The 113,029-nt window shown below is 39.9% G+C and overlaps 4 protein-coding genes across 4 annotated transcripts in view; 3 read left to right on the forward strand and 1 right to left on the reverse strand.

Moving 5' to 3' along the window:
• arpc3 (actin related protein 2/3 complex, subunit 3) overlaps nucleotides 1-557 on the forward strand; it is a 3,718-nt gene extending 3,161 nt beyond the window's left edge. Inside the window, exon 7 of the mRNA XM_058414768.1 lies at nucleotides 266-557. Within this exon, the coding sequence (XP_058270751.1) occupies nucleotides 266-328 (63 nt within the window). The 3' untranslated portion in view covers nucleotides 329-557. The remainder of the gene's footprint in view (nucleotides 1-265) is intronic.
• A 266-nt stretch (nucleotides 558-823) lies between these two features.
• Nucleotides 824-4,457, reverse strand: ube2g1b (ubiquitin-conjugating enzyme E2G 1b (UBC7 homolog, yeast)). The gene is made up of 6 exons (XM_058414788.1): nucleotides 4,304-4,457; nucleotides 3,357-3,459; nucleotides 3,149-3,246; nucleotides 2,701-2,879; nucleotides 2,490-2,608; nucleotides 824-1,476 (listed from the first exon to the last, which is right to left on the reverse strand). Exons 1-5 carry the CDS (start codon nucleotides 4,344-4,346, stop codon nucleotides 2,522-2,524), a joined length of 510 nt encoding a protein of 169 aa, XP_058270771.1. The 5' UTR covers nucleotides 4,347-4,457; the 3' UTR covers nucleotides 824-1,476; nucleotides 2,490-2,521.
• Nucleotides 4,458-11,171: 6,714 nt separating this feature from the next.
• On the forward strand, nucleotides 11,172-36,114 carry atp2a2b (ATPase sarcoplasmic/endoplasmic reticulum Ca2+ transporting 2b). The gene is made up of 20 exons (XM_058415213.1): nucleotides 11,172-11,753; nucleotides 12,361-12,378; nucleotides 12,462-12,544; nucleotides 15,593-15,697; nucleotides 18,391-18,529; nucleotides 25,809-25,889; nucleotides 27,916-28,001; nucleotides 28,156-28,620; nucleotides 30,496-30,584; nucleotides 30,691-30,793; nucleotides 30,889-31,020; nucleotides 31,102-31,221; nucleotides 32,192-32,410; nucleotides 32,670-33,005; nucleotides 33,121-33,341; nucleotides 33,433-33,635; nucleotides 33,921-34,006; nucleotides 34,173-34,306; nucleotides 34,404-34,521; nucleotides 34,823-36,114. The coding sequence occupies exons 1-20, from the start codon at nucleotides 11,636-11,638 to the stop codon at nucleotides 35,090-35,092; spliced, it is 3,126 nt and encodes a 1,041-aa protein (XP_058271196.1). The 5' UTR covers nucleotides 11,172-11,635; the 3' UTR covers nucleotides 35,093-36,114.
• A 4,481-nt stretch (nucleotides 36,115-40,595) lies between these two features.
• bcr (BCR activator of RhoGEF and GTPase) lies at nucleotides 40,596-108,792 on the forward strand. The gene is made up of 23 exons (XM_058415668.1): nucleotides 40,596-42,818; nucleotides 84,701-84,885; nucleotides 87,902-88,006; nucleotides 88,782-88,967; nucleotides 92,162-92,269; nucleotides 93,108-93,168; nucleotides 93,406-93,458; nucleotides 93,572-93,712; nucleotides 99,841-99,962; nucleotides 100,772-100,937; nucleotides 101,083-101,202; nucleotides 101,520-101,595; nucleotides 101,689-101,793; nucleotides 102,405-102,479; nucleotides 102,712-102,809; nucleotides 103,519-103,650; nucleotides 104,137-104,196; nucleotides 104,624-104,733; nucleotides 105,444-105,583; nucleotides 106,145-106,279; nucleotides 106,412-106,517; nucleotides 106,613-106,775; nucleotides 106,861-108,792. Exons 1-23 carry the CDS (start codon nucleotides 41,345-41,347, stop codon nucleotides 106,948-106,950), a joined length of 4,011 nt encoding a protein of 1,336 aa, XP_058271651.1. The 5' UTR covers nucleotides 40,596-41,344; the 3' UTR covers nucleotides 106,951-108,792.
• Nucleotides 108,793-113,029: the final 4,237 nt, after the last annotated feature.

Here is a 113,029-nt window from a genome sequence, read left to right on the forward strand (position 1 = left end):
AGGCATTAAGAGTTCCTTTCACTGGAACTAAGGGGCCGAGCCCAACCCCTGAATGCAATGATTTGGAGGGGTGTTCCAAAACTTTTGCCAATATAAGTGTATCTCAGATGTTGAATAAATGCACTACTACTACTTTTGGTTGAGATTTTCAATGTGAACCACACGACTCAACACTATTTATTCTGTGTATAATACTTATACACTGTGATTTGGGACGCAGTCTGTTAAGTCTAATCACCAAAACGTCTGTCTTTTTCCTCTACAGTGGTGGGTGTGCTTTGTAAAGAAACAGTTCATGAACAAGAGTCTCTCTGCTCCAGGGCAATAAGAAGCAACTGGAAGTTTCTCAGTCATCCATGTGGAACGTGGATGGGAATAATATTCCAGTTTTGCTTATGATGTTTTCCTTATTTTTTTTTTCCTCCTTCCATTGGATACCAGATTTAAGATTAATTTTATACCTGCATATTTGATTTCCTGACATTAAACATGACATGTACGACTCAAGGTAATCAAATAAAAGCTGAACAATAAAAACGGTTTATTCTGTACTTGTATACAGACTCTTGAATATTCTCCACACAGGAATGGTTTTTAATTCTTCTGTTTTGGGATAAATGCTGCCAGAGTTATTCCTTAGCTACAAACACTCCATTTTTTATGATAAGAAAAGATGATGCATCTGAGGAGTCAAAGATGAGACCAACAAATGTTTCTCACACATTTAGAGAAAAACATGTAATCAGATTAACCACTTTTCAACAAATTTGAAGCATAAATTATGACACACACACACACACACACACACACAACAAGCTTATAGACTTTTAGACAAAATGCTTTTATTGAGCAATAACAAGGTAAACAGGAGAAAATGAACAAAAGATTTAAAAACAATAACTGAGCGAGTTCTACATAAACGTCTGGCGGCTTTAACGCCATAAACGAATAAAAATGAAGTGGAGGAGAAACAGACAGATGATCAGGTTGACGTGGCTATAATACAGGGTATTTACAGACGCAGAATATTTTTACACACAAACAGGAATTCTTTTTGGTTTGTCCAAAACAAAACCGGAGGATTCCGACAGACATGGCATCACTGAATTCGATTCTGTCCTGTACATGAGGATGAATTAAGGCAGCAGGGAGCACAGAGACTCCTTAGTGAGAGATGTTTGGGAAGTGAGGTTCTCTGTAGCTACAGTGATTGTGATACTCAGGGGGGTCGGGGGGGGGGGGGGGGAGATTGCATAAGTGACTTTGCATATAGTCGATGGCTCAGAGGCGAGGAGGGGGGAAAAAAGGTCATGCATTACACTTCATCATTGAAATAAATAAGTGTCTCTCTCTCTCACACACACACACACTATAACTTCTAACCATGCATTCAGAGAAAATACAGCTGTTAGAAAATTTCCATTTCTTTATGAAGAGTGATGGATTGCTGATCTTGCTTATTTCTACCTCTTCTGTCTGTGGGAAAGAAGAAAACAAGCAACTGATTGGCGATTACGTCTGTGACAAATTACAGCTTGTGTTCTTTTAGATGTCAAGCTACATGTAGGACGATGAGGAGTGACGCATGTCTGAATATTCACACTTTACACACAGTATTTCTTTTCCCATTAGGACATTTTGTCCATTCCAACCATCACATTTACTGGTTAAAGCAAACAAATGGTGTGGTTTTTTTTGTGTTAGTCAATAATATACACTATACTGCCAAAAGTATTGGGACACCCCTCCAAATCATTGAGTTCAGGTGTTGTTTTTCAGGGGTTGGGCTCGGCCCCTTAGTTCCAGTGACGGGAACTCCTAATGCTTCAGCTTCATACCAAGACATTTTGGACAATTTCATGCTCCCAACTTTGTGGGAACAGTTTGGGGATGACCCCTTCCTGTTCCAACATGACTGCACACCAGTGCCTAAAGCAAGGTCCATAAAGACATGGATGAGCGAGTTTGGTGTGGAGTCCTGACCTCAACCTGACAGAACATCTTCGGGATGAATTAGAGTGGAGACTGTGATCTAGACCTTCTCATCAAACATCAGTGCCTGACCTCACAAATGCGCTTCTAGAGGAACGGTCAAAAATTCCCATGAACACGCTCCTAAACCTTGTGGAAAGCCTTCCCAGAAGAGCTGAAGCTGTTATAGCTGCAAAGGGCGGGACAACTCCATATTACATTCATGTGCATGTAAAGGCAGATGTCCCAAAACTTTTGGCAATATAGTGTACTTCCAGGGTTGCAGAAGTCTTAATCATTTTTTTTTAATCCAAGACTGTAAATTATTTTAAATATTTGCTGTATCTGGATTAACTGCTACCAGAAAACTTTGAGAAATACGTGAGAAAGTTTGTGAAGATGAACATAAACTTAAACAGAATACACTTCCTCCACTGCTGAAAATCACTGGGATATCAAAGATTCTCACTTACTCATGATCAGAGTGTATATAACTGGGTGATGCTATATAATCTTACCAGTGAAGTGAGTATTGCAGTGAAGGGAAGATCTAGTCGAATGCCATCTCCTGACTTTTTCTCACACAGCGGGCTACTTTCCTTTTGAACTCTCCGTTAGGATCCTCTCGCCATTCTTTCTGTCAACACACACACACCCTTGCATATCATCAAAGCACTCTCCACACCTACGTCATAGCATGGTAAACGAGCTGCACTGGTAGAGACTTACAGCGGCGTCCACGTTAGCCGGCGAGTCGCTGTTCGGGTCAGCCAGCATGGAGATGACGCTGATCATGATGGTCTCGACAGTGTGGATCGGCAGCCAGCGCTCTTCAGGCTTCTCGTAGCCAAACCTGTCCTCTCCTGGCTCGTGGAGGATTGAGATGCAGACGTCTCCATTCTTCGCCACTGAAGATCAGATGACATGCATGCTAGTTAAATAATTCATAAAGTGCTGCTGGGCCAAAGAAAAAACTTCCAAAATGCCGCATTAAAATATTTTTTTTGAAAGACACAAGCTGGACCTTATGACAACGTAGAACAAGGACAAGCTTTTGTCAGACCTCCTGATGTGGTTTAAGTGATCAGGTATAAATCGGTTTTAAACATTAGACTTACACCTGCATGCTTCTCTGTACTTTAAAGGCCAGGTGAAGGTGGTCCAGGCATACACTTACCATTAGGGTGCCAGATTTCTGTAATAAATTTCAACTTCGGAGGACGAAGTGGGTAGTCATGAGGAAAGGTGAGGTTTGCTTTAAAAAATCCACCCTCGCTATTACAGGGGGAAAAAAAAATAGAAATCGTATTAAATGGAGGTTCTTTCTACCAGCATAATGACAGGATGTGAATCTGTAGGAATTACTCACTCACTCAATTACTTACAACAACGTATCAGCCGGACCGATGATCACAACCTCCCACTGATAGATATCATCGTCGTCGATCAGACCAGCCGAAAATCCTTCAACAGGGTTCTTATTGAGTTCTGTGATCAAAACACAAAAACAATCAGTATTTTCAGACAATGCCCCAACCAAAAATAAGCCAAAAAAGCTGAACAGCCTTTAAGAACCAAACCAGGAATGAGAGATCATCTGCTCTCCTTATGTGGGTTGGTCCTTCCACATGGGTATAAATCCAATGCCAAAAGGGGCTATGTCAATAAATGATCATTAACTTGTAGTTGATATACTTTACTAAAATCTAACAGCTGATAAATCTTTAAAAAATGACGTAATTCCTTAATGTAGGATTTATAATCAAGCTTAGGGTTACACACATTCCCCGACTCAATATGTATTCTAACAAATCCGGCCTCTCATCTGGCTCTGATTGGCTGAGAACGCCTGGGTTAGATCAAACAGCCAATCGTAGCGCAGGAGGCAGGATTTGTCACAATGTGGATAGTACAACATAGCTAAATACAAGCCGTTTTAAAAACTGAGCCAAAATATATACTGAAAATTGTCAAAACTATAATTATTTGAACCTGCCATAATAAAATAACAAAAGAAAAAAGATGACGTGTATCTCTGTACTTCTCACTTTAATCTTACCGACCTGTTTATCTGTTTTAGCCATCCGAGCTAGCTTAAACAAATCATAGGCAGATTTATATTGAAATTATTCGAACATGTCAAGCCTTTAAACAGACGTTAACTTTTTAACATACATTTCCAGCCATCTTTTTCGCTTAATTATCCAGTAATTTCCCCAATTTATAATTTAATAACTAGTTTATAGCCTAGCTAGCTAGCTTTTTCTCAAAAAAAAGGCTCAATAAGTCTTCTTATTAACATTAAAAAACAATAAACTATTTTCCTCATTACCTGCTAACTGTTTTCTAAGAAGAAGTGACGACTGCTCGGTCATTTTAATTAACCAATTAGATTACGAAAAAAGGCTTAAAGTGAATGTTTTAAAAAGAAAATAACAGCGAACTTCCACACCGTGCCTGCTGTTTCGCCTTCTAACTGTTGTCAGCTGATTGACATCTCTTTTGTCCAATCAGAGTTGAGACCCGCCCAAACGCTCCGTGCGCTTGCGCGACAGGGAAAAGGCGCATGAGTTTTGAAGCGTATTCAGAACTATTGGATTGGAGTGAAATATAATATTGCTATTAAACAATTAAAGAAAAAGAATTAAAATGCATTCACTTAAGTAATGGCACACGGAACACTTTTTTTCAGACGTATACATCCTATAATATTAAAGACATTTCAGTAATTTCAATAAATTAGAGAGTGGATGTTCACCATTTTTATGGTCATGTAGCTGTGGCTCGAGGTTTTGCGTATTCTACTTCATCTTAAATGCAATTTGCGATATCATGATTGAAATTCCGAGTGTTTCTGAATTACCTCACTGCGATTGGAAAAGCATGAAGCATGTTCTGACTGAGCAGAAACTGTGCTGTAGTAACACAAAATGACCACTAGATGGCACACGACTCACATCCAATATGCAATGGCAAGGCCAGGCAGAGAGCGCAGACAGTTTTAAAAAATGTAGCTACAAAAGTCTATTTTAGTTGATCATCATGCATCATCAGAAGGAATGTAAATATGTTTGGTTCATACGATGCATGAGATTGTCTGCATAACCGGAGACACCGGCTCTCTCCATTCTCTAACTCTTATCCTAAGAGCTTCATTATCTCCTCTACATGCCAGATTCTTGCATTTGTGTTTTTTCCAGCTCCATATAAGGCCATTGTGTGGCTGGGTGCCCAGACACCCACACCAAACATAGCCTTAATATGGCAGAGGGTGGTTTAGGAGTCTCATTCCTCATCCAGGAAACCAAAACAACAGGATTAGCTTTTTTTACTGCATGATACAAGCAGGCCAGTGTGTCAGAAAGTAGAACATGGTGTGTCATGTTTTTTTTTTTGTGTTTTGTCAGAAATGGACATTTGATGTTCACTGTGCTGAATTTGGATTGGTCAGAAGGTGTTGATTTGTTGTCTGGTACAACAGCTCTGACAGTCGTTCTGGCAAATGACTGGTTTATATTAATGCCCTGGTTCAGGACATGTACGGTGGTCTAATTAATAAAGAGATGAAATGTTATTGTTATTTAACAAAGTAAAAATGTATTGCCATTTGTTATCTGGAGTTTTCCTTAAGGAGATGGAAGCAGTCCCAAGGGTCTGCGCTTTTGTAACCACAGGAAAGTCTTTAGGACAAATGGATCATGTCATTTTTATAACAATGAGAGGCTTGTGAGAGAGCATGGGTTTATAGCAGGAAATAAGTTCTTAATATGATCTGAAGGACATTCCACGACATTAAATTTATCTATAAATGGTTTAAAATGATTATGGATTGTTCTTTGATGCAGTGAAAAATTATAATCACTGGCAAGTTGCTGTGGTATGAGCTTCGGGACATACTTCAGGGTATGCTGTTATTAGAAAATACTACATTTCACTAGCTCCAGCTTCACATCAGGTATATCACCTAAACCAAGTTGTTGATCATTTTCCTTATTTTTTTAATCGGAAAGAGGTGTGATAATCCCACATCATCCTGCCTTGTTTTATTCCTAGTTTTTGCTGCAGAAATAATATTCATTATTAACCCACATCCAAATCCATATCCCTTAACTAGCCAGATATTTTCAACAAAATCCATTTCATCATGGCATTCGGAATCCCAGAAAGCAGAACCGCACTGCTGTGTGTGTTTGTACTGTAGGTTTATCGTGCAGGCCAGAATGGTTTGTACGCAGTTCTCGTTTTAATTAATGCTCCACTATACTGGACTGCTGACTGGGCTTTTTCCCTCAGGCCTGCCACAGTTAAAGTGTCAGTCATGGGGTGAGCGATAAACGGCCTATAAATGGTTTGACTGACTAGCGGGTGAAAGAATGCACATGAATTGGTGAGACGGTTCTTTGTGTGAGATTGTATTTGAATTTGAATGCATTCAGTAATCTGGAATAACAAAACTTAAATATACTGTATTTCTGACCCTATACATGATTTATAGCCTGATAAATTGGCTTTAAAATGTATAATATTTTATATTATTGAACATATATATCAGTAAACAGACATCATGTGAATAATATGTGATAAATAAAACCACATGGCTTAATGATTAAGAAAAATGAAATAAAGTGAAGTCAGTTTATATATTTATGGTTAACCTGTTATGAATCTCAATAAAGACACTCTAAATAAAACATTAGCAAATATATTTATTTGCTGTGAGGACCTCTTTTTTTTTTTTTTTAGATCATCACTTTATTCCATCATTAGCTTGATTTTAATCCCATATACACTATATTGCCAAACGTTTTGGACACCCCTCCAAATCCAGTGAAGCGAACTCTTAATGCTTCAGCTTCATACCAAGATATTTTGGACGATTTCATGCTCCCAACTTTGTGGGAACAGTTTGGGGATGACCCCTTCCTGTAACAACATGACTGCGCACCAGTGCACAAAGCAAGGTCCATAAAGACATGAGCGAGTTTGGTGTGGAACTTGAGGAACTTGACTGGCCTGCACAGAGTCCTGACCTTAACCCGATAACTTTGGGATGAATTAGAGCGGAGACTGCGCGCCAGGTCTGCCTTTACATCTGCATAAGTCTAAAACGGAGTTGCAGCTATAACTCGCCCTTTGCAGCTATAACAGCTTCAACTCTTCTGGGATGGCTTTCCACAAGGTTTAGGAGTGTGTTTAAGGGAATGTTTGACCATTCCTCTAGAAGAGCATTTGTGAGGTCAGGCACTGATGTTGGACAAGAAGGTCTGGCTCGCAGTCTCAGCTCTAATTCATCCCAAAGGTGTTCTGTTGGGTTGAGGTCAGGACTCCACACCAAACTCACTCATCCATGTCTTTATGGACCTTGCTTTGGTCACTGGTGTACAGTCATGTTGGAACAGGAAGGGGTCATCTCCAAACTGTTCCCACAAAGTTGGGAGCATGAAATTGTCCAAAATGTCTTGGTATGAAGCTGAAGCATTAAGAGTTCCCTTCACTGGAACTAAGGGGCCGAGCCCAACCCCTGAAAAACAACACCTGAACTCAATGATTCGGAGGGGTGTCCAAAAACTTTTGGCAATATAGTGTATGTTCCTAACTGAAGCATTAATTAAGAGTTTTCCTGCATTTAAAGGGGTGCCTTTAAAAAAAAAACCTGTGTGAAATCAAGCGGCACATATCTCCATGACAACCCTGAGGTGCCGAAACTAATTTAGTGCGCTCGTATCCGTTTATCTGTGCTCGTGGTGTGTCAGAATGATTGCAGACTCTCTGGGCTCTGAGTTAATCTTGTGATTTGTTCCTGTAGAGTTGTTTTATCAGTGGCACAGCGTACACAGAGCGAGTGCTTTATCACAGCATCCAAATATAACCACGTTTCTCCAAATGGCTACGAACCTGATTTAACACTGTGGTTGATCGCTGGTCAATGACTGCAGGTAGTATTCATCCAAATTAAGCTGTTGAGAAGTTGAGGGTTTTGTGAATGAGCGTCAAACGTTGTCTCTTGGTTGCTCAGATGTCACCTCATGACCTTCCAGACACCAAAACACTACATTCCAAAAAACATAGTTTAAAAATATGCAATTTCTCAACACCAAATCCACTAAAGCATGCACTGACCAAGTCAAAATGACCTCCCAGGCAACAATTCTTCCAAGGTTTCTTGGCTAAGAGTAGCATGGATATGTTTTTTTTTTTTTTTTTTAGCATAGAATAAGCAAAATATGTGATCAGCTAGCATTCAGGACATTCTAATCATTTTCAACCAATGAATACTTCACATTTAATCCACAGTACGAGTAACAGGCCACTAGTTTCAAAGAGAAAGTGAACAGAAAACATGATTTTCAGGAAATTTGCATAATGCAACCTTGAATGTTTCAGTGGAATATTCCAGATAATTCATGATGGTGTGTTGGCGGGGTGAAGGATGTGTTCAGGTGATGGGGTTGAGTAAATGTGAGGTAAAATGTATATTTTCATTACCTAAAATGGATGCCTTGTGAAAAAAGACAGGATTCATGTGAAAAGAATAAATATATATTAATGTTTATATTTCAAGTTTAAGAGTTGCTATAGGATGTGTGTGCTGTAGAGTTTGTGGATTTTATTAATGATACATAAAGGAAACTTTCTCTATTTGGAAAATTTACTTAATCTACATATTTGTAAATTTAATTGTAATTGTAACTGTACATTTACACTGATCAGGCATAACATTATGACCACCTGTATAATATTGTGTTGATCCCCCTTTTGCTCTGAAAATAGCCCTGTCCCATCGAAGCATGGACTCCACTATCTATCTATCTATCTATCTATCTATCTATCTATCTATCTATCTATCTATCTATCTATCTCTCTATCTATCTATCTATCTATTTTTGCGAACTAAAAATCTTACTTCTTAAGTCTTCTTAAGTCTTACTTCTAATTACTTCTTAATTGTATTTATGTCAGTTATCCATGAAAGTGGATAATTATTGAAGTCTCATATGTAATAATAGTATCATAAATCTTATATAATTATATTCAATATATTACAATATATAAAGTGCCATTCAGTCCTTACCAGTGGAGTGAAAGTGAAAGTTTGTCATTTCTGGAATAATCACGGCTGTTATTTCGGGTGAGATGTGGGTGACGTGGGTGACATTTGTTTGACAAATCATCAGTGATATAGCCATACAGGTTATTGTTACATATTACAAAACAGGTTATTATATAAAGTATATTCAAATCAGCCCACTCCTATGATTCACCTGAATGAGAAATACTAAATGTTATCTAATAATGTGGCTTTTGGTGAGTAAGACCGAGAAAGAGTCATTCATTAACGTCTGATGATGCAGAGAACTGATGGATTTGTTTGCCTGCCGTGTTTCCACGCAATCCTGAAGACTGTCTGGTTCTAAAATTAAACCCAACTTCATATCTGAATGTTAACATAATCCTGGCGTTTTTTAATTTATTCTGTGATAGAAAAATATTGGCGAGAATCAAGGGGAAGGTGTACAAGACAGTGGTGAGACCGGCCATGCTGTATGGTGTAGAGGCAGTGTCACTGAGGAAGAGACAGGAGTCAAAGATGGAGGTAGCAGAGCTGAAGATGTTGAGGTTCTCTTTGGCAGTGAGACGGTCGGACAAGATCAGGAACGAGTACATCAGAGGGACAGCTCATGTTGGAGGTTTGGGGGACGAAGTTAAGGAGGACAGATTAAGATGGTTTGGACATGTTCAGAGGAGGTATATTGGTAGGAGAATGTTGGACATGGAGCTGCCAGGCAGGAGGCAAAGAGGAAGGCCAAAGAGGAGGTATATGGATGGAATAAATGAGGATATGAAGCTAGTGGGTGCAAGTGTTGAGGATGCAGAAGATAGGGATAGATGGAGAGAGATGATTTGCTGTGGAGAACCCTGAAGGGAAAAGCCGAAAGAAGAAGAAGAAATTTTTTTATTTATTCATGCAAATTTTAAGATTTACTTTGACATGAGTTCCACACCGTCCACATTTTCACATTAATTTTCACTTGTGGTTTTATTTATCACACATTATTCACTGACAAATAATCACATCTGAAAAACACACAATTATATGTGATTTTTATTTCTGTAAGGATTGACTTATAAAAAAAATTAAATATAAAACACAGAAAAAATCAATATTTTAAAAGAGACTTTTCCACTCTGTGTTAAAAATACAATATTATAATATCTGTAATGGACAGATTAGAATTAAATGACTCATTCCCAGGAACTGCGGATTACTCTTTATTTCACATGAACATGGCGTCACGATTTCGACATCATTGAGCAGGATAGATCAGCTGATCCAATCAGAGCCGACTGACGTAGGCAGGAGCTATCGTCTCATTGGACAATTGCGGCACATATACAATGCAGCAGCATCATTCTAGAACAGTCACCAAACACGTTTTGATGTCACCGCTCCTATTAGCCGCAGATGCTAACTTTTTTTTCAGTACGTTAATACGTCCGCCATATTGGAAAGGGCAAGAAATTAAGTCTAAAACACTGCAAGTACTGGTACTGGTTAGTGTTTAGCTCATTTTCACAAAAATTGCTTTGTTTGATCTATCACAAATGTCTTATATATCATTTATCACTACGTATATATAAATCTTAATCCACGTATACATAAATCTTAATCTTCTATTTTAACTTCTTACTTTAAATTCATTCATATTTTAGATGCTTAGATGCACTTGTTTCTGCCTGAGAGCTGCCAACTAAATGTCGTATAAATCTCAGTAACGCCACCAACCTGTCCGAACCAGAAAATAAACTTACACCTGTAAAAAGTGATTCATTCTTATAAGTCTATGATGCCAAGTTAAAGAGTTGCCCTATCAAATATGGCGGCGCCATTGTCGCGTCTAGCTTGTAGTTCATCTACCGTTCCATGGAACAGTTAAAGGAATTCTGAGAACAAGACTTATTTTGCTCCAGCAGGCATTTTTCCCCCTATTATTTCAATATGAACATAACATTATACGTTAGCATTGGCAATTAGGACCCTTGTTTCTTAATAGAAATCAAAATGCAATGGCTAGAGAGTTGTACATAGAACGCGTGCACGCACGGTGTCCGGGTTGTCTTCAGCCAATCAATGAAGTCCAGGACTTCCGGGTCGTGTTCGACCAATCAAAGGCTTCCACATGCGGACACAGAGACGGAGCATATGCGGCTCAGTCGACAAGCAGAAGTGTGAGCGGCGCGCGCTGATGGTAGTAGCCGGTATTTTGCTGCTCCTAGGAATGAGCTGAAGATTTATTTTTTTTATTCGTGACGGCAGCTCATCATATATATAGTTTATGTGCGCGTCTAACAACGTTTTGACAGTCTAAATGAATTCGCTGTAGGTCCACGCGCTTTTGACACCGGTTCGGCTAAAACTTATCGTGCTGCGGTGAAGTAACGTTAGCTTAGCATATCATATAGCATAGCCGGGTTACAGTTATCGGCGTGTGTGTGCGCGCGCGCTGCACTGGACTCTTATAGCTAGAACTGCTAATTTACTTTAGGATCACTGGCTTTTTTTTTTAAACTGCTGTAACGTGTTACGTTGTCGCGCCTTTTCACCGAGGATTAAAAGATAAAATTAGATTATAATAATTATTTTTTTTAAAGCCGGCCGTCCATTATGGAGAACGCTCACACCAAAACGGTGGAAGAGGTTTACAGCTATTTCAGCGTGAATGAAAGTACCGGACTCGGCCTCGACCAAGTGAAAAGACAGCGAGAGAAATGGGGACCGAACGGTGAGTGAGAGAACCAGAGACACTTAAACAGTTAACTTTCTAACTGTCCAGCTCATTTTAATACCCCCGTGTAAGCTAGCGGAGAGGAACGCTAGGCTACGCAAATTAGCACTGTCATGTCTCTTCAGCGAGATGTTGCGCCAGGGATGGTTTTTGAGGAGCCTGTTTTTTTTTTTATTTTAAAAACATGTTATTAAAAAGCTAATAGAGTTAAATGCATTACTGTTAGCCGATTGCGTGTTAGCTAGCGTTGCCGTGGGAAACGTGCTGAGGCCTCGCGCAACCGGTAACCGTTAAAACGACGAAATGAAAGCGGCTGACGTCATCGCGGAGTCAGCAGAGCCGGCCGCGGTCTGTTCAACATGAAGCATGGAGTCAAACAGTGTTTTCAATTAACATGACATATATGTTAAAACCAATATATTTTGAATTGGAGCTTTGTTGTTGTACAGAAGTAATATATTTTACTGTGCACAAATTCTATACCTCACACTCTTTATTACCAAACCTTAAACACTGTCATGCATCTAATCATTTCTTCTTCTTCTTCTTCTTCTTCTTCTTCTTCTTCTCCTGTCTTCGGTGTGAATCCTTGCTCGGTCCACAGAATTGCCAGCAGAAGAAGGTAATCCTGTTGTTTTACTCCCGTCTGCTCTTCATATCCATAGTCTGCTATCTGTTCACAAGGCATTTGCATTTCATTCACAGGTAAATCACTGTGGGTGTTGGTGATCGAGCAGTTCGAGGACCTCTTAGTCAGGATTCTTCTTCTAGCAGCATGTATATCATTTGTAAGTACTGTGTTAAAATGTGTTGGATCATTTAAAGTGCAAACGCTCCTGGGTATGTCTGGCTTTTAGGTTCTGTGGTTGGTTGGTGTGATCTGCAGGTAATTTGGTTGCACAGGTAAAGGTATACATTTAGGGGTGTGATGTAATAGGACAATTGCACGTCTAGACTTTTGCGTAAGAGTATTGCAATTTTCTCTCTTAAAGAACTGCATGTTATACTTTTTATCCATTTATAGTTACACTACGTCCTGCACAACATCCACCAAACATGTTAGTCCTTTTGATTGCAAATGTTATAGCAGCCGTAAACTGTTGCTCCTTTGCCAGGCTCTCGCTCTCTCTGTCTCTCTCTCTCTCTCTCTCTCTCTCTCTCTGTCTCTCCTCTTTTGGAGTTAATAAATACAGCTTGTCATGTTACTGAGAAAGCACAAAGTCCTCTGTCCTAAAGATTTTCCCATGGTAGAAAACTTAAAGGATTTTTTTTCCCTCCAATTCCATGTTCATGAATGCTAGTCAGTTTTCCGAAAGCAGTACAAAATTAATATTTGTTAATTAACAACACTTAACAAATTCTATATAAATGAATCATTAATATAGAAATGTTGTTTTAGAAAGTGCACTTAAATTAAAAAAAACAAAAAACTTGCCTTACCTTTTAAAGGGGCATTACATCCAAACCACGTGGTTATAAAAATTCCAACCACTCATAATAAAGAATTCAACAGCGCTGTGGTATAATGTTAATATTTATAACATCATGTCATCAAGGTGCTTAGTGATGAAAGGCTGAAGATCAGGCTGCACGTTTCAGACAGTGGCCTTCAGCTGCGGTAAGTTACGCTGTCGGAATGACGAGCATGGTGTGTTTAAGAGGCCTTGGAAAGTTGGAATGTTGTGAACAGCGTGGGTGATTATGATCCTGATCATGTGTGTGACCTCCGTAAACTTACACTGCCAGTTTCCTGTTGCAACCGTGCTATCACGAAAAATGCTTTGAGGAGACACGGAAGTGAGATGCGCTTCTAGGCTGTCAGGATTTAGAGCGTAGCGTTTACCCCAGTAACCTTTCCATCGTCCCGTATTGGCCTGCGCTTTGTCGCGTACCAGAGTGAGCGGGTTGATGACAGCCTGGAATCTGGTCTGTAAATAAGTAGCGCGGACTGTAGCATTCCTTTCTCACTAGGTGTCCCAAGGGAGTTTGCATCATACAGTCAGCACTTTGTGCCCTTTTCACCGCCTGCTCCGCTTACTAAAGGGTGCATGACTGCAGTCCTCCCGAGAGCTTGGCTGGCCTTTTTTCCCCGGATAGAAACGTTGACGTGACACCTGGAATAACATCCCGTCTGACCGATGCGGCTTGGTCACAAAATCATTTGTTAAAGAGATTTGGTTGTTTTTATATTTATGTATCACATAGCTGGCCTGAGGGGGATATAATGTGAGACGTTTTCTGTAAACTTGCACCCATGTAAATAAAGATGCTATATTTATTAATTCTTTGCTGCTAATGGTGGATAATTAAGCCACAGAGATTTATTGTGCATCAGTAGGAGTAAGATCATGCATAGCCACACACACACCGAAGATAAGTAGTGTAGATGCCATGGCTGAAATGGTGCTAATTTTTGCGGTATTAAAAGCACAGCCATTATTTGTTCATTTGTGTTAGGTTGAGCCGAGTGAGTTTTCTGATTTATTAATGTTGATTGGACTCGCTTCAGACCAACGGTGTGCTAAGCCAGAAAATACAAAATGCTTGATAGTTTGCATCAAATCAAATTCGCATATGTTTCTGTGTGCAGGTTTTTTTTTCTTCCTTAATGTAATCGGAGCCGAATCCAGCATGTTGTTTGCATGATGATAACCGGTGGTCAAAAGCATCCACCACTTGTTTTGTGCCGAATAAAATGTGGACAGCAAGCATGGTTGTTAACTCCTTTAAAGGAAATTGAAAATGCATAGGCTGGAAAGTTGAAAAGTTTCTATTTTAATGCTTGGCTTGGCGTGTGTGGGTATAAATTTATGTGTCCACGGGAAGTAACTGCTGCTGTTTCTCAGCAACCGGACTGAGATGTTGGTGTTTGGGACTTTTAATCTGCCTGTGTGTGTGTTTGCTGTGATGGTTCATTATGAACCTGTATAGTGCAGGTAGCTGTCATTAAATATACCAGATCTCTCTATCAACATGTTGTTCAGGCATCGCGTTGGATGATATTTGAAGCGTAGGGATGAATGATTAGACTTTAGCTGCATCACTGGATCTCTAGAACAAGCCGTCTGTCTCCAGTTCTTAATGCATAATGAGCTTTAACGTCTCCATGTGTCAATGCTGCTGTGTGTGCGACATGAACAGAAGAGCGTGTTAAACGCAACCCGGCTCATTCAGCAACTGATAACAGAGGCTTACAGAGGACGCTGTATTCTACCGGTGGTTCAAGATACATCTGCTCATCCGATCATCCTGAAGTTATCTTTTTGCCAAGTGTGTGTAGCTACATGTTTATTACTGTTTATGAATCACATCCAACTTTTTTTCTCTTCTTTTGCCCGTACAAGGGCACGGCACCTTGCTGATGTTTTTTTCTTTTTTTTCTAATCTCTTTTTCACTGAGATTGAATTGCTGTAGGGTTTACAGTTCATTTCTGCAGAAACAATAAACAGCCAGATGTGTTTCAGTCTAAATATTAGGACCTGCAGTAGTTCATGTCTACAATAAATACAAAACAGGTTCAGCTCATTTTTACACCTCAGAGCACTCTTGCTGCAGTTGATTCTTGCCAGTGCTGACCTAAGCCACCATGTTAAAACACTCACCAACCAATTGTTTTGCTCCATCATGCGATCGCTGTGTTCTGACCTGCCCAAACAACCAGGGTTCAGTTCAAACCAGCTAAACCCTGCATATCCCCATGACCTTTCTGTGAAATGACTCCTGTTCCTGTTTTTAGGTTTAAAACCTGAACATGAGCGAGTGCTTGTACGAGAACACAAAAGCCAGTGTGAATAATTATTGATCCCAAGTTTCCTTTATTTCTTTTCCTCTGTAGGTACTGGCCTGGTTTGAAGAAGGAGAAGAGACCATTACAGCTTTTGTGGAGCCTTTTGTAATACTGTTGATTCTTATAGCCAACGCCATCGTAGGGGTCTGGCAGGTAAGTTTATCTTTTTCATTCCAACGAAGAGTAATTGAGAGCCCTGGGAGTTTTTAAACATGATTGGTCAGAGATGGTGAACCGTGAATCTGACCTGGATTTAGGTTTTTGTGTGCTATCTGAAAGCAGTACAGGACAGGGTTTATTCCGGATTGTTTTGACTTTAACAGCTTTTTATCATTAGTTTCTATTAGTGTTTGGTTATGTAAGTGTACTTGATTTTGTTCCTGAAGAAAACATTCGTCATGCCATGATTTGCTGTAGTATATTGAAAGGATAAAACTGGTGATTATGCACCAACACTGTGAAGCTGGTGTTAGTATACAAATATATTAATGTAAATGTATGATTTGTACATGGAAAAACCATCAGATGTTACTTTCTTGGCCAATCATATTTAAGAGTTTAGCATGCAACTTATATAACCAATAACTGATTTCAGCTTGCACGCTAAAACGGCTGTTGTTTTCCTTAATATGTGTTTAAAAACAGGATTTTTGGCTCTGTAAGAAACCCGCTTCTGTGGACAATTTTGTCGCATGGTTTTTGCCATCATCTTTGGTATGCAGTGAATGTGCTTTTGTGCGCATTTCTTCATTTTTCCTCAATGAAACTGCCCTTGTTGTGAAATGAAAGCACATGGTGATCTCGTTTCTGCTCGTCTTAACATAGCCCAGCCTTCCCAGCGTAGAGCAGAGGGCCTCCCTCCTCCTCCACCACCATCTCCCAATTGCCCTGAAACCAGTGTCCCAGTTTCAATGGTTTTATTTTGGTCACTGGGCTCATGTGAGAAACTCCATCCTTTAACCCTGAAAATTACTATGTGGCAATGAGAAAGTGGTGCAGCGTAGCTTGGGGCATTCAGCGCTTCATGCACCAGTTCCTGTTATGGATATGGAAATACTCGCTTAATTCACATTTCCTTTGCTCAGTAAATCTTTCTTAATTCTAACAAACACGTATTTATTTTTGATACAGGTGTTCAATACAAATGAGGTACTAAAGAAGAAAGTCCTAGTAGTTCTACCAAATGATTCCAGGCAAACTACTACAGAATTGCATGCTAGTTTGAAAACAAGGGTAAGGGTTAAAGTAAAGGTGTATTCTTGGCCTTGGGTTACCCTTAGGATCTAACAGCTAATTATCTTTAGTACCTGTGTGGGCACTTTTCAGTGAACAGAATTGGCCTAGGTATAGCGCCACTTCGCACACCTGCCCCGATGCCTGTACACTGATTTATACACCCATTAAACATCTAGAGTAAATAACATGGCCGTTTCTCAGCGACCAGCCCGGGGCGCAGCCACTAAGGATCAAAGTCGATATTATTATGTCCATATTTTACACTGTGCGTCTTGGGGTCAAATAGCAAAATGTTTTTTAGAGCCTGTGTTTCTGTTTAGTCGTAGAATGGAGGGTGCTTCACCATGAAGTGACTAAGTAGTTTTTGACAGTGCACAGCCACCTGAAAGGTCAGTGTTGAAGAATAACTTCCTTAAAGACATTTGGAAGAGAGCTTGAGAAAACAGGAACCAGGAGACTCGCCGCCTTCTGGTTGATGCAACAGTCAGTAGTCAGTAAGAAGAATTCGTGATTGTCTGAGGGTTTTTTCCTAGATTTTGTTGGGTTTTTTTTTTTATTGAAGATGTTACGAGAGAGACTTGAGTATGGGAAAATGCAGTGTTTACTTACACATGTGTTTTGACTTTAACCCAAACCCACAGCTTAAAGCAACCCCACTAGGGCAGTTGCATGCAAACTTTCTTTTTATTCTCTGAGTCTCGGTTGTCGGCACGTAATTCCAAGTAAACGGTCTACAGTTATTAAAGCATACAGAAGAAGGTTCTGCCTCTATTCGTCAGTGTTTATTATTTTTCCATCTACTTTGGCTCAGCCTGCTATTACTCATTTTGGGTTTTTGCCTGTTGTTTCTATCAAAACACGTAGATCCGGGCCTGAGTTAACGTTATCTGATGTAAAAAAGGAAACGGTTCCATGTTTTAAGGAAAGCCGTATCTCATGTGTGAAATAATTGCACTTTAAATGATTGTTAATTTTCCCCTGAAACAATAGTGAACAGGTAATAAAATCATTAACGAGGCAGTTGGGCAGGTACCATATCCTGCGTTCAGCCTGGTTGCCTTGAACTGGTAGCTAAAGTAATGTAATAAATGGGTCTTTCCCGGTATTTTGTGTTCTCATTATGCAAATGAAGCCTGCAGAGGCATCTGGCCAGAAAATGGCTGCCTTACAAGCCACCACCAGCAAGTTTTTCACTTAAGGAATGATCAGTATTTCATTTTGGCATTGGGAACATAAGGGTTGAAACTCTTCAACTGTGTGTGCTGGTGCACTGTGACATTAATAGGGAGGAAAAATGAATTTCTATGATAGACTGGTGCAGCTCGCCCTAGTATTGTCTCTCCCTGTGCTTCAGGTTAATGGCTAACTTTTTTCAGCGTATTGCTTTTGTGGGCACTGATCATAAATGAGGCCCAGCTTTATGATAGCAGCGGTGTAAACTTCCTTAAGGTGTTGTGCTTTGAGATAAGCACTAGGTGATTATATTCTAGATTTCATTGCTGTAGCCATCGAAACCCACAGAGTTCTTAATGTTCCGAATGTACGGCATATGATCTGCTCTTTTGCTCAGCGATATCAATGTGTTTATTTTGTTTTAATCATGCTTGCAGGAGCGAAATGCCGAAAATGCCATCGAGGCCCTCAAGGAATACGAGCCCGAGATGGGAAAAGTGTATCGACAGGACAGGAAGAGCGTGCAGAGGATCAAAGCCAGAGACATTGTTCCAGGAGATATTGTGGAAGTGGCCGGTAAGAATTCTCATTTTCAGCGTCTGTTGATATTAAACACCGGTCAGAGTGTGTGCGATTGTGTTAAGCAGCCTTATCGCTGTAAACAATGGCCGACTGATGTCATCGTGATGTCCAGATGGTCTCTGATGTCTGTGAGCGATCGAGTTACCAATGGTTTAGTTTTGTACTTTCCCTGTTTGCTCGACACTCAAGGTTCGGGTGTGTGTTTGCAGGTTCTTTGATTAAAAACGTGCCTAGACATGAGAGAAAGACGAGAGACGATCAAAGCTCTGCGTTGCGTCACTGCTGCTTTGCATTGGCTGCTGTAATAAATGCTGCTTTGTCTAAAAAGGCTGTGTTAACGATGCACGAAGGGACTCTGCTAATCCACCAATCCAGAGTATCCACATCAAACTTGTATAGAATTAACCATTCTGTACCATGTCCTTAATGGCAGTGCGGTCAACTGTTGTTTACAATGGCTGTTGTGATGTGTTGTACTATATTCACTTTTATATTAGTCGATGAAAAGATAAATGTGATGAAAGGTGATTTGTTCTTTAGGAGGTTCCTCATTGTAATAATGGCTTTATAATAATAATAATAATAATAATAATAATAATAATATTGAAATAATGCAATAGAATATAAAATAAGTTTTTAGATAAGTGAAAGTAAAAACCATTCACTAAATTATAAGAAAAATTAATAAAGAAAAAAAGGATCAACTGGTGAGCAGATTAAATCATTAAAAAAATAATTATTTTTTAAAATAATAAAATAGAAATAATAAAAAAAAATCTTCTACAGCATGACAGCAATAGAATAAATATACATCAAAAATTAGATTTGTTTTAGTAATATAGTTGACATTTAAATGTTTGATAGATTCAGAGTAATGAGCGTTACTGTATATTTTAATAGGATTTTCTTTTATTGGTTACACAGTGGTCGAAAGTTGACCAAATCCCACGTTACAACTTCTCTCTTCAATTGTATGTCGAATGCAGAAATATCCTGAAAGCCCCTTCTAACATTTGTCACCTCTTGTATTGATTTTCCTTTTTGAAAGAGGCATCCTTGCTTTGTCTAGAGGGGGAAAAAGGAGAATGTTAAGTAAAATCCATCAATGAATGCTTAAATTTAGATGTTGGACTTCAGCGTACACATATATATGAGAAGTGGCAGCTTTCCCCAGTCGTAAATTTGCACTCTAACAAGTCAGAATCTATAATTCAACAGCACAGTTTAAGGAAATCTGAAATTACACCAACTAAATAAGAGAAGGTTGAATGCACAAGCGTTTTGGGTTTTCTGCAGTCTAATGCATGTTCATTCACACACCCAGACACTGTGGCATTTTTTTTAAGCTTCTGGGATTAGTAATCATTACTCTGCTGAACTTGTCCCCATTCTGGGTCACTGTTGCATATAAAACATTACAGCCGTTCTTGCAAAGTGATGCTGGCTAATAACAGCTCCAGTAGCAATGTCAGCTGAGCACAGGTTGCCCCCAGGTGTACGAGGAAGGGCCACTTAGGACCAGATATTGAAAAAGGATACGTGTTCTGCAAGCTGGAAGTAGGAAGCCGACGAAGCTCTGGTTCTTTTCAACGACCCTGTCTCCTGCGTCCTCAGTCTGTCTCTCTCCTTACGGATTGGTCGCCTTCCTCCTGCGTCATCTTCGCCTGCGCTGGGTGTTTGTCCGCAGTGAGAAGGAGACACTACGGCGAGAATCGAGAAAGGGAATTGATTCTCTGAACCCCCTGCACAGTCAGGCAGTCTGGTGTTAACCCATAGTGTTGCAGATTGAGACTAATTCAAAGGACAAAGAGGAAAAAGAGAAAGACTGCTGGGGGAGGAAGAGCGGAAAGGGTGCAGCATGAGAGGAATATTAAGTAGTGTTAAGATTGAATACATTCACACACCAACTCTCTAAAGTGTGTGTGTGCACGCACATGCTCTTCTGTGCTTAGAGTGTGCCTATCAAGCATCTCTGTGAGTCATGGTCTGGGATCAGTTCCACTGTTTATCACATTGATTTTTATAAAGGACAAAAGCTGATTTGAAATGTAACACACCTCCTGCGTCAGAGCCTCCAGAGCACAGATCTAGTGCTCGAGAGCTCTGATACGTCTGGCAGTCCTGCTGCAGATGGTGTCATGGGATTTTTAAAGCTGCTGTGACCTTGCAGGTTTTTCGTCATTCCTCTATGAAAGGAGACTCGGCCCCTCGTTCACATTTTCTCTGGACTAGTATGAACAGCATTTTGTTCTCAAGCTGTACTCATGCGTTGTGGCCATTCAGACAAGAATTAGCTAGGACCTCGCTTGTCTCTGTCAAGCTGTCAGCCCCCTTGACGCACTCATCCAGCATCAGCAGCTTATGGCACAAACGTCATCTCTGAATAGCTGAAAAGAGAAATGGCATCGTTTTTTTTTTCCATTCCCCCCATCCCTCCTACTCTAATGGAGTGAGTCATCGGTTGAGGATCGGTCTGCATCTTTTGTTTCTCATACTCCTCGCCGGAGGCATGACCTTGGAAGGCGATGATGAAAAAGAAGCCCAGCAGACCCCTCCCTGACGTGTGCTCTCCGAGCCTCCCACAGAGCTGTACTTCTCAGCTGCCTCTCACGCCTGCTTGCTGTTGCCTTGTAACGCAATGCCAGTCCTCTTAGCTTAGGTTTCTCACACCTGATCCACTGTTTGGCCTGGGAAGCGTCTCTGTCTCCGGTCATCTGCGGGGTAGCTGCCATTACTGACCTTTCAGCTGTGTAGCTCGCATCCTCCAGTCTCCTGAGATAGTACTCTAGCATCCCATCTAGTTCCTAATTGTGGCAGATCAGCAGCTTAGCTATAGAGAAATTTCAACACTAGACCTCTGTTAGCTTGAGTAATGCGTGAATTGCATCATGAAGCATTCAGACGGTATGACACATGCCAGGATTGTTTACACCATGCATGTTCGTGGGGCCACTGTGTAATCCTCTGACCTCGATGTGGTACTTTTGGATGGACAACAAAAATTGTCAGTTTGGACCAACTGTATAATAATACCTTTTCTAAATAACTGTATTTAGCCATAGCTGTAAATACTGGCACTTGGATACCAAACAAGAGCTATCAGACACTAAAATCTGTGAAGGTAACTGCTAATGAAATTTATTTAGAGTTTGTCATGACCAAAAAAAGAACAGTGCATCTGAATCTGCATATATAAATTATGCAAAGAAAATGTAATTGTAATTTTCATAGCTGTCAGCGTGGCCTTTAATCCTTTATCTTTTCTGCATCTACATTTTAAAAATTAATTATACAAAAGTCTTTTCAAAGGAAAGCATCTGTGCACAACTAAAAATGCAGAACATGGATGCGATGGAGTACAGCATCAAGGCTGAACTGATTAACCAGATATAATTAAATCTGGATTTTTTTGGTACGTTTTGTAATAGATATATGAAAACAATTGAATTCCAGTTGTTGGAGCTGCTAATCAAGCTTTGTTGAAGAGTTGGAGTTTTTTTTTCTTCGTCATAAACCTACTGCAAACAAGCAGTACTGAGATGCTTGAAATTAACAGTTGTTTGAGTCCAATAAGAAAGCAAAACACAGCCAGGAACTGTCTGTTTTCCAGAGAATTATTCCAGAAAAGTTCATGACCTTTGGAAAATGACCTCATGTCTTTGACCTCAGGAGCTGTTAGAGCAGCGCTATATTGCTTTTGGACTCTGGAGGGATTTGGGAGCGAGTACTGACGAGTCCCTCACCAAGCCTGAAGGAAGTGTCTGTGCACGGTGTCACAGTGCTGACGCTTGCAACTGAGGATTCAGTGACCTTTAAAAAGGGTACAGGATGTGCTGAAATTATTAAAAATCTGACCACTTGATGACGACTTCAGAATGAATCCAGTCTGGGAGAGAAATATCATTAACCCCTTTCGCCAATCTACAGCTGGCTATAAAATGGCCCCGTGTTTTTCTGAACTGTAATATTGGAAATGGGGCATACAGTTATAGGAAAATATTTTAATAGAGCTCTTCACGTTGGAGCCCCTGTCAAAAAACGTCCAGCTTTAGCTCTGACATTGGAGACTCCTTCCAAAAATACTAACATCTCCTCACAGAAAACAGTTCTTTTAATTCCTATTCAATTGTTGCCATAGAAACAATGATGCGTTAGAGCAAGTCTGTTCCTGATAAACCTGATTTTTGGCTTGTAAAATTAATGAACTCCTTCTGACCAATCAGAACAGAGTCCTCAGCTGTGCTGTGTTATGTTTTATATTGATCTCCACTATTAGGAACTGTCAATCATTTTGATCCACTTTTTTGTACACTGTGTTTTTGATTGTGTACTGGCCAGGTATAAAATGGTAACACAACCCTTTTGCAGAGACGCAGCAGTGTGCAACTCTTTCTAAATTTGAGGAATTAATTAGCAAAACAGATGGCCACTCTCCTCTCTCTTGTATTCTAAGCAGGTTGGGGGTGATCTGCAGTTTGTCCTCGCTGACTGGTCTCTGGACTCAGAGGCAAAATTGGACCTGGAGGACAAGGATGTATTCACTTAAGTGGTGTGTGTGTGTGGGGTCTGCCTTTGTGGTCTTCCCACAGTGGCTTTCCTTAGTGCATAGGGGCTACGTGCAAATGGTCTAATGAACAGGGAAAATGGGTAGCTGCAGCTTTTATTAGATCCATCAATGAAAAATGTGATTTGGGAGGCTAGTTATTTATAATTATTTACACTGTGGATGCTAACAGACACAGCATATAGTCAAAAAATAAACCAGATGCAGCTGTGGCTCCCTGTGTATCTTTTTAGAGCAGCCATTTATTTGTTTTCGCGGTTTCCAAGAAAAACATTGCGCTCTTATTTTAGCGACTATACAAGGAAAATCCGTTCAGATTGGGACAAAGGCACAAAGTGAGGTTTGTTGTTTCTGAATTTAAGGTTCTTAATGGTTAGTGATGCTCATCTATCATCCACATGCTCATTCAGAAGTGACTTGGAAAAACCCTCTGGTTTAGTTTAAAGTCTTGATTTCATGTTGCTTCTGTACTGTGGTTAGTCTTCAACAATGAAATGCCGTATGTCTCACCAGCGTGGGCTCTCTCGTTGCTGGCTATGCAGCACATTCCTCATTCTGCTGTGTATCATTTCTGACATACGGTTCATTAACGTCTCTGCATGCGCTTGGTGCATGGCTTTCTTTAACCGACGATGAGACTCTTCCGCTATATTTAACACGCTCAGCGCTAACGTTAAAGCTCGAACTCCTGTCTTCCTCTGCGTTTCATTTTAGATTAAGATTTAAGATTTGTTTCGCGGCATCGTCGAACGTCCCTTATGTCACCTCGAATAACATCAGCTCCTGTATTATGTCTTGTCCCATTAAACAACACCTCTTTCTGGTTGTCACCTGTCATCGCATCACCACCCTGCCCTCGTTCCTGGAAGTGCGTGTTCTAATCAAAACCAGAATGCGAGCTCTGCAGAAATTTATTTGCACATTAACTCCAAGAAGGTCAGGCTGCCCAATATTGCAGTAAACGTTACCCAGAGTTCATTAGCAAAAAGAAATTGTGAGGCGGTCTGGCAAAATGTGTTATGTGGTGTCGTTTTAACATTTCTTACTATATAGAGTTCTCTAAACGACAGGGTTTCCTCAAATACTTTTCTCTTTTACGTGCACCTCAACTCGTAAAATTCTAGTATTTTAAAATCTGAGCATCGTGGACATTTTGACAGCCGGTATCTGATTACACACCGAACCGATGGAGATTGTGTCCAATTTTAGCTACAGCACAAAACCATCCAACATGTTGGTGAAATTAACCTTCACTAACAAGGTAGAATTTTCGGCTGTTTGCCAGAATTCAGCTACAGCCATATCTGATGGGTTTTCCCTAAATTGCAGTGCAATTTGTTTAAAGCTTGTGTATTTGTATCTGCCTAAGTGAATGGTTGAATCTGACCCTGCTATGCTTTGCTGTTAACCACTGATTTAGCACACCTCATTTAGATATTGGGTGAATTCTAGGTATTTGGTATTTTGAGCTATTTCATAACACACAACATCGCACACTTACACCACTGCACTACTTCCCTTTTGGTAAATTGGGCAATCTCTGTTAAGTGGAAGATCAGGCATTATTCGGACGCTCCCTTTAATTCCACATCATCTCTTGCTGCCTCTAAACTGCTCTCATATGAGATTTATTCAAGGACACTGCCTTCTCCTTGTCTACCTAAAGTAGGTTATCCCAGTGTCTGACCTTTTTCCAGCTCGAGCTATATATTGGGTACATGTTCCACATTTGTTCATTTGGTTTAGGGGCATTTTGAAGACACTGTGTATTTTTATCAACAGGATCATCACAGGAAAAAGTAGTGTGTGATATCTATAGCACTCCCGGAGCCCTATTAAATGCCCTCACAATTCTGTGAACGAGCTTTAATTCTGATTGTGCTCAAACACTTGTTCTGAAGCCAGCTCATTGAAGCATTCTTCACATAACTTATCGGTTATGCATTCAAAGTGGACGGTTTAAGTGAACGCTCTTCTATGTGACTCATAAATGTCAGCCCTGCTCATTGATTTGTGTAAGAATTAGATGTTTACATTCTTTTTTTTCCCCTTTTTCTTTTTTAAGCAGTCATGACCCCTTTCATTTTGTGGAAAGAATGATTCACAAGCTATCTTTAGTATGTGCCTGAGAACGCTGGAGCATCTTTAAATCTTTTTGATATATCTCAGCCTTCTTTTGCAAAATCTTGACTGGTTAAAATGTGGTGTGTTAGATCAATTTTCCAGCTCACAGTTCCTTCATCATTAATAGGTTCACTGAAGACTGAACAGATCGAGGATTCAGGGATGGACTGAACGTTGATATTTTAGATTATTTCCCCCTTTCTTTAAATTTAGGCATCAGTCCACAATATGGGACTGAAATCGGTTGCTTGAAACGGTCTTCACAGCACTCCCAGAAGTTGCTTGTTGGTTGACTTCAGCATGAGCTCAATGTGCCAAACGTGTGATGCTTTTTGTTATGTTTTTAATGCCTTGAGTGCCTGCTAGTCTTATAATGGCCCTTGTTAAGAGTGCTGTCTGGAGACATGCATCCTTAAAGTTAGTACTGGAGATGAAGTACTGGTATAATGGAAGCTCTTATTATTTAAAGAAATTGATTTAATGTTACTGAAAAGATGCTGATGGAACCCATCATTATAAACATCATGTACCAGGTTTTACCTTTTGTGCTCATTTCTGACTGCATGCTTTCTGTTTCCTGTCTAGTGGGTGACAAAGTTCCTGCCGATATCCGCCTAACCTCCATCAAATCCACAACGCTTAGAGTGGACCAGTCCATTCTGACAGGTAAGACATGTCGATTAACACACCACTTGATCCACAGTTTATGGAGGTCACATTTAGATCCGTTTGGTTCAAGAAACATCTTCAGTCGAAATCTGTGAGTTGCATGGTGATGACTGATCCTCATAATTAGAGGAAAAATAAACACTGTACTGTGGCGTGGAAGACGAAAATACAGTTTTCCTCCCAAGATTCTGACCCTACTGGGAGGTCAGTGATAGGAGCTCAGAAAAGGAGAAGAGTGAGAGAATGGAAACTCTTCTGTAGGGCTTAATTTTGCCTCACTGCCTTAATTGGTAAAAATTCTGCATAATGTCTATTTTTGGAAATTGTTTTCATTCTTATCCTTAATATTTTTCGTTGCAAGACGTGCCATTCAGATAAATTAGGTAATTGCGCATTAGCTCTCTCCCTCTCTCTGCTTGGTGCTTTTCATTCTAAGGCAATCATGATACAGAGCTTTGCTTCAGTGCTGACATAAGCCTAGGGGCATAGTGTGATGTAATATCAATATCATGATGAATGATTACAGAGTACACTTTTTCCTGACATTACACTGTTTTTGGGCATTTTGTGGGTTTGGTATAGTAAACGATAAAATGTTGAAAATGGCAGATCCTAGTTATAGTCTTAACGCTCCCTTTTTAGAGACTTTGTGGTTTAATTTCACTGCTAATTCATATCTTTTATAATCTGTGTTCAGTCTGGAAAGCTCAGAGGACCAAGTTCACACACACTCACTCAGCTTTGCTGTGAATTTAACATTATCCGGGTCGAGAAGGACCACACAAGCACTTCTAATTCTAGACCAGTGATGCCGAGAGTCTGTTGGTGATTGGGATTTAAAAATTGATAAAGCCCTTATTAAAACTAGTCTAGTTCATTTAAAATTCCAGGAGTTTAATAACAGGGTGGCTGTGGTTCATTGCGTGTAAAGTATTAAATCAGTTTTGTGAAAATTAAAGTCGGGAAAAAAAAGCTCCACTGGAGGTATTAAATTTTTCATTTTGCTAATTTATAGAAAGTACTAAAACAGTAACATGAGGAAATAATGGGCAACTGCAGATTAGCTTGTAACATATTCCTGAAATATACAGTTAAATTCTGCTTCCTATTCTACCTCATTCTCCTCCGAACACCCGTTATCGCTAATCTGTCAATTTTAGTGTCCGTTTTAATTTTAATGTAGGTGAAGCTGGATATCAGTAATTTCTTCTGTAAGAATTTTCTCTCTAAGAATTGAGCAAGAATCTCAGTTTTAGCTGTCGGTTGACGTACTGGTTTAAAACGCCCCTAATGACTTTGTCTTAGACTGTTGACTGTAAATACAGTAAGAGATGGTTTGTGTGGCACCCTGGGGAATTGTTTGTTTGAGATACATGCTTGTAGTTCATCAAAGTAAAGTGTGGTTACAGCCTAAAGTGGAAAAAGGGAGAAAATAGTTTTTAAGGACGCCATTCCGCCTGCAGCAAAGGAACATCGCGGATGTTTTGATGGCTGGTATCTGATCGCAGCCTGAAACGTTTAGTCCGTTTACTCCAGCACATCACTATCCAAAACTTCATCAAGGCATGATAGTAACTGTGAGAGGAAATCAGCAGATTGACTGTTTTTACTACTGTGTTTATTAAATCTTACTGACCTTTAGAGAAAGAAAGCAGGATAAAGGAAAAGAAAACATTCACTTTCCCCCCTTTCAGCCAAATGATCTTTTTATTTATTTATTTATTTATTTATTTATTTATTTATTTGCTAGAATTCTTCCACAGCACCATCTGACAATGTTTCCCCAGACTGCCATGCACTTGGCTTATATGCAGTGAGCTTGTTATTGCATCTGTATACACAATTTTGTGCAGCTTTGTTCTTGTAAAAAGCACTAAATTAAATTTGGTGCTACCTGCAAGTACCCTGAAAAAGTTCATAATGCAAGACATAATGCAATTGAGCCAAATTGATTCAGCAGAGGAGCCAAAAAACTGTTGCAGTTTCACCATTTTGTTGTCTGATTCTGTCTGTTTCTCTGTAGGAGAGTCTGTATCAGTCATCAAACACACAGACCCAGTCCCTGACCCTCGGGCTGTGAACCAGGACAAGAAGAACATGCTGTTCTCCGTAAGTGTGAAGTAACAACATGTTATTCCTTCTGCTCAGGATGTCTGATCTGTGTGTGCATAAGCTATTTTTACTCCTCATTTTTGAGAATCCTGTCATAATTAGTTCTTGGAGGTGTTTGAGAACTTATTTTTTCTGTGCTGTGTATTGGCAGGGCACTAACATTGCGGCCGGTAAGGCTGTGGGTGTCGTGGTGGCCACGGGTGTGAACACCGAGATCGGTAAGATCCGTGACGAAATGGCCTCCACGGAGCAAGAACGGACACCGCTGCAGCAAAAGCTGGACGAGTTCGGAGAACAGCTCTCCAAAGTCATCTCGCTCATCTGCATCGCCGTGTGGATCATCAACATTGGTCACTTTAATGACCCGGTGCACGGTGGCTCTTGGATCCGTGGTGCTGTCTACTACTTTAAGATTGCCGTGGCTCTGGCCGTAGCCGCCATCCCTGAAGGGCTTCCCGCAGTCATTACCACCTGCCTCGCGCTGGGCACTCGGCGTATGGCCAAGAAAAACGCCATTGTGCGCTCACTGCCTTCCGTAGAGACACTGGGCTGCACGTCGGTCATCTGCTCAGACAAGACCGGCACCCTGACCACCAACCAGATGTCTGTGTGCAGGGTGAGGAACACTGAAGTATAATTTTTAACATCCAAGCATTTATTTACACAGTATGTATGGCATGATTTTATTTTTCTAAATCAGTTGTTGAGGTGACTGCGTGAAGCACTGACTCTTGCCACCCCAGTGTTTTATTTGCAAATACCTTTTTTTTTTTTATTTAAGATGTCGACACATCTTTAAATCTATTTATTGACGCATCTTGTGTTATGGAACGTTCTCAAGACTTCCTGTTATCGTGACTTTAAATAGTTATTTCCTCACCATCTTCATTCTTGATGCTTGTCAAGTTGCCAACAATTATGAAGTCTCCTGTATGGCAGAAAGGCCTTAAAGCTGTCAGACTGATAATTAATCACCTTAAACAAATCACAATTAACCCCTTAAAACCAACCAGAATCAAGAGGTCAACAGAACTGTGGTACAGAAGGGCTTAAATAATATAGAATGATAGAAGAAATTGGTGTGCATTATTTACTAAACTAATCTCAATTGCGCTCGATCATCCAAAGTAGTTTTGTGTCTGAAGGGCAATGGAGCTAACACAAAAAAACGTTGTGCATGCTTAAACCTGTTTTGATGTTTATAAAAGTGACACACCGACAAATCTGCCAGATTTGTTTTGGGTGGTGATGCCATGCCAATGTGATTTTGTTTGAGATAAATCTAAACTAAAGAAGCATGCTTTGGACATCAAACATGCCATGGCAGTTCAAATTCTTCTGGGAAAAAGCTTGTATATTTAATTTTGACTTATTTTTAGGATTCCTTAGTCTGCCGATACAGCAGTTCCTGTAGTGACCTTGACCATCTTGTAGCTCATCATAAGTGTGAGCCCATCAATCCATTAGCCTGAATAGCCTACAGCTTGTCCATTTCTTTTATTTTGTTCTTTGTTTCTATGCTTGTTTTAATCCTCAGTCTTCCTCTACCCTTTTCCCTCTTTCCATATGTCGTTTGTTTCTTTTTCCCTCTCTCCTCTCTCATTAACACCACACTCCACCTCTTCCAACCATTTTCTTTGCTCCATCACTATTCTTTAAATGCTTATCAGTATGCAGCAGTCAGTTACTTGCAGTGGTGTTGCATAACTGACCTTGTGTTTCGAGCTCTTTTACTTAGCAGTCATGTTACTGCAGTCTACACACACACACACTTGTACACACTTGTGCAAAGACGGAACAGGTTTGGCTCCTCAGAATGCTGTTGTGACCTGTAGATAATCAAATCCTGATCTGTCTAATGACGCATGTTGTTGCTAGATCCGCAGGTACGTTTGATTAAAATCCGGAGAAGAGTGGCTAAAATCTTCTGGTATAAACACTCGATTGCCGCTTTTCCACCAACGTGAAAAGGTTGGCTTTAAAAATAGCCGTTCGTCAGAAGGAATGCAGTCTCTTTACTCTCACCAGTTCTGTCCTGTCTGTAATGTGGGTTGTTTTATGTAAGCATGGTAGCTAAAACTGAGAGGTAGAGTGAGAGAAGAACAGCGCTCTAAGCTTTTATTTGGAGTTGACTTACTCGAACCATTCACGAGGCGCCTGTCGGATTTGCCAGCTCCGTGCCTTTACTCTATCGTGTTTCTCTTTATTCACTCTTTCTCGCTAGCTGTTTAACTGGATCTCTATGGTGACTTTGCTGCTACATCCCAATGCTCTGGTTTTCCTGACTGGAAAAATCCCAGTGCCAATTTGGCTATTAACTAGGATACTGGTCTTGTTTTTCAGGATCTTGTAGTCAGTACTGACCCCTACATGACCCTCATACAAGTAGCCTAAAGTTTTTGTATTCCCAGTATAGAGCGCCTCATGTTCTGCAGTGTTTTTATGCGCCACCTGCTGGTGATTTGACTGTCTGTCTGTGTGTGTGTTTCAGATGTTCATCATTGACCAGGTGCAGGGAGACAGCTGCTCTCTCAAAGAGTTCACCATTACTGGTTCCACATATGCTCCTGAAGGACAAGTGTGAGTTACTTTATTCAGAGTAGGCAAGCACAAGAGAGTTTTCCCATGATGCAACTTGATTTAAAGAGCATTTGATATGTTTTTAACACTCTTGATACCTGCTTAGGTTTCAGGATGGGAAACCGGTGAAATGCTCCAAGTATGATGCTCTGGTGGAGATGGCTACAATCTGTGCCCTGTGCAATGACTCCTCTCTGGACTACAATGAGGTCTGTTGATGGATGGATGTTGTTTCACTTTAACCTCATACTGTCTTTTTCTTTTCTTTCTTATACATGTACTGTTTGTGTTTTTATTTTCCCAGGCCAAAGGAGTGTACGAGAAGGTTGGAGAGGCGACAGAAACGGCTCTTACGTGCCTGGTGGAGAAGATGAACGTGTTTGACAATGATCTCAAAACTCTTACCAAGATCGAACGTGCCAACGCCTGCAACTCTGTAAGCAGTCATTTCTATTAAAGGATTTTTATAAAGGCTTTATAAGTCAGCTAATTGTATATTTATCTTTCTTTGGCTTAGGTTATTAAGCAGCTGATGAAGAAAGAATTCACACTGGAGTTCTCACGAGACAGGAAGTCCATGTCTGTATACTGCACCCCCAACAAGGCACGCACCACCCTCGGCAAGATGTTCGTCAAGGTAATCGCAGGGAGGGGCATAATCAGATTTGCTTTTCTGAATGGGAACGCATTCCTAGAATTGTATTTGCACAGATTTCTGTGTTTCAAGATCACAACCGATTGATAGCAAACTGACTGGTGCTTAAGGACTCAGATTAATGGATAACAGGCTGCTTTTAAACCAATTGCCATGCGAAATGTCCCTGTTTCATCAGACATCGTCATCTAGTCATGCCTAGATTTAACATTTTGTTTTGTTAGAAAAAGCTTAAGCATGACGTCTGTAAGGATTCTATTTTAAGTACAGTCTGGAAGACTTTTCATGTTTTCCCATGCTCTAAACCATGACTCAGCTTATGACTGGCTTTATAATTAGCGTAATTAACACCAGGGGCATAATTTGTGCGCGAGCTGTTACTTTTTTTGTGCATGAAGCCCCTGGTGCTAATTATTGTGTCGTCTCATACCCCAATCTATTATAGCGTCAATCTCAGAAATGTATTCCTGTTGTCTCCCAATAGTTTGCTTGACCTCCATTTCTGTCTATTTTAAATTAATGATGATGCCCAGTGGGGTGCTGCTGGGATTTATTTTTTCCCCACCTACCTCTATAATCAGTGCATCAGCAGGTTGAACTAATTTTTTTGAATGACCTCTATCTATGCTGGTGCTCAGTTAATCAAGACCATTTTTACTGCTGTTAAGCATACAACATAGAACTCAGAAGATATTTAGTTTCAACATTAATATTAGAATATTATGTTTGATAATCTAATCCATCAAGAGATGAATTAAAGCCAGTCTCCCATGATTAGCTCTCAGTTCTGAAGTGGAGAAACATTCCTTTAGATCCTTAGCAGGCAGGAGGACTAGCCTAAGACTGTTTTATCCATAAAACTTGTAGGTCTTGGAGGAAAGAAGGTTTTTTTTTTTTTTTTTTTGGTATTTGCTATTAACTTCTATTGATTGATTTTGTTTTGTGTTTGAAGGGTGCTCCAGAAGGAGTGATCGACAGGTGTACACACATCCGAGTGGGCAGTAACAAAGTCCCTCTGACACCGGGCATCAAGGAGAAGATTCTGTCCGTGATCCGCGAGTATGGGACAGGACGGGACACGCTGCGCTGCTTGGCCCTGGCCACACGGGACAATCCCGTCAGCAAAGAGGAGCTTCGGCTGGAGGATTCATCTTGCTTTGTGGAGTATGAGGTCAGAATCTATTGCAGATCGACCTTATAAGGTCATAATTGATTTGAAATATTGTAATATTGTGTAACCTACTCTCTATTTACCTATATTCATCTCTAACTTTTGGTTGGTTACCATGTACAATGACCTCAGCATGTGTTGTGGTACAAATAAAATGAAATTTCGGAGACAGAAATTATTGCTCAGTAAAAAAATGTTTAGAATTATACTGAATCATATGCAGCTGACCATGATGTTTGCTTTATCTGTACCTTTGCAGACTGATCTGACATTCGTGGGCTGTGTGGGCATGCTGGACCCTCCCAGGGCTGAAGTGGCTGCCTCCATTAAACTGTGCCGCTGGGCAGGCATCCGGGTCATCATGATTACTGGTGACAACAAAGGCACAGCTGTGGCTATCTGCAGGCGCATCGGTATTTTCAACGAGAACGATGACGTTTCACGCATGGCCTTCACTGGCCGCGAGTTTGACGACCTGTCCCCTTCGGCTCAGCGTGAAGCTGTGCTCAGTGCCCGTTGCTTTGCCCGTGTCGAGCCTTCGCATAAATCCAAGATTGTGGAGTACCTGCAGTCCTATGACGAGATCACGGCCATGGTAATGGGTCCTGTTTTAATTATACATCCTAATAAGCTATAGATATTGTTATGGATTACTTCCTGCCATAGACAGCAGACAGTTTTATAATAACCCTGCTTTTCCCCTGCTCCAGACTGGAGATGGTGTAAACGATGCTCCTGCACTGAAGAAGGCAGAGATAGGCATTGCAATGGGCTCGGGCACAGCAGTGGCAAAGACTGCCTCTGAAATGGTGCTGGCCGATGATAACTTTGCTACCATCGTAGCAGCCGTGGAAGAGGGGCGAGCCATCTACAACAACATGAAGCAGTTCATCCGATACCTCATTTCCTCCAACGTGGGAGAGGTGGTCTGGTAAGAACTGATAAGTTTAATATCCTGAGCCTTGGATAAACTGTTATGCTGTAGAACTGTGACTGAACCCTTCTTTAATGTCACGATACAGCATTTTCCTGACTGCGGCTTTGGGATTCCCCGAGGCGCTGATCCCGGTGCAGTTGCTGTGGGTTAACCTGGTAACAGACGGTCTCCCTGCCACAGCCCTTGGCTTCAACCCTCCTGATCTGGACATCATGAGTAAACCCCCCCGCAATGCCAAGGAACCCCTCATCTCTGGCTGGCTCTTCTTCAGATACCTGGCTATTGGCTGTAAGTGCATAAGATATCAGATTTAACAGTGAGTCCCAGGGTGAAAGCAGGGATTAGAGGTCTGTGTGTCTCCAGTTAGCAAACCATTGAGAGAGACAAATATAGCCTAATCTATAGCCTAAGGCAGTTTTATTTCATCCTTGAGTGCTCTTGAAATATTAGCATCTGATTTGCCTGTTTAAATTGTAATCACACATGCTCTTATTGGAATATAATCAACTTCAGAGAAACCAGCAGGTACAAAAAAATTACGTGAAGGATGATGGTGTTGAATCTGTGTTGTAGGCTATGTTGGTGCCGCAACAGTTGGAGCTGCTGCTTGGTGGTTTATTGCTGCTGAAGATGGACCAAGAGTCAACTTTTATCAGCTGGTTAGTGCTAAAAATTTACATACAAGCTGTCGTTTGTATAAGTTACAGAAATGTTCTGCTGAATTTCATTAAAATAGCTTATTTTAGTAACTATACACCAAGTTATATTTAGTTTTCCCTCAAAAAAAAAAATTCCTTTTTTTTTTTTTTTTTTTTTATTCTGCAGAGTCACTTCCTCCAGTGTGCCCCAGAGAACCCAGAGTTTAAAGGCATTAATTGTGAGGTGTTCGAGTCACCTTACCCTATGACCATGGCGCTGTCTGTGCTGGTCACCATCGAGATGTGCAATGCTCTCAACAGGTCAGTACAAGTATTTTTTTTTCCAGATTCCCATAGAATAATTTCATGTCAGATTTCTTGCAATAAAATTTCCCATTGGTCACTTTGTGTTCTTCAGTGTGTCCGAGAACCAGTCTCTGCTGCGCATGCCCCCATGGGAGAACGTATGGCTACTGGGAGCTATCTGCCTCTCCATGTCCCTCCACTTCCTCATCCTCTATGTGGAGCCTCTACCGGTATGAGCTGCACTGTATTTAAAAACTGATTTAAGAAACTAAAGGGAGTTGTGTAAAATGTTGGCCATGATTCCTTGAGGGCATAATTAGCCTCGCTCGCTGATTGAGAAGGATGTTTTAGTCGAGATCGGCTTGGGGAGGTGTTTCCTTCTATTCTTCTGCACCACCCTTGGCTGGCAATGTGCCTGTAAAGACTTTAAAGCGGTTAATGAAACTTCTCACACCATGGCACCATGTGTCTGTTTTGTCTTAATTTCCTATATTAATCTGTCTCTCCTCATCTCTCATCTGTTGTTCTCAGATGATCTTTCAGATCACACCGCTGAACATGACCCAGTGGCTGATGGTGCTGAAGATCTCGCTGCCCGTCATCCTGCTGGACGAGGTGCTGAAATTCGCAGCCAGGAATTACCTTGAACCTGGTAAAGATTTGGACACGCCCACGGGAAAGTCGTGCTCGCTCAGCGCCTGCACCGAGGGCATCTCCTGGCCGTTTGTGGCTCTCTCACTCCCCCTGGTGCTCTGGATCTACAGCATCGACACTAACCTGGCTGAAATGTTCTGGTCCTGACTCCTCTGAACACAGAAACACAAACCCCACCCCTCCCTCCCCTCACTCAGTGTGTAGATAGTGTGTGTGTGTGTGTGTGTGTGTGTGTCAAGTGTGCCTGTGCACCAGTGAACGTGCACCAGGAGGACCGTGTTAACATGAACATAACAATAATATAATAAATGTAACAAAGTTCTTTTTAAAACCATGTCTAGCGGGTATGGAGGGGACCACATAGAGCTGAAGTCTTTAAGTATTAATGACCATTATTATTATTATTCCCACGTCTGTGGATGTTCTACTGGTTTGGTCTTAAAACGGTCATTTTTTTTTATTTTGCCTTTTTGTTTTTTTTAATTGTTTTTTTTTACGAATTTGCATTTCAAAGTAGAAATACTAAATTCACTGTCTTGATTTTTTTGTGTCCTCCCTTTCAGTGCATGAAGAAGAGCTCTACGATGTATACCAAGTTTGAACACTATTTTATACAACTCGTTTGTTTTTTTTTCCGTATTAAAAGGAATCCTCTGACGTGATTTAACGAGGGGTTAAGTTTAGGCAGCCGATTTGATTTTTCTTCTTCTTCCTCTCCTGTATATTTCCATGAAGCCATAAGACACAGAGGCGAGTCATTTTCATTCTGGAGTTCAGGATGCTTTTCTAACAAAATGGGTTCAGGTAGTTTGTCAAAAATGCACAAAAAAAAAAGCCATGTATAAGAACAGAATCCAGTTTGAGCGTCCTATACACAGCTGCCTAAACATAACCGGGGATACTGGGAAAGCTGTTTACATTTGTTTACCGTGTCCAGTGTGAATGTTTGAGTTGCTCAGAGTAGGGGCATGAGTATAGGACAGGCGGGTGGGCGTGAACGCATCGACTAAATCAGATCCTGAAATGGAAGCTGCATGTTGTGTATCCTGCATGCATTACGTGTGGGTTTTCATTTATTTGTCCGTCTTCCCCTTTGTATAATAATAACCTCCATTTTGGTGTTTTTCCTTTTTTTTTTTTCCTTCATTTTAAATACCTTAATTATTAAAGCCAGTTTTTCTGCACTGGGCAGAGCACAGCTACCTCAATACAGTCTGATTAGTTTCTCGCCTCACTGAGCTTTACACATCCTGTGTATGACCTTGTTGCTTTGAGGTGTGCCCCCTTGGCTTGTGCAGAAAATATATACATCAAATAATCATGTCCCTGACTTCTTTTTTGTTTTAAAGATGTATTTTCTTTTTGTATTTTATAATTGATTTGACTTGTATTAACTTAATTTAGAAGTGTTTGAGGCAGGGTGGGCCGGGCGATTCATGGATGTAAATGTTGCCCTCTATGGCATAGGGTCGGAGACGAAAGAAAAAAACAAAACAAAATGTTAACATGATAGGTTTATTAAATAGTGCATTCAGATCATGGATTTTATGATGCAAAACCAAAATGTTTCACTCTCCCTTTTTTTCTACTTCAACAAAATACACTCATGGACCATTTGAATTAAAACAGTGCGTGTCTCTTTATTTTACTGGCTTTTTTTTTAAACATATATATATATATAATATAATATATGTATATGTATATGTAGAGTTACAGGAGCAATTATACTTGAAATAATGTACATACAATAAGAAGCTAATGTTTGATCAGGCAAGCACAAGCTGAGGAGCTAGCTCGTGCTACTGCAGGACCCTGTCAGTTTGTACATAGCACATGTACTCAGTTTACCTGTACCGCTTTACGTTTCACATCACCGAGCGAAGGTTTAGCGATCCCTGTCGTAAGCTTCATCCATGTTTGTGGAAAGCCGTCATTACATGCCACATGAAAGCATGTTACTGTGCTGTGTGAGTGGCACTGCCAGTGTTGGTATCTAACAACTCTGCTTTTCCCCCCTTCCTTATGCCTTCAATGGGTGTGTCCTTCACTGAGTGAGTATTATTAACATCTCACACACTATTACCCATGCTAAAGTGTTATGATGAAGACACTGCACTGTGCTGTTATAGAAAAATAATCAAGTACAGGGTGCCGAGCTGCAGCTTGATTTGCAGAGGCCTGATTACGACCCTAATATAGATTAGTTTCCTATAACAGTATTTCCTGTGATGTTTTATTCTATTTATATCACGGCATTTGACCACTAACATTTCCGTTTCCTTATTGAAAGCTTTTTTAATAGAGTATTAGTCTTTTATCCAGATAGCACCTATGTAACCAAAAAAATTTTTTTCCTGCCAAACTGCAAATCATAAAGTCCTTTCTTCTGAAGACTTTCCAGTTACAAAACTGACAATAGAGACTCCTTCTAAAACTGTTCAATATATTTCCTAACAAAGGAATTATGAAATATTGTTGATAGATGTCCATACATATACACACTGACCAGACATAACATTATGACCACCTGCCTAATATTGTTGTTCCTCCTTTTGCTGCCAAGACAGCCCTGACCCGTCATGCACTGTGTATTCACACCCACTAACAGGTGCCATGATGAGATCATCAGTCTTATTCACTTCAGCTCATAATGTTATGCCTGATCAGTGTAAATATAATCAGTCATAAGATCCTTAATTGTCTTTGTGTTGGACTAACAAATTAGAGGGATTTCTTTATGTAATAAAATAATACTACACAAATATACGACTATTAAATCCATCGCTGATAAACTACAGCTTCCTGTTAAAATGTCCTTCATGTCCTGTATGATTTGTGTGTGAGATAACATGACCTTGATGTGACTGATAACCGATCACGAGACATTTACATAGAAATTAAAATTAATGGAGCCAACAGGACACTCATGCACATTTCCTCATGGATGCCGGCCATCAGATTTCTAATTTCCATCTGTGCTTTGTTCAGGCGCTCAAAGCTTTAGAAGGATGCAGTTTGTATAGCATGAAAGTTCCTATACATGTAATATTCATGAAATTAAATTAGATCAACAATTGCACCAGATCTTTATTTCAGAGTCCTGAGAGCTGGAGAATGGCTCCGCCCTCAAAACGACTCAGCTCCGCCCATTTTTCAGTACAACAAGACTTATTAGGAATATGTAGAGTGCTTTTGTTGGAACACTACCTGCTCATCCTTGATACAAAGGCCTTCTCTTTCCTTAATTGTTGATGGATACAGTGTCAAGGAATCAGTTAAGAGTTTTGGGATGCACCCTGGGTCTCAATTAGCACTTAAAAAAAATTTTTTTTAAGTAGACTGGGTGTGATTAGTTGAAATTGTAGGCTCTAAAAATTACAAACTGCCCCTTTAAAAATGATCACAATATTCTTTGCTATTATCATACCAGAAACTCTACATATCTGTCAGTGGAAAGGAGTATTATAGAAGTGATGAAATGGCATGTGCAGAGTCTTTCTGAATTTTTATTTTTATTGGCTCAGGTCTCATCCTCCCCTTCTTCTCATCTTCTTTTCACAGCTTGCGCCTTGTAAGACATCCCAGTCTCCCTCCAGCTCGTTCTGGGATGGACACTGGATGCTTCTCTTTGTGCATGTGGCATTCCTTCCTCCATGTTGTACGCTGCATGATCTTTGGGCTGGCCGGCAAGAACAGCTGTTCTTTTCTAATGGAGCAAATGATTAACCAAGGACAAAAGGCTTGAACGGACAACTGTGAATTCTGTCTGCTTTGTAGAGGAGAGTGATAAACTGTGTGCAGGCTGGACATCCAGCATCCTTGCTTCTTCTCCTCCGTTTTGTATGATCGAGAAACAACACCTCTTACCATGACACATCATGCTGCCTTGCAAATCAGTTTGTCACTATAGATTACATCGAAAAATATGTTCTATTCTCTCTTTTTTTTTAAAAAAAAAAAACCGTGTAAAATGTCAGTTTTATATACAGTATACATATGTATAATATATAGTAAAATGCATGCCTTCTGTTGTAAGTAGCTAAGCAATTTTATCTATATTTATATAGTATTTGCTGTGTACATCGGTGCTCAATGGTATGATATGATGGACATCATTTTACAAATAAACTCACCAAGGTTGATTTTATGAACACTATTCTGTTAAGAATTTTGTCCTCCTTTTTTGAGCATCATACATTATTATGAATATTATTACTGTTGTTACAGTTGTGTAAAGCAGAAATAATGCATTATTAAGCTCTATAATATTTGCTTTTACAGGAGATCTCCAGCAAGGGCTGATTATAACCACTCAAATAAATAAATAAATATATTAAAAAATAAATAAATCATGAACTATCAAGACAGATTTATTTCTCAATACCTTATACACTAAACCTGATCCATATATTTAGAACCATTTCTTCAGCTACCAAAAAAGGAAGGACTCATTTCCCAAAACTATAAACACAAAACTGGTGATTCAGATTGTTTAAGCCGTTTATGCAAAACTATACACATAAACCCCTTCAATTTTGCACCGGTTACATAAGGCGCTTATTCACAAAGCACTAGCACTCAACACAATTAACTCACTTCATTAAACTTGAACTCATTTAACACAAAATTCCCCAGTTTTAAACACTGACACCACTCAGAAGCTTGTGATGAATAAACCGGGTCACAGATGCACTGGTGTTTGGAGAAAATGGTGTCTTTTTCAGCAGCCAAAGAAATTTTTTTACCAAAACTAATTATTGAAATATTAGGTGCATTATTTAAATATTTGTAATAACATTTTGCATATATATTTGAAGAATTTTTTTTTGTCCTGACACCACCCACAAAACTTTGTTTTATTATTATTATTATTATTATTATTATTATTATTATTGCAATAGTCATTAGATCATTTCACACAGTTTTTGTCTAACTTGTTTTTGAGTTGTTTTGAATTAAATTTAACTTGATAGTTAAACAGGATTATAATTTATGATTTATTAATTTAATAAAAGGGAGTTTCTACAAGTATTATTATTTTTTTTACTAAGACGACACAGAGAAAGGAGCTTTTCCGCTTTTCTTTGCAATGCTTAATATGGACCCTTGGGGGCGCCAAAGTCAAGCGATTAAAAACTGGCCTTTTATTAAACCGACGCTTCTGCATATAGAATAAAATATTTTGTGGCACAACAAATTATTAACGATTAATGACTTACCTGATTAGTATTTAATTTAACTTAGGATTATTATTTAATAGGTTTCATAAAACCTCTTTCAATGATGACATAATTAGCCATGTGCAAAAATATTTAATAATATTTCAGATTTTATTCAGGTTTTTGTTAAGATAACTATTTCAACCATAATCATAATGACGTAAATGAGCTAAGGCAAATCGGACATAAATATAACATCATATATATTTTATAAAATCCCCCAAATACAGGTATGTTTGTATTTTTTTTTAAAGAAATTATTAAAAGGAAACAAGAGTCTAAAATCTCCGCAGATCATCTAGAACGAATTAGATTCTTCCAACTTAAATGACAATCATGTCCAACAGCCCCTCCCTTATATTTGCCTTCTGTCAATCACACTCGCTTTCCCCGCCCTTTCCTGTACAAGCCCCTCCCTTCAGCTTTTCAGACAGGAGCGCTGCGTAGCGACCAGTATCTGAAGCGGAGAAATCTCCCCACTAATTAAACAGCGTGATAAGAAAACGGGCGAATATCGTGACCGGATTATTTCTACAGTATCATATCCGACAAGACGACGAGATCTGGAGTCTGTGTTACGGATAAGAAACGTTTTTCATTTCTTTTTCTTTTTTTCCCTGGTGTTTTTTTATTTTATTATCACGCTCAGACGTCGGTACACAAAAGAGCTTTGGAGATGATGGTGATGGTGATGGTGATGATGATGGAAAAACGGCTTCGCATCACGAATAGAAGCCGGACAACCACAAGACTTTACACCTGGATGAAGTGAAGAGGGATTTTTGGTGCTTGGAAATCACGGGTTGATACTCTGTAACAGACTGTTTGAGGTTCGTATGATCGTGTCCAGATGCTGTCATTGTGCTGTGGTCCGCTGCTGTGCTCCAGTAAGAAGGATGCATGGGAGTATGCCAGCTTTCCCGTTGTTTCCCTCCGATGTGCGCGTTGATGCACGGCTTGTTTTAGAAGAAAGCAGTTTCAGAGAAGAAATTCATATTTATAAAGACAACCCCTGGGAAATCTTGAACAATCTGTGGTTTCTACAAGGCCATTCCTTGTTATAGACGACTACTGTTGAGTTTTACAGATTAAGTTTTTATTAAAAAAAAAAACCAAGTCGCTTCGGAGTGACTTCATCGACCTCGCATACTTGAATTATTGTAATCTGAATCATTTATCAATGATGGTAGAGCCTGTGGGATTTATCGAGGCCTGGAAGGCACAGTTTCCCGAGTCCGAGCCTCCGAAAATGGAGCTGAGGTCCGTGGGAGGCATCGAGCAGGAACTGGAGAAGTGCAAGGCGTCTATTAGGCGACTGGAGCTGGAGGTGAACAAAGAGCGTTTCCGCATGATCTACCTCCAAACGCTGTTGGCTAAGGAGAGAAAAAGTTATGACAGGCAGCGTTGGGGCTTCAGGAAGGCACAGATGGCTGAGGGGGATGCTCAAGCAGGTGGAGCTGACCCTCAGCACTCACAAACGCAGGAGCTTGGTCAGGGGGATCGCACCAGATTCCAACCTGTAGGAGAAGCCAGGCCTAAACCGCGGCCTCCTCCGGCTAGGAAATCCGCCTCGCACGGAGACGGACTGGAACTGCAGTCAGCTTTTGAGCCCCACCAGCTAGGGCAGGGCAGTGAGACAGATGGGCTTTCACCATCTAAACAGAGGGGAGGAGTCTCTCCTCGCAGGCCGCATCCTCCTCCTGACAAGGAGCTCCCATCTGACCCATGTCCTAAGGACAAGCCAGGCATGGGGCTTGGGGTGGCCGCTTTGCGTTCTAACTTTGAACGGATCAAACGAGCGAACTCGCACTCAGCCGGGGATGGAAGAGGAGGCCAGGACAAGCAGCCTTTCTACACCAACATGGAATTCCATCATGATAAGGGCCTGGTACGAGTGAATGATCGCGACGTCTCGGACAAGATCAGTTCCCTCGGCACACAGGCCTTGCAGATGGAGCGCAAGAGGTCACTCCATTCCCTGCCAGGCAACTTGGCCACGGTCGCTGGTGACCTGCGCCCCAGGCCTGTCTGTAGGGGCCGATCCAGCGAGAGCACATGTGGCTATGATGCCGAATGTGAAGATGGAGAACCCAACCCTCGTTACAACAGCACTGCTCGGCCCAACGGAAACAAACCACCACCTCCACCATGGCATCCGTCAGATTTTCAGCCCTACAGTGGGGTTTACGTGACCAGTGAAAGCAGTGATGGTCGGGTCACGATGCGAGAGCATGCCAGTAATGAAGACCATCATCTCACCTGGCCGAGGAGATCCTACTCACCAGGAAGCTTGGAAGATGTTGGTGGGGGAGGGGGCGGCTACACGCCTGACTGCAGCTCCAATGAGAACCTGACTTCCAGCGAGGACGACTTCTCATCAGGACAGTCAAGTCACGTGTCACCCAGCCCAACCGCCGCATTCCGCAGGCCCTTCAGGGAGAAAAGCCGCTCACCCTCACAGAACTCTCAGCACTCACTGGACAGCAGTAGTCCTCCGACACCACAGTCCCAGAAGAGACACCGACAGCCACACGTAGTTGTTTCAGAGGCCACTATTGTCGGTGTCCGCAAAACCGGTCAGATCTGGCCCCATGATGGAGACTCCACCCCCTCTATCAGGACATCCCATGAAAACAGTTACCATGGAGATCTCGGTAAGTGAGGGTTTGTGCACTTTTTGCTGACTTTTTTTTTTTTTTGCAATATATCAGGCGGTTACAGAAGAAAGGTAAGACACCTGGACAAAGTGTTTGTACGGTTTGTTCAATGTCATGGCAGTCATGATGTGTATTCATTATTCAGCTGCCTGGTTGCACAGCTCACCTTTAGGTTTTGCTGAGTTACTACACTCACAGGTCTTTACTGTGTCCTTCATGCTGTGATGACAAAGACAGCTGGAGGCTTTGTGTCCAGAGTGAATGTGGGCATGAGAGATGTTGAGTAATTAACTGAAAGAGCCCATTTAGATGATGAGGTCAGACTGACAGGGTTCGTTTGTGAGTCTCCCGAGTCTCCCTTTTTGTCAGGAGCGGTTGTAGTGGTTGTACAGTTACCACAGCGATAATACCACGCTAATACTATATCTTAATCTTTCATCGCTTACTTCTGCTAACAGATCTTCCAGGCAAGCAGAATCCGAAACCTGACCCCGTTGCAGATATGTCCTGAATCCGAGCTGAAAGCCAGCGTATCGATATCCTGCTGATTTCTGAGATGAATAATATCGAACTGGAACACTATGCTAACCCTCGTTCCAGGATCCTTAAACAGAATTCATCCACAGGTGTCTGAGAGACGCTGAGTCATCAGGCAAAATGAGCACGCTAACAGGAACCTTGGACTGGAGACAAACTATTTCCTCAAAACATATCCAGTGTCTTTAACCTGTGCGTAGCCTGGAGGTGTTAAGACTAGGGTGGTGTGATGTGGTGAACTTGGCTTGCTAGTGACACTTGGCAGTCAAGGCTTACCCGTTCTTGTGCCAAGGAGGTCTTCTTTGTGCAGAAAGAAAGATAACATTGAGGGCAGACAAAGACAGACAGACACCAGCTGAACTCCGCTGAGCATGCCCAGGGCTACACTTCTGAATTATAGCCATTTTGTTTCCTGTCAAAAAAATAAAAAAAAGATGACACTTGGCTGCTGCTTGTTAAACCCTGGTGAAGCTGTGGTGAAGGAGCTGTACCAGGGCTGTTTTTTTAACACATTGTCTTCTTTCACTTATTATTAGTGAGTCAGGGAATGCAATAATTATAGCTGTGGTTCATTCAGATACATACTAGAAGTAGACTGAATAGGATGCTAACTTTGTAGCTTTATTCCATGTTTAATCCATATCACACATGGAGCTTAAAGGCACAGAGCCAAGCCTCATATAAACTCTCTCTGAAACTTGATGAAAGAAACACAAGTTTGTATTCAGTGCTTAAAAATAAAAAAATATGTAGTCGTCAGTTTGTATATAAATGTGTAAAATGAAATGAAAGGCGTTTTTAAGCATCTGATAACTTCATGATATCTTCAGAAAGCACACAGCGATCAAGACGAGGAGGTAACGAGTACATCAGAGGGACAGCTCATGTTGGACGTTTGGGGGACGAAGTTAGGGAGGCCAGATTAAGATGGTTTGGACATGTTCAGAGGAGGGAGAGTGAGTATATTGGTAGGAGACTGTTGGACATGGATCTGCCAGGCAGGAGGCAAAGAGGAAGGCCAAAGAGGAGGTATATGGAGGTAAATAATGAGGACATGAAGCTAGTGCGTACAAGTGTCGAAGATGCAGAAGATAGGGATAGGTGGAGAGAGATGATTCGCTATGGTGACCCCTGAAGGGAAAAGCTGAAAGAAGAAGAAGCTCAAGATGAGTAGGTATGTCTACCTGCCTGTCAATCATCCTGTTGTTCCTGCTTGGTGTTGGTGTGAAGGCGTGGTTTTGGCTCCAAACCTGAGTTTCCATCACAATCACTGTGTATACCTTTAAGAAAGGCAGAGATAAAGAAAGAAAGAAGGTAAAGTGGTGTGTGTGTGTGTGAGAGCGTAGTGTGTTTGAGCTGCTGTCTCCTTCAGTTCAGGCTGTAAAGATGCACAGATGTCCTATTGCGTAACAGTGTGAGCATCCTCTCTCCCTCCTCTCCTGGCTTGCCTTGTGTGTGTATGTGTGTGAGTGTGTGTGTGTGTGTGTGTGTGGAAAAAGAGTAGTCGTATTTATGCATGTAGTGAGAGTAAGTGATTGAGCATACATATGGCAACACCAGGTGCTAGATCTCCAAGTGCTAAGTGCTACACAGGATCTCTGTGTTCTTTTTAAAAATAGCTAAAACGCTTATGGAAAACCTTTAGATTTGCTACTATCACTTTAGATCATATTTACTGTGTCTCACCTGTACGCAAAAATCTACCGAAGAAGGCTTTTCTTTAGCGAATTCCAGACCCTTGTGGTGTTCTGCTCTTCCAGTAAGTTCTCATTCCCACAATGAATGTCCTTGTAAACAACAAAATGCAATTGTTTCCTAATGTCTTTTATTTGCCCTTTTTTTTTTTTTTTGAAGTGGAGATCCAGGCTGAAATATTCTCGTGTCGGTTTAGAGATCGTTATAGAGAGGAGAAAGAGAGGAAGCATGGGACAACAAACGGCTCTCCCTCGCCGCTCACACACAAGCTTCCAAGAAAACATCAGTCATTCATTACGGATAAAAGGATTGGGCCCCTGTGCAGCTGCCTCCCTACACATACTACATGGCCGTGTACTCCAGACTAGACAAAGATTACAGCCTTTCATTCACTGCTGTTTGAGTTTCCATTCTGTAATTGTTAAGAATGGGCAGGTTATGAAACACTGTCAAGATACTTCATTTTTATTAGATTGGCAGACCTACAGTGGAACCTCGGCATACGAATGCCCTCCCTTATGAATTTTCGCCTTAGGATTTGAAATTTTGCAAGAAATTTACGTTGGCATATGAAGCATTTTTGGCATACGGACAACCCAAACCGAGTGCCGGCTAAGTTGCCCGTACGTCCGGGAGTCGTTCAAAACTTGTTAGCGTCAGTGGAAAGCCAAGCGAGGCCAACCGAAGTGAATTTACGAATTTTACGGATTTTTTTTTAGTCAGGGAAAGCTGTTTGAAAAGAGTCAACCCACGATACCAACGTTGCCTTCGGCATGCGTCCAAAAGCTAGGTGATTTTTCAGGCGTTTTTATTTGTTGAAAGATTGGTGGCGTGGGTGGTCTGTTCTATTTTTAGCCCAAGCTTGGTGGCATGACTTCCTGTGAGGACCCTTGACATGGAATGCTTGGCTTGGGTCAGTTCTTTGTAAGCAGCCATACAGTTTCCATACGCCTCGTATTGGTGATATTGGTCATATTTCTGGGCGGCTGGAATGGATCTGCATTTACATTATTTCTTATGGGAAAATTTGTTTTGCAATACACATTTTCACCTTAAGAACTTGCCTGCAGAACGAGTTAAATTCCTATGCCGAGGTTCCTCTGTACTCTCAAGCTTGATGATGGGACATTACAACAAAACTACATAATTGGGAAGGAAGGACAGTCGGATAGTCGTCCTTTCTCTGTTTCTCATGAATTCAGAATAGAGTTATGAAGTACCGTACACTCACTTTGCATTGTTTTGCAATACTTTATTTTAATTTCCATTATCCACAATTAAGTTCCAAGCAATTCACCCATGTCCTGCATATTAACATACATTTCTATAACCATTATATCCATCTCCAGCTTGATGCGTATTCAAAAATGCACTATTTTTTTTACAAATAAAGTATTTGTTTGCCACATTTTAGTCATTTGATTGACTTTAGGTAAAGTGTAGTTGACGATAGTTGACGAATTGTTCTCCAGACCTCACAAACAGGCCCTTCTTAAGTGTTTAGTTCTAGGTTTAATTTTTTAAAAGGGTAAATGCATTTATTTTTCAGAGGAAGCACACATTATTCTCACAGGTTGGTGGATAAAAGTCTGTAAAAATTAATCTGAAAATAAAAGGTAGGTTTATATATTATTTGTGAGACTTTTGTGGAAAAAACTAATGGCATGAATTTATTCAAGTCTTCACTGAATATTTGATTTGTAATATTATATTAATCCTCTCACACTGGCATCTTGGCATCCCTTTGGCATTTTAGCAAAGAAACAGAGGAAATTATGACTCATGACCCGGTGCTAATGGAAATTTAAATACATGGTAGGAAAAGTCAGCACTAGATTTTATTGGTTCCTGAGGTGGTGCCTCATTTGAACCTGGAAGCTGCTTTGCAGTCATGTGCATTTTTCCCTTTAATGCCAGAAAGAGCTGAATGAAGTTAAAGAGTTTAAGGAGCAGCTTTGACTGGTGCGTGTTAGAGGATATGGTCCCTAACGTGCACTACACAAATTTTGGATCAAAGCAAATGCTTGGGTTTGAATGCAATTAAGGAAAAATTCAGCTGTGTGTTTGAGAGAGGTGGGTGTGTAAATGGATGGTCTGATGCAAACAGAGAAACATGTTCTGCTCAATACACTCATTGTCCAACATTACTGGACTGAGGTCAGACCTTCCAGTCCTTATTTTTAAACCAGTAAAAACTCAGGACCTTCCGAGGAGAGCTTTCCTGTGGCAGCTCTAAATGAAGCTGTGGTATTCCCCTGTTTATCCCACTCAATAATATGATATTTGTACTTATTCGCTCCTAAGTTTAGCGTGTTTGGACGGTTGCGTTTGCTGTTTTTTTTTGTCATGGCGTAAACGTGCATTCCTCGCCGCGCTCCACCCAGAAGCTGGAAGCCGCTTAGGGGAGTGAAAGGAAAAAGGTAGCTGGGAGTGAACAGAAGTGCACTTGATATGCTAAAGAAAGAAAGCCTTTCAGTCAGGTGAGGTAAGGCTTTAAGATGCTGCCCATGCAGGATGCCGTGCAGAATAAAAAAAGAAGTCCCCAGCAGACTCTGAATTCTGTTTAGTTGAAGCTTCGGGAACCACAGAAGGCAATTTGGGCTTGGAACCATCCCAACTCCTTCTGCTCCTGCTGGGAGAGGGGGGAGGATTACCCTGATGAGGATTAGAAGTTTTTAGAGCGTGCATTATTTGAAGACCAGATATCCTAAGGCTGAAATCAAGACCTGACTTTGGAAATGTTTGGTTTTGGAGCCCGAACACAAAAGGGGATGCTTCAGAGGTGACTTAGAGACGACGTCTGTAATATCCATTCAACCAGAATGTTCTTAGATCTCAGACCAAACTTCATTGTTGTTGGGTTAACTGTTGAGTTACCAGAAAGGTTTTATTCTTTCCCAGCATGGCTCTATCAGCTGTTAAAACCTAGATCTGTATATTTAACCACTGCAGGGCATGTAAGCTTGTTGAAAAAAAAACTACTTTTGCTGGATATTTTGTCCAAATCTCTTTAAAGCATCTACACTTGACTACAGAGACTACAAAGGGCGGTGGGATAGCCAGCAGGCAGTTGGCAGCCAGAAATACTGGACACAGCGCAGATGGCAAACCTCCTGCGGCGAGTTTCCTGAGGTGGCCGACATTCTGGCCGCCTGTCTGTGTGTATCCAGCAGCACAAACTCCGGATCAGGGTCTGGACTATGACCCCCAGGCCAGAGGAAGAACAGAAAATCCGACCCACCCTGTACTGTGGGTACTGCGGGTGCTGCCCTCGGCCTGCCTGCTTGTGGACACACACCCCACCCAGACCACAAAGTGTGTGTGAGTGTAGTGTGTGTGTGTGTGTGTGTGTGTGTTTGCTGGAGCGTTATTGCCAAGGTCTCAAACACAGGCACCCTGTGAATTTGCAGCCATCCCAAAAGAAAACTCAAGAAATAGCTGGCGCAAGAAAAGCCTGTCCAGTGCTTCGCACTCTAAACAAAGGGGGTCTTTATTTTCCGAGCTGAAACTAACAACCCTCACCTCGTATTCAGCACTAAATACTATACTAGCCTCCAGAGCAGCGGAGTGTGAGGAGAGCAGGGGGTGTAGATTAGCGTCAGATGGGACACCGCTTGCATTTTGGATTCCATCTTGCTGGTTAAAGCTACATGACCCCAAATTATCCTAAATCACACTCTAGACGCAAGAGGAAGAGTCAGGGATGTTTAGTCTGTCATTCATTATATTTAACAGATCATCGACTCCATAAGTCACCCTGTTTCTGCTGCCCTACATATTGTACTGTATTGAGGAAGAATTAAAACCCAATCCAGTGTGCGGTTTCTAGGAAATCATTTGGTTTCAAAAACATTTAGTTTATAACACTCATCACTTTATAGTAAAGTGTAATGTTGTGGTAGCAGCTAGAAACTTCACTTTCCCTTGAAGATAATAAACTGAAATTTGGAGAAAATTATGCAGCTTTCTATTAAAAAAAACAAACAAACTGAAAAGCAGAACATCTACTGTCCTTAAACTTTTTTTCATGGTAGAAAACATAAAGGTAAAGTTTAATGATCTAATGATGGTGACTTTTTTGTTCTAAAGTCTTTTTAATATATTAATATAGATTCAAATCCACCAAACATGACCCTGTGACATGATTATAGAAATCATATACTATATTGCCAAAAGTTTTGGGACGTCTGCCTTTACATGCACATGGATGTAATATGGAGTTGGCTCGCCTTTTGCAGCTATAGGAGCTTTAACTCTTCTGGGAAGGCTTTCCACAAGTGTGTTTATGGGAATTTTTGACCATCCTCTAGAAGCGTATTTGTGAGGTCAGGCACTGATGCTTGACGAGAAGGTCTGGCTCGCAGTCTCTGCTCTAATTCATACCAAAGGTGTTCTATGGGGTTGAGGTCAGGACTCTGTGCAGGCCAGTCAAGTTCCTCCACACCAAACTCACTCATCCATGTCTTTATGGACCTTGCTTTCTGCACTGGTGTACAGTCATGTTGGAACAGGAAGGGGTCATCCCCAAACTGTTCCCACAAAGTTGGGCGCATGAAATTGTCCAAAATGTCTTGGTATACTGAAGCATTAAGAGTTCCTTTCACTGGAACTAAGGGGCCGAGACCAACCCCTGAAAAACAACCCTGAATTCAGTGATTAATAGGGGTCTCCCAAAACTTTTGGCAATAGTGTATGTTCATTTAGAGTATTAACATTAATGAACCTCTAATGTGACTTCTGTCAGAGCTGCTAATGTTCACAAAAAAAATTTATTAGTATAGTTCAATCGCACTCATGCCGTGGTATAAAAACTCCCCAGAAAGATTTGCATGTCGAAGACTTCGGCGATAAAAGTCTTACAAAGAATATTATAGCATTAACAATTAACAAGTGATATATTACTCAGCCTTAATGTGTGGGTTTCTGTTGAACTCTGAAATCGTAGCATTTTTATGGCCCTTCTCTAATTGTGATGTGTGGTAACAAATAAATCAAGTATTGTTCACTGCTCGATAAAAATAAGACTTTCCAGATTGTTCTTTCTTGTGGTTAAATGAAGCGTTCTTTATATTCCAGCCAGATTTGCTCCCTCATGCAGCCTGGACAGCTGCTTCGAATTTGTTGTGTGTACAACCAATTACCAGGCTTGCACCTTTCTGCTGTGTGTGTGTGTGTGTGTGTGTGTGTGTTGAGTTTTCCACTAAACAAAGCGAAAAGACAACAAGATCAAAGCTCCAACCTGAGGACACTAGGGGTTCCCTCATTTACTCGCTAGGGTTTAAGAGAGGGTGATTAGTGTCAAACGTCACTGTTCTCCTATTTTTTTTTCTTCAAGTCAAATCCGGCCATCCTGTAGAGAGATTTCTGTTGTTATTAGCGCTAACTCGCTGTTGTTGTGGTGGACAGGGTTCAATTAGCCTGTCTGACAATGATAAGATCTGTCTTTTTTTCTCCTGGCCTCAGGTCACAGCTTTAAATGCAGTTGTAATTATTGAGGCTTGTTTAGTTCATCTGTATCCCCAAAATAGTGGAACCTCGGCATACGAATGCCCTCCTTTATAAATTTTTGCCTTAAGAATTGAAATTTGCATCGACACACGAAGCATTTTATAATATATTTGATTCATTTTACTGTTAGCATACTGGTGGCTGAGGCTTAATGCTAATCCTATATATCCTTCTGAAACACACTAACTCGTGTCGGATCATTCAATTACTCTGTCTTTTACTTTAAAACAAATTACTGTACTACATACATATGTTACTCTGCATTTATATGTTTCTTCAGTGTGCTGCTAATAGCGTACCATAGCAAGCAAAGCTATTGCAGTGAGCTAGTTTGCTAGGTTGCTAGCTAGTGCTAAGCTGACTAACTAGCACAATGTATGATGATCAGGAATATTACAGATAATTTTTTATCACTTAAATTTAAACATTTGTTACACAATAAGTAACCAGTTATGGTTTTTTGCTCCATGTTGGTCAGCTAGCATGATGCTACATCTCTGCTTTCTTTCCGTCATTCAGAAGTCATTTACAAAGGAAACAAACATTTATATCACTTAAGATATAAATTCACGCTGCTATGGAATTTAAATGTGAGGCCAGTGTTTTCTATTTTGAATCCATGTATTAGAAAGACTGGCCTTCATCTCTGGTAAGTCGTGTTTAATGCTAATGCTAGGTGTGCTGCTGCGAGTATAACATGATACACATGATCTAGCTGTAGCGTTACTCGGTAGCTAGCACAGAGTGTGATAAAGCTAGTTGTACTGAAAGATTATTCTGTGAAAATATGTAGTCACAGTCAGTTTTTTAGCATTATGCTGCTTAAAAGGAGTCAGTTAGCGCACTGTTTTGTTTGTGTTTCTTCCTGAGGAAATACTTTAATCAGGTGTTTGGAGACCTCAGAGAATTTCTGCATGTTGAGCGCCTGCTCTAAAATAAAATAAAGTGTAGGATGGTGACAATAAGCTTATAGGGATGTGTTCGGGAGCTGATTCATTTCTAAGGTATTTTATATCCGTTGTGGTATTAGTATGGAAGGAACAGTGCATGTATGTATATGTGTGTGTGTGTGTCGGGTGGGTGTTGCCTGGCCTGAATTTTGACCCACATACTTGGAGTGTGCTAGTGTCCACTGTGATTTTCCTGAAGGCTGGAGATGTGGCGATTCCGTGCACCGGGTGAGGCAGAGAGGAAAAGTTTTCTCTCCTGTCAGGACTCATACATTTATCATCAGTGTCTTTTTCTCTACTCCATCTGACAGCTTCTGTGGTCAGAAACCTTCCTTAAATAACCATCGAAGAAAGTGCGAGGTTTGGTTTCGAATAGATGTCAACTGGATAGTTACACACTTTAAGTCGCACTACAATGATTTTCATCATTTATGAATTCGGCGAAGTGGCATGGAGTCACTAAACATTGAAATGATTGGCGCGTCGTTCCATTTCAGCCTCATCCTTTCTTTTTTTCCCCCTCCCATCTTTATTCTTGTATTTATGTCTAAATCTGTTCCTTCGTTCTCGTTCCAGCTGGTCTTTTGTAGTAGGATTTATGTAGGTACAGGGCATGAGGTGAAGCTTTTGTTGGATTCATTGCAGAATGGGCAGGAGGGAAATCATGGTAATAAAGGCAACACTATGAAGTGCAAAGCAGAATTGGCATCTGGTGGTCAGGTTGAGTTGTTTGTTGTGTTCTGGCCAGGTTTCTGCTGTCAGCTTCTAGAGATCGTAAAGCTAGAGGTGAAAAGGCCACTTTTATGGCTGATTTATGACTCAGATTTGTGGTGTGTAATAGTCAAAAATTTATAGCATTATATTTTCAAAGAAATTGGTCCTATCATGATATACTTTTTTTTAATGTGAACTGAAGGCTCTTTTGACCTGTTTAATCCCAATCTATGAATGTTCAGTTAATTTAGTTTCATAATCAGTTCAGAATTAATAATTAATGTCAAACTAAAAGTTGAGGTGATAACACGTGGGGTTATGACAGCAAGGCAAGAAATGATGTCAAACAAACAAAATCCAAAAGCTTTGCAAGCTGTTGGTCATTTCTATATTGATATATGTGTGAAATGCAGGAACTATAAACCACTAGGAGTGTCTAATCGCATATTGTATGTCCAACCTCACTGGGAATGTTTACTATAGTTTGGAATATCCACTCTCATTTAATGTGTCCACTCTAAATGGGAATGTTCACTCTCACTGGGAATGTCTCTTATTGCAAATGTCCAGTCTCACTGGTTTGTTATAGTTTGGAATATCCACTCTCATTTAATGTGTCCCATCTCACTGGAAATGTTCACTCTAAATAAGAATGTTCACTCTAACCAGGAATGATCAATCTGATTTGGAATGTCATACTCTTATTGTGAATGTCCACACTTACTTAATATGTCCAATCTCAATGGGAATGTTTACTACAGTTTGGAATATCTACTTTCAATTAATGTGTCCACTTTAACTGGCAATGTTCACTCTCATTGGTCCACATGAGTCCACATGTGAACTTTCAGTGGCAATGTTTACTCTTTTGGTACGTTCACCCTCACTGGGACATATTACTCTCTTTGAGAATGTTCTCTCTTATTAGAAATCTTCACTCTCTGAGCAGGTGAGAGTTGGCGGGCTTGCTCAAGTGCCCAGTGGTACCAGTTTATTAGTGTCTTGTTCTGAATTCAAACTTTTCCTTCAGCAACTCAGAACGGATGATCCCACACCGCATTTGACTCACACGCTTTAGAAATCTATTCAAAATGTTCTCATGCATATTTTTTACACCACCACTAGCCTTCTTGTAGATGAATGCACTATATAGGTCTCTCCATCAATCCCCAAGCCTGAGAATGCACATAAAAAAAATACTTCAGGAAACCATATTCTCAAGATGTGTGAGCTGGGTTTAGTTTCTCATCATCCCCTCGTGTTGTGTTGTTAAAAGACTGTGGTTTGATCCCTAGAGTTATGCTAATTCCCTTATTTTTCTCTTTATTTTATCTCTTTCTTGTATATCTTTCTTTCCTTTCTAAAACATTGGGGAAGCATGTTTAGAATTTGAATTCTTTTGGCTTCATGGTCATTTAGGCATTCAGTAAAACTGTTGCTGAGCAGGCCTTTTTACTCACTGCACTTTTTCCATTGTAACAAATCACATTTCCCCCCTCCCTCCTGACCTAAAAATAGACACCCTTTTCATTTGTGCTTGGCTTAAAGTCATATATTTAATTTGCACTTCTTATTTTTTTTACCGCTTAAACATATTACAGCCTGGATCTGCCGAGGATCTCCTGTGTCTTCTAAAGTGCACTTTAGATGAATATTAGTCACTTAAACACACAGCCAGTTGTGAGATCACAGCCTGTACTGTACCACAGGATCCCTGCATGTTGATCTTTCCGATCTGTGATGTGTTTTTTAGCTTGCACTCTGCTGTCCTCTCCTCCTACACTGTGTCCCCGAGGGGCCAGGTGCTGTGCTGCTATCTATTATTCATGCTCAAATCCACTTCCTGCACAGTCAGACACGTGGAGTGGGTGTCGTGTTCTGTTGCCAGCAGAGAGACACCCTCGACCTCTGGACCTTTATCTTTTCTGGACTTCCTTATTAGTCTTGGTACTGGGCCTGCATAGTTTCCTGTCACCATGACTGAGACATCACCGCTTTTCAACTTTAACTAAGTATCATGAGTAAGATCGTGAAAAAAGAAAGTCTTCCAATGAAACCGTCTGACTTTTAAAATATTTTCCAGACAATTCCCTCCAGAGTCCCACACCCTCATAAATTATCTCTGTTTTGAGAGAAAATTCAATAAACATGTCACTTTGTTGTATTAGTCACAGTAATGTACAAGGCACATTGACCTGATGTACGTTTTTGCAAATATGCCAGCGTGTTTTTAATTCAGAATTCATCTTGCTTTCTCTCTGGGTATTGTTTATCCAGTCGCTGTTGTTACAATAATGCTAAGCTTTCCCAGTGCATCACCTTTCCATAACTTTTCCGTGAATACTGGTGTAGCAGGTCTACCATACAGTACAAGAGAATACTGTGAAAAATGGGAGAATGTTTTTTTTGTTCTCTCTTAACCCTTAAAAGTATCCGCTTTATTCCAAATTATATAGTTAAACCAAACACAATATAAATAGAGGCTCTAATCAGAGTGGGATGGAACATAATAGTGTAGCTGATTGACATAAGCCCTGCCCCTTATTACAAGTAGCCTAATCCAATCGCCTTCTTGGTAAAGATGCTATCAGAAAGAACCTTTACATTCATATCACCTTCTTGCCCTGATGCCTGTGCAGATATTAGATACTAGCTCAAAAGTTTTGGAACAGTGTGCGTGTACAGTAGCACAATATTGTGTCAATTAAGCCAAAGACCAAAATGCAATCTTAACGACCCGCTTCGCTTTTATGACCCATTCAGTAGGTGTAAGCATTATCTTATATGACTGAAACTAACTGTCTAGGAGTGCTGCCAAGATGGCTGCCAAGTGGACAGACTTTATTAGAAGGACTAATAGGAAAGGTATGCATCTATGAGAGGAATAAATGTCAGTCTGCACCCACTAAAGTGTCCTGATTGCTTAAATTTTTAATGATCGGTTTATAATCTCTTTGAGTAATTTTCCCAGTACACTTTCAGCGGAATCTTGACTTTGAAGGGAAAAAAGTAAGTTTTTTTATTTGACATTTTGAAGAGATTAGTCTTACATTGATCTGGTTTGTGGTTTCTCATGTAATAGTTTTGAGAAAGTTTTCGAACTGATTATTGTTACCGCCATCCGGATTCATTAGAGTAAATGTAGCCGTGAGGCTTATAGTGAGTTAATGTTTCTATCCCATGCAGCGGTTTGCAGTTACAATCATTCACACAACATCTCACATGACCACAGAGGAATTCCCTACTGCTGTACAAGGCACTAATTCGAGCTGTCTTACACTACACACACACACAAGTGCACACATGCAGTGATAATCCCTGATATCAATAACTCTACACAGAGTTTGCAGATCAGGTTCCATCTTGGTCCTTCGGAAGCATTGGTGTGCATTGACTGGCTCTGATGAATGGGTTTTGGAGCCTGATTGGTCAAAGTGTTCATATATTTCATTTTGTGACTTTGCTTATGGGAATATGTGAAGGTTTGTGGCCACCTGACCGTCACACCCAGGTGTGAACATTCCCCAGACTGTTGCCACAAAGTTGGAAGCACATGAGCGCTATTGTATAGGATGGCTTTATATGCTGTAGTATTACAGTTTCCCTTTACTAGCGCTAAGGGCCGAGCTTAGACCTGTTCCAGCATGAATATGCCCCCTGTGCACTCTGTGAGCTTCATGAAGACATGGTTTGAGTGGAAGAACTCAAGTTGTCTGCAAAGAGCACTGACCTCAAACCCCATTGATCACCTTTGGGATGAACTGGAACTCTGACTCGCACCCCAGGGCTTTTCACCCTATATTAGTGCCTGACCTCACTAATGTTCTTGTGGCTGGATGAACAAATCCAGACAGACACGCGCCATAATCTAGAGGAAAGCCTTTTACAGAAGAGTGGAGGTTATTATAGGTTAAAAAAATGGAAGAGAATGTTCAAAAAGCACATATGGGTATGATGGTGAGGTGTCCACAAACTTTTGGTCATATAGTATAACAATTCTGGGAATATTTAGACTTTATTTGGTGCAGGTAGTGAGTCACTACTTTTTTTTTTTGTGGCTTGGTTGCTTAGGAGTAATAATATTGATGGTCCAGTAAAGTTAGAGTTGGATCTTCCTGTTATTGTTAAGTAGTCATTTTATTTGTGCTTAAATTTCTTGGTATGTAAGGACAAAAACACAATGGAGTACTGTTATAAGTGTTTTTATTATGTTTTATCTATCAATGGTTATGTTTAATGTAATGGAAAGTCCATGAAATTTCCTGTTATCGTGATATTACGTTTTCCTGTTATCGTGATATTAAGTTTCATCTACAAATGAAACACATCATCCTCTGATCCATGAAAAGTGCAATTCTGAACAAACTGTAAGACTAAATAAGTCTGAAGACGCTCGTCTTTTTAGCCTTTTGTCTTTTTTTGTGAAGTTCGTCAACTAATCGTTTCATCTTCGCCTTCATCTGACTAAATAGACCAACTTTTATTTTGTTGAGTGGCAAAAAATCACAGCAATCAATTTTTGAAGTAATAACATTTTTCTTTAAACCTACTGTTCTCCATTAACTATTAAAATGTCTACCTACCCTGTTCTCCATTAACTTTAAATGATTTCTGCACCTGTGTAAAAATGCTAAAGGTTTCCTCTTTCCTCCTGTCCTTTCTTTTGCAGTCGTGCTATCAGATAAAGGGGGTGGAATTTTCCCGCTGATATGGTTGGTTAAAGGGGGTTGGGGGCTGCCTTCAAGGTGACCTTGTATACAGAAATCGCACAATAGCAGACGTTTGTCGAGTCTGGTGAGCTCGGCTCTCGCCGAACACCCGAATGAAGACGGAGGATCGGTCTTAATGCTAATAGTGACAAAGAAAAACAGTTGATCTGATCAGAAATGCGACAGAAATCGAGAGAAATTAAACACTTAATCTTGGAGGAAAAAAATTACATCAGCATGTGAGATAATAAATCTACACATATAGGAATAATCTCAGGTTGGATGAGTGGCACTTTGCACGCCAGCCAGACCAGACAAATGGAATAAGCAGAGATATTTGTAAGCTGGGCAAAGAGCCAGATGCCCTGGTTTGCTATGCTGGTAGCTGAACAAGATCCAGACCATGCTTCTTTTTCCAGCCACGATACGTCTCACCAGTAGTTGACCATAGCTTTAGACTGACAGCTTTTACCAGTGGACTTCTTTTAATAGGCCGTGGTTACTCCAAGCTGTTCAACGGTGATAGTTTTTGGCTTCTGAAGCAAAACCATCAAGAGCAGTCACTTTGAGAAATATCCAATTAATGACTCCTGGTTAAAACAGTTGAACAGGGTTTGTACAAATACTTAAAAGTATTTTTTATTTATGTATTATATTTTCAAGGTTTATAATATGCCTAATTTTAAACATTTAACTGGAAAATGTTTTTTTCCCCTAAATTGGTTCAGCAAAAGACTATAGATTATATTTTTAAATATTAGAATATGCTTAATTTTACATTTGTTTCATGTAAACAGCACCTCTGTAGATGTTTCAAAACCCTGGATCTTAAGCAGGTCAGATTTTTGATGAATTTTTTCGGGTTAGAATTGACAGATTCAATTCCACTGACGTATTTAATTCCATGAAAGCATATCATGTTGACTGAAAACACAGACCATGATTGTGAACACGGAACATAAACATGACTTAAAGCCTATTATTATCATGCCCATGAAGTTTCGCACCACCCGAAACCAGAAGTCTATATGGAACAGGATCAACTTTCTAAGACAGTATCAGGACCGGTATTGATGAATACAGCTCTGATTTTGATATTGGATCAAAAATGATACAGCTCTCATAGACAGGTTTATTTTAAAGCTGCTTTCTTTAGGAATGTGGCTGTCAATGCGCTACTCAGTGACTGATTTGTTTCATAATTTCCTTAAATTCGACTGCTGCTGTTTGGAGAAGCAACAGACATTTGAGGTGTGACCTCATCATGACTTCATAGAAATGTGAAGAAATGGAAAGCAGATCGGCTTAAGTAATATCCATGGAACAAATCAAGCAACGCATTAATCAAATTAAAAAACAATGTGGTGGGAACAAACTAGTGGGAAGAGGTCTAGTGGGAACACTGGGTAAAGTGAATGTGTTTTACAATTCAACTTTCTTCCTCAGCTTGAGGTAATAAGAATTTTTTTCTGTCCATTAGTGTGTTTTGTTTACGTTTCACCATCACCGCTCAAATACTCAAATTTAATTTCTTACACAATGCACTAAAAAGTTAAGTAACATCTAAAAGTATATTTATTACCCTCTTTTGTATATCTACAATCAATGAAGCGAACCCATTTGAGTGGGTTGGTCGTGCTCTATAACGGATGGTGTAGCCACGTGTTGGCAGAGACTTGGATATTCTCTGGCCTGGATTTGAACCTCGGTCACTTCTTGTGGTTTTCTACTTCCTCTCAGTTGACACTGATTAGCATATTCCTTGTGGGTCCTGTTGTCTCGCTGTCAAACTGTCAGTTACCTCCTCAATATCCAGTCGGTCAGTAGTTTTGGAACGTGTGTGGGTGTGTTTTTATATCTTGGTGGGGATCGAATGTCCCTACAATGATAGGAATGTCTGATTGTTTTGACCTTGTGGAGACTTTTGGCACACAAACTTTTGGCATTGATTTGAAGAGCCAAAAGGTTTCAGAGAAATGAGGGCTGTAGCCCTGTGAGGCAAAATAAGGCACAAAGTGTCGCTCTAAAAGAATCATTTGAAATGAAAAGATAATGATATCACGGCTAAATGAGTAGCCTGTAGCCTTGCAGGAATAAATGAAACGTGAATTGTACTGATGAGATTGTTGTTGTTGTGTGTGTGTGTAAGTGTAAGAAGAGCACCGTGCCTGCCTTACAGGCTGGCTTTCCTGCCTCACTTTCCTGTCCTTAGAAAAATCTGTGTCTGCCGGCACATGTGTGTATTTGCTTTGGCTCCAGATTGAAGCAATTACCAGGATATGACCACCTGGGACACACACACACATACACACACACCCTCTCACCCTCACTAACTGTGCCAGTATGGCCACCCAGAGCTATTTAAACCTCCTAATTATAAGGGCCTCTTTATACGGCAGATTACTGACTGCACACAGCTCTAATTATTGGTGCTAATTCTGGGTCATCAGACACCGTTTTGAGGTAATTGTGCCAGTTGAAGTCACACGGAACATGGACGCTGACTGAAGGAAGGGTGTTAAGATTTTTTATTTTTTTTTGTCAAGGATGTGAGGTTGGAAGATGTCAGATGACTCAGAGGATGTTGCTCGGTTGCCAGGCGGTTAGAGTTTGAAGGCAGACACATGGTCATGGGAGTTCAAAATTGCCTCAGGCTACTACTTCAGATAACACACATGTATGTGTGTGTGTGTGTGTGTGTGTGTGTGTAGTGAGGTTTCACAGGGTGAGAAACATCGTACTCTTAGCTCCAGGCCACTGTACCATTCACACCCAGGCATCACACTTTTTTGTGGCTTGTAAGGGGTTTGATTTTTCTAAAATAGCACGCAATAGATAGCATGCTAGATTCCCAAAAACCTTGTGTATAATTATAGGTACATTTCTTTCTTTTTTTATGAAGCATTTTACAACCCACAACTCTTGGATGGCTAATTCAGATAAAATGTTTTGAGTCACAGTGCTAAATTGTGGCACAGTGCTTTCTGACTACTTTATATAACCTGCATGCTAAGCTAAAATCTTCATTTTAAAAATAAAATCTAAGCTAGCTAGCTAACTCTATCTGTTCCTAGTGATTAACTAAATATTTGGTGATATGGTATATTTTCTTAGGTTTATTTACTGTGAAATTAAAACCCTTAGAGGATGACAAAGCAAACTGAGATATAGATTATTGTATTTTAATAAGCAATTAAATACACACTTATTCAATTATTAATTTCTGAAACTGCTTATTAACAATAAAAATATGAATAAAATAACTTCCTGACTGACTTTTTATGTGAGTGTGTGATGATTTTGTGTAGCCTGATGCTAATCTGACACCTGTACACTTCCCTTACTAGCATTCCTTGTTAGCAAAATTAAATATGTAGCCAAAAACCGTAAAGTTCTGAGGTAAAATTTGTGGCCAAATCAATTTTTCACTGAAAAAATCATCTCTTTCAGAAGTAAAAAAAATAATCCACAGCTGAAATATGAGTAAAAATGACTCTAAATCTTGTGGTGGTGAGAGTTGGTAACGTTACCCTGACAGGTAACACACAAAATATCGTTCTGGTTGTTTATTTCTCTCACTCTTTTCCCTTTGACTGTCGTTTCTGTAAGATGAATGTGGTCTCTTTAATATTTGCCCTATTTCTTCTAGACATGTTAGGCAGTTATAAAGAACACTTCCAGTCTAGTTGTATTAATGTTTTATATCGCTTGCTCAGCCCTAAATCACAGTGTTTCTTTTTAAAACTGTTGTAGTCTGCTTGTTTCTGGCTCTCCGAGAGAGAAAAAATATGTTAATGTGACGACGTGTGATAGATCGCAGAACTGAAATATGCTGTTGAACATTTATGGCTATTGATTAGGCTCGCTTTGGCTGTGCATGCTGTGATACGCATTGATAAATTACATTTCTTGTGGCAGACGCTCTTTCTTTCTCTCCGAAGTTCGGATTTAGCTTATGGTTGAATTTAGTTTTTTTGTCGACTCCAAACTGCGTAAAGATTTGGAAAGTGAAAAGAATAACATTAGCTCATTTCAAAGCATTGCATTTTGCGTGTAATATAATAACCCCCCCCCTTTGGACTATATTTGTTGCCTTTTTAAATCATTTCTGGCTGCGAATGGAATCCGTCGATAATCCATTAACCGCATCTCCATCTACGTATTTGATGTGCTTTTGCTTTTTGTTTAGCGTTTTGTTTTTACTCTTAAAGCGTGTGGGATCTGGTAATGGATCTGATTGGATTTGTGCCATCAATTTAGCGCTCGTAGAATGCTTTTAAGAAGTCTCAATGGCTCTGATGTGTTTCTGCACTTAAAATGCGTCAGATTTCTTAAAACGGTCAGTCATTTTAGTCGTATCAGGTTAATTGAGTCATAAAACATGGGTGTAGAACAAGATCGTATACACCGTAACTTTGAATTTTGAACGCCGGACTCAGTAATGCTCCAGTGTGCAGCGCAGTCCATTGTTTAGGTTGAATGGGAACTAAAAATGCTAAAAATAAAGCAACGTTAATATAGACTAACAGATAATTATTACTGACAAAAAGTCACATGAGTTGTGCATCACACGTTCATGATATCCAAGCTATACTAGCGTCATTATTTTCTCTCGACATGTTTAACTGTGATTTGACGTGTTATGCTAGCAGGAGACTTATATGACAGCTTTGCACCGGACTGGCCTGTTTTGCTGAGTTTCGTCAGTATTTCCACATACCTGCATGTCCCCGAGTCTCAAAACATCACCTGTCATTCGTGCACGATAATTAATTTGCCTAGTAAAAAAACGCTCTAGCCAGATGAGGCGGACACGATGACGCAGGCCTTGTGTATGTGTGTGTGGTTGCACGTGTCCTTTTAGATGAAATACTACAAGAGAATGAGCAAAAGGTCAAGAGACTATAAAGCTGCTCTCTGATTGAGGAGGAAAAGAAAGCACAAGTGGGAGAAGGATGGAAACGTGGGAAAGAGGTTCAGACACATCTTTGTGGACTGTCTTTTTTTTCACCACACTGATTCTGTCTTGTCTCTCTCACCTTCTCATCCTCATGCCCATACATACCCCCCCCTAACCCTGCCCCCTTCCTGCCTCTCCACAAGTTTATTCTCAGTGGGATGAGAAAAGTAATAACCAGCAGCGGAAGGAGTTTGCCTCGAGGAATGTGTCAGCTATATTACATGCAGCCTGACAGATCAGCAGTCTCGATTTATGATGGTGGTTATAAATGAATTCAATTAAATGCAGTTTGGAGGTGTATGTGTGTGCGTGTGTGTGTGTGCAGTCACTTGTATGTCTTTTACAGAGTGGAAACTGATGAAATGTCAGACCTCATGTGCCATAGGATTCCTCGCCCAGGTGTTGATTGCTGCATTTCTCAATTCTATGCATATTAAAGCAAATCCAAATGATTCCTCGGACCGATCATGCGGTACACGCGACATGGTCCGATGTTTCTTCGGTTCCCCACACACAATTTGATTTGCGCTTTGGCTCCATTTGCTGTTTGATGCGGAAGAAATTATGACCAAATTATAAAATGTGAGACATTCCGAAGAACTATAAAACTTGGAAGAAATTATTAGTGGCTCTAGTGAGTGTACATCGCTAGCACAGATAGCTTGTTTTTGCTAATCTGCAAATAGTACGGAGGCTAGTAAGAAGCAGAGCATGTGGCATGTTAAACAACAGTGATTAGTGCAACATTTCATTTTATGTTTAGCTTTAGAATCTACAAAATCACAGGGGAAAACATATGTGTCACGATTACGCGTGAATGTAGCATAACACTATATTGAATTATTTGAGTTCATTACCCCTATTATATTTTTTATTCTATTTGTTTTGCTTTGTATATCTATTTACTGCATTTTTTAGATCACAAATATAATAATGCATCGATTCAATTATGGACCATGCTAGCTTGAAGATTCGCAAGAACATACCTCTATATTCTTTAAAATATACTTAAAAAGACATGGAAGACATTATTTAGGGTTCTGTTGTGTCTCCCAGGATTGTGTCGGGGTCAGAGGGTTATCAGCTGTAATAGAGCAGTGCTTGTGACAGACAGCTGGCTTTCAGGGAGAGGGAGCGCCCATTGTTCTCCCTGACAGGGCCAAATCTCAACGAGACAAAATGGGAAAGGATGGAGGGGGGGATGTAGGACACGGAACATGGGCGGGGTGGGGGGGCGGGGGCAGGGGTGGGGGTTGGGGGGCGAAAAAGGAGATGTAGAAAGAGGGGTGGGTTTGAGATGGAGAAAGGAAGGGGGATTGAGGAGTCGCATCAGATTTGCTTCTGTCTACACTGTTATAGTCAGCATTTTTTCGTTTCACACACGCACACACACACTTAGGCTAAGATCAGAAATTGTAGACTGTGGGGTTTTTTTGCAGATTTTGACTCACTTTCTGACTCTCTTGTTTGGTCTAAGCAGAGTTTCAAGTCCTCAAAAATCTTCAGAATATCTTTACTACTCTTTTTTTACTTGCTTTTAGACACAGGATGTTTGCTGCTCTTTCCTGTGAGGCTCGATCTGTTTGTGTTTGTGTGTGTGTGTGTGTGTGTGTGTGTGTGTACACGTCTGGACATCTTGCATATGCACCTGTGGTAGGCCTCCAGTTTCTGTAAACAACCATGTGAACCGTGTTCGCCCGGATTGAATGTTTGGTCTAGTACCAACATCCCATTTTGTGCTTTTTCACACAATCCATTCCACACCCATAGAAAATGAAAGGTATTAGGACGGAGGGCCATGTTGTTTTACCTGCAGGAGGATGTTTGTGTGGAGCTCAGTTTATCTAAAATCGTACTTTCAGCATTATTGATCTACCCAGCAATACGATTATTATAATAATGGTGGATAAAACATTGATGACAGTAATATTAGGTCTCCTTCCCAGCTTAATAGGGACTGAGGTTTGCCATTTTCTCGTATCAGGAGTCTCTGTAGTCTTTTAACGTTGTTGTTACATGTCTTATGGCTCCAGGCTTATGTATCCATGTGGATTCTCCGGTCTGATGGTGAGTCGACTCATTAATCTTTGATGGCTGCTCGTTTGGGCTGCCTTGCGTCAGATGAACCACCCCACCACACACACACACACACACACACACACACACACAGGGTGAGTTACAGTAGAAAACCAACACCACCTTTTGTGCTGCACCAGGGCCCCTTAACTCACTTACCCACAGGACAGACCTCATGAAAAAATAATGTAGTGACCACATTTCAAAACCAAAATTAAGCACTGATGGTGTTTTTTTCTTCTCAGGAGTCAGCCTTTAGGCTACTTTCAAACATTTTTATAGTAAAGGTACTCGCTGGAGTGTACTAAAACACAGCTTTCATAATTTAACCATAACAAAGATACAGTACAGGCTAAGAAGCCAGTAGTGATATTATCAGTAATAAAATTTGGGTTACAACATTTAATAAAATTCTGGACGTATATCTGTAAGTTAACATTGCCTGAAGACATCTGTAATTATTATTTTTTTGACATTAAGTGCTTGATGTAAAGCCTGTGGCTGTCCTGCACAATGCACATCGTTATTAATGGGTCACATGACCATAACATGGTGGCTGTATTTGTGCTAGGAACTCAATAACTTATCTAAAACTTTTGCGAAAGAACCAAATAACGAAAGTGATGTGATGTCCATGATACCTAGGGTTATTTCTACTGTTCATTTTAGAGAAGGCTAAATAAGGAATAATCTAGACACACAAATCTGAAAAGATTTCCTGTCATGACGGGCTAATCCAAAACTCATCCAGTCTGAATAGGGCTCTAAGCAGCGGTACAGAATTCAGCCATAGTGTGTGACCAATGGATACAAGTAGACATCCCATATTGAAACTACTTTATCTGTTGTTGCATTGCTGAATTAAAATGTTGACGTTATAATATGTCAGATTCGCTTATTAACAAGACAACCATGTTGGTTTACTCGCTTGGCCATCTCGTGCTCATGTGACCTGATTGGTTGGGAGATTTGGTTGGTTGAGCACTTTAACTATTGGAAGCACTTTTCCACAATAGAAATGTAGAGACAATCCAACAGCATTGTGGTCACTGATTACGTCTAAAACCTGCGCCATGAAAGAGGCTGAGCTACTGCATGTTTTCGGTTTTGACAAAGTTAATGATCTTACACAAACTGCTCTGCGAACTACATTGTTAAAATTGTACTGATTTATTTGGTCAGCCTGGTCTCTGGCCTACACATTAACTAAAACTGTCTCTGTTGATTAAACCAGAGCTCCTCAGCTTGCAGGCTGTGGTTCAGTGTTTGTCTTGCAGATGTAGTGGTGCACAGAGATGATTCACTAACTCTCAAACCAGAGAACAGGCGTGAGGCCAACAAGGCCAGTGTTAAGTGCTTGAGACTGTGGAATCACATCGCTTTGTCTGTGGGGAATTCAGGCTGCCATCGGGTTCCTCACAGATTTCAGTAGGATTGATCCACACTCACTCTGGTGTGGAAAAAAAAGACAGGCAAGAGAGGGAGGGTGCTGTGATGTCTAGTCATGGTTGAGGTTGTGTGGAGGAGAAGGAAAGATGTGTGAAGACCACCATGCTCAGATACTCTCCAGTCGGTTGTTTTGGTCCTGAATGTGATTTCTGTATCCTTCCTCAAGAACCTTAACCAAAAAGCTAAAAGCACCGTATGGGGTCCATTCATACGGACTAAACATTGGATATGTGAAAGCACCTTTGTACCTTTTGTAGATTCATTTTTTTCTCGTCCTTGCTCATGCAGCAACCCCCCACTGCACTCCTAGAGAGATTACTGGAGCATGTAGAGCCCTCCAGGGAATATTTGTATACGTGCTGCAGAGGGCTAAAAATATCTCCATGCCATGCAAGACCTTTAGGTTCTACATTCTGTAGTGGCCACTGGGGTATGTCCGATATATTGAATCATGATACACATCAATAGAAAGATGCTGATGCCACTAACTCCCATAATTACTAGGAAGGTTTGGATACTTGATCTGGCACATTCATGGATTTTTCCAGAGTTACTGTGCCGGGATTTTTAGGAGCGCTTCACTGTGCCATGAGGCAGAATAAAATTGACTTCCAAATCCAAATGTGGGAAAAGAGACTAAATGCACTGAATCTATGACTGAGGCTAAACTGGAAAAAGAAAAAACGTTGAATAGTAGACGTTGCTTTCGTACAACGTACGTACGATGCGAAGACACTGAAGCCCTTCGATTCTTCCCTTAAGCTCTCATCTCTCAAGCAGACAATGTTCTCTTCTAATTATGGGTCCTTATGCATGCTGTTCTCTTTATAATTCTGTACAGCACATTCCCTATAATTAAGCAGAGCGCAGGCGTCCGTGCACTATAGCGTAAGACTTAAATGATAAATGATCGTGTGGACGAGTGAGGTGCGTGGGTAGATGACCTATAGGAACTGCACTCCTGCTTTCACGCTCTCTCTCCCTCTCTGTTATTTCCGAACATGTTAATGTGTATGGTAGGTGTTAGAGGTAATAGGGCTGTCAAATGGCTTAATACTTCAGGTTAGTTACTTAAAATATTAATATTACAGGCGTGTAATTGTATAAAGCCACAGACAGAATGAATGTAATGTTAAATAGCGGATTAACGTTATAAAAACCGAGGTGTCCGTTTTTTTAGGATGAAAAACTAACATTGATGAATTAACAGTGCACTGTTGAATTCTTGATTCTGATTGGTCAGTGTTTATTCATTTTCTATAACAGCGAACCTTGGTCCAACCTTAAGGCAAATCATAGTTTGTTTTTCTTAAACATGTGAACGTTTCTATGGTAACTGTACTTAGACTTGTTGTGAAGCAGTTGTATGGAAGGAGTCTCCAGTGTCAGTGCTTTAGAACAGTAATTGCTTCATCGTGAAAATAACAAGATGAACATCTTCAAGAAAAAAAAATAAAACGAACGGCTCGTGAAGGACCTACAAGCATGTTCCATGCCACATCACACCACCCTGTTGCTGGTTATTGTCCTGTAACTGCAATCAACATCTTTCAAACTACTTATTCATTCACTTAATTCTCATTCAGTAGTTAATGTGTAGGCATTCTTGATTACATCTTTGGCAGTCCTGTGGGTATAATCCTGCCCTTTCACCACCATGGCCCGGGTTAGAAGGAAATCGTCCCAGTCATTATGGGCTAGTGGTAGCTCAAGTGGTTAAGGCTCTGGGTTGTTGATTGACACTGTTGGGCCTTTGAGCAAGGACCCAAAACCCCGCCCCCATCCTTGAGGGTGCTGCATCATGGCTGAGCCTACGTTCTGATTTTTCACTATGCAGTGATGTATATGTGACAAATAAAGGCTACTTAACTCTATATAAACACTCTCTACATGTTCTCACTACTTTATGGTGTTGCAAAACCTATACCAGACCACTAAAACACCATTCGAGTTGCAGACACAGACCCTGTGTTGGGAAATACCTTTTGCAGGAAAGTCTCTGCCTTAGAGCTCCACTTTGTTCCTAGTTAACTCCCCGTAAATTTTTCATTTATCTCTTTCCGTACTCCTGTCGGACTTCCCACGCTCACCACGTCTCCGTCTGCTCCCTATAAAACAACTTAGACAGGCGGTAACCGGAGCTCAGGAGTCTCGGTGACGCTTAATAAAAATATCAAAATAAAGTATCCTTAAATGACTTTCACTTCTCATTTAATATAATGTTTAATCCTCAGCGTTAAAATATAATAAAAATTGCAAAGTGTGAAATTGGTTCCTACGTTCCTAGTAGGCAGGGAAGGATAAATGCTGATGCTGTGTGTCTGTGTAGTAAGTGGATGTGAAAGCCCAGTCAGTGGCTCACACTGTTAGAAATAGAATGAGGGGGAAAAAATGTAAGGGAAAGATTTCCACGCGTTGATGGGTTAATGCTATAAGTGTGAGGGACACAGAGGACCTATTGTATATCCACTACACTATGAGAAACAGGCTGAAAAGGAGGAAGAACAGCAGGAGTGTTTATGTTGTTAAGGTCTAGTATTAACTCTTCTGGAGGAATTAGCACAGGATTAGCTCCTGGTTTACAAACTATGCAGAATATGTGGTATAGATTTGGGGGATGACAAGTCATCACTGTTCTAGCCGGAAAACACCTTGTAGTGATTTCCTGATTGTGGTATTACAAGAAAAAGCTCCATTCTTTGATACGTCATGCAAGTAAAGTAATCAGAACTAATATTTCTGTTATACGGTTCCCTGACCATAAAAAAAGGGTTCTTTCTTCTCTGTTTACAGGCTAGATATGATCAAGTAGTAGTTGGAAAGCTACTAGTTTGTACTGATAGACATGGAGACATGGAGCTTATAATAATTTAAATGTTGTTAGGAAAATAAGCCTAAGTGCAGTGTTATAGGCGATGTTGTTGACAATGTTGTTAGCAAATTCTACATTTAAAGTGGATAGATTTGCTAGCTTTGGTGGCAAAACAAAACAAATCCAAAAACAAAATAAGAAAACACAAGGACAATTCAGACAAAACAGAAAAGGTAGGTATAGTTTGCAAATGGAATTCTTACGGCTGATTGGATGCGACAATTATTGTTGTGTTTTCTGATTCGTTATTTTGTATTTAAATTTATTTTGTTTTCTGATTTGTTTTATTTTATATTTTGTTATTTTGTTTTTTGACTTTTATTTATTTTATTTTATAATTTTAAATTTCATTTAGTTTTCTCTTTTGTTATTTTGTTTTCTGGCTTGTTGTTTTATTTTCTATTTTGTAATTTTGTTTTCTGATGTATTTTTATATTATATTTTGTTTTCTGTTTTGTTATTTTGTTTTCTGATTTATTATATTTTGTTTTCTGTTTTGTTATTTTATTTACCAATTTGTTATTGTTATTTTGTTTTGGATTTATTTTTGTTTCTAATTTTTGTTTTTGGATTTTTTTTTTTTGCATTTGTTTGTTTTGTTTTGTTTTCTGATTTGTTATTTTATCTTCTGATTTTTTTTTTTTTAATTATTTTTGCATTTGTTTTCTGAATTGTTATTTTGTTTTGCACTTCTCGGCCACCCCTAGCTAGCTGGCTAAAAGCACGTTTATAGCCTGGATTTGCTAGCTTAGCTGCTTTTCTCTCATTCAACAATTCAACAGGCGTGATAGTGTAATGCAAATTTAAGATCATGATATTATAATAAATATATGATCAGAACTTTATAGTAAATTTAGCTTCACTGGAAGTAAGTCAAGGCTGATGCAACAAGATCTGAGAACAAATGAACAAAAAATAAATGAAGGCTAATAACCACTAATAGAGATTTCAAATGATCAAGCGTAATTTTTTGATTGTGTTTTTCTTCCTTGCTAAATACCGTTCATTTCCTGCTTCACGTTTTTGATCCTCAAATCTGTTTGGAAATCTGATTTGTAGTTATGTGTCCAGTTTCTGTGGGATAGTGTGCTCTCTCTTTCTACACACATTCACAGAGTTCAATAGGACCTTTGTGGCAGGACAGGAGACTCCACTGGCTGGTTGTTACAGCATTCCAGGAACTTGACCATCAGACTTGATGAAGTTGATGCAGAAAGTCATGGAGATTATGTGATTAGTGATGGTGACTTGTATGAATGCATGGCATTATCGGACTTTTCCACGTATCCCAAATATACTGTAATGTATTTGTAATTGTATAATACATATATATCTTGCACAAAATTGTTAAAATCTTCAGAATATACAATAACACTTTATATTCTTGATACAAAGTGTATCCTCAGGGAATGGCTGCATTCACAGACGACATCTAGATAGGGTTGAAGGATACCAGATTGTAACAATGACCAAAATTTGTCCACATTACAGTTTCTAGATTAGATTCCTTTTATGTCCCATGTCCTAAATCACATCAGTAACCATATTTGTGTGACATCACTGACAAACTGGATGGCATTTGAGGCCAAAAAATGATTTAAAACACCAAACAAGACCCTTGGAATTCTAACCTTCTGACTGTAAGGAATAAGGAAAATAATCAGCAGGAAAAAAAAAGGAGCTGACACTGTAGACTTCTTCCAAATTTGATGGATGGATGGATGGACGCTTTAGATCCTCTGTGGAGATTCTGGGGTCTATGTGTAGTATCTGCTGTACAAATCCATGTCTATGTTGTTACTATGGTAACGATAACATATGAGAACAGCTTGCGGTTGAAGTTACTATCCGAGCTGCTGTTCCAGACAATAGCTAATCCAAAGAAATCAATTTGCTATAAGAGGAAAATTGTTTACATTTAATTTTTTTCCCCCTGAACTATCCCTTTAAGGCAGAGTGTGAATCACAGAACCGGTGTGTAATCTATCATCGGTGCAGCTAGCAGCAGTTTAGCTTTAGGCTTGCTCTTGGAGCCAAAGGGGAATATAATCAATTTGCACATTTGGTATGGATCCTCAGGCATCACAGTTTGAGAAAGGCCACTCTGGATTTATTGATTTTTCACATCACAAAGACAAAAAAAAAACTAATTCAGCTTTCTCTGCTCTTACTCTTTAACTAGTCTCTCTCTCTTTCTCTCTCTCTCTCTCTCTCTCTCTCTCTCTTTTTAACACGATCTATAGCTGTGAGTCATGTGACCATGGGTTATAGGCTCTCTCACCAGGGATTTTCCACCTTCACAGCTACCAGTAGGTTCTCTAGCATGGTTGTCTCTGTCTCAGCGTTTGTGCACATGTCCCGTGTTTCATCACCGTGACCTTCGTGGATGCTGTAAATGTTATATTTACATGTCCTTGAAAATTGAAACGTGTGCACATCTGGTAGATGTTAGAAAGAGATGTTGCTGGTGCAGCAGTAGCACCGTTCTCTCTCTCTCTCTCTCTCTCTGTCTCTCTTTCTCTTTTATCTGTTCTCCCCTCCCCCAACTTTTACTAGGAGAGGTGGGTTTTTTTCCACGTCGTCCTAAGGACATGCACTCTGCGGGGAAATCTGTTTTGTTTGAGTGCCTCATGCTGACAGAGGCGTCCTCGTCAGTGACAGGCAGTCAATGAAAGCTCAGAGACATACTTTCCACTAGCAGGTGGTCGGGAGTGGAACCGGAGCCGCGCTCATTTTGGGAATTAAATTCTAGAAACAATGCGTGTTCAATCTATGAGCACCATTAGATTAATGAGGAGCCTAATATGTAACCTGAATATTGTGGATGAGCACAAATGCTGGACTCATGAACGCATCTTGCTTTTGATTCAGTTTCACGATTTGATTAAAAATAAATCTAATGTTTTGTGTGATGAGTTGAGTACAGTCCCATCATAATTGCAACACTAACTAGTGTATTTGAACTGAGCTGATAACACTTCAAGGTTGATCCCATAAATGAAACGATCGACTCTTTTGGTGAACAACACAACATGGCTGTCAGCTGTGTTCAGCTACATTTTCAGCCTGAATGAAGACCATTGACCTGATTGGCTTGGCTTCCTGTTGCATTGTGCCAGTCTGATTGTTTGGTGAAATCGAAATGCACTGAACTGAGCTAATACCGCAGGCAGGTTGAACGGATAAACGACAAAAATCGACTCGCTCACTGAACCAAACGTCACTGTTGCTGGCTATGTTTGACTGAAGGAACAGTGAATGCGCAGAATTCAAGAACACATGGAGTCATCACTAACATCACTTGCTGATTTCGATCAGTTACTATTAAAACTATTAAAATGATCCCTTAAATCCATTAAAAAGGTACAGTGGAACCTTGGCATACAAATGTTCTACCTTACGAATTTTCACCTAAAGAATTGAACATTTTCAAGAAATTTGTATAGACATACAAGGCATTTTTGGCGAATGGATCGAACTGAACTTTGTGAAAGTTGCATGTACATCCAGGAGCTTTTCAAAACTTGTTTTGCATCAGTGGGAACCAAGAGAAGCCAACTGAAGTGAGTTTTTCAGTCAGTGAAAGCTTTCGAAAAAGAGTCAGCCCACGATGCCAACATTGCCTTTGGCATGCGTTCAAAAGCTACATGATTTTTCGTGCGTTTTTTTGTTGACAGATTGGTGGCGTGGGTGGTCTGTTCTATTTTTAGTCCAAGCTTGGTGGCATGACTTCCTGTGAGGACCCTTGACATGGAATGCTTGGCTTGGGTCAATTCTTTGTAAGCAGCCATATAGTTTACATACACTTTGTATACTTTTTCAAACCGCAGCTTTTTTATGCGGTTAGGCCGTTCGTTCACATGCAAACGCAGCATCAGGTCACTGAAACTGAACATTTTTGAAAACTCCTGCCAGGGTGAAGTTTTTTAAAAACTCCAGTTGCAGTGTTATCATGTAGACAGCAAAACCGGAGATTTTTGGCTTGTGAACAGGGTTGCCAGATTGGACTGAAGATTTCCAGCCCAACTACAACTTAAAACCCGCCCATTTATAAAAAATACCAGCCCAAAATGCACACTGTTATAATTAATACAATAGCCAACAGTTATAACAGTTAATAACTTTGTGATATCGGCTTAACGAGTAGAACAATTACAACAACCCGCTAATCAAGACTGAAGTCTGACTGGACAGGACTCTCCTGAACCTTACTGGCTAAACTGAACCATATAATTCAAACATCAACATTACATATTACACTTTATTTAATCGTTTGAATAGAAAATTAATAAAATATCATGTTTATAGTCAAAAATAAAAACCCGCCAGTTGCATAAAAAAAAAAACAGCCCAGATTTTATCAACCCGCCCAATGCATTTTTTCCCGTGAGACGTGACCAAAAGAAGCCCAATTGGGGCGGAAACACACCCAATCTGGCAACACCGCTTGTGAAGTCGGCGTCTCAGGCTTCTGATTGGCCAACATGGCTTTACGGTTGAGATTATATTGCCACCTGTTGGTTTTGCATGCTCTTGACAGCGCTTCAGACCGAGTTTTTGCGTTTTCATGTGGACGAGATTTTTTTTTTAAATGAAGGAGGAAAAACGCCCTGGTTCCACTCTAGATAAGAACCCTGATGTAGACTTTTCTCTGGCACCGTTTGATGATCAGTTGATCAGTTTATTCGTTTGAGAGAATCGACTCTGTAAACCGAACCAATCCACTTTGTCACTAATCCCTGTTATAATGTAAATAATGACAACGTGTAGAATTTACACCTCAGCGATACAACTGAAAGCATTCACAGTTTTCTCGTTTATAAGAAGTAATAAATATTAGGTTGCTCTCTGAATGTGGAATGAAAGATTTCTGGTTTAGTTCTGGGGGTCATTGTCATTTCATGATATTTTCTAATGCTGTTATGCCCCTGACCAAGCATATTGTTTTGTAATTCTAGATTTTCTTTCAGTTTTAATTGTTAAATGACTTCAGTTTGAGTTGAAATCCAGTACAGCAAAGGTTAAACACCAACCAACCAGTTCCTCTTCCAGCCTCTGGCTGATGTTATTTCACCTCTGTCCAATATCTCAGGACTGTGTTCATCATGGCTGCTGATCAGGTTGTTCTTTAGGGTCTGTAATTTATTTTATGAGTACACCCTAAAGCAGAAGCTGTAAAATATATGATATACACTGTGCTGCTCCCTGAATCCACTGCTCCGTCAGTACAAACTTCATTAAGAACAGAAAACCCAAGTAGTTTCACCTCATCATCATTCCACTCATATGAATCCTTCTTCCTTCTTTTACGGTCCAATACACATGCTCATAATGTTGTTCTTGAGTCATGTGACATAACAGATTATTTAGACATAGTTAGTCCCTGCTAGTCAAATAGGCCATGAGGACGAGTCTTGTTTATTGCATTGATAGCTGCTTAAAGAAATAAAGTACATCTTTTATCTATGGTGAGAAAAAGAACAAGGAAATTTGAATATTATTGTGTTTTCAGGAGAATCAACCAAATCTTACTCGGCTCAGGTGTTTTCTCTCAGGGCAGATGTCGTCATCCTGACATTCACCGCAATTATTAAATAAAATGTCACTCAATCAACCTAAACTGATAGCTGGAAGTAAAATCGTTACTGTGATGATTCATCTGTAGATTCTCATCCAGCCCGTAAGCCCACAGCTGCTGTTTCTAGCAGGAAGGTGATAAACGGTGCACATACACAGCTTCCTGAGCATCAGTGCCTGTAGTCAAGGAAACCCAGACCGTCTTATGAGAAGCGTCTCTGTTTCTGGGCTCAGTTCAGGATGTTTGAGTTCCTTTTGCTATTTATTCAAGCCAGGCGTTGATTCAGGTGGCCGAGCTGCATAATGCGCTCACGTGCGTTCATTTAAACGAATCGAACTTAACCCGTACTTAACCTTGAGGCGAGCTTAGAAAAGGAGATGGTCCTTGAAAAAAGGGCAGGTTCTGAGAAGCAAATTAAATCAGCCTTGTTTAAGTACGGGTATAAGATTGTTGAATGCCAGGAGATGATGAAATTGGAGAAAATAATGAGACGCCTATATCTGAGAAGCTAATTGGTCACTTTCAGTGTGAGAACAGCGTCTTTGGATGTTGTTCATTGTAGAATTGATCTAATTATAACACAGCCATCTTAAAGTAGGATCTCAAAAGACAGTAAAAGTGACAAAAGCATCAAAACATGTGGCTCAGTGTTTCTCCTTAGTCATGGAACCGTCACAGATCTGGTCTATTATCAATCTCATTTATACTGCTTTAATTTGCTATCATTTCTACCTCTCCTTATTCATCATATGTAATTTTCACACTATCATTAAAAAAAAAAAAGGCTTCCATCTGATGTCATTCATGCTCCCGGCCAATCAGAGAGAGTTTTTCACTTGTTCCCTGAGCAACAGGTGCGCTGCAAAACAACAAATCCTTCACAGTGATTCAGAGACAGCAGTGCGTTCTGGGAAGAGAGTGAAGAGTGAATGCTGGGTGCCACGGTGCCAGGCGTATAATAGTGGCCATCTGTTGAACAGGGGATTAGGAGCGATTTGCCCCTTTTGTCTGAGTCTCCTGTTTGCTTATGATAAGGCTGCTGCTCTTTGTGTTACTGCTTATAGGACTCTGATTTATCGTGTGTTTGTGTGTGTGTGTGTGTATGGAACAGACAGCAAGTGCACAAGCAGAGGATCATAATTGGCATAATGAAGCATGATTTTGTTAATAGGACCCTCCGGTCAGTTCTGTCTCCGTCTCTCTGGTCTGTGATGCACTCGGGCTCCACTCTGGAGCCTGGCTTCAGGTGCCATGGATTTGTTTTCAGGAATTCCATACAGGTCTGAGAGCTGGTATCAGTTACATACATATCTCCCTGATTACACTAGGTTTCAGTTAAGAAGAGGGGCCTGAAGTCTATGACAACCGAAAAGCTGTTTTATTTCCTAATGGTCAATTCTTTTTATTTACTAATGATCTAGGGCTAGTTTTGGAACAAGATTGTGGATTGAGGGTTTTTTTGTTTAAAAGCATAGAGTCAGAATTAAAGTTAACAATTCCAAAGCAGACAAAAAGGAAACAACGTGTCTGCGATGTGTCTATACACATCCATTTCTGTTGCAAATATTGGAAGAGAGAGTGGGAAATTATGTGGATAATGGCTCTACCAGGCACTGAAAAAAATGGTGTATTGCAAGTGTTAGACTTCGAGTTAATGTGGAAAATCCATTTTTTTATTATTGTATGCTGTCGTTAGAATGAATAATTCCGTGTTCTTGAATAATAAGTCATTAATAATGATAATAATTTTGGTCTTGCTCTTGGTGAAGCTCTGTTCTGTTCTCTGTGGTCAGAGTGATGGAAAGTGTTTTGAGAATAACTTGACAAACGAAGAAACTCCGTGTGTGTGTGTGTGTGTCCTAATGAATTTGGCTAGTGCAGTTGCTGACTCAGCTGACCTGTGTAAAACAACATGCGCTGACCTGAGAGCTGAGATTTATGAACACTATGGGTGTGTACACAGGAACGAGTCTGACCTCTGACTTATCCTGAGTGACCATCTTTTCAGAACATACCATGCTAATGATAATTGTGTAGATATTCAAAATGTTCAGTGTCGTGGATATTTTTTACTCTCTCTCTCTCTCTCTCACACACACACACACACACACACACACACACACACACACACACACACACACACACACACTCCCCTTTTTTTAATCACCTTTTCTCAGTGTGTGTAGGGCACACAAATAGACTGTTGACTAAAACGCCAGGTTACCCGCAGATAAATTAGCGATAACGACCCCTCTAGTGGCTTTTCTAGGCTATCAGGGGTGTTTGCTGCACTTTCGTGGTGAATTAGAAGGCAGACACAGAGGTTTAAATGCCCCCTTAAGATTTAGGGCTCCTAGATGATTTCCCGCCAGGTCCTATCTGATGGAGGGCGATTTGTGTGCTTCTAAAAAGGTTTTAACGAAAATGGAAACAGCGACAGGAATAAGACATTAAGAACAAGTCACACGGCTATCTTTTAATGTATCCAGGAGCCGGAAGTAGCAGAACAACATTCTGGAACGTTCTGTTTTTGACATTAGCACTTGTATAATTGATAGTGTAGACATTTGACATAACAGTTCTAATTAGGCCTGATTGCATAATTGTCTGCTGTCTGAATGATGCTAATGGGTCAGAAAGTGTAGTGAGTATCAGAGACATGCAGATGACTCGATGCATTAATGAGGGTATTTAGTTGAAATGTCCGCAGAGAGAAAATGTGTCGCATGATCAAAAGCTTGGAAGGGTGATACCAGTCGCTGTCTGCTACGGTCTGGCAAATGATGTAGCTTTAAAAAATGAATTGCATTAGATATTAGCGCTGGTCCTCACCGTGTTGTTTGGGTCCTCCTAGTTTACTGAATCTAATTACCTACATGGATTAGCTACATGGATTAGATAAAACAAGGTATTAATTAAGCTGCTAATTATTTAAACATTACCTGAAGTTAGGGCAACATAAATATCTTGATAGCATAAAATGCTTGCAAGGGTTTACTCCCGGTACTCCGGTTTCCTCCCACAGTCCAAAAACAAGTGCATTAGGTTGATTGGAAATTCTAAATTGCCCATAGGTGTGAGTGTGTGTGGTTGTCTGTCTATATGTGGCCCTGTGATGGACTGGTGACCTGTCCAGGGTGTACCCCTGCCTTTCGCCCAATGTGTGCTGGGATAGGCTCCAGCAGATCCCCGTGACCTTAATTAGGACTAAGTTAGTCACCATGCTAGAAAATAGATTTCAGTTAACATGAGGTGGTATTATAAAAGCTTTAGTTTAAACATTTAAACATTACCTGAAGAACTTTCTTTGAATTAAATAACCTGAAGCACTTTCAAATTCCTTGAGCCAAATTTAGGTGCTGATTAACACCATTCATTTGCCAAATGATTGATTTGTATGATATTTAAAAATAAGAACTGGTTAATATAACCTTTTAAATATTGTTAGCTTGCTAGTAAGCTATATGGCAGCTGTTGATGCTTGCTAGATAAACATAAATAGCTAGCTAGCATATAGCATGATAAAATCTGGTATTAAGACGACTAGCTGGTTAGGATCAAGCCAGCGGTTTGCTGCTAAATAATTGCTAGGTAGCTTGTTAGTTAGCCAGGGCACAGATTAAAGTGATGTATTAAATAAGCTTCTTTTAAAATAGTTAAAATACTCTCCAGGCTCAATTTCTTTCTCAGGACCTGCTGCCACAAAAGAATCCCCCAAATACTTGGAGCTAAATTTAGCAGCTGATAAACACATCCATTAGGACAGATTTGAAAGTCCCTGCTTGGTGTGCTTTCTGTTTTGCCTTGGCCTTTCCTCAGACCTAACTGAGTTAATCCTGATTCTGAAAATTCCGGAAAGTTGTCAAGCCAACATATTAGATGTCTGAATGTTTATGACAAGTAAGAGAAGCATATAGCTGTCCGTTTAGCATAATAGCTCCCAGTGTAGCAGTGACTGAAATCACCCCAGAGCATGTCGAGTTGTATGATATCTAAAACATTAATGTCTAAAACTAGTAATAAATAAATAAATAATCATAATAATAATTTAAATAAAAGCACCAGCTTCAGACTATATTTGTATATTTTGCTTACAGACACCATGTATCCAGCTTGATAAATATTGCTAAGCTAGTTAGTAGCATTAGCCTTACCCTTAGCAGTATTACACTGTCAAATAGAAAACTTTAGATTTCAACTTTGACTAGGAGAGAAAGAAATTTAGCTAAATTTCAAATTTTAATTAAACTAATAAATATATATATATATATATATATATATATATATATATATATATATATATATATATATATATATATATATATATATATACAGTAAGCCTTCTATACCCATTAATGTACTTTAATGAACTTATCTGAGTATATTAGCATGGTTTTCGTAGCATCGTGCCAGTGTACAGCATTAAGGAATTCTAAAATATCTTTAACGCAATGCTGTAGATTATTAAAACGAAGGTGTAGAAACTTTTGTTTAGAGCAGGATTGCTCCTTCCTTCTCTCACTTTTGCTTCCTCTACATATTTTTCAACAACAAAAACAGACACACAGTTAAACACAGGTTTACTCAGTTGATTGTAGTGTTAGTGTTTGTTGTGATTATACTCTTCACTTTAAGACACAGTCTGATTAAATTCACCGTAGGAGGTCACCGGCTCCGGCTGATATCCTGAACTCAAGCCTGTCAAAGCCACAGCCACAGCCACAATCAAAGTCACACTCAGTGCTTTGGGGATGCAAATCAACACCCTACTTACCCCCGCACTCAACCCTCTCTCCCTGATCATATCTCTTCCAGACATCAAGGGATGTCCTTTTTGAAAGCATGAACCACGGGAACAACCGTCGTCTGATATCACCATAAGATATTTTTACAAATTGTAGACATTTTTAAGGATCCTGGTTTGACTGCTGCTGATTTGGGGATACTAAAACTTAATTGTGTTTACTTTGTCATTTCTTTATCTCTGTAATTTTCCATTCTCTCAAATACCAGTGTAACAAGACATTTGTATCACCAATTACTTGGCACTAAATTAGGGTTTTTTTGTGACCTACAGTATTAACTGTTATTTGGCTTTATAATGTGAAGTAATATACACCGATCAGCCATAACATTATGAACACTAACAGGTGAAGTGAATAAGACTGATGATCTCCTCATCATGGCACCTGTTAGTGGGTGGGATATATTAGGCATCAAGTGAACATTTTGTCCTCAAAGTTGATGTGTTAGAAGCAGGAAAAATGGGCAAGGGTAAGGATTTGAGCGAGTTTGATGAAGGGCCAAATTGTGATGGCTAGACCACTGGATCAGAGCATCTCCAAAACTGCAGCTCTTGTGGGGTGTTCCCGGTCTGCAGTGGTTAGTATCTATCAAAAGTGGTCAAAGGCAGGAACAGTGGTGAACCAGCGACAGGGTCATGGGTGTCCAAGGCTCATTGATGCACGTGGGGAGCAAAGGCATGATGGGCTGTTTCGACAGGAAACAGGGGTCCAACACAATATTGGACAGGTGGTCATAATGTTATGCCTGGTTGGTGTGTAATAAATAATACTAATACAGTTTTTTTTGTTTGTTTTTTTCCTTCCTTTTCTTCCCACGTACAGATCGCCTCATCCTTTTCTAAGTACAAACAGCCTTCAGTTCTCTAAATGAATTCGCCGTTGGAAATTGCTTAAGATTTTATCTGTAAAACTTCATGCTAACAATAACATGAATATTATTGTGGAATTTTTTTAATCTGATTCAGGTGGATTCTTTATTTAGACATAAATCACCGTCGCTGATTTTATCGCCTGCTTTCTCTTGATTCTCTTTTGCAAAAAAAAGAAGGGGCTTAATGTTATTGTCTCCATCTGTGTGTGTTTTTGTTTTTTGTTTTTACCTCAGGCAGGACATTCTTTAGATGCTAATGTGAAAGACCTGTAAACCTGGAGTGGCATTATATAACTAGTGAGACAGTTCTGTGTTAAGCTAGCTTGCTAGCTAGTGTAATGTTGCTACGCTGTTAAGTTTGTGGAATTCAAACCAGTATAAGACGCCAAGCATTTTTAACTCAGTTGTGCCTGCTCCAGCATTTTTCATAGATGTTAGCTTGGTGCTAGCCTAGCACTTTATTTCATGTATACCAGGATGTGGAAAAGGTTGTTTTTTTTTCTAGAACTAACGGGAAAAAGTCATAGTAAAATCAAGGTCTAAACCTATAAGCGTCTTTTATAAAAATCCATTTTCGATGCTGTACAGCTATCCTTTAAAACGTTGCAGAATGTTCTGGAGGGTTGCGTGATTTATTGTGTGGAAAATAAGCTCCGTACCTTTGGCACGATGGTCTGCTAAACACCCATACTTATGAACACGTTGTTTATTTCTGTTTTGTGGTGTATATTCATAGAAATATAACGGAATATTAGCTTTTGGATTTGTCACCTTTCCTGCTGTGACTCAAAGTCTTAAATGGGATGTCTGTCTTGACTTGGCATGAAGACAGGAAGTTGGCATTTGAAACGTATTAATCACTCCTTAGGTTTTATTTTAGGACATGTCCTTTTATTTTAGGACATGTGACTCGCTGCCACGTGCCTTGTTTGCTTGTTGGTTTCATTTTTCGTCTCATTTAGTACTTAGCACATGTCCAAGTGCCGCTTTCGGTTTCCTGTGATGATGCTTCTCGTTAAATAAATCCACAGAAGGACAGATTTTTGCCCTAAGCTTTTATTTGGATGCTTAATTTTGATTACTTTCATATTCTCTTTACATATTCTGTTTATTGAATTGAATTGAATTAAATATACTAGAAGCTTTGCGACATTTTGTCACTGATGTGATTCTGTCTTTATCATCAGGTTACCCTTCACACACACGAGTGTTTTAAGAGAATCAGCAGCACTTGGGTTATAGAGGGTGTGTCCAGTCTGCTTCGCTCATCCATTTCTTTTGACCCCCCCCCACACACACACACACACAAAAAGCCCACTTTACTATAAACTAAAGCCTAAGAGGGATTTGGGATGAGATGGAGAGGTTTACAATAAAGGGCAAAACAGATGTCCTCGATAATGAATTATGTAGTGTGTGTGTGTGTGTGTGTGTGTGTGTGTGTGTGTGTGTGTGTGTGTATGTCTTGTAACCACGTTGGCATTAATGCTGTACAAATAGCCGCTCTAAAAAACCTTACATAGCTTTTTACGTAAAACTCCGAATTAATGAATAAAAAAACATCTCACCACATTTATACACAATTTATCTTGTCGTCTCATGTCTGCTTTCAGATTGCACACAATTTCTCAGTAATAACCACAAACCTCTTCTGTAATCTTCCACTAAAGTGCACAGTCTTTTCCCAGCCCTTTATTCGAACTGGTTTCCAGTGATAAAAAAGAGAGACATAAATCAGGAGCGTAAAAATACTGTTTCACTTCTGAATATTAAAAATAAATCAATTTCATGTTCATATGTTTTAATCAAAACGAAACAAACCGTCATAAGAGAAGTTTGCATATGCTGGAAAAATTTGCTTTGTGTTTATAAATTTCCCGTAATTCCCATAAATATCGGGTAATTTCCATAAATATGGAAATAGCAAGACGTTATATCACTGTAGTGGAGCGATAAGAGTTGTGGAAAAAGCACAAAGACATTAACAATGATGCTCCCACATGTGCACACTGCAGCCCGCTGGCCCTAAAGCTAAAGAGCAACGGCCATCTGCGGGGATCTGGGGGAGGATAAGACGGAGCCGGGGAGCGGAGGAAGAAAGCGGTGTGATGGAGGACAGTGGGAATAGATGGACAGTAGAGATACGAGGTGGAGGATGGGCTTTATGGTGATAAGGGTTCTGTGAGTCACATTCATGCAGCAGAGATCTTATTCATCTTGCTTCCTATGTCCACACACACACACAGCTGCCACGGATGACTAGATGTCTGTAGCGAACGTAGGCGCACATCTACAGCGTGCTAGTAAACAAAGCGTAAAATGCAAACACACACTGGATAATTCAGAGAGAGAAAAAAACGAGAGTATCGCTTTCCATAAGTGAAAGCGTTGAACATGCTGCTTTAAAGAAATGTCATCATTTCATCATGTAGTGTATACTGTAACATCCCTCATCCCTAGGGCTGCTATCAGGTTACTCTTACTGGCATAGCAGATCATCCATTAGCAATTCAATCTCACTGTTAGGGTGTGGGTGTGTGTGTATTTCACTGTTTCAGTGTGGGTGTGTTTCTGTGTGAGTGTGTGTTTGTGTATTACGGTGTGTGCATGTGTATGTGTTTCATTGTGTGAGTTTGTGGATGTATTTCAGTGTGTGTGTGTGTGTTTTAATGTGTATTTCAGTGTGGGTGTGTTTCAATGTGGTTGTGTTTCTGTGTGTGTGTGTTTCATTGTTTGGGTTTGTCGGTGTATTTCTGTGTGTGTGTGTGTGTGTGTGTGTGTATTTCAGTGTTTCAGTTTGGTTGTGTTTCTGTGTGAGTATGTGTTTCTGATTTTGTTGTGTGTGTGTTTCAGTTTGTGTATTTCTCTGTGAATGTGTGTATATTTCAGTGTGGGTGTATTTCTCTCTGTATATGTGTGTGTGGGGGGGTGTATTTGTGTGTGTGTGTGTGTGTGTGTGTTTCAGGGTGTGTTTCAGTGTGTGTCAGTTTCAGGGTGTGCGTTCCAATGTATGTGTGAGTTTCAGGATTTTTTTCAGTGTGTGTGTAAGTTTGTGTGTGTGTGTGTGTGTTTCACTGTCTGTTCGTGTAACATTTAGAAAAAATTTAATCTTTTAACTGCATCAAGTGCCCTAATGTGCCATATGTTATGTCTTCACATAAGAGGTCTTCACTGTAAGACCTCTTCTAATAAACTCACCAGCTCTCAGGAGCCTTTGTAATAGATTATGTTGTAACAAGCGACAAAAAATAGAATTCAAATAAATAAAATAAAAATATAATAAAAATTAAAATAAAATTTTACTTAAATGTATAACTTAAAAAAAAAAAAATTAGTCTGCTGTCACAGGGTTGTTGGCTGACCATCATATTTATTTATTTTTATTTATTAATTTTGTTTGCTGATTACTCATGTTGCAGGACCTAAAAATTTGTTTCGAGAAAGTAGATCAGAGATGAGAAAAGTGAGCAAATATCATTCACGATGGAAGACATAGCTATTAAATAGTAGCTAGATGATTTTTTTTGGCTACGTCTTTGGCTACGTTTTTCTAAATCAATGGTCATTTATATGGTTATAATACATATTTGTTCATGCATACTGACTAGTATGCAGAAAATACAGAATCATACGCAAGTTCAACAATATAAACCAAATTCCTTGTATTGCAGAAAGTTTTGGGACACCCCTCCAAATCATTGAATTCAGGGGTTGGACTTGGCCCCTTAGTTCCACTGAAAGGAACTCTTAATGCTTCAGCTTCATACCAAGACATTTTGGACAATTTCATGCTCCCAACTTTGTGGAAACAGTTTGAGGATGACCGCTTCCTGTTCCAACATGACTGTGCATCAGTGCACAAAGCAAGGTCCATAAAGACATGGATGGGTGAGTTTGGTGTGGAGGAACTTGACTGGCCTGCACAGAGTCCTGACCTCAACCCCATAGAACACCTTTGGGATGAATTAGAGCGGAGACTGTGATCCAGGCCTTCTCGTCCAACATGACCTGTTGACAAGGCCTGACCTCACAAATGCACTTGTAGAGGAATGGTCAAAAATTCCCATAAACACACTCCTAAACCTTGTGGAAAGCCTTCCCAGAAGAGTTGAAGCTGTTATAGCTGCAAAGGGTGGACCAACTCCATATTACATTCATGTGCATGTAAAGGCAGACGTCCCAAAACTTTTGCCAATATCGTGTATTTTTCCTGGTTAAACACTTGCTGAAACATGGTGTAAATGGCTTGTTGTTCCATGTACGCTGGTTTATTGCTATATCAATATTTTACCGTTGAGTAACTTCAATATAACCTCCACCTTTTGGTGTGGAGAGTTAATTCCTTTCACGCAGGACATCATGGAGTCAGTATTAAGCAGTATACAACAATACCACCAGCATAACATCACCTTTTTTTTTTTATTTACACAAAGACATGTAGTTCTACCCAGTAGCTAGATTTGAACGTACCCCCAAATCCTCTGTTTCTTTTTCTCCTTTTTCTTTTCCCTCTTGAGACCTGTAGGCTGGAGCGTAGCGTTCCGTATAGTCAGAATGAAATTAGCAGCTTGTGCTGAGTGAAAGTAGGTCACTTGACTTGATGAGGATAACAGGACGCAATGACAAAGACAAAGAAGAAGAAAAACGCTTTAGGTCATACAGTTAAAAAGACATGGTATGCATGGAGACAGTGAGCGGGGGGAGAGAAAACCAAACAAACATCAAAACATGCACAGGAATTCTCCAGACATGGATTTTATTTAACGAATATGTCAGATTTCTGACATGATTGTGTTCTGTTGGATTTTTTCCTGGCACATGGCTGTGTTTTGTGGGCGAGAGTCTTGTCAGGCCTGGATGCTGCCCTTTTAGTTGTGGGCTATAAGAATGTAACCTTTCCCCCAGACAGACAGAGTTGTGATTGTGTCGCTGAATGTCGTGACCCCATCAGAGCAGGAAAATATGGGAGATTCTGGTGTGGGTTACCAAAAGGTCTTCACATAAAAAAATACACAAATAATAAGAAGAATCTGGTATCTGATTTCTTTTTATAGTATGTCAATGATTAACATTCTATGTCTATTCTAAACACAATGTCCTCATGTTATTGTGTCATTTTGCACTAAAGTTCATCTATGTCTTTCTTGTGGTCCAGATGGTCCATTCACGGGCACCCCTCCCACTTACGGTTACGACGCAGACCGGGCCGAAGAGCAGCGACGTCACCACGATATCCTGCCCTACATCGATGACTCTCCATCGTCCTCGCCGTACCTCAGCTCCAAGAGCCGCAGCAGCAGAGACACTCTGTCCTCCGGTTCCCTCGAGTCCGCCAAGTCTGTAAGTGTGCTATAACACACGCAGCTTAAAGTGCTCAGCTAGCACAAAATCAGCTCATGCCAGGACATTAAGTTTTTCCGTCCTGCTGATTAAACAATAATATGTAAATTCCCAGTTGGTAAAGTATGGTGTAAAAATGCTGGGTTACACTATAGCACCCAACGTCGAGAATAAAAAATAATGAAGGGAAAGTGAGACAGGTAACGTAATGAAAAGTGGCAGACACGTGAAGAGTCACCCGGTTAATAAGCTTATGTTATGTTGAGATGGTCAGCGTTGATGTCGCTAGAAATTACGATACTTTTCAGTCTCAGTTTTTGCATTTAATAGCTTTACAGAAATCTGGATCTGTAGTGAGTGTTCTAGTGGTGAGGAAAAACACAGGAGTCTTCATTTAATAGATGCCTTTATTATTATTATTGCCACACATACATTACAGCACAGTGGAATACTTTTCTTCACATATCCCAGCTGAGGAAGTTGGGCAGCTATGATGCAGCACCCCTGGAGCAGAGAGGTTTAAGGACCTTGATCAACTGCCCAACAGTGGCAGCTTGGCAGTGCTAGGGCTTAAACTGCAACCTTCTGAACAACAACCAGAGCCTTGAGGTACCACTGGAGCTACCACTGCCCCCCAAAAAAAACTCCTACCAGTGAAAAGACATACACTATATTGCCAAAAGTTGTGGGACACCCCTCCAAATCATTGAATTCAGGTGATGCTTTTCAGGGGTTGGGCTTGGACCCTAATGCTTTTAGCATACCAAGACGTTTTGGACAATTTCATGCTCCCAACTTTGTGGGGGCAGTTTGGGGATGACCCCTTCCTGTTCCGACATGACTATTCACCAGTGCACAAAGCAAGGTCCATAAAGACATGGATGAGTGAGTTTGGTGTGGAGGAGTCCTGACCTCAACCCCATAGAACACCTTTGAGATGAATTAGAGCGAAGACTGTGAGCCATGCCTTCATGTCCAACACTGGTGCCTGACCTCACAAATGCATTTGTAGAGGAATGGTCAAGAATTCCCATAAACACACTCCTAAACCTTGTGGAAAGCCTTCCCAGGAGAGTTAAGCTGTTATAGCTGCAAAGGGTGGGCCAACTCCATATTACATTCATGTGCATGTAAAAGCAAATGTCTTAAAACTTTTGGCACTATAGTGTATGTAATCATGTTGTGTGAACGCTGACTCAAAGAGGGATTTAGATGATCAAGTTACTGTGGAGTTTGTTTAATTATTGTTAATTTCTGCGATCACAGAAACAAAACATTGTGCTTGTTAAACCTTTTATAGCATCCAGACAATATTGTGTTAATCTAAAACCCTTCAGATTAGAATTGAAAAAGTAATTCTAATCTTCTTTTCCGATTTCTTGTGAGTTACATAATCAGATTGTTCCTAATTTATAATTCTCTTCATTAGGAGTGACCACATCGTTTGTGGTCTAGGTGAAGAAAAGCGATTTAGCTGCGATAGCTACGCAGTCTGTAATTACATCTGAGGTTAAAAATATCAGCTGTCAGATTTACGAATGCAGTGCTCCGAAGGTGGGAGGAAAACTCTATACGCTATCTCTGTGCTCAGTGAGTGCCCTTTGACCCCTGGATTTAGCTCCCACATGGCTTTTAATTAACACCGGCATGCAGACTATCTGCAGCTCCTACGCGTTCACATGTATATCATGAACATGTTGGTCTAATTTATAGACCTAGGCAAGGCCAGGTGTGTAATAACATGGATTTGCAAAGGGATTCGCTGAGGGGAAAGAAAAAAAACGTCTGGGGTTCGAGGCCTGCGAAGAATCTTAAAAGAAATTAAAATAAAAACATGTGCATGCAGTAAACTAGAGGGAGGAATATAAAATCAGACGCTCGTACATCCACTCTAGCCCTTTTTTCCTCTTCGTACTCGATGAGGCATCGTCAGCTCCATTTGAGTCATTTTTGATACTTGTGGTCTCATCTTCCAGACAGCGTGAAGTGATTCTTATGAGCAGATTTATTTTAATACTCGCCACGCAAATTCCCCTCTTCCTGCAAATTCCCCTCGCCTTTTTATTTGATCCCTTCCTTATCGTTTATTGCTGAAATAAAATCCTCACACAAGGCTTTGTCCATAATCAGACAAAAATGATATTATTATTATTGAATAAAGTCTGAAGTCTAAGGTTTGTGTGTGTGTGTGTGTGTGTGTGTTTCTTCTTTTTAATTAGCTCGGAGATTTGTGCCCAGCCAAACCTTAAAAGGATTTTAATAAACGTATGGATGAATTATAGATGATAAATGTGGATATGGACAGACTGCCCGAGGAGAGCAGGCTGCTCTCCGAACATTAGGAATAAACACAAGCTTCGTTTCTTCTTCTTTTTCGTCGTCGTTATTTTTCAGTGCTGCTGATTTTTCTGTTCCGGTTTGAGTCTTGATTGTTGATTCGTTTTGGCCACGGTGCTGGCTGTTAATTCATATCGCAGGTTTATATTAAGGCACTTGTTCTAACATGTGTCGTTGCTATGGTAACAGCGCACACAGGGACTTGTATAATAGATGCTCCGTATAAAAAGATTTAACGAAGTAGAATTTTTTTAGATGATGAACGTTTTTGGAAGAAGTCTCCAGTGTCAGCACTTCATACAGATTCTCAGTAACATGACAAGCTGATACGCCTGCAGAAAAGACGAGTCAGTTTGAATTTCCTCTGTTTGTGTGTGTGTGTGTGTGTGTGTGTTTGAGAGTGTTTGTTTTTATGATTTTTTTGTGTCTGAGTGTGTGTATGTGTTTGTTTTTGTGATTTTTTTTGTGTGTATGCATGTGTGTGTGTCTGTATGAGTGAGTATGTATGTTTGTGTGCGTGTGTGTGTTTGTTTTTGTGATTTTTTTTATTTGTGTGTGTATGCTTGTGAGTTTGCTTGAGCATGGATGCTTATAAGTGTGTGTGTATGCCTGTGGGTGTGTGTGTGAGCGAGTGAGTGTGTGTGTGTGTATCTAAATAATGTTTCATCTCTCTGTTCAGGCGGACCTGGACCTGGAGAAAGGTCTGGAGATGCGCAAGTGGGTTTTGTCTGCCATCCTGGCCAGTGAGGAGGTCTACCTCAGCCACCTGGAAGCGCTGTTACTGGTAAGAGCTTATAAGGTGTATTACATGTCCTGTGTTATTCTATAATATTGTGATTATGAGCAGAATTAAAATCTTTTCTGTGGCTAATGAGTTTGCATGATGTTAAACCACTAGGTATAAGCTTCGCACCCCTATTGATACACCAAACATAATCAACTACATTTAGTGAAAAAAAAAAATTATATAAAAATTTTGTTTTGGCCAAAACCCCATTATCTGGTTAATCACATTACTGTATAGAGAGTGTGATAAGCATGATTTCCTAAATGAGCGGAAATGAAGGCTGCCTCGTGTCACTGCAGTCAACATCACATAGAAAGAGCAGCCATCTTCAGTGATGCAACTGTGTGTGTGTGTGTGTGTTTGTGTGTGTGTGACTGAATTAATGCAAACATGCCTATGTCTGGCTGAATGTTTTTTTTAAAATGGAAATTTCCTTGGGATTGCATCATATGACCATCCCCTTAAGTGTCAAGTTTTAACTTTTTAATTAAAATTTACACAACCATAACAGACATTAGGCAATTTTTACACTGATTTTTACACTGATAGACATATGTAGAATATTCCTATACATAACGAATAATTTCCTGGGAAATATTACGGGGAATTGAGTTTGCACAAAAAAAACCCTGGTTAATTCCAATCCAAGCATTTCAGATCTGTTTAAAAGTTTATCTCAAAAAATCTTTATCTCACATCTAAACGAACGAGCAAATCCACCGATTTAACGATTGAACGTTATAGCAAACTTCCCTCCGGTTTTATCCCTCAGCCCATGAAACCACTAAAAGCTGCGGCCACCACGTCCCAGCCGGTCCTGACCATCCAACAGATCGAGACCATCTTCTTCAAAGTGCCTGAACTCTACGAGATCCACAAAGAGTTCTACGACAGCCTCCTTCCCAGAGTGCAACAGTGGAGCCACCATCAGCGTGTAGGAGACCTCTTCCAAAAACAAGTGAGTTACATTCCCTTGTCTTGGATCTGATTTTGATTCAAAGTGACCCAGCAGCCCTGGGATAATATTAAAGTCAGCGGTGTTAGTGTGAGACAAACGGAAACCTCACTGAGCCAAAAAACCAGAGCGAGCCTGTTTCACATAAACGTAGATGAAGAGATTCTGTTCTTCCACAACCCACTGGGCCTGAATCATCTTTAACAGCATTCTGGAAAAGTCTTAATGAATAGCAACTTATTTCTTCGCTTAAAGCTACTCTGTAGTATGTGCTGTGTCTGCATTACACACAGGGGATTGTGGGTAGTACGATGGCATGTTGTCACAATGCCATCTTCTGCACCCAGGCAGCTTTGATGAAAGAAACACTGTGTGCTTTGTGTTTCAGGAAGAGGACTATTAATAGAGTCATAGAGTACGAGGACTGTGAATCCCCTGATCTCTCTATCCTCACTTTTCTCTCGCTTCACTTCTCTCTCGCTCTCTGGATGCTGAGAGTTTAGTGTCCTCGTTCTTCTTATCAGGGCAGATTGTGCTTTATTCTACATTTCTTTGGTGTAGTTTGTAAATGTGTATGAGTGATGGAGAAAGTTAATTTCTGTTCATTCGGTCCATTCTGAATGTCTCACTCGAGGTTGTGGCTCATCTCTATGGTTTATAGTAAAGCTTAGTATTCTGCGTACAGTAGAGGAGCTTAGGGTCATTTCCGGTCAGATTTGCCATATGTTTCTGTCGTTACGAGGCAGTTTGTGAAGGCGGACTAGATAACGAAAGCGTCCTGTGTCAGCAGCAGATAGCACTGCTGCCTGATGGTTTCTGTCCAGCCTTCATATTCAGCTGTTACCTCGCTTGTCGTTTGTATGTGTATTTGCATTCGTGCATTTGTTATTCGCTGAAAGTGATTCCACCTTCCTTCTCCTCAGCCCAAGCTGATCCCCATTCACACAAGTGGGCTTACAAACAATTCAGCATGTGTAGTAAAGTAAGCATCCTGCCACAGCTTGGATTACTTTGCCAGCAGACTCAGTCGGGGAGTCTGCCGAGCCACATGTTCTGCTCGGCGCCCTAAACAGATTATCACAGAGGAAGTTCTTGAGGCCCGCACTACATATCGATTTTGGCCCGAAGCAGCCATTTCTGCTCAGCATGGATGGGATTGTGGATGCCTTCTAATTTTCTTTTGCTCTTAGCCCTCCAGTAACGGTAGGAAAAAGGGTTCAGTCGGAGTAGGGTTTTAGAGCATGAATCAGGGTTATGTTTGGGGCAGACGGGCTGGGTCATGGCAAGGTGAAACTGATGCCTCAGGGAAGTGAGATTCTCTAAAACAAAAGTGCCAAGCCAAAACTTTTTAAAGTCACCCAACACTTTTCCTTGGACATTCCACAAAAAGGCATTGGACAAATTTAAGGCATTTAAACACCTGCACTTTTCCTCTAACTGGGAAATAATGAATATGTAAAGAAATGCATTATAAGTGTTTTTATAACTGTATGCTGTAATAACATGTGCTAACATGCGTGTAGTGCTTAATGTAGACCCATTATGATTGCTCATAAGCTCATTCTTTTTTTAAATTATTATTATTTTTTATTTTAGTTTTTAACATTTTGTGAGGAAAGAAATGCTGTTATTTATTATTTTATTAAGTTTTCTACGCATGTTTATTGTCTTTTCTCTTAATGCAGACCAGATAATTAACATGTGCTAACGTGGTAGAATTTCTGACAGGATTTTGAACTCATACTCATAAATGTTAATACAGTTCACTGCAAATGCAAGCCAGCTAGCTAACATGAGCTAACCTGACAGGATATCTGAGAGGATTTTAGCTCATACTAATAAACGGTATTAAGCCTCACTGATAATATTAGCTATCTAGCTCAAATGAGCTAATCTGACAGAATTTCTGACAGGATTTTTAGCTCATACTAATAAATGATATTAAGCCTCACTGATAATATTAGCTAGCAAGCTCAGATAAGCTAACCTGACAGACAGGAAATTTAGCTTATACTCATAAATGTTGATAAGGATCACTACTAACATTAGCTAGGTAGTTGACATGAGCGAATCTGACAGGATTTTTGAGCGGATTTTTAGCTCATAGTAATAAATGAATAAATGGTAATAAATAATGTCACTGAAATGATCTAACTAGACAAGAGCTAACCTGACCGGATTTTTGAGGTGATTTTAAGTTAAATGCATAAATGTTAACTTCAATATTAGCTAAATTGCTAGGATGTATTAGAAACATTTGATCAGTAGATAAAACCTCCCCTTGCTTGAGCTTTTTCTAGGTGTGTAGAATTGTATTAAACACATAAATTAGTGTTAATTATTAGTTTTTAAATACAAAGGACATCTGATTGTAGCTCCTATCTGTGTACTCGATTCTGCAGCTGAAGCATTGCAAATGACTCTGGTTTTTCTCCGTGTCTTCGCGCACACACACATTCAGTGACACACACACTAACAGATGAAGCCCTTTATTATCCCAATGTATATTTGTGTTTAAGGAGATTGATTGGCCCCTTAAGCTGAAGAGGGATGAATTGCAGCACTGAATTAGATTTTCAGATGTGCCAGTTGTACCCATTAATTGCGCAGCCTGCGCTGGGCCTCGGTGCCATGAAAACTGCCCCAGGCCTTGCAGCTGAGCTCGGTGGTGGCCCAGCGGATCGGATAGCGATGATACTGACTCATCTGTCCACCTGGGGACGTCCACGTGGATCATTTGTTACTACTTAGTCTCACGCACTACATCACCGTAGCACAGCAATTCTTACTGAGTGTGGCTCCTTTTCCAGTTTTGGATTATTTTATTAAAATTTTTCATGTACAGTAAAATGAAGCAGCATATCACGAGATATCCGAAATCACTGGTAATATCGAACCCACTTTGGTCAGAAGATTCAGTTCTTGAATTCAAGCAAACGTTTAAAAGTTCTGTGGCATTTTTTCCAACACAATTTTATAATTTTGTACTTTTGCCACAAAAAGTGTTTTTTGTGTCTCAGTACAGGTTTTACTTATGTTCTATCTAGAGAATAAAAGGCAAAGCTAATCATAATGTTCATTATGTTCCCAACAGTGCTGTCAGGTCAACAGAATACACAAATAATTGTTAACCACTATGAATATCATAACAATCATCAGGCAAAATCTCATCATGACTGTTTTTTTTTCACGTGCAGGCAAGTCAGCTAGGAGTGTACCGGGCGTTCGTGGACAACTACGAACTAGCCGTGGAGACGGCAGAGAAATGCTGCCAAGCTAATGCACAGTTCGCCGAGATCTCCGAGGTAACAGTTTTCAAATTAAAGGTCTTTTTCTTACTTATTCAGGCAAGGCTGAATTCTCTAATCTGTCTTGCACCCTACCCTGGGATTCCTCCCTCACTGTGAGTATTGAGAGATATACATGAAACCTTAGGTGTGGAAAACAGAGCTCTTCAGTCCTCAGGGACTTGGCATGAGATTTTATGGCAAGCTAAATGCTAGAAGGAGAAAACGTTACTCGGTCTCAGTTCAGCCCACTCCAACCCCCCTGTATCGAGCGTCGTCATGCCAACTGATACTTCATCTAATACAGCGAGCCTGGCTCCCCCGGTCCCCTGACACCACCACTAGCCCGACGTTAGGATAATTGTGTTTAATGGGATAGCGGAGCAGAGAAAACCAAAAGGGATGCAAAGTGTTGCGTGGGTTTCGGAGCCACAAGCTTTGTGGTAAAATAACACTCTGATTTATCTGCATAGAGCAATAGAGTGGATCAGCTAATGTGAGCTTATTCATTCACACTTGACTAGCATTATGCAAGAACCTAACTGCAGACAGAGAGAAAAACAAAAGCTTAGTAGCTCAAATGCGACATCATAATGTTCATTCATGGCTTTACAATTATGAATAGTGTTGCACTGAATCATAAAATGAGATAAAAGTGTAATTTTCCTTATTTTGATAAATGCTTTAACAACAGTGCTAGCAGTTATCTTGCTTAAAGTAAAGATTGTGTCTTGTTCCTACATGGTCTGGTTTAATGAATACTTTTCAAATAATTATCTATTTAATGGGGTAATGAGTGACAGGAAAGATTGTTAATCATTCTAACAGTGAATCACTTTTTATTCTGTCCCTGTAGAACCTGAAAGTCCGAAGTACCAAAGAGTGCAAGGACCAGATAGCCAAGTACTCCCTGGAAAGTAAGACCTCTTATGTGTTCTTATGTTGTTGTTTTCATATTGTGTAGTAATTTGCAAATACCTAAAATACCTGAAGATCAGAAGGAAAGTTACAGGGACCAGAGAGCTATAAGAAGAAGTATATCTCAGACCCAACATACATACCTGTCTGTTTCACCTGGTCACTTTTAAAGTGTCTTGTGATCACTGCAATGAAAAAGCTGTCCTGATTAATCTCTGTATGCCCCTGTGTGCCAGCTCTCCTTTATAAACCAGTGGATAGAGTAACAAGAAGCACACTAGTTTTACATGTAAGTTATACTTGTTTGTTTACTCCTTAGTTTATATTTTTCATATTCATAATGAATATGAACAAAACAAAAATGTAGATTCAAATCAAGGTGTGTGTGTGTGTGTGTTATAGGATCTGCTAAAGCACACACCCTCAAGTCACCCGGATCACCCCCTCCTCCAAGATGCCCTTCGTATCTCGCAGAACTTCCTGTCCAGTATCAACGAGGAAAGCACACCACGCCGTCAATCCATGACCGTGAAAAAGGGCGAGGTGAGTGTGGGGAAAAATCAGATCATTCTGTCCAAGCCTGACCCGAAATACAGCAAGAATTTGTTTTTAGTTGCTTGGTACATGACTCGAAATGATCTCCAGTTATTGTGATATCACAGGATACCGACAGTGAGACAGGGAATGTCCTTGTTGACAACAGAAGAGAGAGAAACATCATGAGATTAGCCGATTAGAGCTCAGGCCTCCTGAAATACATTCCTTTCATAAGAATGAATCTCACACATAGACACATACATGCAAATGTCTATCTTAATTTCACACAGTTGGTCCCCCACCCCGTCATTCGTGCAGCAGGGACTCGTGGGAGTGTCAGACGAATCTCTGGAACTTGATGGACTGCGAGTGAAGGGTGGCGTGTAATGTGCCTTTAACGAGCCACCTCGCTCTGATTCGCATCGCATTTATTATTCAGGAGGCGGCCATCTCGTGAGGAGTTCTCCTTCACATATGCACGCACCCTCAATCACAAACCCTTATGTGGTCTCCGACAGAGGGAGAGCAAACTACTGATTAAATATTAATGATGTGTACATGAAGGGGTTTGATGTAGATCTCTGGTTGTTCTGGACCTCATTGTTGAACTCATTGTCTTGTTTAAGATGTTTGGATAAAGCTGTTTTGACCACATTTCACCTGACAAGGGGGATTTTTCTTTTTTTTTCTCCCTCAGAAAAAAATTCAAAAAACGGGTGCAGTCATGAGTAAGAGATTAAATCTTCGCCATGCCATCCAATGAATTGTCCACAGAAATACTGCTTTTTAAATTCCGTATAAAGAAAAAATGATGTAACCATGGTTTGAAAAAAAAAACATGCGCAGAAAAGGTGTTTACACTCAGGCCAAGAATCTCTGGGTGGGAGGGTCTGTTACGGAAGGCGTGGCTCTCTTCCCTGTCAATCAAAAGTGACACTAACCAGTCAGAGGTGTCTGTGAGGTTGTGTATGCGTATGCAAGTCAATTTTCCTATGAGTGTTATAGTTTGGCCTGCGATGTAGAATAAGTGATAAAATGCACGTATGTACATATGTCTGCCTCTTTGTTCAGAGATTGAGTTCAGGCCATAAAAATGATTTGTGCTTCATAAATTAATGCATATTTATCATCATGTTATGCAATAAGTTGTTACAAATGACTAGTGCTTCTCAGTGACCATCTCCTGTGGCAATCATGAGCAGGTAATAAACACCATATTGAAACCTTCCGCACTAGAATAACACAATATAGAAAATGTACTAAAAGTGCTATTTTTAAAAATAGGCCTAAATTCTTTCTTTTGGTTTGCAGAGAGAATATTCCAAATATTAATATTCTGTAAGATAAATATTGCAAATTTCAAAGATGCAAAGTCTTGCATTATGATAAAGCCATATCAAGCTTGTTCATATGCATGCATTGAGGAAACATATCCCCGTATCCCGACTATCTTACAGCGACATGTCAATAATTCCTGCAGAAAACGAGTGACTGAGCGAGGCGAGAGCTTGAGAGGACGCGGAGCCGAGCTTCGGAGACCCGCTCTGGCCACATGGGGGAAGGGGAATGCACAGAAGCTACTTAATTAAAATGCAAATGGAGCAGCATGTTTCTCTTCTGAAACTGCGCTGGCTTCTTTTAGTCATCGGGACCCTGTAAAGAGTGGGGGCATTAATGTTTAGTCTAGCACTACAAACACATACTTTTGTGCTTAATCTACACATTTTTGGCTATTCAAGTACACAAACCCTGCAGGCACACATATTATTAGGCTTGTTTGCTGCCATCTGTTCATGCACACAGAAAGCTTTGTTAGCTATGAAAACAAAAAATCGAGCTTGAAGGATGTATACATTTTTATACGCAGAGAAGCGTGCAGGTAAAACTAGGTCTTGGTGTGTACAGGTTCGTTCTTGTCAAACCTTATGATATGCATGATTAAGGAGTGGAGATGGAGGTTTAGATTAGTATCTTTTTAGATTTAATGCTTTCCTTTACACGCATATTTACACTAAACTATACTTCTATTACATTCCATTAATGCTATTTTTAAGGTTTGGTTTGTTGCCTTGTTCCAGGACACACACATTGCAATCACACACACACACACACACACACACACACACACACACACAACTTCAGAGAAATGCACTCCATTCTATCTATTCAAAAATTCTACAACTACAGCTGCCTGATGGATTGCATCAGATCTGTTTTTGTTTTGTTTTTTTATTTCAGTATCCACAAGAATTTCTGTACTGTACTGTACACACACGCACCCACACACATACATACACTCACACACACACCTACTTATAAATATGTAGGCCGCTGTTCTGCTGCATGTGAAGCTGCTGGGGAAAAATGAATTTTCTGAGGTTCATTTCATGGTTAAAGTGTGCTTGTAGTGAGCAATTTTTAAGCGACTTCTCTCGTCACGTTTCGCTAAAGGCAGGTTTTAGGAAAATGTCATGTGATGTGCAGAGACAGCTGGTTTGATGTGCACTCCTTACAAAAACGAGGGCGTCGCGTTCGCGGATGAAAACGAAAAGCCTGGAATAGATTACAACGTGCTGCTTGTACGTGGTGCTCACAAAAATATTTTTAATTCTGTAGTATACGCTGTGTAGACTTAAGCCAGCATTCTTTGTATATTCTTATGGTTATTAATGATATAATAAGTGGCTTTGAAGTGATCAGATAGTGTTAAAGAAGAAAAAGAACTTGTCTCAGTCTGTTTTATTTGTTTATTTGAAATGAGGCTTAAGTCTAATCAAAGTAAAGAGAAACACACAGACATGAAGCCTCCGGTGGTTGGTCCGAGCTGCATATTGGAAGCTCTTGCACTTTTAAACTACAGAGTGGATGGCTGCTGAAACCGGAGGGCATAATAACCTTAATTCTGTGTGTAACTGTGCTCTAAATCCCATCTGACTCGATGCAGGCTCTATGAATAGCCCTACCAAGAATACCTGCTTAAGTCAGGCGCCGATGACATCATTACTTCCTGAAAATGTGTTTGTTCCTCTTTTTCTTTTTCTTTTTTTCCTTTTTCTTTTCTCCCCCTCAGACCTTTAATGGAGGCCGAACATCACTAAGAGGAGTTTGAGATGAACTGATTTTAATCTCAGAATCTTCCAGAAGGGAGATTTTGGTTTTATTGGGTGATAGCGAGTGATGGCGCTTAAGTAGGTCTAAGAGGGATTGGATAATAATGATGAAGAGAGATAAAGTCTGCATGGAGCTTGTAGAGTTTTATTGAAGTCTGATTTTATTATTATTATTCTTTTTACGATCGTGTTAAAATGGATGCAGCTATTAACTGCTGTCGAAGCTATTTTGTGTTGGATCTATTGTTGGAAATATGGATCTATTGTCTCAGTTTGTAGTCAGAACTGTTAACCGTTAAATTAATTCATCGTTGATGGACGTGCATGTTTTACACACATGACTATGAAAGAGTGGAACTATAAACTATTTATTTATTTCTAAAAAAAAATTCCAAAAAAGTTTCAGGAACTAAGAAAAAAATTTGATTTTGAATATTTTTTATACTCATAAAATAATTCTGTTTATTAACCCCTTCATGGAGCTTTAAGCATATTATGTATATTGTTTTAATATATATTTTATATGTTTTAAATATTTATATTTACAGTGGTTGTTTTTTTTAAGCATCTTATTTAATAACTGTAAAAAAAAAAAGTTACTATAAAGTACAGTGAAACATGGTTATTTTCCTATAACAGCATGAAATGTTTTATTTCTCATATACCTCAGCAATTTATAAATAAATAAATAAATGACTAAATATATAAAGAACCGATGTTACCGAGAAACTTTATTTGGAAGAAAACAAATAGGAAAAAGCTTTGCCTCTGATTGTTACACAGCCCTGACACTGGAGACTCCTTACATAAATGCTACAAAAACATCATGTTCACTATACCAACAGTGCATTTGTTTATGTGGACTTTTAGCCATGTTTAAGTCGCTACTATAGAAGCAGTAACGTACTACAACAAACTCGTTAACAGAAAATTAATCAACACCTTCTGACCAATCGGGATCCCCGCTCAACAGCACTCAACAGTGCAACTGGAATGCGCTTTAAACCATGCTAGGAAATCGAGCAGTCAGATTTATCTTCTCACTATCACATGACTCGCTTTTCCATTAGTCTCAGTGGGATGTGTTAAGCTGGAGGAAAGCATGATCGTTTTTATAATTCCCTCTCAATTATTCAGCAACCACAGTTGAAACACTTTAATTGTGTGTCATGGCGGTTAGTGGGGACCAGAAGGCCTTTTGACTCGCAGTCATTTCTCGTGCCAGTTGGAACGGCTCGGTCTCATTACGCTGCCTGGGTGCTGGACTGAAATCAGGCCATCAGCGGGCTTTGTGTTTGAGCAACACATCTGCCATACTCTTTATGTGTGTTTCTATATATATTTATTTGTGTGTGTGTGAGTGTGTGTGTTTTCTCATTTCACCATCAGCCTGACACAGCTGCAAACACACAAACACACACATCACTACCCTGTACACATCCCATCATAGTCATCACTTGCTGTATGTGTGTGTGAGTGTGTGTGTGTGTTTTCTCATTTCACCATCAGCCTGGCACAGCTGCAAACACACAAACACACACATCGCTGTCCTGCACACTTCTCATCATATCCATCACTGGCTGTGTGTGTGTGTGTGTGTGTTCTTATTTCACCATCAGCCTGGCACAGATGCAAACACACAACCACACATATCACTGCCCTGCAGACTTCTCATCAGCCATCACTGGCTGTGTTTTTGTGTGTGTGTGTGTGTGTGTTATTCAGCTGTGTGTTCTGCTGCTGATGAAGACCGGACCTCGATGACATACTGTCTAGAAAATGTGGGGGGTGACTGCTGAGCTGGAAAGGAGGCAGGTAGCGGCGTCCTATTGGACGATCGGTTTGTGACGTCACCTTTTGTTGTCCCACTGCAGGGATGACGTGTTGTTGTACGAGCGCCGCTGTGAGAACAGTAGCCACAGGCTGTGTGTGTGTGTGTGTGTGTTCGTAGATGTGTTTTCACTTTCACACATTAGCCACCCATTCTGCTCTCGGGCTCTTTTATCGGAGCAGATGATACGGAGAGTTTACCTGCTTTAAAAATGCCACATGAGCTCATCTCAGGATCACACAAAGGCTCCCTGTACGCTGAGATTTAATGGCCTTTTTGGAGGCTTGGTGGCTGAGGAGTGAAAAACAACACTGCCACCTAATGGCAAAGCTCTTTAGTAAACAGTTAAAACATTTCAGCAGTCAAGCTCTGAAAAGTTCATGGAAGTATTTAGGACAAATGTGGTGGAGTAAAGAATGTTAGGGGTCACTTATGGCAAGTGTATTGCTCCTATAAAGCATCATCATATTAAGGGTTTGTACCATATGCCTGAGATATACATCCCAATTTATTCCACAATTCATTAATAGTGGATATTAAACTATGCTTTTTAAGTATATAGCAAGTTAAGCGGGTGTTATGTGAGGATCCTAAGGAATCTAGAGATGTACCAGCTTCATCAGTTGGATTTTGGACATTCACAGATAAGGACATGAGAACAACAATCTCCTAATCAATACACAAAATAAAATTCTACATATGTTGTATCTCCGTCACGGGGATCTGCTGGAGCTTATCCCAGCACACATTGGGGGAAAAGGCAGGTTTACACCCTGGACAGGTCGCCAGTCCATCACAGGGCCACATATAGACAGACAACCACACACACACACACACCCTATGGGCAATTTAGAATTACCTAATCAACCTAATGTACATGTTTTTGGACAGTTAATAGATATTTCTGAAGGAATGTTAATTGAAAACCAGTATAGGCTCAGCAGTTCCAGACAGTTGAGCATGGTTCGAAATTAGAGTGTGAGGTGGTACCTGGGAACTATTAGACACATGAGAATAAACTATATAATACATTCATAACGTGTCAATGTTTTATAGCAGAAGTGCTTTGCCTTGGCAGCTACAGTCACGCTTACTAGAGTAAGCCGTACGATACGTTCATAACGTGTCCTAGTAAACCATTGTCTCTTTATTATGCCTTATGAACATCCTCTTCTTGTTTATCGTGTGTTCAGAATCGGCAGCTGCTGAAGGATAGCTTCATGGTGGAGTTGGTGGAAGGAGCGAGGAAGCTGCGACACGTTTTCCTCTTCACTGACCTGCTGCTCTGTGCCAAGCTCAAGAAACAGATCGGAGGGTGAGAGACAAATCAAGCTGACATGAAGATCGAAAAATAGAATGAATGTCAGGATTTATTCAACTTTTCCGACATAGTATAAATAGTAAAGGTTATTTAAGATTTGTGTGTTTCCATGGAAATGATTCATTCATTCATGGTAAAAAGGAAATGAACAACTCAGACTGGAAACGCCATGTGACTGTCTGGTAATTACCATAATTGCCAGATAAGGAGAATGAATAATCATGCTGAATGATCATGAATTCAAAATCCTAAATTAAATGTATTCAAGAATTAATATAAAAAAAATTTTGAGGTGTTTTTCTCTTTTTCTTCATGAAAGAGGTCAGGAAGAATCTAGTGATCAATGAAGAGTAATACTTTATTCTTCATTAATTTGATCGTATCATAGATGTGGCTCATCTCTAGCAGGTTTAGCAATTTACAACTTGGGAAACACCAAAAGGAACTTGATAGCTATCTGATATAGCTAAGGAAGTGAAGGCAAAATGCTTGGAGCACACGAGAGCAAAATTCTTCAACACCAGGTGAAAGCACCTGTGACAGTCTTGTATATCCATGTCTTCCAGTTTTGTCCTTTATATCATTGATATCATGTCGCTGCTGTTTATTTCAAAGGTTGAGGAACAAAATCGATCCCCATTACCTGTCTGTTGTGTTTAAAGTCACATTAGTCTGTAAACCGAGCTCTCCTTTCTCTCTTATTAGATTCCAATGTATTTTCATCTCTAAATTTGATTATTTCTCCTCATCCTCCATGCTTCCTCTCTCTCTCTTTCTTGCTCTGTTTGCCTTTTTGTCCTCAGGAAGAGTCAACAGTATGACTGCAAATGGTACATTCCGCTGTCAGATCTGACCTTCCAGGCAGCAGAGGAGACGGAGCCCGTCCCGATCCCGCAGGTCCCGGATGAAGAGCTAGACGCCGTTAAGATCAAGATCTCTTCCCTCAGGAGCGAGATTCAGAGAGAGAAGGTACCAGGAATGAGCTTGTAAAAATCATCATTCTGCTTCAAATGTTGTTTTTTGGACATGGAAAAATGCTAGCATGATACTCAGGTACAGCTTGATTCCCCTTTTTTCCTCCATGATCCATTATATTTTTCTTTTGCTCCTTTAGAGAGCCAACAAGGGTTCGAAGGTCATTGACAGGCTGAAAAAGAAGCTGTCAGAACAGGAGTCCCTGCTGCTGCTGACGTCTCCCAACATGCCGCTGCGAGTGTATAACAGAAACGGCAAGGTGAGACACTCCATCACTGTCACCAGAACATCAACACAGTCCTTTTCGTGTCTCTGTAGCTCTATAAAATCAAATGTAGATGCTTTTATCCCCCAGCTGTATTTCTATTTTCTTTTGAGGCTACCAGATTAGGCCTGTTTACATCCTGTTTAATTAGTAGAGCTGGCAGATATACCTTAGTTTTAATTAGTTAGATTCCTTCTTATATTAAAAACAATTCCGGTCTCGTGTCATCTTGAAACAGTCTAATCTGGCAACCTGCTCTTCTGTCCGAATATGATCCTCCTCTTCTTCTTATTAAATTCACTTTGTTATAGAGCTACATGTTCCTGATCTCCTCTGACTACGAGCGTGCCGACTGGAAGGATATGATTCGCGAACAACAAAAGAAATGTAGGCAGCCATGTCGGCAAGACGCTCAACACAACAAATACACTATTAATCTCTTTTCATTCGCCAAATTTCTGACACTGTGTTGTTCATCAGGCTTTAAGAGTGTGTCCCTGACTTCCATGGAGCTCCAGATGCTCACCAACTCCTGTGTGAAACTCCAAACCGTCCACCACATCCCTCTGACTGCCAACAAGGAAGGTAATAGAGTCTGTCTTTGGCTATTAATTAAACACTAATTCTGCCTGTGATGGGAAATTAATCAATGATGATGTGACAAGATGCTTTGTGTTTCATTCTTTTTTACCAATCTAACAATGCCACACCATATGCTTTATATGTATTATCAGTTTCTAGCTATATTTAATGTTGGGAAATGTCCATTAAGCAAGTTTGTGACATCACACCATCACAAGAGAGAGATGTTATGTCATAGAAGCAAGAATTCGCCCTGTCTTTCTTATGTTGGAAAAAATTTTCTTGAGATTTAAGATTTCAGACTGTTACAAAGTGCTGACATTGGAAATGTGAAATGCTTTTTTTGACTATAAAAATAGTCAAATTGAATAAAAATATAATAAGAATAGAATTTAAAAATGGTATTTAAAAAAATAAAATGGAATTTAAAAATAAAATATAATAACATGTTATTATAGAAACGATGAGGTATTAGCATAGACTCATGCTCATTATTTTACTGGTGCAGCTCACAGTCAGCTGCCATTATAGAAAATTAAACACCTTCTTGTTCTTACAATTACGGTTTATACACCGGTGTAAATTGTGTTCTTATGATGTCTGTCTTTCTCCAGACGATGAATCACCTGGACTTTACGGCTTCCTGAATGTAATCATCCATTCTGCCTCTGGACTAAAGCAAAGCTTAAGTAAGTAACTCTGTTTGTTAAGGGTGGGAAAAGTCTGTTTTAAGAAATCCTGATGGTTATCTCTGTCTTCTCTCATTGTTATTTCACTCACTCCATGTCTCTCGTACATGGGGGATTATTCACATGGTCATGTTTTTCCTTTATTCTTAAAGTTATTGTTGGCTCTGAACCCAATCGATACCGGCTTCCTTGTCTTGTTGGTCCGAATTCCGAAGTGTGATTTCTTTTTCAGATCTGTACTGCACGATGGAGGTCGACTCGTTCGGCTTATTTGTGAACAAAGCCAAGACGCGTGTATACAGATACACTACAGAGCCCAAGTGGAACGAGGTGAGGATTCGTGGTTGTGATGCCGAGGCCTGACGTGACCTGAAGTGTTTTATTCCTCTTGTACCACACAAATCTGACAAATGTAGAATTACATCATATTTTTTTTTATCCATTTACAGTTTCATTTATATTTGTGCAACTTCTTGTGTTTAATCACAGTTAGTCCTAGAACCTTTTCTTTTTTCTTTTCTCTTCAAGTATTTAAGACCGTATTAATGAAGCTTGTTAGCACAAAATCAGAAAGGGCCACAAAATGTCCAGAAAACTTTTCCCTAGTGTAGTTACAACGCAGTGACACTGGAGACTCCTTCTAAAAGATATTCTCCTAACAATGAATTAATCCACACCTTCTGACCAAAAACATTCAAGAATTTTACATGGCTGTGGTTTCACATAAACAGATAAACTGTATTTGTATATAGAACACTATTTAGAACTTCTAGACACCTGATGTTAAGCTTTTGTAGTTTTATTTAGTTTCTTTAAGCAGCTGTGTTTGCTTTATAAATGCTACCGAGTGCAAATATTTTTTTCAGTCAGCAGGTTTCTCCCATTCAATATTTGCCAGTCTCTATTAGCCTGGGGACGAAATCATTTCAATATTTCCAACAGACACCACAGTTTGATATATTGTACTTTTCAAAGTGGCGATTTTTGATGCGAGAAAGTTGCACTATGGGTAATATCTTGCTCTTTTTTTTCCCTTCAGGAGTTTGAGATTGAGCTGGAAGGCTCTCAGATGCTGAGGCTGCTTTGCTACGACAAGAGCTACAATAAAACCAAGACGAGCAAAGAAGATGGAGAGAGCACGGATCGTATAATCGGAAAAGGACAAATTGTGGTATGACGATAGATCTCGTTGGCGTATGACATTTTATTACTCAGTATAAGACCTCAGATAGGTATACCTGTACCTGGTGAGACTCTTCTTGCTGCTATGAGCTTTACCTGTGAACAAAAATCATAAGGAACAAATGTTCTTCTGATGCTAGTAACCAGGATACCTAAGCATTTCCCGTCAGAATTTGTATTTTTAGCAGAAATGTATTTAATATGCTATCAAAATTGATAGCAGGGAGATTTTAGCAGGGAGATGTCTGATTTGTGGTCATATGGTCAGTTTTGGAAGTGCTGTGCACTAGAAATGCACTAGGTACGCTGTCGGAGATTTACATTTTGATGCAAACATTAGATCCGTTATTTTGTGTAATCAAGAACTTATGGAACATTGAAAATAAAATGAAAATAGGAGGAATAAATAAGAAAAATCATCGTACAGCTGGAAATAATGTTGTTTTTGCGTCTGTCTGTTTGTCTGTTTTGTTAGCTGGACCCTCAGATGCTTCAGGGTAAAGACTGGCAGAGGACAGTCATTCCTATGAACGGGGTGAGCATGATGTTCCACAGTCAGCAATTTGGACTTTTGTAACATTGGCTCCGTGTAGAGAAATAAATATCTCAATATGTCGAGTCCTCATTAAGACTAGAAAGCAGACTGGAGTTTGTCTGCTGTATAGCGATGTCATGTGACTACTCAAACCTTGTGATATAACCCCGATTTAACCATGTCATAAACATATACTGGTCCCACAAGCTGATATTAAAGCAGTGATATCAAACAAAGCAGCTGTAATGACAATTTCCTGATTATTTGACATTCCTAGTCACCAGACACAATAGAACACATTCTATTATACGATTATAACCTGACTATACCACTGTTATGACACAAGGTTCACGTAAACTTGAGTATAAACTAAGGAGATCAATTTCATGACTAGAAGTGTACCAATGGTGTTGTTTCTATGATGTAGATTGAGTTGAAGCTGTCTATGAAGTTCACCAGCAGAGAGTTCAGCCTGAAGCGAACGTCCTCGTGTAAACAAACAGGAGTGTTCGGAGTGAAGATCTCCACGGTAACCAAGTGAGTAAACGATTAGTCTGTCAACATCGAGTTCGACAACTCATTCAACACAAACACGTTGTTTACCTTAAGGCAAAGTAGTAGGATCTTGTGTAGAGATAAAAAAAGGTCTGCTAATGGGATGGAAATTAGCAAACAAGAGCCCGGATCTGTTGTTGTTCAATCATAGGGGGAATATTTAACATTTAACTTTTCTAATCGTGTTCCTGACTGATTCCAGGACGGAAACAAGTTGAAGTAAAGCGCTGAAGCAAAAGGTGGCACTGAAAAATCACTGCAGTGCAGGACTGGGAACAACAATTGTAATAGAGGATGTCTCATCTAGATCATGATAATTGTCAGAGAGTGGAACTGTAACAGATCATGAAAAAGATGTCAAAGAAAGAGACAGGAAATGACAAAGCGATGATTAACGTTAGGGATTACTGTGATGAGATGTGAAAGGAGGACTGAGAGGGAGCGAGGATCGAGGTCTTGAGGCAGACGCTGCAAAATATTCTTACATATTACTATTAGAATCCCATTTATGGTGTGAACAGGATATTCAGACACATTTTAATGTCTCGCCTGCATCATTTGACCACCATTTTGAATAATACAATATTGTATAATATGTATATTCTGAGAATTTAAAAAAATTTTCTCATAAGTTCAGTGCTGATATACCTGATGTCATGTTTTGTAATGAAAAACGTGTGTTTCCTGTTCAGACGAGAGCGCTCGAAGGTTCCCTACATCGTCAGACAGTGTCTAGAGGAGATTGAGAGGAGAGGGATGGAGGAGGTCGGCATCTACCGCGTCTCGGGAGTCGCCACGGACATCCAGGCTCTCAAAACCGCCTTTGACACAAGTGAGTATGAACAAGATGGAAATGACAACAGGCCTGTTCATCGTGAAAGCTGTGACTAATTGCGTTGTAGTTGTGACTAACTACTCAAGACTAACACAGAACAGGTGAACACAATCAGGTAACAAACCAATACAAAAATAAAAGCATGTGGAGAAACTAATACAAAACCATTTAAGAAGAGTGCAAGTAAATAACATGGAAGCACACTTCAGCTTCCTGTCATCATCTTGGCTGATAGATTACATTTAGGATAAAAGAGAGATTCCATTCAACTAATTTCATCACATTTTGCTGAAAATACACAGTATATAAGCAAGGATATTCTTAAATACATTCTTGTGGTTTACTTTATATGTCTGCTGTTGGCTTTTATTTTAATTCACAGTTTATTGGACTGCTGAAGTGCTTTTTATTAAGCTGCATTATTTTCACTTCTATTATTTTGCTCAGTGTTGGGCTTTGAATGTGTGTGTAAATCTCTCTGTCTCTCTCTTTCTCTCTCTTTCACACTCACACACATACACTCACTCACACTGTCTCTATCTCTCTAAACACACACAGATAATAAGGATGTCTCAGTGATGATGAGTGAGATGGACGTCAACGCCATTGCTGGAACTCTGAAGCTTTATTTCCGGGAGCTTCCAGAGCCTCTTTTCACTGATGAGCTCTATCCCAACTTCGCTGGAGGCATCGGTCAGTATTTTTACAACTGTCCAAATAATACTTTGCTAATTCTATATGAGATGCTGATGCTGATGCAGATGAGCAAAATCTGTACAAATCTTTCAGGAGTAGAAGTGTGCTGATTTGTGTGTGTGTGTGTAGCTCTCTCAGACAGCGTGGCTAAAGAGAGTTGTATGCTCAACCTGTTGCTGTCTCTTCCCGAACCCAACCTGGTCACCTTCCTCTTTCTACTGGATCACCTGAAGAGGTAGGAACGCTCCTAATGAACGCGGAATATGTTTCTGGAACATATTGTGAATTGCAAAACATTTGAATGAAATCATGTCTTTCTCCATGTGTCAGGATTGCTGAAAAGGAGAGCGTGAATAAGATGTCTCTGCACAACCTGGCCACAGTGTTCGGACCGACTCTGCTCCGGCCGGCAGAAAAAGACAGCAAGATTCCCACGAACCCTACGCAGCCCATCACCATGGGAGACAGCTGGTCACTCGAGGTCATGTCACAGGTACTGCCTAAAATGAATAGAGCTACAATGTTGAGCATGTTCCGATGAACACACACATGAGATCATGTATCTGTTTCTGTATTAGGTACAAGTCCTGCTGTACTTCCTTCAACTGGAGACAATTCCCACGCCGGATAGCAAGAGACAGAGCATCCTCTTTTCCACTGAGGTCTAGAATATAGCACGCTGAAGCAAGATGAACTCCATTAAGTGGACTAATGAATGAGAGAGAGAGAGAGAGACCCCTGCTGAACACTAGCAGGAATATCCAGACCCTCTCTAGAGGTCTACACCCAGCCACTGAAGGGCGCTGGCGGCTCACATGGATCATAAATACTCGTTCTTTCCCGAGCATTCCTGACACGGCTTAGTGATTCTGAACATTAGTACTCTGCTCTGCTCCTTCTGCTGTCCCAGGAACTGTGTGGACTGTGGGTCAGTGCTGTATCCTTGTATCCCGTATCCTTGCACACATTCCGATCAGCCAGTGTGGTTTCAAACCTCTTCCTCCTCCTTCTTTTCTGTTCCCTGAGTACTAGAGCCTGAACCGTGTTTCTGCTGCTGCCGTCAAATAGTGCTCACGGCATCATTCCTGAGTCTGTACTCATTTCCAGTGTTCTGGTGTCGCTGCTAGTTAAGATCCGAGATGCTTGCTTAAACCTGGGGCTTATATTTTTCCTTATTTTTTTTTTTGTCATTGTGTTTAAGTTAGGTTATTAAACTTATTAGATATAAGTCGACCAAAAATGGAGCGTTGTCACCTTGAGGCGTCGTCGAAAGCAATACGGGACGATTAGACACGAGCGCCTTTGATCGTTTTGATCGCTCTTGTGTCAGAGAGAAAAAAATTCAGTCACTGGGATAACTGCGTAAAGAACGTAACACTGAACATTGGTCAATTTTATTGTGTTTCAGTAAAAAGTGCAGTTTCTGTTCCGTTAATAATGTTTTTGTCTCTCATGCCTATTGTGAGCAATAGTTTCAACATAATTAAAGGTGTTACATTCTGTAGACAGTTCAATATGCATTTTATTATTATTATTATTATTATTATTATTATTATTATTATTATTATTTTGTAATTGTCTTTAGGGAAGCTTTGTGGAAATATGTATGTACATAATTTAAAAATGTTTAATTTTTCCCTTTTTTCTTTTTGGTAAGGTTTCCTTTTAGTGTAATGATTATTTATTTATTTTTGGACAGGCTATCTTGTCTATTCATTAAAGAAATCGCTCATAAGGAAGTATCTAAAAGTATCTAAGACTAATATATATATATAAAACTGGAGCGACCTTTGACCTACTTTACCTAGTTCACATTAAGCCACAGATAGTCACTGTGTCCTGACCTGCACCCTTTTTTTGTGCACTATTTTTTTTTGTAATCCGAAAGCATCGTGGGAATGTTCTAGTGTGCTCTTGAGATCCCTCAGTGCGCCAAAAAAGCAAAGGAAACGTGTCCAAATGATGTACAGAATACCCATAATGCACTTTGCAGTTTGTAGGGAATAGGGAATAGGGATTCGGAGGCTATTTTGCAAACACAACCGGTGAGTTTGTTTAGTATATCTGAAAGAATGCAGGGACCACGTGTTTGTCCTCGTCCTTCACGTCCCAGCGAGGAGACGCTGTCCACTTTCTGAAGGATCGTTTGGAGACTTCTCGTTGTCTGTGTCCTTTTCTGAGACGTTTACGACTCTGTCTTGTTTTTTTTTCCCCTCTTCCTCTCATTATACAGCAGTGCCTCGCTGTCTTTGTGTAATAAAGCTACATTTTGTCTCTAAGTAACTCTGTATATCTACATGTAATAACATGGGGGAAGAAAACATGCGCAGTGTTGCGCTTCTGTCCTCTGATTTTGTTTTTGGTCATCCTCTCTGTGATTAGTCAGCACTGTGTTCTGCGACACCAACAAGCGCCTCCTTTCATTCATGTTCATATCAGTCTCTGAGCTGTTAGAAAGCATGCAAAAAAAAAAAAAAATCACAATTTTTTTACAATAAAATTAAATTCAATATGCATTGCTTTTATTTAACATGCAGGCATGTTCATTTTATTTTTATTATTATTTTTCAATTTATAAACATTTCATTTTTCACTGTTTCATTTTCAACCCGAACTCGTGCTTCTGTTTTTGTGTTTTGTTTTGTTTTTAATTTTGTGAAAGGATTTTGTATTTTGAACTCATAATACAAAAAAAACATTTATATTTTTTTCCTTTGTTTTAAATCATCTCTTCATGACTTCATCATGCCACTCCGCTCGATGTTTTACCCACTTCAGCCTGCTGCCTAAAAGAATTTGTGTCTACATACAGATGTTAAAAAAAAAAAAAAGAAAAAAAAAGTACAAAACAGGAATTTTGGAGATCTGAGTGCGTGATCTCTATTTGTAGATCTTAGGCACTAAACCAACACGAAGTTGTAATGTTTTATTGATCAGAGAGCAGAATCTTACACTTTTCGGATTTGTGATGATTTCCTAATTTATTGTGCTGTTTGTTGTTAAATGTTTAAGAAATTGAAATATAGAGCTAGACTGGAATCGAAGGGGAAGTATAATAAATAACTTATATAAGAATGGATTCGTTATCTGCGCTTTTTCCACTAGTGGGGATTTAACTAAAAACTGAAACCTTTCACTTTCTCAAAGAGCAAAGCATCATGATCTATAAACTGAATACTGCTGTATCGATTATTTATGACAGGAAGCTTTGCTCTTTAGCACAAATCTCACCAACAGCAAAACATCTCTGTTTTTTTTTATAATCGAATAATTTCTGCACATTAAATCAAGTCCTAAAACTTTTTATCCAGTGCTGTAATGCTACAGTTGCTTATTGTGTATTACATTTGGAAAGAAAAACTGTTTGTAATCCTTTTGAGAGACATTATTTTATGGGCATGACTATACAACAGCAGTACAACATTACCCTAGTTTGTTTTTAAACCTTTAACATTAAGGATAATGTTCAAAAATAATAATAGTGATGGGAATTTCTTCGACAGCCAGCGACTAAGATGAGTGATCTTCTTTTGTGAACCTTTTGACATTTTTCTTGATGCTGCTGCTGTTCTGGATTAAAAAAGAGAGAGAGACAGAGAGAGAGAGAGACAGAGAGAGATAACTGCCCTCCGGAGACTCAGCTGTTTGGAAGGCTTTTGCAGCCTCTGGTTTGTACACAAATCATAAATAAAACCTCATTTATCTATGAAAAATGTTTCTCCCTTTCCACTGTCTTTTGTTCAAATTTTGTTTAAACTGAAGCTTTTCCTATCTTTGCTGGCTTTTTTTATATTCTCGTTCATTTCTCTCCACGTCCACTAGGGGACAGCATAGTTTCAATCACATCAGATTTGAGCAAATCTTCATGTAGACTCATTCTGCAAAGGATTTTCTGCAAATAGAAAGAAAAGAAATCTGTTAAAAAATGAAGGAAAACAGAAATTTGGCTTATTGTATATTTCTATTAGTTATTTAACTCTCCGTCTCACTCTGTCTCTCTCTCTCTCTCTGTCTCTGTCTCTCTCTCTCTCTCTCTCAAGACAGAAAATGGCCACAAACTGTAAAAATGAACCTTGATTTTTTTTTTATTTAATTACCTTTTTATTTAAGTCACTAGCTTTTTTTTTTTTTTTAAATTTATGCGACTAACTTTAAAGATTCTGTGAGTAGTTTCAAAGAATGGTTTGAAATTGTTCAGTGGACTGGATTGGGCATATATTAAGGCTATTTGTGTATATTTTTCAGACCCTGAATTAGCCTCGTCAGCTCACAGCTCAGCTCTGCTGCTCTTCTCTTTAAAGTCAAATCACAAGGATTTCACGTTTCCACAGACGGGATAGGGTTGGTTGAGTTGAAAAAAGGGGAAGCTGTACAATTTTTATTACCATTTAAGGAAATTGGCCTCTAATAATTACAAACCGAACCTTTAATGTCTGAGGAACGAACCGAGGGGAGGGTGTTGGGAGCTGCACTGGTGGCTTGGGGTTTGTTTTTAGTCAGTGTCTGAGCTGTAAAAACAAAGGGAAGTTGAGTTGAAAGAACAGAGGTGTTGGGGTGTAATTATTATATAATGAGACGTATATAATATTAAATGTATAATTTAATGACATGACAAAAAGCAACTAAGATAAACATATATATATATATATATATATATATATATGTATACAATATACATTATATATAATATATATATATACACTATATTGCCAAAAGTATTCGCTCACCCATCCAAATAATCAGAATCAGGTGTTCCAATCACTTCCATGGCCACAGGTGTATAAAATCAAGCACCTAGGCATGCAGACTGTTTTTACAAACATTTGTGAAAGAATGGGTCGCTCTCAGGAGCTCAGTGAATTCCAGCGTGGAACTGTGATAGGATGCCACCTGTGCAACAAATCCAGTTGTGAAATTTCCTCGCTCCTAAATATTCCACAGTCAACTGTCAGCTGTATTATAAGAACGTGGAAGTGTTTGGGAACGACAGCAACTCAGCCACGAAGTGGTAGGCCACGTAAACTGATGGAGCGGGGTCAGCGGATGCTGAGGCGCATAGTGCGAAGAGGTCGCCAACTTTCTGCAGAGTCAATCGCTACAGACCTCCAAACTTCATGTGGCCTTCAGATTAGCTCAAGAACAGTGCGCAGAGAGCTTCATGGAATGGGTTTCCATGGCCGAGCAGCTGCATCCAAGCCATACATCACCAAGTGCAATGCAAAGCGTCGGATGCAGTGGTGTAAAGCACGCCGCCACTGGACTCTAGAGCAGTGGAGACGCGTTCTCTGGAGTGACGAATCGCGCTTCTCCATCTGGCAATCTGATGGACGAGTCCGGGTTTGGCGGTTGCCAGGAGAACGGTACTTGTCTGACTGCATTGTGCCAAGTGTAAAGTTTGGTGGAGGGGGGATTATGGTGTGGGGTTGTTTTCAGGAGCTGGGCTTGGCCCCTTAGTTCCAGTGAAAGGAACTCTGAATGCTTCAGCATACCAAGACATTTTGGACAATTCCATGCTCCCAACTTTGTGGGAACAGTTTGGAGCTGGCCCCTTCCTCTTCCAACATGACTGTGCACCAGTGCACAAAGCAAGGTCCATAAAGACATGGATGACAGAGTCTGGTGTGGATGAACTTGACTGGCCTGCACAGAGTCCTGACCTCAACCCCATAGAACACCTTTGGGATGAATTAGAGTGGAGACTGAGAGCCAGGCCTTCTCGTCCAACATCAGTGTGTGACCTCACAAATGCGCTTCTGGAAGAATGGTCAAAAATTCCCATAAACACACTCCTAAACCTTGTGGACAGCCTTCCCAGAAGAGTTGAAGCTGTTATAGCTGCAAAGGGTGGACCGACGTCATATTGAACCCTATGGATTAGGAATGGGATGTCACTTAAGTTCATATGCGAGTCAAGGCAGGCAAGTGAATACTTTTGGCAATATAGTGTAGATATATATATATAATATTGACACTACCAGTCAAAAGTTTGGACACACCTTTTAATTCAGTGTTTTTTGTTTAGGGATTTATTTTCTACATTCTGGAACAATACTGGAGATTTCAAAACTATGAAATAATACACATGGACTTAAGTAATCCATATGTAATGACAACAAAAAACAGTCCGTTGTTATTTTAAGACACGAAGGTCAGGTGTTCTGGAATAGTTCTTGCAAGAACAGTATCGTCAAGTGCATTTGCAAAACCCATCAAGCACCATGATGAAACTGGCTCACATGAAGACCATCCCAGTAAAGCAAGACCAAAACTGACCTCTGCTGCAGAGGAGAAGTTCATTTAGAGTTACCAGCCTCAGAAATCACCAATTAACAGCACCTCAGATTAGAGGCGTTATGAAGGCTTTACAGAGCATCAGTAGCAGACATATCTCAATATCAACTGTTCAAAGGACATTATTGTGTATATATGGTCAAAAAATCTTACAACACTGAAAACAGCAGGTTATTTTATTCAACCTGGCTCAGGTATATTACATATTGAGTCCAAGTTGAATATAAAGTTCAATATTTTTACTTATACTTCAACTATTTTTCAAAGGTTAACACATACATGTTTTAGATCCTTCTAAAACGTTCTTGGTTTCTATAGCATCAACTTCTATAATGATACTGACTTCTATGGGTGACACTCTCCAGAATCCTAAATGAAACCTATTTATAGAAAGATTTTTGTAAAAAAAAATCTAATCATAGACATGGCGATGTTTTCTGTAAGAAAACACTTGTT

This window comes from Hemibagrus wyckioides, linkage group LG18, assembly GCF_019097595.1.
Source record: "Hemibagrus wyckioides isolate EC202008001 linkage group LG18, SWU_Hwy_1.0, whole genome shotgun sequence".
In the NCBI taxonomy this organism is placed as follows: Eukaryota; Metazoa; Chordata; class Actinopteri; order Siluriformes; family Bagridae; genus Hemibagrus; species Hemibagrus wyckioides.

Excerpts from the sequence above, each read along its gene's own strand:
- ube2g1b (XM_058414788.1), bottom strand. The coding sequence starts at position 4,346 with ATGACCGAGCAGTCGTCACTTCTTCTTAGAAAACAGTTAGCAG. Across the intron at positions 3,460-4,303 it reads TCTTAGAAAACAGTTAGCAG|AACTCAATAAGAACCCTGTT; the intron begins GTAATGAGGAAA and ends TTTTGATCACAG. Across the intron at positions 2,880-3,148 it reads AGAAATCTGGCACCCTAATG|TGGCGAAGAATGGAGACGTC; the intron begins GTAAGTGTATGC and ends TCTGATCTTCAG.
- atp2a2b (XM_058415213.1), top strand. The coding sequence starts at position 11,636 with ATGGAGAACGCTCACACCAAAACGGTGGAAGAGGTTTACAGCTATTTC. Across the intron at positions 15,698-18,390 it reads CCATCGTAGGGGTCTGGCAG|GAGCGAAATGCCGAAAATGC; the intron begins GTAAGTTTATCT and ends TCATGCTTGCAG. Across the intron at positions 25,890-27,915 it reads GGACCAGTCCATTCTGACAG|GAGAGTCTGTATCAGTCATC; the intron begins GTAAGACATGTC and ends GTTTCTCTGTAG.
- bcr (XM_058415668.1), top strand. The coding sequence starts at position 41,345 with ATGATGGTAGAGCCTGTGGGATTTATCGAGGCCTGGAAGGCACAGTTT. Across the intron at positions 104,197-104,623 it reads CAGTCATTCCTATGAACGGG|ATTGAGTTGAAGCTGTCTAT; the intron begins GTGAGCATGATG and ends TCTATGATGTAG. Across the intron at positions 106,518-106,612 it reads CTACTGGATCACCTGAAGAG|GATTGCTGAAAAGGAGAGCG; the intron begins GTAGGAACGCTC and ends TCCATGTGTCAG.